The sequence below is a fragment of the Aethalodelphis obliquidens genome, unplaced genomic scaffold (genome assembly GCF_003676395.1).
Source record: "Aethalodelphis obliquidens isolate GAN/ISIS:26980383/991018 unplaced genomic scaffold, ASM367639v1 scaffold77, whole genome shotgun sequence".
NCBI lineage: Eukaryota > Metazoa > Chordata > Mammalia > Artiodactyla > Delphinidae > Aethalodelphis > Aethalodelphis obliquidens.
The window spans coordinates 640,749-784,927 of NW_020838021.1; the positions used below are offsets into that span (position 1 = coordinate 640,749).

At 37.8% G+C, this 144,179-nt stretch overlaps 1 protein-coding gene across 7 annotated transcripts; it reads left to right on the plus strand.

The window, feature by feature from the left end:
• Positions 1 to 8,702: 8,702 nt before the first annotated feature.
• Positions 8,703 to 77,838, plus strand: SMARCA1 (SNF2 related chromatin remodeling ATPase 1). 7 transcript variants are annotated; one of them, XM_027092316.1, is made up of 26 exons: positions 8,703 to 9,015; positions 13,552 to 13,638; positions 15,665 to 15,831; positions 16,175 to 16,275; positions 16,381 to 16,481; positions 19,065 to 19,244; positions 22,882 to 23,037; positions 24,185 to 24,316; positions 25,279 to 25,347; positions 28,954 to 29,063; positions 30,562 to 30,788; positions 31,893 to 32,014; positions 34,792 to 34,827; positions 35,747 to 35,899; positions 38,172 to 38,304; positions 38,884 to 39,032; positions 41,234 to 41,353; positions 48,640 to 48,750; positions 49,012 to 49,125; positions 58,130 to 58,252; positions 60,263 to 60,395; positions 62,939 to 63,057; positions 63,179 to 63,391; positions 75,876 to 75,986; positions 76,666 to 76,732; positions 77,105 to 77,578. In XM_027092316.1, the coding sequence occupies exons 1-25, from the start codon at positions 8,842 to 8,844 to the stop codon at positions 76,690 to 76,692; spliced, it is 3,168 nt and encodes a 1,055-aa protein (XP_026948117.1). In that variant the 5' UTR covers positions 8,703 to 8,841; the 3' UTR covers positions 76,693 to 76,732; positions 77,105 to 77,578. The 7 variants fall into 7 exon arrangements, with proteins under 7 accessions (XP_026948117.1, XP_026948118.1, XP_026948115.1 ...); XM_027092317.1 differs by lacking the exon at positions 76,666 to 76,732 and having other exon boundaries at positions 75,876 to 76,017; positions 77,036 to 77,838; XM_027092314.1 differs by lacking the exon at positions 76,666 to 76,732 and having other exon boundaries at positions 77,105 to 77,838.
• The last annotated feature ends 66,341 nt before the right edge of the window (positions 77,839 to 144,179 follow it).

Consider the following 144,179-nt stretch of genomic DNA (forward strand, 5'->3'; position numbering starts at 1 on the left):
GATCTGTTTTATAACATACTGTTACAGAACAAATAAGCACACAGTGAGCTAGCACACGATGAGCTCTGATCATTCTTACCTTCACTCCCCCACCATCTCCTCAGTGCTTTACAGTTATACTTTTTATTTTTTTATTTTTTCTTACCCTTCCCCCTCCCCATATCCTCAAGTCCATTCTCTAGTAGCTCTGTGTCTTTATACCTGTCCTACCCCTAGGTTCTTCATGACATTTTTTCCCTTAAATTCCATATATATGTGTTAGCATACGGTATTTGTCTTTCTCTTTCTGACTTACTTCACTCTGTATGACAGACTCTAGGTCTATCCACCTCATTACAAATAGCTCAATTTCGTTTCTTTTTATGGTTGAGTAATATTCCATTGTATATATGTGCCACATCTTCTTTATCCATTCATCTGATGATGGACACTTAGGTTGTTTCCATCTCCGGGCTATTGTAAATAGAGCTGCAATGAACATTTTGGTACATGACTCTTTTTGAATTATGGTTTTCTCAGGGTATATGCCCAGTAGTGGGATTGCTGTGTCATATGGTAGTTCTATTTGTAGTTTTTTAAGGAACCTCCATACTGTTCTCCATTACAGTTATACTTTTTAAAGTAAATGTTTATAAAGCATTTATATTTTCCTATAGTATGTCTATTTTTTCCTGCTTTTAATGTGCATAAAATACGTATGTACAGTTTAACAAATTACTACCATGTGGATGCCCATGTAACCTCTAGCCAGGTCAAGAAACCAAACATTGTTGGCATTTTGGAAGACACCTCCAAACCAGGTGCCTCTCTCTCTGACCACCCCTTCTTCCACCACCCAGAATTAAACCAGTGTTGGTATTGAGCCAGCATACTCTCATGAGGTATAAAAGCTTCTATCCAATTGGATTTGAGTCATACCAGTTAAAATTTTTGAAGATCATACCTGGACATTACTATCTTGACTTCTGTGGTAATCATTTATTTGCTTTTGTTTATATTTTTGTCAATTATGAATGCAGCCATAAATACTTTCGCCTAATTTTGAACTTTTAATGGATGGCATCATATAGTAGGCACTCTTTTTATATCTTGCTTATTTCACTCCATATTGTGTCATGCATGTAGATATATATTGCTGCCATTTTCATTGATGTATAATATTTCATCATGTGAATACATCAAATTCATTCTCCTGCTGATGGACATTTGGGTGGTTTCCAGCATTTTTTTTTTTTTGCGGTACATGGGCCTCTCACTGTTGTGGCCTCTCCCGTTGTGGAGCACAGGCTCCGGACATGCAGGCTCAGTGGCCATGGCTCATGGGCCCAGCCGCTCCGCGGCATGTGGGATCTTCCCGGACTGGGGCACGAACCCGTGTCCCCTGCATCGGCAGGCGGTCTCTCAACCACTGCACCACCAGGGAAGCCCGGTTTCCAGCATTTGGCTATTGTAAACGAAAGTTGCTATGAATATTCTTGTACATAGATTTTTGGTGTACATAAGAATGATTTTCTCTAGGGTATTATTATCCTAGTGGAATTACTGGGTCAAAGGTGTCATAGGTTGGGCTCTCCAGAAGCAAAACCTGAGATGGGGTATTGAGTACAAGATGTTTATTAGGACCAACCTCCATGAAAGAAAGGCAGAGGAAGGAGGATTGGGCCGAGGGAGAAGGTGAACTGTGACCCAAGTTTGACAAAGCTTGAGCCAACTTGGTGTGGAGCTTCAGAACAAGTAGTGCCCATCAGTGTGCTCTGTGTCAGGCCTGGCTCATTGACACGCCTGTCTTGCTCATTCATCTTAGGAAGAGCATGACCCTGGGCAAAGCAACTCTCTGCACCTAAGGCAGACCTTCAAGGAGCTGGCAGCTGGAAGCTATCTGTTGATGGCATTCCCCATATCTGCACAGAATGTCCTTTATTGAAGGAGAATCTGGGTGGCACGTCTCCATTTCTCTGCCATGATAGGGTACGTGTGTGTTCAGCGCTGGTAAATAATGCCAAACTGGTTTCCAAAGTGGTTATACAATTTACACTCTCACCCGCACTACATGAGAGTCCCCATTGCTTCTCATCCCAACTCTTGGTATTGTTAATCTTTAAAAAAATGTAGCCATTGTAGTGGATGTGTAGCGGTATCTTATTGTGGTTTTAATTTGCATTTCCCTGATTACTATCAAGGTTAAACACCTACTCACATGTTTATTGCTTTGTTATGCCTCTTTTTTCCACTTGTGTTTGTTTTATCTTCCTTAGATAATGAGTTCTCTTTCAGGTACGTTCAGCAAACACAGCTTGATGCCCATTTTTGTATGACCTCGACCTAAGAATTGTTTTTATATTTTTTAATTGTTGAAAAAGTCAAAAAAGGAATAATATGTCATCACATGAAATTCAAATTTCAGTGTCCATAAATAAAGTTTTATTGGACCCCGGCCATGCTCACAATTTACCTATAGTCTATGGCTGCTTTCATGCTATAGCAGCAGAGTTTAATGGTTATAACAAAGACCTTTTGGCCCACAAAGCCTGAAATATGCACTATCTGGTCCTTTACAGAAAAAGTTTGCTGAGCTCTGTTCTAAGTCACTGGTTCTAAAGTGTGGTCCCTGGACCAGCAGCATCAGCATCACCTGGGAACTTGTTAGAAAGGCAAATTCCTAGCCACACCCCAAACCCATCGATTCTGAAAGTCTTGGAGTGGGTCCAGCCATCTGTGTTTAACAAGCCCTCCAGGTGATGCTGGTGTGTTAATGTTTGAGACCACTGGTCGAGGCTCTAGACGAGCCTAATCCATTTTCTCTGCAAGTCATCATACTCCTTGATATACTGTTTAACACAGAGTGGGTAAGCTGTAAAAGAGCCTTGAAAAGTGTTTTATAAATATATTATTATGAATATGAAATCTGTCCGAAATGGACACCTAGGGCAAAATTAAAAGAGGAAAAGTGGGAGAAACCACAGAGGGCAACATAACACCTGAAGGGTATGTGTGGAGGGTGGAAGACACAATGCCACTGGGGAGCCAGCCCCTGGACCCCCTTCCCTCCACCTCATTTCACGTAGCCTTTAAGCAAAGATGAATTAGATACGGTCCCTGTCCTCAAGGAGGTCATATTCTAAGCAGGGAGGTGTCCTGACCCTCTTCTCCCTCACTTACTGCCTTTTTCATAACTTACCTTCGAGGAAGTGTGATTGCACCAAATTGCTGACCCTAATAAATGATAACGAACAGAGAAAATCACTTGGCAAACAACAATTCTGCCTTATCCCCAATTTAGTTTAGGACTTTAGTTCTGGACTTTCTCATATCCTGGCTTTTTCCTTGGCTCAGTCTGAAACCCAAAGCATCACCCTGCTTTTCTTTTTGTTAACTACCATCCATTGAATGCATATTACATGCCAAGACCATGCTAAATGTTTTACGTATACTTTTACATTAAGTCCTCATAAAGCCACTTTGAGTTAGGTATTATATCCATTTTACAGATGCAAATCTGAGGCTTAGAGAGGTTAAATAATTTGGTAGAATTCGAACTCCAAGTCTTTCCAACTCTAGAGCCCAAGGTGGTAATAATTGGCTATTCTGCCTCTAATAATATTCACCATTTGGTTTTAGCAAATCCAATTCAGATTACTTAGCATGTGTTTCATGTTTTAGGGCTTGCATGGTGTGTGTAGAATTTCAGGGTGGGAAGTATTTAAAAATTCTGGCTATAACTTTTTCCTGAGCTAGGTTTTGTGTGATAACTTTTAGAAGTAAAAAAAAAATTCTTTTACACGCAACTTAAAATGATAAAGTCAAAAAAAAACACCAAAAAACAGTTCCTTAACCCGGTAACATTACTGTAAACAGCACAGTAATTTATATTTCTTCTTTTACATTACACATGAAATAACTGCATTGTCTCTTCAGTATGAAATAGTCCCTTTTTGACTTACCCTGTCTACTAGCTCCTACTCCTTCCGTTAGGGATTATTTCAACCTGTCAAGTTTTCAGCAATATTTTTTGATTCACGTGTGAAAATGTTATTTTTCTCTGTATTTTTAATTGAAGTTTTACAATATTGTGTTAGTTTCAGGTGTACAGCAAAGTGATTCAGTTATATATATATATATATATATGTTATTTATTATATAAGCATGAATACCTTCATGGAGGAAAATTAGGATTAGAAAAGCAAAAATAAGAAAAAAGTCACACATAATCCCACCACCTTGCTGTAACTACTGTTAACATTTAGAGTGGAACCTTCCAGACTTTTCCTTTGTGGAAATCTACTTATGTAAATAATTTCTATCTTTTTGCAAAAATGGGATCACTCTGTTTTCTTGTTTGCCTTTTTTTTACTGAGAAATATATTAGAAGCATATTTCCATGTCATCAAATATATATTACATAATTGTTCATAATGACCACTTAGTATCCCATTTATGAATGTACTATACAATATTCTGCCAAACACTTCTTCTTGGACATCTAAGTTGTTAGGTTTTCCCCACTCCCTGACCTCTAACTGTCCTGAGTTCATTCCTGTTCCAAGAATTTACTTTGGGTACATGCAAGAATCCCCAGTTATTCTCCAACTTCCACTTTACAACAACTTTTACATGGAGCTAAAGAAATTATCTGGCTGTATATAAAACCAGAGCCTTAAGAGTGACAGTTTCTTCTAATAAACCCAGAGTGAACACCATGGAGACAATCGGCAGAAATATTTTTCCGTCATTTTCTCAACATGATTTCTACTGTCAAGGAGGAAGCCTTGTGAAGAAGAGAGTACTTAATAAAGGTGAGGTTTGGAGCCAGACAGTCTGGGATTTGAATCTGCCTTCTGTCATTCACCAGCCTTGGACCTCAGGTGAGTTGTTTAGCCTCTCTAAGCCTCTGTTTTCTGATCTGTAAAATAGGGATAATAATATTCATTTCATAAAATTACCAGGAGGATTAGCAATATCATATGTAAAGAACCTAGCACAGTGCCTGATACAATAGTGGGTACTCAAGAAATGGTAGACGTATACTAGCTATTACCATCACCTTTTCCTTGACACACAGAGCACCGAGAAAACAACACATTTTCAAAAATGTCACTATTGGGACTTCCCTGGTGGTGCAGTGGTTAAGAATCCGCCTGCCAATGCAGGGGACATGGATTCGAGCCCTGGTCCAGGAAGATCCCACATGTCACGGAGCAACTAAGCCCGTGAGCCACAACTACTGAAGCCCATGCGCCTAGAGCCAGTGCTCTGCAACAAGAGAAGCCACCGCAATGAGAAGTACGCGCACCACAACAAAGAGTAGCCCCCGCTCACCACAACTAGAGAAAGCCCGCGCGCAGCAACGAAGACCCAATGCAGCCAAAAATAAATAAATAAAATAAATTTATTAAAAATAATTCTAAAACCAAAGTGTGCATGCATCACAAAATTTGTTTAAAAATGCCACTATCATAAATGTCTTTGACAAGAATGGTGAAGAAGCTCACTGATATGAACAGAATGGTCACTAGAGTGGCAAGCAAGATACTGTCACCAGAATCCTTTGTACCAGCTTCTGAAGAACATTGATCAGTGGGATCACAATGTGGTTTTTTGTCGTACTGTAGTTTCAGTGATAAATTTCAGATACTGGATAGAGAAGGAACGCCCCTGACCTTGCCTTTATGAATGCCCTTGACCTTGCTTTATGAACTTTATAAAAGTATTTAATACCACCACTGGACACGCATTCTGGTAGCTACTAAACAAGTTTGGCTATGTGAAAATGACTATTGGATAACTTCTACAATATTCACAATCTGCCAAATGGACGTATTGTCCTGTCCTATAGACTAGGATTTGTTTTGAGGTTCCCAAATATGACCCCATGGTTCTCTATAAAAAAAATTTGCTTTGTTCTCCAACCTCAACGTTGCAGAGCAATTCAAGACCATTTCAAATGAAAAGACATAATTCGGGAAAGTAGTAGCAGACAGGGCAAGGTGTTGAGTAGGATCAGAAATGAGGTGACTCTTGCAGAACAAAGTCTACAGATCATGAATTTTAGGCAGATTTGCAAATAAGGATAGCACATGCTCTGTAAATAGCAGTTGTTGCCACAAGCCAAAGGGCAATATTTACATGAATCCAGTGGCAAGGTCTATGGACCAAGCATTGACCTTTCCAGCCAAACTTATACTTGGTAGCACTTTCAGCCGCATCATCTCGAAAAGGAAGATGCATTATACATACAAGAAAAATTGCCAATGTATCCCCCAAATTAATTTCTAAATTCTTTTTTTGGAACTTGGAACACATGTTCCCACAGAAAAGGTGTTAGGAAAGGATGTGAGTTTCCCAGATTTCCTCACAAAAGTGCATTTAGCCCACGATGTATCTGAAATACCATACATTGGCAGTGAGAAATACAATAGGATAAAGTACACTTGCAAGCAGGAACACATCAATACATAACGAATATTTCTTGAGTCTTTCTCCTTTGAAGCCCCAGGCAATGAAAGGGGACTTCTATCCTCCCACAGCTGCAGTTTGGTAATAAAGAACTCTTCCATTGCCCTCATCTGGAAGGTCCTTCTCAAGTCAGGTGGATGCATGCATTGCAGCATCCTTCTCTCTCAGCGCTTCTTGAACTTTCCCACCAGACAACTCTGAATGACTGAGGAGACTGAACAGTTAGTGGGGAAGGAGTAGGATATCCAACTGGAAGTCTCAAGCTTTTATTTGGAGATACTTCAAATTCTGCAGTTCATTCCTTAATACATCTACACATTTTAATTAAAAAAAATTGTGTTTTAGGCTTCCCTGGTGGCGCAGTGGTTAAGAATCCGCCTGCCAATGCAGGGGACGTGGATTCGAACCCTGGTCCAGGAAGATCCCACATGCCGCGGAGCAGCTAAGCCCGTACGCCTCAACTGCTGAGCCTGCGTGCCACAGCTACTGAAGCCTGTGCACCTAGAGCCCGTGCTCCGCAGCGGGAGAAGCCACCGCCATGAGAAGCCCGCGCACCACAGCGAAGAGTGGCCCCCCGCTTGCTGCAACCAGAGAAAGCCAGTGCTCAGCAACAAAGACCCAATGCAGCCAAAAATAAATAAATAATTTTTTTAAAAAATCGTGTTTCAAATGACCTGTTAAGTGACTTAATTCCATTCCACTTTTGGACTACAGTTGACGCTTCAGAAATATGAAGTATTTTTAATACTTAGACTCCGTATACCTGTTGGATAGTACACATGTGTACTTCAGGGTGAGAAACGTGGGCACTGGGGGAAAAATCTAAAGTAAATGAGAAGAATATAATGAAAGTAAAATCAGAGCAAAACTAGAACCACCAGCCTCTCCTTTCCTCTCAGTGGCACACTCCTTCAATCTCCTGTCTTGCTCTTTGCCTCTTTTTCTCTGTTCAAAACCAGTCCCTGGACAGGATCTCACACTCATTCACATTAAGGTGTAAATGATCAAAACCAGCTAAAATCTCACAAGGTTTCTGCACATTAAGGAGTCACAGCTTTAAAACAAAAGGGAATTTAGGGTTTAATCCCCAGGAAAAAGGGATATATTTGGGGGACAATTGTGTGCCTTCCTGCTCTTTGCAGAAATCACACTTGATTTCAGATTGGGAATTTAGGAAGGTGTGTTAAGGGAAATTAATCATGATTTCTTTCCACTTTGGAAAATACTTGCTTCATTTTGGAAATTGTATGTTTTGTGATTGTTGTTTGGTATACTGTGTTTTATATGTTTTCCTATCTTTTGTCCCTAATGACTGGAATTTTAAGACTAAGATGTTAATCTTCCCGTTATTGATCAAAATAACTGGTGGGGAGAAATAGAAACAATAATATTTAATAACTGACATTTGCATACCCTTTACAAAATGCTTTTATATCCGTGGTCATGCATATTATTGGTGTTGAATTACTACTAAATAACAACGGGGATACGAATAAAATACACAAAAAAACACAATAACTCAACCCAATTATTAGTATTAGGCACCTACCATGAGTTGCCCGAGGTTCTGTGGGGACCTTGACCTTGATCCCCAGGACGTTTAAAATTCAGTGGTGAAGGCAAAAGAAGGGATCCTGCACATTGGCCATCCGAGAGGTATCAGACTGGAAAACAGAGCGAATATACGTAAAACCCAGGTCACGCTTTGCCTTGTAAGTGAATGTTTGCAGCTGCAATCTAGAGATTGAAGGAGTGCTTGTGCTTCTGCAGAATTTACGAAGGTGGGAAGAGCACCACCAGTCCCCCTTTGGGGACCTGGGAAAGGGAAGTCCCCAGAGGGGTTCTGGGCTTTGCAAATGGTGAGACAGACCTTCTACAGTACAGTTATAAGCAGAGGAAAAGTTCTTTGTGCAAGAAGGGGAGAGCGCCCCGAGGTACAAAGAGCAGATTTAAGGGGAAGAGGATTCTTTCTGCACACATCTGCGAGGGGAGCTGAGGCTGACTGTTGGGGGCGTGTGGGGAAGGAGATTTTTAGGGGGCCGCGGGCTGTGGGTTCCCGCCTCCACCCCTGTCCGCGCCCCACGCTCAGGCAACAGTTGGTCGTGCGGTGCCGGCCCGGGCTCCGGGTGGGGAGGGGGAGTCTCGCGATCGTTGAGGGGGGGGGGGAGGAAGGGGGGAGGGTGACGGGGGGAGGCCATGACGTAGGGTGGGTGGACGGAAGTGGGGCAGGGTTGAGGGTTATTTAAAGAAGGGGGGCCCGAGTGAAGGGGTTGGAAGCCAGTGATTCCCCACCCTTGCTCCATCTAGCTCTTTCCAGTGCAGCCACTGCCGCCGCCCAGGAGCCCTCGTCCCCTTGCTCGTCCCCCTCCTCGTTCCCGCTCCAACGCCATGGAGCCGGACACCGCCGCAGTGGCAGCCACCGTGGCAGCCTCTGATGCGACCGCCACGATTGTGGTCATAGAGGACGAGCAGCCGGGGCCGTCCACCTCTAAGGAGGAGGGAGCGGCCGCCGCGGCCACCGAAGCCACCGTGGCCAAGGAGAAGGGCGAGAAGAAGAAGGAGGTAAATAGGAAGGGGGTGTGTGTGCGGTGGACAAATTCTGCGCCGGGCCCCTCCGAGGGGCCCAAACCCTGACCTTTGGGCGCCGACAGGTACCCGCGGAGCTCGGCTGGGCTGGGGGCGGCGGGCGCGCGGGGTGGGGGCGGCGGAACAGTCTAGCATTCGCTCCCCTCCCCCTTCCCTTTACGCCTCCTGGAGGCCGGGGGCGGGGCGCGGGCGCGGCGCGGGGCGGCGGGTTCCCGTTATCCCGGGACTTGGGGGCTGGGGAGCCCCTCCACAGCCCCCGGCCCGCCTCGCGTTCCCGGAACTGGGGTAACGGGGTGGGGGATGGGGCCGTGCAGGAAAAAGCCTCCGCCTCTCCCTCTCTTCTCGCTCGCTCCCTCTCCCCCCCCCTTCCCGTCGGCCTCTGCCTGGGAAATCTGGGCCCTTCAATCCCACACTCGCGCAAAAGGGGTTTTGCTGGGGGCTTATTTTTTTTGAAATTTGAATTTCCAGGTGCCGGTGGTTGGAAGGCGGAGGACGATAGGAGAGACTTTTATTTCTTTGATTGGCAATGTCGGCCCCTTGGGTGGCAGGGAAAAAAAAAAATCATCCCTTGTTCGTTTGGTCCCCGCCTGCTGAGTTAGGCGGGGGTGTCACCCCGAGAAAATGAGCTCTCAGCGTTGTACCCCCGCCCCCTCCCAATCCAAACCCCAAACTGAGGCACGGTGGACGCTGGCTTAGGAAAATTTCCAACGTGTGCACCCTCACCCTCTCCTGCCCCGCCCCCGACGGTATAGTGTTTCACTCCAGGGCCACCCAAATGGTCCCCCAATCCGGCCCCAAGCCTTCCAGGCTTCCGCCTCCCTTTCCTAGTGGGCGCTGCTGGCTCCTGGACACACGCAGGTTTAAAAAAAAAATTTTTTTTAAACTCAGCGTCGCCAGGATGAACTGCTGCTAATGTACGTAAGGGGACGGCTCTGACACCTATTAAAGCCAGATCCAGAAAAATATATATTATCTCCATAAGGCATATGTCATATGGGCCGAGACGTGCAAATAAAACTATGAAACTCGTTGAAAAAATTGAGATTAAAAAAATAGGATGGGGCATAAGGATTTTTGATGTATAATAAAATTGTGGAACGGATCTTTCATGGCTGGATTTTTTTCCGTTTACGAGTAGACATATCGCAATTAAAAAAAAACCGTAGGTAATTAAAATTATGCTTTAGAGATCTCCAGTGGCTTTGTCTGGATCATTATATGGTACTATATGACCAAATGAAAAGCTATTGAGGGAAGTTAACACCTTTCGCCGCGAATTAGAGTAATTTTAAATTCAGCAGTTGCTTCAGTGACATATTTTACTGTTACAAGGTTGACTAAACAGAAGGACGATTGTAGTGCTAAGTGAAAACCATAGAAAACATACGCATATTAGGATCTGTGTGGTACTTGGATCGGTAAGACAATATTGATGATTAAAGCTGGGCCAAATACCAAGCATCAGTATAAATCAATGTTGGGAAATTCAGGAGTGCATCTAGGTGCCTTTTATTCCCTAGATGGGGTAAATGTAAGTGCTCCGCTGTCTTTTGTATGGCAGTAAAGGTTGTCGAATTTCCAGGGTGTATAAATTTTTTGAATTGTGAAGAGACTGGGAATCAATAAAAATCCTGTATAATCAGAGAGTTGATGCATATATATTACTACAACTCTGTGGCCTGATCAGAAATTGCACTAATAGTATCTCATCTGTCCGCTCAGCGTAGGGAAATGAGGTGCTGCCTGGAAGGAACTTTCTGGATATCTGAAGTTCACTGATTTAGTCACTACATCTTTTTTAATTTTTCCTTAAAACTCTGAGTAGTACCAAAACATCTATTTGAGTGCTTTCATTTGTACCATTGCTTCAAATAAAGTAAATCGGTACCTCCCTCCAATCTAAATATTTACACACTGCCTTGATGCCTTAAATGGTGTCCTAAAAGTGCAGATTAAATACCTTTTTCTCATGTCCGCCAGTTATTGTACTCTGACAGTGATACAAAGGCATTTGAGACCTAGGAGGTTGTTTCCCCTCAAATAACCACCTCCCAGACACTTTGGTATTGTGTTGATTTTTTCATAATTTTTCAGTCTCCTCCCTCAATTGTCAGGCTAACTATCACTTTTTAGACACTTCATCTACTTTCATCAGAAAGAATGGGTTTATGATAAAGAACATAGATGTAACAAAACCTTTCATTTAAAACAATTGCAAAATACAAAAATACAAGGGATCCAGCGGGGGAGAGGGAGATAACCTGAACACCAAGCAGAAGGGCTGTTAGTGCAATGGAACTTAAGTTTTAGTCCTGGGCTTCTGCCATCCTTTCTTGCTGTTGCCAGCATGCCTTCTTCTAGTGGTCGTTCCCAAGTCATTTGCTGCAGCTTTTATTCTCTGTAGAATGGGAAGCCAGATTATCAAACTTGCTGGAATTGCGTATCAAATAAAAGAAAGTAGGCTCTGAATGAGAGCATTTTCGCGATGCATAAAGTAGATGAGAGTGGATTATCTTGTGACATTTAGCTACAGAAGGGTATTTTTGCTTACCTTCTGGTTCTTGAACTTCCTTGGTTTAAGTGACAGTTGGATAACCTAACGCTGTGAAAATTAGAGTTGGTATTTTTGGTAATGAAAATGTCAAGAAAAAGGTCATGGTCTTTAAGACAGGGCATCTTGGTGACCTTGTGCTGCATTCTCATGGCATCTAGACTACCAGATGATAAAATCCATAAGGAATTCATTAGAATATCTTAGTCACCTTTTATCTTTTCTTGTATGAGAGGGTTTATTTGTGAAAACATACACAGACACAAATGGAAAGGTTTAGAAGGTAGGTATTTTAAAATTTGTTGTGGAAGATAGTGCCAATTAAGTAATTACCTACAGCTTTTAATGGCAATGCTCAAGGTTAGGCATTTTAATTAGCATATAATTAAAATTTTATGGTATTCTACCACAAGGTAAGCAAAAAAGTAAAGAGTAAAATGTTTTTCTAATAATAAAGCTTTAATTTTCTATAAGTGAAATTTGTATCCCACATTATTAGATATATACTTGTGTATGTGAGGGAAAGTAATTTTGAAACTTGAAAACTAGATTTCATTTAGCTTTTCAGGGAATGATAAAGGTGTGGATTTTGTTATCGAATTTTCCTTGTTGCTTTGAAAATAAAATAGGGTTTCTAGTGTATGTGACAGTTTGAAAGTGTGGTATTGAGGGCATTTTAGTAGTTTCTATTCTCATCCATCCAGAATTACATTCAGAACATCCCACATACATACATATGAGATGCTGTAAATCAAGATGGCTGTTGTTTGGGCTAAGAATAACTGAAAAATATCTGATCAGTGCTCCAAAGGAGAACCCTGACCAGGGTCAGATTCCATAATCTTAGTCTGGATTTCCTCAAAATAGAAATTTTAGTAAATGTTAGAAAACATTTATTAACTACTGGAGCCATGTTTTTCTTATGTTTAAGATCACATTCTTGTGTTGATTTATGACCTAAGTTTTCAGGAACAGGCTGTCAAAAGCCGTGCTCAAATGGACATAATTTCTTTAGTTTTCACAAACAGATTTGTGTTTTGACTTTGCAGTCTGTGTTAAAACTGGAATACTCTCCACTTTGGTACTAATGGGTAGATTTGTGTTTTTATTATTTTATTTCTTGATTTCTTACAGGGAAGGAGGTGTATTCTACATATCTATTTATATTTACAAGTACCAGCTTTGTCTTTATAAAGGATAGGATGTATGAGATAACCCCCTAGATAATTTCAGTATTTTAAAGTAGCTGATTTATATTACTTTTCACTAAATTACAGTTTTTTTAAATATCAAAGGTTAATAGTTAATAGCCCTGAGAAACTGCTTCTACAAAATATTCGTGTTTATAAATAGTTTTAAAAGGTTTTCTTTCCAGTAGGAGAAAATTAACATAAACCAAAAGTTTGAAACTGTACTATTTCATTATTTTAAATATAAATGATTGCACTGCAGTACATAAAACAGTTTGAATGTTCTAATTAGAATATAAAACAATATTAAAAAATCATATCTTTTCAGGAACAAACCACAGTCTTTTCTTCTGAAAGTTTGGCTTGTTACATTAAGAAGTGTTTCTGAGAATTAATATTTACTTTCCTTGAATTCTTTGGTTTGTGGTTGATAATAGTCTAGATTTTAAATCTCCTATTTGGTGGTTATACACTTTCTTGCACTTTAAATTAGACAGTAGGTGAAAAGGCTCATTTTCCCACCTTTTGGTTTTTATTTTAATTAATGTTATTTCGCTGGCTTTCACAATTCTTCGGATTTTTTTTTAATTGGACCTCAGGTGCACAGAACTGGATTAATCATAAGCCCTGTTCATGGCATGCTCTCATCACTGGTCCAGGCATGGCCCATGTTGATTTATTTATTTAGTATTTAATTACTTTTTACTTTCTTCAAATGAGAATGTTGACCTTGCTTTGCAATTTGATGATTTATTTTCTTTGAAATTCTAGAAAATCCTTTCTCCATTTCAACTCAAACTTGCTGCTAAAGCTTCTAAATCTGAAAAGGAAATGGATCCAGAATATGAAGAGAAAATGGTAAATATGTTCTTGGCTAGGATAGTGAATACAGTAGTTGATTTGTATAGAGGACATGTGAAAGATTAAAAAATATATGTGTTTAATGAATACAGAATCATAGGTTTTAGAATTGAAAAGTAATTTAATATATCATCCACCATAATAGATTTTTGATGGATAAATGAATCTCCTCACTTTCGGATGAGGAAATAAAGTATCAGAGAAATGATATGGAATAGCTGGGACTGGAAGGCACATCTCTTCACTTTTGTTTAGCACTCTTTACCCCATAATAGGGTGTTTTATGCTAGAAATATTTTATCCACGAAGTGAAAATGTAAGTGGATAAAATATCAATATGGCTGAGAGAAAGCAGGTCACAAAACCAGCCTGGTATTTTCTTCTCCCTCTCTCCTTGCTCTGGATGTGTGAATGAATGCTACACATTATGAAACATGTAATATGGTAATACATTTTCCTGAGGGAAGGCTATTTGCCCAATGTATGAAAATATTACATGCTTAAGCAGTATAACCATAATTATACCCACCTATGGCTTTGCTCTACATTTAATTATTTAATTTTTAGTCACTAAAACCCATATTTTAGCTTTAATTTTAACTAGACTTTTATGCCCTGGGATCTTTCAAAACCAGTGAACTTGGTTAACTGAAAAGAGAAATTAATAGGCAGTTAGAACTGATTGTTTTTTGGTCAAGGGGCTGTTTTTGAAGTAATATTATAAAAATTAGTAGAGATGAAGTACATTTTTTGGTTGTTCATGGTGATTTTACAAAACTCCATGCCTTAATGTTTAAGGCCACATCTAACGTAGACAGTTAATGTTTTAACAACTCTAAAAACAACATTCCAGTGAGGATAACATAAAATGGAAAGGTTTTGGCCTCCTTCCAGCTACTGGTCTGAATGTATTTGTCTAATTCTTATATTTATGTTAATGAATTCTTGTAAGATTCTGATGTTATTAATTATGCATCCTTCATTGGTAATCAAATGTTCTCTACCCTGTGGTCAGAAAGTGACTGGGAATTTAAAAATCACCTTGGTTTTTTTCTTTATCTTGATCTTTTAGGATTTTTTTAGTGAAAAAAAGTTTTATTGCATTTATTGGTATAAGCTATATGACCTTTTAAAATGTATTGAGAAATTATATATCGATCTTTCTTTCTTTCTTTCTTTCTTTAACATCTTTATTGGAGTGTAATTGCTTTACAATGGTGTGTTAGTTTCTGCTGTATAACAAAGTGAATCAGCTATACATATACATATATCCCCATATCTCCTCCCTCTTGCGTCTCCCTCCCACCCTCCCTATCCCACTCCTCTAGGTGGTCACAAAGCACCGAGCTGATCTCCCTGTGCTATGTGGCTGCTTCCCACTAGCTCTCTATTTTACCTTTGGTCGATTTTTAATTGTTAACATATATCAACTATTTCACTTATATATGTGTGTGTGTATATTTTTTCTCCAAATTCTCACTTTCGGGAGAAACTTTATATACTCATAGCATAAAACACAGTTTTCCAGATCACTATATTTGAAGAGAGAAATGTATTGTACCATGACATTGAAAGTATTTTGAGACAAGATGACACTGTATTCTAAGATTTAAATTGTTTCTAGATGAAGCTTGAAAATTCTTGGTTGGCTTTCCAAACCATTCAGGATTTGCCTTTTGACCCCAATTCTTTAAGCAGAGTACTTCTTATTGAGTCATTTATTAAGTCTGTCGGATCACTTGGCTTCTACTCAAACCATCTGAAAATACCATTTTCAAATTCTGCTACTTACTAGCTGTGGGAACTTGGGCAAGTTACTTACCCTCTCTGTGCCTCAGTTTTATCGTCAGTAAAATGGGGATAATACTAGTACCTACCTCATAGGTTTATTAAGAGAATTAAATGGGTTAGTATGTTTAAAGTGCTTAGAACATAGTACAAATTAAGTGCAATATAAGTATTTGTTAAATTTTGAATGAACACAAAAAGAAATCATTACTTTTTCTTTTGTCTTGTAAATTAGAAAGCAGATCGAGCAAAGAGATTTGAATTTTTACTGAAGCAGACAGAACTTTTTGCACATTTCATTCAACCTTCAGCACAGAAATCTCCAACATCTCCTCTGAACATGAAATTGGGACGCCCTCGAATAAAGAAAGATGACAAGCAGAGCTTAATTTCTGTTGGAGAGTATGTTGGCATCTGTCTCTCTACTTTCTTCCCTCTCTCCTTCCCTCCCTTCCTCCTGCCCCCCTTCTACCTCCCTTCATACTTCCCTTCCTTCTTCACTTATTCAGTGTGATTTTATATTCAAAAAATATGGTTATTGTCAGTGTAAGTATGTTTTGGAGGCAACAATATTTCTTATCTCAGTAGAAGTCAATCAGTAAAAAGGTAGGCTGGTTCTACCAACTTCTAAGCAAGACTCTAGATAACCCTTCTTTTTTCATAAAAGATATTAACAGTGTATACTGACTTAATTGACACCTTAGCATTTGGGTTGAATACGAAGGTATTTCTTTTTTCATTTCAGCTACCGTCACAGGCGCACAGAGCAAGAAGAAGATGAAGAGCTGCTCTCGGAGAGTCGGAAAACATCTAACGTGTGTGTTAGATTTGAGGTGTCACCTTCATGTAAGTACTTCATCATGTTGGTGTTTTTTGTTTTCAGTTTAGTTTTAGAAAATTTTACTTGGTTGTATTAATGAAATTATGAGAGCCTTGATTTTTTTTTTTCAGATGTGAAAGGAGGACCACTGAGAGATTATCAGATTCGAGGACTGAACTGGTTGATCTCTTTGTATGAAAATGGAGTCAATGGTATTTTGGCTGATGAAATGGTAAGGAGTTGGTAGCTTAAAACACATTCTTAGTTATCAGTAATTTTATGTAAATTTGAAATACCTGAGCTGAATTTCCCCCCTGGGGTTTGGAGTCTAATTGTTTTATTTAGTTATAACATAAAAGGCATTTGTGAAGTCTAGAATTGTTTCTTTAAGTAACCTCTAGAACATATACTTTCACAGGCCACAAAATTCTTAGTGAGATTTTCTCAGATGGTATAAAAAAAACCTCCTTGTACTTTTGTTCATGTTTGCACTATGGCCTCCAGGAAGCTCAGAGCCCTAGTGAATACCAAAAAGGAGCATCAGTGTAACTTTTAATGGTCTGCCCATTGTGTCCTTTGTGCCTTTTCCTATCCTTTAGCTTTTAGTCTTACTTTCCTTGGCCCCTCTTTATTTCTTTTTGACCATTAATTTATGTTCCATGTTTTCATTGTAGGCTACCTGAAATCCTTTTGGGAATGAGGTGGCGATAGAAACCAAACGCTAAATGAATGAATGTATGCATGAGTGAATGTAAATGCCTCCATGTGTGATCAAAGAAAGTGTGAGGAACAAAAAAGTGAAGAGCATTGTTGAGTCTTGACAGTAGAGTGCCAGCTGGGAGTCAGGAAATGAGCTAAGGAATGATGGACATGCAGTTGTCCCTCCATGTCCGAGGGAGATTGGTTCTGTGACTCCCAGGGATACCAAAATCCATGGAAGCTCAAGTCCTTATATGAAATGGCATAGTACAGTTGGGCGCTCTGTATCCGCGGTTTGCCATCCACAGATTTTGATCTGTGGTTGGTTAAATGCCCGATGTGAAACCTGTGGATTTTGAGGGCAGACTGTGTAAAAAAAAGACCGAAGAGAAAAAGTAAGGCCATTTAAGATGCTAATTCATCAGGTCAGAGGAGTGTATGAAGACCTGGTTTGGCATTTTAAGACCAAATGAATAAGGTGGGATTTAAGAGAGGGCAGTGATACTCATATATGTGACTCTGGAGCCATATTTACAATCACATATCCATATGGGCCACATGACTATCGATGCTCTATAGCTTGTAGTGTAGTAGTCAGTCCCATAGGTACTCATCCCTGGCTAAGCAACTGTTAGGTGTGTGGCAAGTCCTTTAAATCAAGGGTCTGTAGCTCCTTATATTTAGTATTCTGGGTTGGAAACTACAGTCAGCTCAGACAGGGAGGAGCTTAGTTAATTGGACAAGAGAAAGATCAGGGTTTGCCTCACGCTCCTCTTGGCTGCAGCCTGTCTAAAGATCCTTCATATTGAAGTTATGCTGACACCAGCTATGTTTTAATTACTAAAAAGGGGAAAGATACTTCGAGTATAGAAAATTTGGAAAAAAGTTGAGAAAAAATTAAAAGTAAGTTATAATTTTGTTACCTCGAAATAACCATAGTTAACATTTTGGCATATTTCTTTTTAGTCTTTTTCCTCTGGTTGTATTTATTTTGCATAGTTGAGGTCGTGTTATATATGATTTGGTATTCTGATTTCTTCACATTCATACATATTTTCCACACAATTAAAACATTTTGGTAAGAATAATTGTTAATTACTGCATAATAATTAATCCTAGGGAGGTTCCATAATTTTATTCATTTCCTCCCTTATTGCTGGTCATATGGATTGGTTGATAGTATATATTCTATATATGTATATCGTATATGTTGACTGATATATATGTATATATTTGATATATAATAATACTGTTATGAGAACCCTTGTAATTTAGTTTTTCTGCACCTCTCAAATTATTTCCATAGGATTTCTAGAAGTGCACTTACTTGGTTAAGGAGAATAAACATTTTAAGATTTTAATGCATAACATCCATAAAACTCATCTCATAAGTGAAATATCAGATAGGATAAATGCTATAAAAATAGCTTTAAGCTTAGGTTTATAAAAGCAATGTATACCTTGTATAGCGATAAAGCCAGAAACTGTTTTGAAAGGTCATACAGCATAGGACATAGTTCTCTTTCCCATAGGTTAGGTAGTGGATTCATGGGTGTTCAGTATATTATTTTTTAAAAAGTCCACTGGACTAGGTGATCTCTACAGTCCTTTCTGGCTGCAAAGTTCATTTATGTTCTGTTCTTTTATGATTCATTAGGTCTTCAAGGGTGTGAGATGCAAGTATAGAGCTACATGCCCCTTGAAATGCATAGTCTGAATATTTCATGTCTGGGCTGTAATAATGTTGGGGTCAATGGGAAAGAAAGACCGGTATCTAAGCAGGCTGATAAAGGAAATGTGTCTTTGTGAAATACACGAAATTCCTAATTTTGCAAACTAGTAGAAAAAATAATATAGGTTGCTTGCTCCTTTAGGAGTAAAAGTCTCCTAAATAGAAAATTGCTTTGTTGAGCAACTTTCTAACTGCAAGTTCTTAGCTTCTTTTTGTGCTCAGGGTAAGTATTGAATTGGAATGTTTATTCATTTTAAAAAAAAGTCTTTTAACTTTTCCCTATGTGAGATAGTTGGCAAATATCTTTTGTAAAGTTGCTACTAACAAATGTTTCATTAAATAAAAAATGTTTATGGCTTTCTTTTCCTTGTGATGATAACGCAGGGCCTTGGTAAGACTTTACAGACAATTGCTTTGCTTGGTTACCTGAAACATTACCGAAACATTCCTGGACCTCACATGGTTTTAGTTCCAAAGTCGACTTTACACAACTGGATGAATGAATTTAAGCGATGGGTCCCATCTCTTCGTGTTATTTGTTTCGTTGGAGACAAGGATGCGAGAGTAAGTGAGAAACAGGTTTCAAAAGGCAATCGAGGATAACATCATTTCTGGGGTTAAGTTTTATTGCTATAAAAGACATTCGAGTTGACTGCTACTACTAAATAGCACTTAAGTTGTGCTTACTCTTTGTTAGGCTCTTTTGTAAGTGCGTTTTATATATTAATTAAGCTAATTCTCACAACACTCCTATGAGGTAGATGTGTTACCTATTCATAACAGAAAACCCATTATTATGCTTATTGGCATTTACTTTTAACTAGCTCATTAACCTAAGCATTTTGAATTGCACTTTTAAGTGATGTTTTATTTTTAAAAATCTTACTTTATTGACAGTCTATCTTTTCAGTGATTCTATCATTTGTGCTGTTTTGATGCCAAAAATGTATCAATTTGCATTTCAATTTTTTTGTTTAAATTTTTTACTTTTGACTTTGACTTGTTTACACGCACACATGCACATGCACACACACATGAATGGAACTTTTTCTCTTTGTACAGAGAGCCTTGTGTTTTGTGTTTATGCATAGACACAGCTTTCAGTTTTGATCTTTGAATAGAAAAATACATGTGTGCATACATTCTTAGATAATATCAGAAATTCTGGGCTCTTGTTTAAAGTAGCTATTTGTCAATCTAGTAGGCTACAATTATTTTAGGACTGTTGAATTAATCTAAAAATAATGAATTATGCAAAAATACCAAAATGAATAATCAGTTTAGAAAGCATATGATTAAACTTGGTCTTTATTTTGCCTCCAGAGAACATAGTTTAGAGTAAAGATTTATTCTATTTTACATATTTAGATAGGTTATCAAAAGATATCCTCAAAAGAATGATAGCATAATGAATTATGTGATTTTATTCTTATCATTTTGCTTGAAGAAAAATTACTTAAAGTTATTTAAATTTAACTTATAAATAATTTAAATATTGAAATACTGAGCTCATAAATATAGAATTACAGGCTTGATTCTTCCCTATGCCTAATATTTCGCAGTAGCAAATTAGTCACTTAGAAATCTTTCTGATTGCTGCTATTATGTAATACCATTTCTTATAAAATTTTGTATTTCTAAAGTATTGATTTGTTTTGCTGAAATTATTCGTTTTATGTATGTATGTATGTATGTATTTTTGGCTGCGTTCGGTCTTCGTTGCTGTGTGCAGGCTTTCTCTAGTTGCAGCAAGCAGGGCTGCTCTTCATTGCAGTGCGGGGGCTTCTCATTGCAGTGGCTTCTCTTGTTGCAGAGCACGGACTCTAGGCGCACGGGCTTCAGTAGCTGTGGCTCGCGGGCTCTAGAGCGCAGGCTCAGTAGTTGTAGCGCATGGGCTTAGTTGCTCCGCGGCATGTGGGACCTTCCCGGACCAGGGCTCGAACCCATGTCCCCGGCATTGGCAGGCAGATTCTTAACCACTGCGCCACCAGGGAAGTCCCTGAAATTATTCTTGAAGGTCATAGATATTGAGAAATATCTAGGCTTGTGTTGTCATCATGTCTCAGTAAAAATGTATGTCAGTGGTTTTCGACTATATTATGTGGAATCCAAGGGTTTCATGAAGTGTCTCTGGGAGTTTTCAAGAAAGGGTGGATGTATTTAATTGGTGACTGCCCTATCTCTACCCCATGGGAGGTTGAAATTCTTCTAGACACTTCGAAAACTTCTTAATCATGAAAACTAACCTTCAAAGTCAATGTTTTGCAAATTGCCACTCATTAATGGGTTGGGGTTCAGTTTAGTGGGTGGTGACAACAATTTTTTAAAACATTGAGATAGAACAGAGTAGAAAGTAGCATTGAGGATACGTATTGCTTCTTTCTATATACACGCCCTCAAACATGTATGTATATACTGGATTGCGACCTAAAATACAATTTTACTGTGGGCCATGGTCAAAGAGTTTGAGAACCAGTAATTGTTAATTACATAAATAATTAATGTGCCATATGCAGCACTTAAAGATTGATGTCATTATGTGTAGAGAAAATCCAGATCATTATTTATAGACAGATTTGAGCCTTTGTACCACATGGGATAGATATATTGGATCTTTCTATTTTCTTGGCCTTCTGTAAACACTTTATGAGGTCAGTATTTTGGTAATAAAGTATTTGATGTAGGCTACAGTAGGTATTTAATTGAGGTAGGAAATTATTAGAGAAAATCCTGATCCTGTTTGAAGCTAATGTAGTCCTGAAGTATTTAGAGGTATGATTCCTAAACATAGTTTTTGACCCCTTCCTTTCACACTCCAGAGGCATCAAAGGTCATGGACATGGAAACAGGAGATCTGGTCTTAATTCTGGCTTTGCTACTGACTGTGGTGTTGAATGAATCTCAAAGGGCCTTAATTTTTGTCACCTATAATATGAGAACTTTTGGATTATGTGATCCTTATTTAATATTCTATCAAGATATTTAACTCTGAAACTATCAAGTAGTTACACAAATTTCAAAGAAGAGCTAATTTAAATTAAAATATGTGTATGTTCTATGAAACTGTACGAGGAACCATTAAACTGAGTATTTCACAAAATCAAATAAGGGTAAGGTATATGCGGGACTAAATAGGGTCTGGCACCCTGGTTCTTTTTATTTTGCCTCTAACTCCCTAATGTCTTAATTAACTTTTTAAATACCACTTCCCAGGGAGCAGCTGAGATCTACAAAGGCCTTTTATCTATCCTCTACTTCAGTCCAGGCAATTCTTTTATACATAGTGGGCACTCATTGAATATTTGTTGAAAGAGTCCCTCGCGTGTTTGATGCATAACTGAATTTATGAAATAATGACTTTGCAGTGAACAGTCAATTTTGTTTATGCACTGTAACTTCAGATTTACAGTACTAACCAGTCCCTTCTCAATGTAGATTTTGCTGCTCCCTGTTAACCTTTGTGGTTTTATTTTGACCTGTAATAAAAAATAATCTGGAATTCAGTTAATACAAGTTAAAAATGCTTTCAATCAACTTGGCTACCACATTGGCCACTGCCTATGAAGATTTAAAAATAGTTTTAAATAGTCTCACTGTTTTAAATAGACTCATGTACCGAGAGAGAGCAAGTCCCCTTTATAAAATCACATTTGTAGTCTCATAACATCAGGAATTTCACAAAAACATTAATGGGCTTTCATGACCCCTTAACAAAATTTATGACTCATCCCTGCTAGAAAGTGAAGGAGACATACAAGAGATCTCAAAAGGTTGGAATCACTCACATATGTTGAGCTTTTTCCATTTGTCGAAGTGCTATCATGTTGGTAATGCTTGGATTTTGGTAAGAGTATGGTATTCAGAAAGTAGTTCCTTTGCCCATGTCCTTTTGATCCTTTGTGGTATGAAGAGAGAGCCTAGTAATTGTCATCTTCTGGTGATATGAACTTCTCTGGTTCATTGAATATGCTGTACTCGTTTAACGGAAGCCTTTGCTTCTCTTTTGTTGATGAAAAATATTAGCATGTCATACAGATAATTGACCACAAAAGTATCTTTGGGCCTCAGATTTCCTATCTGTAAAATGGATGAGACCGAATGATTCCAAGGGTCTCTTAGAATTCTTAATAGTCTGTTGATGCTTTAATTCTGTGACATCTTGTCAACATATTCTAATATAAGGAACTTTATTTTGCATCAGGCTGCTTTTATTCGTGATGAAATGATGCCAGGAGAGTGGGATGTTTGTGTTACTTCTTATGAGATGGTAATTAAAGAAAAATCTGTATTCAAAAAGTTTCACTGGCGATACCTAGTCATCGATGAGGCTCACAGAATAAAGAATGAAAAATCTAAGGTAAGCTAGTTCTCAACATCTTTATTAAAGTTTTCTTTTAACTACAATTTCTGTTTGTTTACTTCTCTGTATTCAGAATTAAAAAAGTGATAGAAGGTTGTGATTTTATTCACAGAATGTGAAAGAAAATCAGTTTTTAAAATGATTTTGAAGTTTAAATGATTGAATATAAGACAAATGAAAATTGAGCCCAGTTTTTATGTAAAGAAAATTAGGTGTTCATTTGCTATAACTGTTGCAGCCTAAGTAACTCTGTTATGCTACAGTATTTTAATATTTTGGCAATATTTGGTGTATAAATGTCATTTGCATTGGTTTATTTTTTGAGGAGCTACCTTACGTGTATTCATATGGATTAGAAAAAATCATTTCCTAGAATTATCTGACTTGTGTGAATTAGAGTGTGGTGTTAACATTGAAAAATACCAACATTTCTTGCCATTCAACTCCATCAACAGTAGGAAAAGCGTCAATTATTATGATGAACCTCTCTTTGGATCACTGGGCTGCTTTGGGAGAACCAGGGACACAACTGAAGCAAAATCACCAGGTGGTGCTTTTCAAATTAGAGTTAATACCCGATAAGAGGACGCATGTTAGAGAATAATTGTTAATTTAAGAGCACTATAAAAATGTGCATTTTTATTGATAAGATTACTGTTCTTTTATACTTTTTGTGCTTTAATTTTTGTGGTTTTATATTTAGAAAGTTAATATAAGATATTCGGGGAAAATGGGCTCAAGTGTGGTGCTTAAAAATTGTGACCAGGCCAAGTTAGAAGTTGGCTAGGCATGGTGGATGAACATGATTGGCAGGGAGAAGGCGATAGTGTTGTATAAAGTGACTAGCCTGAATTCCATAGAGTTCTGACTGTTTCTGTGGACCCAAAATGGAAAAAATAAATTTTTTAAAGCGGGGGAACGGTCTCAGGTGTGACTATGATCTGCATTCTTGTAAGTGTAGAAATGCCTAGAATATTTTGTTCAGTTGTGCTTCACTGTGGCAATGTCACCTGAACCAGGATATTTTGCCACAGAAAATTAATTTTCAAGTTTTATTTTATTCAAAACATGTCTTGGGTTGGATGAAGAACTGATGAACATTCTAATAAATAAAACAATGTTGACGTAACTATTATTTTTCTAGCTTTCAGAGATTGTTCGTGAGTTCAAGTCAACTAACCGCTTGCTCCTAACTGGAACACCTTTGCAGAATAACCTGCATGAACTCTGGGCACTACTCAACTTTTTATTGCCTGATGTCTTTAATTCTGCAGATGTAAGTTTGTCATACGTTTTAAGTGTAATTTTCTTATCTTCACAGACTGTTTTCAAAGCATAGAATGTAGATTGAAATTGATAGTTCTTTTTCATTTGTAATTCTTTATTTGTGTTTTGATTTTCTCAGAAAGGTGCTCTTAAGTAGAAATTTTTTCAAACGGGGATATTTAGAGAAATAATGTTTCTTTTCTTTGAGATTATCCTGCCTGTTAAACTTTGCCTATATAATAACATTGCTACCACAACTTATGACATAAGGTAGACTGAGTTCAGAATAGTGCTTTCTAAATTTTCTTTTAATTAAATTGGAAGGGTTTTCTACATACTAGTTTGGCAGGTGGAGTCATTGAAATAATCTTTAATTATTGCAGGTATTAACATTTGGTGAGTACTAAAGAGCTTATAATATGTGATGTGAAAAGCAACATATTTTGTAAATGTATGATTTATACTGTTTTTATCATTAACATAAGGTTATGCTAGTGCAGCAAACAGAATTGAATGATTTAAGGACTTTGGAGCTTGATTTTCCTCATTACTGATATTAATTGATAATAAAAGTACCAAGTTCAGCTATCTATTGGTTTGTATACCTTATCTTGCTTTTGTTCATTTTTACTGTTTGATTAACATTTTCATTAGCATGTCTTCGATTTTTTATTCTTATTCCTACTCCTTTTAACTGGATACAATGCTACTATGGTATGGGGAAGCCTAATAAAAGCTTTTTAAGGAAAACCTGCTGATGGAGTGCCTCTATAATGCAGTTCAGATTTTGTTAACTGCTCCAGTATTTTATGTGTTTTCAGAAGTAAATAATATTGGCCATCACAGTTAACATATTTTTACAGTGCTTTTAAAATGAATTATTGCTATATGAGTTATATAAGAATTTATAGAATACTGCATTTATTTAAAAAAAAACTGTGCACTTACTGCAGAATTTTCACCCCTCCACAGGACTTTGATTCTTGGTTTGACACTAAAAATTGTCTTGGTGATCAAAAACTTGTGGAAAGACTTCACGCAGTAAGTAATAGCAGACAGGAAAATTTAGTAATTATATATATATAACTGAGCTAGAAAACAAGCTGCTATAGAATCTGTTTGAACTTGTGGATTTGCTTCTGGGCTCAGTCTTAGTGTTTTTCCCTCTCAACTTTTCTAATAGCCTCTTTGGGAGGCAAACTCCCACTGTATCCTCAGCTTCTCTATGGAACAGCTCTTCTGCTTTGGCTCTCTCCCCAGGATAATGTGGTTCTCTCCCATAGAGGCTGTTCACTCTCCCGTACCCCACAGGTCCTTGAGATTGCATCAGTATTCTCTTAGTTCCCCAATGCCATTTCAAAACCACTGCTTCTCCACTGTCATGTGTAAAACTCTTCCTTTGAGGCTCAAGTTATCTTGCAAGTCCATCCTCCGTCCATTCTTTTCTCTGTCATCTACTCATTACCAGGTGACCCCCTCACATTCATTGAACACCAGTTTCCCCTTCTTTGTTAACAGCTTCTTGTATCCTTCTCTTTCACTCATATTACTCCATTTGTATCTGTCCTGTTATCTCACAGAGATATCCAGTGCCTGGACTCCTGCTTTACCCCCATCTGTCAGACCATTTCTGTTACATTTTCTGTATCCAGCAATGAGCCCATGTTCTATCACTTGAACCACTTTTTTTTGCCAATATCTCAAACTCCCTTGCTCTCTTGATCTGCCATTTCTGCCCTAAAAGCCCTAAACTGGAATTATGTAACTGTCCTATGGGTTTGAATTCTGCTTCTACCACTTACTAGCAGAGTGACCTGCTCTGTACTGGGGCTGCTCAACACTGATAAAGGAGATTACACCCACTGTACAGGTTGGAGCCACTACAGTTTCATGTTCCCTAACGTAAGCTGGGATTTGATGATGTTGGTGATCCTTCAACATGGCCTTCCTCAGCATTCTTTCTCATTTCCTAGAACAGCTATTTCAGACTTTCCCCAGTCTCCCCAAGACCTCTAACCCAGGTGTTCCCTGCCCTCCTCCTTTCTCAGCAAGTACCATCATTCCTTTCTCAAAGAGAAAATAGAAGACATTAGGTAGGAACTCCTTCAAGGATATCCATCTTCCAAGGATATCTGCATCTGTGTTACCTCTGTTTGAGTGGAAGAGGTCTTTCTCCCAGCAATGGCTAATTGTTCCAACGTGAACCCTGGATCTCATCTTTTCCTGTTTCCTTATGGACTTTTCCCCTTGATTTATCCTTTTTATTGACTGAATTTTCTACCTCTCCTTCCATGTTGGCTCTTTTCCTTCAACAGGTAAATATGCTCAATTATCTCCCTTATTAAATCCTAACCCACACTTAGATGCCCCCACCTCACATACACAGAACAGTACTCCCTCAACGCTTTGTCCTTCTCGAGCTGTGATTCTGGTTTATTACCTTGATGGCTAAGCTATTTGAAAGTTTAGTTTATCCCCTCTATCTCCACCACCAAATCTCCTATTTGCTCCTTTTTTTTTTTTTTTGGCCGCACCACGCGGCATGTGGGATATTAGTTCTCGACCAGTGATCAAACCTCTGCCCCCTGCATTGGAAGTGTGGTGTCTCAACCACTGGACCTCCAGGGAAGTCCCTATTCACTCTTTTTAAAAATGTACACCTATAATTTTAATTGGCTTAGTGGAGTTTTGTGAGGAAGTGGGTATAGATGCATTTGCTATTTTTTGTCTGCTGTTTTTAATGAGAGTCTCAATCTTTCTTTACAGATAATACTAAAAAAAAAAAAAACCCATGTATTGTCCACTTCTCCCTCTCTCCCTCTACCCTGGAAAAATGTAAACTTGGTGTGGCAGAGACCCTGTCTATTTTCCACCACATTGTGCCCTGTGTGCCTGGTCCAGAGTAACTGCTCATTAAACATTTATTGACTTGAAGCCCTAACAGTCATCATGCTTTATGTAAATATTTATTTAGAGTTAAACAGAACAAGTCCAGAAACAAATGACCTTATGTAATAGGGAATTTATTGCAAGAATGCAGAGGAGTAGAAGACAAATCTTCCAAGAATCTTGTAACACAAGTTGTAGTACAGCTGGGCCTCTGATAGCACGAACTTGGTCAACTCTGGGGAATGTTTACTCTGTCTCTGGTGGGTCCTATTCACTCCTGAATCCATTGACCACTAGAGTTTATCCATTAAATACAATTGAAACTTACTTAACAAGTGTTTGTGATTTCAGTTACTTAGTTCAGGGTATACCTTTTGGTCAGTGCCCTAGCGTCTCTGTAATATTTAGTACCGCTAACCACTCCTGCTTTAAGAGCTTTCTGTTTAGTGTCTGGGGTATGGGATGGATTTTCTCTTACCTCTTTGGCTATTCTTTTCAGTCCCAACCATGGTCTTTTCTTTCTCTGTCCCTGAAAGTTTAGTGTTTCATAGGGCTTTGTCTTTGGCTTCCTTTTTCATATGTGCTCTCCCTGGGGGTTCACTCCCATAGTTTCAGCTACCACCTCTATACTTATAACTCCCAAATTTCTCTCTCCTTGTCTCTCTCCTAAGCTCTAGACTTACATATCCCACTGCCTTCTGAGTCTTCTGCCTAAATGTCTCACAGTCAGTTGAAACTCTTAAAAATGCCACTTAGACAAATTTAAGAGGCCCAAGCAGGAAACCAGAAGTCTTCGTTTACACTTCCCTTTTCCTTACCTCCCATGGATCTCTAGTAATAATAGCCACAGTTTACCGATGTCTACTGTGGTTAAGCTCTACACATGTACTACCACAAATTGTCACAGAAGCCTTGAAACTAGGTGTCTTTATCCCCATTTAAAAATGCTTGGCATACACAAATACCATAAATCTATATGTTTTGGATGAATGGATGAGGAAACAGGCTTGGAAAAGTTAAAAGAACTTGCCCAGCTCACAACAGCTAATCAGGGACTGAGCTGGATGTAGAATCGGCCTGATCTGGGTTTGATTTCTGCTTCTACCACTTACTAGCAAGGTGACTTTGGTGACATTACTAACATTGAAATAATTGCCTTTCCCTCAAAGATTTATTGTAAGGATTTAATACTCTATCAAGTTCATGGTGTAGTATTTGGCACATTGCAGGTGCTCTAGAGATTTTTTTTTCTTGTGATAGAATTTGCCTTGCAGGTATACACTGATTGTTTCATGTTTTTTCTCTTTTCATTCGTATCTTCCTTAACATTGAACCATTTTCTCCTCATTCATATAGTTAACCATTTTTAAATGGCTTGAATTTTTGTTTCACTTTTAGAGACTCTTGGATCCATACTCTGACTTCAGATTTCCTCTCAGGTTTAAAAATATTGTATGACAGCAGATTTTTAAAAAAAGTATATTTTGTACTTTTTCAATAGTCAATAATCTTACTGTCTTAATTTTTAATGTCTTTTCTGCCATCAAATCATGAATGTCTAATTTAGGTCCCCTATTCTGAGCCTGTAATGGGCCATTACTTCGTTCTTTTTTACCAAGAAAGTTGGCAACTGGTGTTGGTAGTGTTTTTCAGATTATACAGTGGGAAGTAAATTTCACATTAGGGTGTTGTCAATGAAATAAATGGTTTATAATATTGAATGTTTTATAAACTTTTATAAAAACTCTCACTTTTTAGGTTTTAAAACCATTTTTGTTACGGCGTATAAAAACTGATGTAGAGAAGAGCCTGCCTCCTAAAAAGGAAATCAAGATTTACTTGGGATTGAGTAAAATGCAGCGAGAATGGTAAGCTATTATATTTCCATTAGAATTTATTTATTAAAAATTAGCTTTGTAGGCTTCCCTGGTGGCACAGTGGTTGAGAGTCCGCCTGCCGATGCAGGGGACACGGGTTCGTGCCCCGGTCTGGGAAGATCCCACATGCCGCGGAGCGGCTGGGTCCGTGAGCCATGGCCGCTGAGCCTGCGCGTCCGGAGCCTGTGCTCCGCAACGGGAGAGGCCACAACAGTGAGAGGCCCGCGTACCGGAAAAAAAAAAAAAAAGCTTTGTAGTGGTTCAGTTGTGCCTTTAGTTCAAAAATTACATTTTTATGTTTAAATGCCAAGTTAAGTAGTTCAGATATTTTAATAGAAAATTGATGAGTATTTTATTTAACCTTTAGGAAAGAGCATGGGCCTTGGAGTCTATAGACCTGTGTTTGAGTCAGTGCTTTGCCTCTTAATAGCTACTTAGCTTGGACAAGTTATGTAATCTCAGTTTCCCTTCTGAAAAATGGGGGTAATAATACTTAGCTTATAAGGATGTTAGGGTTAAAGGGGATAATGTCACCGGCACATTTGCTAGTTATTCTTGCTTTTTCCATCAATGAAAAAAGCAAGCTTGTATTGATAAATACAAGCAGAGCAGGAAATTGACAAGAGGAGTCACAAGGAATCATAAATTTAAACATAAAATTAAACATGTTAGTAATGTAATAATGCTACTAAGAGAAGCAAAGTGTTGCTTATATAAATAAAATTAGATAATTTATAATATACAGTGACTTCTCTATTATTGAAGCCAGTATAGAGGAGTGGTAAAGAGTATATTTCTCTGGACTCAGACGTTAAGATCAAACCCTCGCTTTGTCCCTTTCGTTGGCTCTGAATAAATTGTTTCACTTCTTTTAGCTGCCTGAATTTCCATCTGTAAAATGGCAGTGACCCTAGTACTTACCTTGGAGTTGTAAAGATTTAACAAGATGATTCATATACCTGGCACTTGCACTCAGTACAAGTTGGCCGTCGTTATAATTAAATATTATTACTGTCCAGGTGGATATGTAGGTCTGTTTTCTCCTGGGTGAAGGTCTAGAAAAGACAATAAAAATGTTTATAGGATCAGAAAAAAATGACCTATGAAGACAGGTATAAGAAATTGCAGTTGTTTTTAACTCAAACAAGTAAAAGCCAGATACCAACTTTCAGCAAATATTGTAGTTATTAAATATTAATAATTATCAGATGTAGTTGTCTGAATTGTTATCAGCTGATGGCAATTTTTAGCAATGGATAAAGCAGGAGGAAATAGGTTTATAGGCAACATACAAGTTAAAATATTCAGATCGTCACTATTTTTTGGTTTTGCTGATCAAATTTAGTCTCAAATCAAATCTTTTTGTTTTTCTTTAAATAGGAATCTAAGCAGATCACCAAAGGGACATTATTTTTTTTCCAAAGGGACATTTCTTGATGGCATTAAGCCTTTATAATAGTTGATGATTAATTATAGTTTAAAATTTTAGGTATACAAAAATCCTGATGAAAGATATTGATGTTCTAAACTCTGCTGGCAAAATGGACAAGATGCGGCTCTTAAACATTCTGATGCAGCTTCGAAAGTGTTGTAATCACCCTTACCTGTTTGATGGTGCTGAACCTGGTCCACCGTATACCACTGATGAGCACATTGTTAGCAACAGTGGTAAAATGGTAGTTCTTGATAAACTGTTGGCCAAACTCAAGGAACAGGGTGAGTTACAAATCTTCAAATTAATGTGAAGTAACTTAATATTGTATATGAATAACATTTTGCATAATCATTTGTCATTCATTCATTCACTTGTTCAGCACACATTGTTGAGTATTTACTGTTTGTCAGGAATTGTCCTATGGGCTGGGTATACAAAGATGCACAAGACAACAGTCCTTGCCTTGTAGATGCTCACAGTACAGTGAGGAGGAATAGTTGCAGGTCACTGTGATGGTGCTGTGATATGCTGAGAGATTGGGAGTTGGGGAAGTCTTCACAAAGATGATGTTTGAGGTGAGCACGGGAGAATGTGTAGGAGTAAACCATGAGAAAAAGGAAGGGAAGGGTGTTCCACATCTTCAGTGAAGCAGAGGTGTGAAAGAAGGGAATGTAGAGCTTGTGGTATTTGGGTAGAGTGGCAGTGGATGAGTCTGGGAAGATGGATGGGGCCATTACAAAAGGCCTTTTACACTATGATTTAAGGAGTTTGGACTATTTTGAAGGTGGTGGGGGTGGTCATAGAACATTTGGCTGTGGACAGTGATGTGATCAGACTTGTATGTTAGGAAGAGAAGCTTGGAAGCAGCATGGGGGTGTATCTACTGAGGATGAGAGACTAGAAACATCCTCAGGATGGAGTAAAGGCAGATTTTATTTTATTTATTTATTATTTTTAAAATTTATTTTTTTATCATTTAAATTTTATTTTATTTATTTTTTATACAGAAGGTTCTTATTAGTTATCTGTTTTATACATATTAGTGTATATATGTCAATCTCAATCTCCCAATTCAACCCACCACTTCCTCCCTCTTGGTGTCCGGACATTTGTTCTCTACATCTGTGTCTCTATTTCTAGTAAGGGAAGATTTTAAATCATCTCAATATGTGTGGAGGATTTTGAAGACCTTAAAAATGTGTAACTCAACAAATGCATACTTATGTATAGTATCCCTTGAAGGTGTCTGTGTGTGTGTGTGTGGTTAGTGGAGTGTTCATGTGCTATATATTTATATTGCATATGATGTTTACTTTTATTTTTGTAACTTTCAAGTTAGTTTTACACAAGATGAACCACTTGCTTTTTTTGGTGAAATGTTTTAGGTTCAAGGGTTCTCATTTTTAGCCAGATGACTCGCTTGCTGGACATTTTGGAGGATTATTGTATGTGGCGTGGTTACGAGTATTGTCGACTGGATGGACAAACCCCACATGAAGAAAGAGAGGTGAGGAAGAGAAAATAAAACAAGACTTGAAAAATCAGAGTTCAATTAAGCCACGTTTTTCATCATTAGGTAGTTTTGAACTTTGGCCTTTTCTTTAGCTAGGTGCATTGAATTTCTCACTACCATCTCTCTCTCTTTGAGATCTTTAGCTGGACTTCCATTACACTGGCTCTTTAAAAATCTTTCTTCCCAAGGTTTTCAAAGACATCCTAAGTTACCTATTACATCCTTACCTCCTCTAATCACTGCTGTCTCTGGCCTTTTGACTACTTGTTTCTCAGTTTACTCTTTGACCCCTGATTCTGTGTCATTTTCTTTTCTTGATTTGCCTCCTACATTAGAGCCTCGCCATTCATGGAGCTTAACAGTTGAGATTGTTTCAATTTATGAGCAACCATAGACTCATGAGACAGTAATTTGTAAAGGGAATGATCTCAGTCTTACAGAAATTTTGTACAACTGAAATGGGACAACATAGGTGTAGGAGCTTATCATGCACTTGGATTTTGGAGTACTAAAAGGTTGGTGTGCAGGAATGAGTCACTTAGCTAATGAGGAAGCCTGCCTAGCACCCACTAGTTTTCTGTAATTTGGAAATTCTTGAAGATTTTTAGATGACTTCTCATGAATGTCAGGGGTCTAATGTATTTTAAGCCCTTTAAAGCACTTTTTTTTTTTTGAGGGAGAGGGCTTTGCTAATTTATCTTCTCTTTTCTGTGATCCTTCAGGGCTCTGTCTTTGGCCTCTGTTTTAAGTCTATACTCATGCTCTGGGCAGAGATCGTGATTTCATGGTATAGTGGAAAATGCATTGAACTTGGTTTCAGAAGACCTGAACTTAACACCAACTCCACCACTATGCGTGCAAGCTATTTAATCCTCTGAGCCTCAGTATCTTTGACTCTTTATTATAAGGGTAATATTAATGCTTAGGCTTCTGTTTTCCTGACAGTGTTGTGAGGATCACTGCATATAATATGTATGAACAGAGTTTTTGTACTATGTAGTGCAGTATAGCCCACAGGTCATGAAAGTGCACACAGGCCTTTTCACCTCTCAGCTCTAGGACCCCTCCTCAGGCCACAAAGACTCTCAGCCTGTGTCCCTCTCCTTCCATAGCTGCAGTGGGCACTCTGTCCCTTGTGTGCCTCCTTAGTGAAACCTGGCATAGTGTACGATAGTGTCCACAGCAGGAGCACAGGCCCTTTTCACATTAAGGGTTTCCCTGCTACACACTGTGGGAAAACAGTTGTGGTAATATTTATAAATGAGGACGTTTCAAAGCTTATGCTGTTCCCTGCTCTTTAGTCTTTTACCCTCTCTGAAATGGTAACTTGAATCTTTATTGGGCTTTCGCTGATTTATTCCTGGGAATGGATTTCTCCAAATCCACATTAAGCATAGTACCATTCAAGATGGCCCTTCTTCCCGGAATGAAGATGATACTAAGGCAGAAGAGTAGGTGCTTTCTGATCTCAAATAGCCAATTTGCATTTCTGTCTAATCTCTCTGCTCATGAATAATGTGGACTTTACCTAATTATGCTCCAATTATCTGGTTTCTTAAAATGTTAAATAATGTTCTCCTTTCAGAGACTTTGAATCACATGCTTTGACTTTAGATATAGCAAAGTGAGGGACTTCTCTGGCGGTCCAGTGGTTGAGACTCTGCCTTCCAGTGCCGGGGGTGCGGGTTCGATTCCTGGTCTAGGGAGCTAAGATCCCACATGCCTTGCAGCCAAAAATCCAAAACATAAAATAGAAGCAATATTGTAACAAATTCAATGAAGACTTTAAAAACGGTCCACATCAAAAAAAAAATCTTTAAAACAAAAAAGATATAGCAAAGTGAGAGCTGTTTGTTTTGTTTTGGAAATGTCCTACCTTCCCATTATGTTGTTGTTCAGACAAGCATTTCATCTATTTTCCTAGTAAGAAGGGGAAGACTACCTTTAATTCCTTACTCGATTTGTTTGCGAGCTGTTAATAAGCAATTCTTTCTCAATAGCAGCTGGATTTGCCCTTTCTCCATTGCTACAGCTAAATTCAGCTAGCTCCTCACTTTTATGGGGAAAGGAACTAACATTTGTCAATCAACGACTATGAGCTAGGCAACTTAGAGTTCCAGCTGAATTCTCCCAGCAGCCCAGTAAAGTATTGGCATAATTTTCTCCACTTGAAACTGTGTCTCAGAGAGGTTAAATGCTTGCTGAGAACCACATGTGTAATAAATGGTAGAGTTATGATTCACGCCCAGGTTTTTGCTATTTCCTCTACACCAAATTGCCTCTCACTACACCATGCTGCTTTCTGTACTGCCCCCTCTACATGCTGTATGGACTGCGGCAGAGTCACCTTCTCTGTCTGCAACTTTTGACCATGCCATTCCATTCCTTAAAAATAGAACTTCCTGTATTTTGCGATTATGAAAGTAATATATGATTGCCAAGGAAATCTTGAGAAGAAAAGTATTTCTGGCCAATATTTTTATGCATATATAATATATAAATAATTAATATTATACTCTATATACTACATATGAAGTTCAGTATCCTGATACTTTTTACTCAACATTATATTGTACTTTCCTATATCAGTAAAAAATATCATTGTAAAAATAATTTTAGTGTGATATTTCATCCTGTGGACATACAATAAATAATTTATCCCCCTATTGTTGATCATTCAGGTTGTTTCCAATTTTTCACTATTATAAATAATGCTTAAGTAAAAGTCCTTATACATAAATCTTTGTGCCCATCTCTGATTATTTCCTTAGGATAAATTCCTAGAAGTGGAATTACTGGGTCAAAGGGTATGAACACTTTTAAGACTCTTGATGCATATTGCCAAATTGCTTTCCAGAAAGGTTGTACCAATTTACACTCCCAGCAGCAATGTATGAGAGTGCCCGTCTCACCGCCCCCTCGTCAACATTGAGTATATCATTTTTTTAATCTTTAAAAAATGGTATTATGTTGTTTTAATTTGCATTTATTTGATTACTAGTGAGATTGAACATTATTCTTGTGTTTATTAGCCATTCGTACTTGTTCTTTTGTGTACTGTCCTTTTTTTTCTCATTTTTCTATTGCGGTCTTAGTGTTTCTTTCTAATTAATTTGTATGAGATCTTTATATAGCAAGGATATTAACATCCTATTAATTTTTAAGACTCTTCACTGAATATCCCTGGATTACCTTCCTGATTTTCCTCATTACTTCCCTGTTTGCTCCTTTTCACCATATGGAAATAAATCTACTTACCTTCCCCTCTATCTGTTGCTCTCATTCCCATTTCTAAACTTTTATCTCTCTTGGTTGGTCTTCTATACCTTCTTTATTAATTCTTCATAAATTAATGGGAATGAAGTTGAGATATCTGACATTTTACCCCCTAGATATATTTTAGCTCCCACTCAATTAAAACATTTTCACTATTATTATTTTAAAATAATTTAAATGATTGATTAATTGCTTAGTTAAATTTGTCTTTGTGATTGTTCTTTTTATTGAGGTAAGCTTCTAAAGGTTAGGAACGTTATGTAATACACTTTTTACTGTACACATAGTACAGTTTATAGATAGATGCTTAAATATTTTTGAAGATGGAAGAATATTACAAAGTGGGGTTTTGAGCATGCATGTTAAAATGTTTATTTCTTTCTTAAGGACTCTGGTAATATAATTTGATTTTTCTCTCTTTTTCTTCCATCTCCTGTCAATTAAATAAAGGAAGCAATAGAGGCCTTTAATGTTCCTAATAGTAGCAAATTCATCTTTATGCTGAGTACCAGGGCTGGAGGTCTTGGAATTAACTTGGCAAGTGCTGATGTGGTTATACTATATGACTCAGACTGGAATCCACAGGTTGATCTACAAGCTATGGTTAGTAATCTTTAACGGTATCAGAAATTTACCTTAGCTCGGAAAACTATTGTTATTTATACAGCACAAAGGTAATTTATGATAAAATGGTAACAACAATCTTTGGGGGATTTTGTAGATGTTAAAATAGATTTTTCTGGAAAACAAAGTTGCTGTGCTAATTGCAAAAAACAAACAAAACAAAAACAAATACACCCCAAGCCCAACTATAGCATTTGTGTGTTGATTTTGGCTTTTATCATGAAACAGAAATGTCATTTTTTCCCACTCCTAAATATTGAAGAGGGCACATACATATGTTTTAATGAAAAGGGTTTAAAAATTAGTCTTTCAGTATTAATTTCCTTAACAACTAAATATATTAAAATCCTTAGCACTGAAATTGGGAGAGATAGGGTTTTAATTTCTGTTATAAAACAATTGGGGCAAGAAGGTAAAAAGGTAACAAAGGAATATATTCCAGGAAAACATTTGCTACCTAAGGACACCATCAGAAACTACTCTATGTTTAAAAAAGATTCAGGGAGCTTTTCTTACCTTTCATCATGGTATCATTTATTGAACTAGAGCTACAACTTGAGTCACTGTGACTCAAGTTTTGAGATTATATATAATTTCAGAGGTAAAAAGATAAAACATAGCTATGCATTCAAAATCCCAGGAATTTATGGGACAACTGACTGTCTTTGGAAATGATTAAAGTCATATGCCAATGAGGCAGAGCTTAGAAGTCGTCCCTTTTCTTTTATAATAGAGAATTGAAAATATTGACCATCGGGACATTTTAAAATCCACATGCTTTGGCATAATTGTTACTGCTTTAGGTACCAAACTGCATGTTTGATGTGACTAAGTTGGAGTAAGCCCCAGTAAGTTACAGTGTTACTGAACTGGAAAACTTACTGGTGACACTTTATTTCCTTAAAAGTGTTAGAGGATAGCTGATCTTTCACGATTTACCGATTTGAGTTTGAAATGTAAATATGTGTAGGGGTGTTGCATTCTCTCTCAGTGTGCTGTGTTGAAACTGTTACTGGCTCTAGTGTTTTTATATTTAGTACAAGGGCTGTTTTGAACCCTGTTTCTTTGATTTTTTTTTCTCGACCAGCCTCCTCCCTTCACCTGTTTGCCCTGGCAGCTTCTTGTGTTTTAAAAACACTCCCCCTGCAATGAACATTGTGGTACATGACTCTTTGAATTATGGTTTTCTCAGGGTATATGCCCAGTAGTGGGATTGCTGGGTCGTATGGTAGTTCTCTTTTTAGTTTTTTAAGGAACCTCCATACTGTTCTCCATAGTGACTGCTAAAAAAAAAAAAAAAAAAGGTCATGAAGAACCTAGGGGCAAGATGGGAATAAAGACACAGACCTACTAGAGAATGGACTTGAGGATACGGGGAAGGGGAAGGGGAAGCTGGGACGAAGTGAGAGAGTGGCATGGACATATATACACTACCAAACGTAAAATAGATAGCTAAGTGGGAAGCAGCCGCATAGCACAGGGAGATCAGCTCGGTGCTTTGTGACCATCTAGAGGGGTGGGATAGGGAGGGTGGGAGGGAGAGAGACACAAGAGGGAAGAGATATGGGGACGTATGTATAACTGATTCACTTTGTTATAAAGCAGAAACTAACACACCATTGTAAAGCAATTATACTCCAATAAAGATGTTTAAAACAAAAACAAAAACACTCCCCCTAGCTGTTTATATGTTATCAGAACTTGCCACCTGTCACACCTTTACCAACTGTAAACCATAGGACCAGTTCAAGACCATACAGTAAGGGTATTAATAGCCCATTAATTTTTATGACCCTTTATTACAGATCCCTGAATTGCCTCAGTAAACAGAAAGAACTGCTTGCTGATGAGAGAAAGCTGACTTTTGCCACCAAAGCAGCCCTTATTAACTAATTTGCCCCTCACTTAAAAAACTCCTTGCTAGTGTGGAAGATGTTTGTATTTAATGGCTTAAAGTTACTTAGTAACTTAATCCAGAAGCTTTCAGCTCTCTTTAGTCCTCATCTTAAAGGGGTTTTGTCTGTTGTCCTTCTGGAAATTTCCATTAATGGTACGGCAGAATATTTGCAGATTTCTGTGTTCCCAGGGGTCTCTAGATATTCCTAATATTCTTTACCCTCGTTTCAAAAATGGCAGGTCTAGAGAGATCAGGAACTAATTTTTATTTTCAGAATTTTATAGCATAAGCTTGCTATACCATACATTTTATCCAGAATGCCCAATGCCTTATATTAGGATTTTTTTCTACTAGGATCGGGCACATCGTATCGGTCAGAAGAAGCCAGTACGTGTATTTCGTCTCATCACCGACAACACCGTTGAAGAAAGGATTGTTGAAAGAGCTGAGATAAAACTGAGACTTGACTCAATTGTCATACAACAAGGTATTTATACGTGTAAACTGAATTAGGTGTTCTTTTTGAAAAACACGTGCAATTTTCTTCAGAGGAGATTACTTTTAATGAAAGTTGACCAAAATCTGCAAACTTAGTAAAAGAAAAAAGTCAAATTAAAAAAAATGCTAATTTAAATCTGCCTATTTTGAAACCTGGCATTCAGTATATGGAGTAGGTACTTGAACATCACTAGCTTATAGACATGTCAGTGGCATGTCTTTTGAAGTACTTGGTATTATTTAGCAGATAAAATGTTTGGTTTAAAAATTTTAGAACATGTATTAGAGGGTGCCTTTTCATACAGAACAATTTGATCTGAGAAATGAAGTTTGAACATGAAAAAATGTTTCTGTCCTATGTTTTAACTGAATTTTATAGAAGGAAATTCATATTGAAATAGAAGGTATGGTAGAAGAAAAACTTGCAGGGTTGTTCTTTTAAAAAATTACTTTAAAGCTCACTAAAGTTTTACTTATGTTTAAATGTAGTAGTTTCTGATTAGAACTAATATGCTATGCTTTCTCTGGAATATCATTGCATATATACAACTTTTATTTTTATTATCAGGAAGACTTATTGACCAACAGTCTAACAAGATGGCAAAAGAGGAAATGTTACAAATGATACGTCATGGAGCCACCCATGTTTTTGCTTCTAAAGAAAGTGAGCTGACAGATGAAGACATTACAACTCTTCTGGAAAGAGGGGAAAAGAAGGTTAGTTAAAATGGCATTTTGTTTTCATGATGGATTGCTTTAACATCAGTTTATTTCAGCATGATTATTGTAGTGTGTTGTTTCAAATGCATGTTTCAAATGACTCATGTTCTAAGAATTTGTAGATTTATATCCAGGGATAATTTAGGGTTTTTTTTTTTAGTTTAATTTTTGGTGAGAAGAGTAGGAACTGGAGTTTAAAATTGAGTGACCTTATATCTCATGCTTATAATATTGGTATTTACTCTACTTAAAAGCCCCCAAAATGTTGTGTTTAATCACTTGTATCAGGACTGCATTTTTGTGACTTTTTTGCATGGGATTAGAAATTATCTACTGATACATTGTGTTAACTGAAACTTTTGTGAACATTTTGTAAAATATTAAAGCATTATTTGTTAAAGTATAATAAGCTGTTTCAGAATATTGCAATTTTGTGTTGAATTTACCTTTTTTCACAAATTATTATGGATAATTTCAAACATAAGCAAAAGTAGACAGAATAGTGTAATGAACCCCCATGTACTTATCACCTGTTTCCAACAACCATCAACCAGTCCTGCCCCATTCACAGCCCCAGTTCATCTTCCTGCCCCATTCACAGCCCCAGTTCATCAACCAGTCCTGCCCCATTCACAGCCCCAGTTCAATCTCAGCCATATCATTTCAGCTGTAAATATTTCACTATGTATTTCTAAAATATAAGAACTCTTTAAAAACATAACCATGATGGCATTGTCCCACCTGAAAAACCCCAATAATTCTTTAACAGCAAAAATCCAGTTATAATTCAAATTTCCAATTATCTCAGAAGTAGCTAAGCTTTTTTAAAACTTTTTTAAAAATCAGAATGCATATAAGGTCTATACATTGTCATTGGTTGATATGTCATATGTATCCTTTTTAATCTGTAGGTTCTCCCTCCATTTATGTATTATTTCCCTTGTAATTTATTTGGTGAAGAAACTGGATTGTTTGCCTTTTGAGTTGCTCACAGTCTAGATTTTGCTGATTCCATCCCCACGGAGTATTTTACCATGTTCACTTATGTACTGTATTTCCTGTAAATTGGTCAAATTTACTTTTCGGACTATTTTTTGTTTCTGAGGCTATATCTCCATACATTTATATTATAGCCCCAGCACTTATTTATTTTATAACTGACCTCCCACCCCCCACCTCTGGCAACCAGCCAATCTGTTCTCTGGGTCTATGAGTTAGGTTTTCTTTTTTTTAGATTCCACATATCAGTGAGATCATATGGTATTTTTCTTTCTCTGTCTTGACTTATTTCATTTAGCATAATAGCCTCAAGGTCCATCCACATTGTCTCAAATGGCAGGATTTCCTTCTCTTTAATGGCTGAGTAATGTTCCATTGTATACATTTACACCACATTTTCTTTATCCATTTATCCATCGATGGACGCTTAGGTTGTTTCCATGTCTTGGCTATTGTAAATAGTGCTGTAACGAACATGGGGGTGCAGGTAGGTATCTTTTCAAGTTAGTGTCTTCATTTCCTTCAAATAAATTCCCAGGAGTGGAATTTGGAATTGCTGGATCATATGGTAACTTTATTTTTAATTTTTTGAGGAACCTCCATACTGTTTTCTACATTTCCTTAACCAATTTACATTCCCACCAACAGTGTAGGAGGGTTCCCTTTTCTCCACATCCTCTCCAGCATTTATTATTTGTAGACTTTTTGATGATGGCCATTCTAACAAGTGTGAGGTGATATCTCATTGTAGCTTTGATTTGCATTTCCCTGACGATTAGTGATATTTAGTACCTTTTCACGTATCTGAAGCCATATGTTGGAATTTGAACAATCTTGTGTTCCTGTGTTTTATGTTAGCGTGCAAATGTGTTGTTTAATCCAAGTTTGCCTTTGTTTTAGCATTAGCCATGTGCCCCATTAAAATTATGCAGCAGAAATTATAATATGGCTACATTTTCAATGACAAAAGATTTTACAGAAAGCCTAAGTGAGAACACTTAAGAGCCATTTAAGTATTTAAAATACTTGGGGCAAATTAAATTTATATTCAAGTTTGATGTTAACATTGCATTATTACCTTGTAAATTAACAGACTGCATATTTCATATCAAAACCTGACTTTTAAAAAGATAGAAAATCCACAGATTTTTATAAGTAATTCAGTGATAATTTTCTAATTTCAATGCCTTCAACTTTAGACTGCAGAGATGAATGAACGCTTGCAGAAAATGGGAGAGTCTTCTCTGAGAAATTTTAGAATGGACACTGAACAAAGTTTGTACAAGTTTGAAGGAGAAGATTATAGAGAAAAACAGAAGGTAACTTTTTACCCTCAACCATTAGATTCTCAAATTAGCATTTCTTCCCGTAACAATTATATATTTAACAAAACACTGGCACTTAACCTATCACAATACTGTGCTACAGAGTGAAAGTGATGTATGTCAAAATGATCTTATCTAAGGGCTGGTTTATTATTATTATTATTACCACCACCATCAACATCATTTTTGCTGTTGCTGCTACTACCACTACCACCACTTTTGTTTTTGAGAAGCAGTATAGGATGTGGTTGAGTTCCTGGATTCTAAAACTGAAATCACAACTCGATCACTAATTGACTTAAATTTTTTTTTATTGAAGTATAGTTGATTTACAATGTTGTGTTACTTTTAGGTATACAGCAAAGCGATTCAGTTATACATACATATGTATTATTTTCAGATTCTTTTCCCTTATAGGTTATTACAAAATATTGAGTATAGTTCCCTGTGCTGTACAGTAGGTCTTTGTTGGTTTTCTATTTTATATGTAGTAGTGTGTATATGTTAATCCCAAACTCCTAATTTATCCTTCCCCTCCTTTCCCCTTTGGTAACCATAATTAAGTGACTTTGGATAATCAGTTTTTTCACCTATCAAATGGAGATTGGAGTAATTACATTATAGAGTAATTAGAACAAAATATGTAGCACTTAGTATTAATTATATTAGTAATAATATTATTGTTAACATATAGTTACTTAAATGCCAGAAGGACTTTGTTACAGGTGGTCTCATTTATAAAAGAATGCCTTGTAATATACTTCATGGACAACAAAGGTCTCTTGAAGAAATGGGAATTTTATTTATTTTGTCTGTTTAAACTGAAATTATGGCTGTAATTTTAAAAACTTTTAATTTTCAAATGACTTCAGACTTTATTGCAAAAACTAGTAAAGAGTTCACATATATCCTTCACTCAGCTTCCCCTAATGTTAACAATTTACTTAATCATATTACAGTGATCAAGTCCAGGAAATTAACATGTTTTCCCCCTAATGTCCTCTCCCTGTTCCAGGGTTTATAATCCAGGATCCCACATTGCAGTTTTTAAAAACAGAGTTTTATTTTTAAGAGCAGTTTTAGGTTCACAGCAAAATCAAGTGGAAAATACAAAGACTTCCCATATTCCATCTGCCTCCCTCCAACAGCTTCCTCCACTGTCAACATCCCACACCAGTCGAACCTACACTGACATCATTATCATTCAAAGTCCATCGTTTACATTAGGATTCACTTTTGGTGTTGTACAGTCTGTGGGTTTGGATAAATGTATAAATGACTGGTATCCACCATTATGATATCCAGAATAGTTTCACTGCCCTAAAAACCCTCTGTGTGCTGCCTGTTAATCCCACCCTCCCGTCAACCCCTAGCAACAACTGATCTTTGCACTTTCTCCATAGTCTTGCCCTTTCCAGAATATTATATAGTTGGAATCATACAGTATGTAGCCTTTTCCAATTGGCTTCTTTCACTTAGTAATATGCATTTAAAGTTCCTTCATGTCTTTTCATGGCTTGATAGCTCATTTCTTTGTAGTGTTGAGTTATATTCCATTTTCTGGAGGTACTACAGCTTATTTATGCATTTATCTACTGAAGGACATCTTGGTTGCTTCCAAGTTTTGATAATTATAAATAAAGCTGCCATAAACATTTATGTGCAGGTTTTTGTGTGGACATAGATTTTCAACTCCTTTGGGTAAATCCCAAGGAGCACGATTGTTGGATTGTATGGTAAGAGTATGTTTAATTTTGTAAGAAACTGCCAACCTGTGTTCCAAAGTGGCCATACTATTTTACATTCCCGTGGGCAGTGAATGAGAGTTCCTGTTTGCGCCACATTCTCACCAGCATTTGGTGTTGACAGTGTTCTGGATTTTTGCCATTTTAGTAGGTGTGTAGTAGTATGTCTTTGTTTTAGTTTGCATTTCACTCATGACATATGATGGGGAGCATCTTTTCATTTGCTTATTTGCCATCTGTATATTTCATCGGGGAAGTGTCTCCTCAGATCTTTCGCCCATTTAAAAATCAGAATGGTTGTTTTCTTATTGTTGAGTTTTAAGAGTTCTTTGTATATTTTGGATAATAGTCTCTTATCAGATATGTCTTTTGCAAACAATTTCTCCCAGTCTGTGGCTTGTCTTCTCATTCTCTTGACCCACATTGCATTTTGTTGCTGTGTCTCCTTGGTCTCTTCTAATCTGTGATAGTTCTCAGTCTTTCTTTGTTTTTCATGACTCTTGAAGAGTATTGTTCAGTTGTCTTGTAGTTTGAATCTCACTTTGGGGTTGTTCGACATTTTTTTCATGATTTGATTGACATTATGCATTTTTAGCAAGAATGTGTTGGAAGGGATGTTACGTCTTTCTCAGTACATCATACCAGGGAACATATGACATCACTATGTCATGTTACTGGGGACAGTAACCTTAGTCACGTTGTTGAGGTGATGTCTGCTGGCTTTTTCCACTGTAGAGTTCCCATTTTTCCCTTTGTAATTGATAAGTATCTTGGTGGGGGGAGATACGCCTCAAATTTTTGCCCACTGGTTTTAGCATCTCTTGGTGGAGTTTGCCTGCAATAGTTATTGCGGTGTTTACTTAACAGTAATTTTGTATTTCCTTCATTCCATCTACATTTATTAATTGGGATTTTTCTGTAAGGAAGAGCTGTCCCTTCTCCCCATTTATTTATGTACTCTTTTATTTATATCAACATGGACTCAAGGAGAGTTATTTTTTGAGTTATAATACAATTCTATCATTTTTATTTTGTTACTCAAATTGTTCTATAAAGCTGTTAAATTTTTTAACTGACAGAATGAATTTTTTAAAATAAAAAAGCTTATTCTTAGGTATTGATTTTACTGAAAAATCAGAGGTGAGCCATTTTAATTTGCATTGCAACTAGTATGTTGATAATGCTTTGTTGCTGTCATTATTTCTGGTTAGTTTTTAGTATCTTGACCAAAATCTATGTGGTTATTCTATCTATAACCTTAATTCAGACTACTTATGGCTTACTCTGAGGAGATGGAGGTGACAGCCTGCATACACAGAGTGCAAACTGCCTTCCTAATATGCCTTTTAGATCTCATTATGTGATATGAATTTTATTAATTTTACAATTATTCCCTTGGGCTTATTGTTATTATAAGTGTTTTATAAAGTAACAGTGAAAAGTCTAAATATCAGTGGTGCTTCCTACCTACTTTCTTAGAGGAAAATTAGACTTAGTAAAATATTTGTCCATTTCTAATATAACAAGTTTTCCTGTGTTTCTAATTCTAGCAAAATAATGATGTACAGATATAAAGAAATTTTGATGATAACAATTATGATGACTTTTATAATTGACTGACTAAATCAGATTTTTTTCTGAATATTCTGAGTTGAAATTATATTTTTATTATGTCTTTCCATATTTTCTAGATAGGTTCATAAAATAAGTTCATACTGTCCTTTGAAGAGAATTGAAAACCTGCAAGAATGTTGTTCATACATATGGAAATTGCACAGTGAGGTAGATTTTTATATAAGATTTATCGAACCAGTTGCATTAGTTTATAACCATACCTGGTGAATTAAGTCATAATGACTGAAATTGATTCTGAATAAATTAACCTGAATAAGTTTGTATTAATGTAGTCTTATCTAAAACAAACTAATTTAGCATGATTTATTCTGTTTTTGAAAATCCAGGAATTGGCCTTTAATACTTATTTCACATTTGAATATCTAAACCTTCAAACAAGTATAAGTTAAATGGCCAAATACATTACTTTTAGAAAGTTAAGTTATTATTGATTTTTCATCCCAATCGAGACAAATAAATATTGGTTATTAAAAAATATCTTTTCGGGCTTCCCTGGTGGCGCAGTGGTTGAGAGTCCGCCTGCCGATGCAGGGGACATGGGTTCGTGCCCTGGTCTGGGAAGATCCCGCATGCCGCGGAGCGGCTAGGCCCGTGAGCCATGGCTGCTGAGCTTGTGCGTCCGGAGCCTGTGCTCTGCAATGGGAGAGGCCGCAACAGTGAGAGGCCCGCGTACCGCAAAAAAAAAAAAAAAAAATCTTTTCTATTACTGTCATCTCACATTAACCCATCTGAGGGGAAAAACAAAACAAAACTCATCATCTTACATAACTCACATTATCCATCTCGTGAACTTTTAGAGGTAAAAGAGACATTTAGTCTAACCTTGTTTGTGATTAAGAAATCCCATCGATAACATCTAGGACAGTTATCTAGCCTCTGTTTTTTTTTCTTCCCCCCATCCAACCTCTGGTTGAACTCGGTATTGTTGGGATTCTTATTCAGGATATTTCATTTCACTGTGTTATATTCTCTGGTTCTCAGAATACTTCTATTTTTTAAAAAATATTTATTTATTTGGTTGCACCGGGTCTTAGTTGTGGCACACAGGCTCCTTAGATGAGGCAGGCGGGCACCTTAGTTGTGGCACGTGGGCTCCTTAGTTGAGGCAGGTGGGCTTCTTAGTTGTAGCATGCAAAAAACTCTTAGTTGTGGCATGCAAACTCTTAGTTGCAGCATGCATGTGGGATATAGTTCCCTGACCAGGGATTGAACCTGGGCCCCCTGCATTGGGAGCACAGAGTCTTATCCACTGTGCCACCAGGGAAGTACCTCAAAATACTTCTTATTTGGCTTATAAGCTCCTTGGTGGAAGAGATTGTTTTATTCACTTTTGTATCCTTGACACTTGCAAATAGGTACTTAAGACATATTTGTTAAATTATATTGAGTAGCAATCTACTTTCTTGTGACTTTCCATGTTGGTTTTAATCTTATAGATCAACAAAGAACATTTTTTTCTATCTGATAGACTTTTCCATATGTGGATGCCACCATTTTGTCTTTAGTCTTTACTTCTCTAGACACAGAGTTTATGATTTCTAACCATTCTAGTCATCTTAGTTTATCTTCCACTCTTAAAATGTGATAACAAGGTTAGAACTCAGCCTGTAGATGAGGTCAAATAGAGTGGGACCATTAATTGTATTGGATTGGCCAAAAAGTGCCTTCGGTTTTTAAGTAAAAATAAAAGACACATTTTTCATTTTCACCAAGAACTTCATTGAACAACGTATTCACCCTGTTGTTTCACTACCTTCTGGCATTTTTCAGGCAACTTCATAATTCCATCTTCCCAAAACTTTTTATCTTTTTGAGCAGAGAACTGTTCGAGGTTCCTTCTACAGTCTTCCAGGGAATTGAAATTTTTTTCCATTAAGAGAATTTTGTAAAGACCAAAATAATTGGAAATCTGAAGGTGCAATGTCTGGTGAATACGGCAGATGAATCAGAACTTCCCAGCCAAGCTGTAACAGTTTTTGTCTGGTCCTCAAAGAAACATGCGGTCTTGTGTTACCCTGATGGAAGATTATGCATTTTCTGTTGACTAATCATCGAGTGCTGCTTTCAGTTGGTCTAATTGGGAGCAGTACTTGTTGGAATTAATCATTTGGATTTCCAGAAGGAGCTCATAACGGAGGACTCCCTTCCAATCCCACCATATACACAACATCACCTTCTTTGGATGAAGACTGACCTTTGGTGTGGTTGGTGGTGGTTCATTTCACTTGCCCCACGATCTCTTCCATTCCACATTACTGTACAGTACCCACTTTTCATCACCTGTCACAATTTGTTTTAAAATGGAACATTTTCATTATGTTTAAGTAGAGCGGAAATATGGTCAAGAAGGTTTTTTTCGCTTAACTTATGTGGAACTCAAACATCAAAGCGATTCACATAACCAACCTAGTGCAAATATTTTCAGTGCTTGATTTGGATATTTTGAGTATGTTGGCTACCTCCCGCATGGTATACTGTTGATTGTTCTCAATAACTCGATTTGATCGCTATCAACTCCAACTGGTCTACCTGACTGTGGAGCATCGTCCAGTGAGAAATCTCCAGCATGAAACTTCGCAAACCACTTTTGACACGTTCGATCAGTCACAGCACCTTCTCCATACACTGCACAAATCTTTTTTTTTTTTTTGCGTTTCTACCTTTCTTGAAAAATAACGTATAATATGCTGGAAATGTTGCTTTTTTTCTTCCATCTTCAATGTTAAAATGGCTACACAAAAATTCACCAATTTTGATAAGTCTTTTTTTTAAAATGCATGCTGATATGACAGCTGTCACATACAATCTAACAGAATTATTTCCAATGAAGTTAAAGACAAGTAAGTGCTACTAGAGCCATCTTACAGAAAAAACCAAACAAAACTTTTAGCCAGCCCAATAGATTAATGGCCTCTTTTGTGTAAAAGTAGTAGGCTAGGCACTGTGAAATCAAGAAAAATATCTGAACTAGAAAAGCATACCTACAGACTCAGAACTTTATATTGTCACTTTTGTATATTGACTTTTAAATTGCATTTTCCAGCTGATATTGGGGTAAAGTTTTGTAAGGCTACCAAATCATTGTTCACACCACTTTGGATATTTAATAATAACTTACATTTAACTCTTGGCAGTTTACCTAATGCTTTCACATATATGGTCACATTTAATCCTCCGAGTAGGTATTATTATTATTCCCATTTTACAGATGGAGAAAATAATTTCTTCAGAGTTATACAGTTGGTAAAGTGGCAGAACCTGGTTTCAAATTCAGGTCTTTCTGATTCCACTGGCTTTTCCCACAGCTACCTTACCAAGAGGTCTTATTTTAAAATTTCTCTTGATTTGAAGGGATATGTGGCTGTCATGTTGATATTTATTATTTATGCCTTTCAGCTATTTTCTAATTCATACACTTAACACAGTTACCAGAATCAATATTAGTCTTCCTCCTATATTAGACGCTATTTATTTATTTTGACATAAAATATTAACCAGATTATGCAAATTCTTCTCAATCACTAAGCAAGAGCTAAGTTTCAAACTTCCTTTAAAAAAAAAAAGAAAACCATCCTTGCACTTGCACCTAAACTTGGTATACAGTATGAGGTTTCGGAAGTTGGGATGTATAACTGACTTATAAAGCAAGTTTTTTTTTTAATTGAAGTATAGTTGATTTACAATATTGTGTTAGTTTCAAGTGTACAGCAAAGTGATTTAGTTACTTCTTTTTCAGATTCTTTTGGGGTGCATGTATCTTTTCTAATTAGAGTTTTACAAAGCAAGTTTTGATTCTTCCTAATGGCTTTGGTTTTCTCGCACTTCTACAACCTTGATGTGCTTGATATTTATAAAAAAATTTGGAATTATTAAACTCCTCATTCTTGTTTTCGTGTATAGCTTGGAATGGTGGAATGGATTGAACCTCCCAAACGAGAACGCAAAGCCAACTATGCGGTGGATGCCTACTTCAGAGAGGCTTTACGTGTTAGTGAGCCAAAGATTCCAAAGGTAAAGCAGTATGAGGCCAGGTTTTATGTCCTACAGTAGAATTGTCTCGTAACGTGGTCTCTGATTCAGATTTACTTATATTAGTGCTAAATCTTAGTCCCTAAAATATAACAATACAGAAAAGTACTTGATATGCTCCAGCCATATAAATGGATTCCATTGTATTTATTTTTCTATATATAAAAGAAATAATAAAAGATAAGTGTGTTCACTTCATGTACTGAAAACAAATATATATGTAATGCATTTTCTCCCCCGCAGGCTCCACGACCTCCAAAACAGCCAAATATTCAGGATTTTCAGTTTTTCCCACCACGCTTATTTGAGCTCCTCGAAAAGGAAATTCTTTATTATAGGAAGACCATAGGCTATAAGGTAATTTTTCAGTTTTTTGGATTAGCATAATACAATCTTTTAAGCTAATATAATGTATCAAGCTAGACTAGAAAGTGTTCCATTTTAATGTGAGAGAACTTAAGAGTAAGTCAAAATAGTGGTGTTTTTAAAACCAAAGAGGGGGTTTAACTAGAAGCAAAGCATCAAGCTACCCAATCACCAGTAAGATCATCACTAAATGAGATTAGTGGAGAATTATCCAATATTTCAAAATAGTAATACCATTTTAATAATTCTCGTATTCAGGTGCTCGAAGAATATGTAGAATAAACAATAGGTATGTGTTTAAATAGAAGTGAATGTATAATAGATGATAGGAAATGTTTGATTATTTTCCTCAAAATGACCAAGAAATAGTATTTTTGTGTTTATTGCTCGTAGATTGATAGAAGCCCTGTTGGTGGTTAGTAGATTGTGATCACTTAAGTGTTAAAATAATGATAAACACGATAATGAATTATGGAACTTAAAAATGATCTTTTGGAATTCAAATTTCTTACTTATATAGGTAGATAAGAACCCGTTTGTAGTGAGTGAAATATAATGTCTGTCATACTTACAGCTATCACATTGAGAGATTAAGCATACCAGGTTATTTCTGTATGTTGAAATTGGCTTCCTGTGAGTGGAAAGGGATGACCAAATAATAGTCAATAGTATGAACAAAATTATAAAAGTATTAACACTGTTATAATTTTATGAAGATTTATGTTTTATGAATTGGAAGCTGTGTTTTAAAATTTATTTTGTGAACTTTTATCACAAGTGGAACTGTGACCAGTTATTTTGATTAGTAACTGTAATATGCCTAGAAAAGCTCCATATATATATAAGATATTTAGTTAGTTAATATTTTCGAACTGAGGGAAGAGATATGGGGACATATGTATATGTATAACAAACTCACTTTGTTATAAAGCAGAAACTGACACACTATTGTAAAGCAGTTATACTCTAATAAAGATGTTAAAAAAATATTTTGGAACTGAATGAATCTCTAGAGTGTTTCTACTATTTGTCCAAAGTGGGAGCACTGTCATTTGAAATAGAGCAAAAAAGTTTTGCTTGCTATTTATGTACCAAAGTTTAGGTATATATAAATAGGGACAAGAAACTTAAGGTGAATATAAGTGGAAATATATATAAATAGGAACAAGAAAGTTAGGGTGAATATAAGTATAAAAATATATAAAGTGGTTAGTTATAATCTGGTTAGGGAAATATGATTAAATTTGAATGTATTTAACCAACAGGACTGGATAAAATCCTTCTTAGGAAGTTGTAGAAGAGTACAGGAATCATGGTTGAACATCGGATCAGGCATAAAACCAGTTTCAAAGAAAGTGAAAACAGCGATATGGTAGAAGAAACAGGCAAGTTATAGGTTTAAAATGTAAAATAAAAATAGTAAAATTAATAAAGTAGTGAATAAGATTTCACGAGGTAAACAAATATATACATGATCCCACTAAGAATTATTAAACATTTTAGGTTTAGATCATTATTTTCTGTTAACTTTTATTGACTATTATTAGTGAGACTTAAAGGAGAATTAGATTGAAATGTTAGACCCCAGTAATCAACCAAATATCTGTGTAGAGCATCTTATAATTGAATAAATGTTTTACCACATACTTCATTTGATTTCTTAGAAACCCTGCGAGATAGGTGTTATTATCACCTCTATATAATAGGTGAGGAAACAAGTTCAGTGAGGTTAAATGACTTGTTCAAGGTCAGGTAGCTAACAGAGTTGCCAAGGGTGCTGGTCTCAAACACAGGTTCTGAGCATTCAAATGCTATGCTCTTTCCACTCAGACATTCTGGGCTATTTCTGCATCTGACATAACTCTGCTTCTTTCTGCAGCCCTAAATAAGGACTGTGTTTACAGTGGTTTGACATGTTGTTTGGGAGGTGAGCCAAGTGGTAGTCAAGTAGCAGCAATAAAAAAATCACCTCTGCTAATATAACTGTTTATGCTCCTTCTTTGGAGATACTGAAATTCTGTTCCCTGTGATAATACAGTGCCCACCACATTCTCGCCACAGCTCTGGTTTTAATGTAGATAGTGCCTTTCATTACAGGCGGTTTGTGGTTAAGGGTCAGGGTCTTACATGACAGTTGGGTGGTGGCCAGCTGGAAGGAGATGGAGGAGAGAGGAAACCTTAGAAGAGGGAGGAATGAAGGGACAGCTGCGAAGGGTGATAGGAAGGAGGAAGGTGCAAGAAGAGAGGAAAGGGATGAGTGAGCAGAGGGGAGATGGCACGGCATCCATGCTGTGGCACCTTACTGTTTTCTGTTCCTCACCTCCCGGAGAGAAGTGACTGGAGAGGGAGTGTGAGTGAAAGGAGGACTGTTTTTCATTTAATACATATTTATCGAGTGCTCCCCTATGCCAGGTCCTATGTCAAGGTCTGAGGATAAACTGACGAATAAGACAGTGGGGGTTCCTCAGTGCACAGTACTCACGTTCTAATGGAGGAGACAGACATTAAGCTGAAAGCACAGCGTAGTGACGTTACTTGTTTTCAGTACTTACAAAGGGTGCTACGAGGGATCATAACGTGGGTATCTAGTGTGGAGTGGGAGATCAGGGAGGTGGTCCCTAAGGACCACCATTTAAGTTGAGATCAGAGAGATGCACAGGAATTAGCCAAGTGAAGTGTGGGACAGAAGCGTTCAGGTGGGGGAGCCACAGGTACAAAGGTGTTGTGGTAGGAAGGAGGATTGCCCCTTCAGAAACTGAAAGAAGGCCAGTGTTGCTAGGGAGTGGTGAGAAGGAGAATGACTTGAGATGAAACTGGTGAGTTGGTTGAGTTGGATCAAGTGGAGCATTGAACATTAATTATAGGTCATATTAATTAGGTTGAACTTCAGAGCAAAGAAAGCCTTTGAGATGTTTTTAAGGCAAAGGGGTAGGTGGGTGATGGAATAATAACAGCAGATAGTTATTTAGTCCTTACTTGTGTTGCTTACTCTTCTTAGTTGTTGAGAAATGATTAGCTCAGTATTCTCAGAAGAGCCCTGGAACTACATACCCATTTTACAGGTGGGGAAACTGAGGCATACAGAGGTTGAGTAATTTGCCCTGAGTAATTTGCTCAAGGTCAAGCCACTTATAAGAGGTAGAATATGATCAGACTTACATTTTTAAAAATCACTCTGGCTGGGCTTCCCTGGTGGCGCAATGGTTGAGAGTCCGCCTGCCGATGCAGGGGACGCGGGTTCGTGCCCTGGTCCGGGAAGATCCCACATGCCGCGGAGCGGCTGGGACTGTGAACCATGGCTGCTGAGCCTGCGCGTCCGGAGCCTGTGCTCCACAATGGGAGAGGCCGCAACAGTGAGAGGCCTGCGTACCGCAAAAAAAAAAAAAAAAAATCACTCTGGTTGCAACACAGAGAATGGTGAGTTTCTCCAGGGAAACCAGCCAGGAGGCTGCTGCAGTGTGAAGATGCAAAGATGGTGGTGGCTGGGAGTGTGGTGGTGGCAGTGGGGGTGGAAGAAGAATCGACCCCCTACCACTCCACTCCTAGCCCCAGGCTCTCCTCAGCCCCATCCTGGATTGCCTTTGTACTGTCTTAAGACTTGCCTTGATCCTCTGTATGCCTACTTAGCTGGGGATTTACAAGACAAAGAAGAATACATTCTGGATGTTGGTTCTTTCTGAACCTTGTCTCTTCCATTCTTTACCAGGGGCTACAGACCTGAGCTAAGGTGGGTGCTTTAATTGGGTGGGTCTTGTGTTTGAGTACAGTTGTCCCTTGGTATCTGCGGGACATTGGTTCCAGAAGCCCACAAAGATACCACGATCCGTGAATGCTCAAGTCTCATATAAGATGGCGTAGTATTTGCATGTAACCTATGCAAATTCGCCCATATATTTTACATCATCTCTATATTACTTATAATACCTAATACAATGTGATTGCTATGTAAATAGGTATAAATACAATGTGAATCCTATGTAAATAGTTGCCAGCATGCAGCAGATTTAAGTTTTGCTTTTTGGAACTTTCTGCAATTTTTTCCTCAAATGTTTTTGATCTGAGGTTGCTTGAATCCACAGATGCAGAACCCGCGGATACGGAGGGCTGACTGTATAGACAGATGAGCATGGCATGTTAATCACTTGCAAAAGCTTCCTATAAAGGACGATATGATATTGATAAGTGTTGGGCATATCTTCTCAAGGATTCCTAGCATTGATTTTTTTCCCCCCTACTAAACCGCCAGAAAACTAACCCAAGCCACAATATGAATGGAACAATAGTTTGTTCTCAGATGAACAGGACTGCTGTAGTGGAGTTTCCTGATATTCTCTACGTAGTTAGGTTCTCAAAAAGGGACTCCTTTCCCTCTTTCTGCTTAAATGATTGTTAACTCAGGGGAGGGAGGTTTTGTCTGAAGCTGGGGGCATTGTGGTGCATGGTTCCATTTTGTCCATTTTGAGTCCCCACTGTCACATTCTGTAGTGACTTGGAGTGTGGTTAGTGAAGGGCTCAGTAGGCTTGAAGCAGTTGGTAAACAGCATTTTTCTTCAGGGCCTGCTTATTTGCATTTTTATTTTCTGTTTTGTTTTTTCCCCTCAATACTCAGCACAACAAGGTCACAGCAGTATTCCTGATAATAAGATCTGGAATTAAAGAGTTCTGTTTTATTTGAGGCTGAGAGAAGTAGTTGTTTGTTTTGTCCTAACCACTTGGTAGATAGCTGTGCATTATGTGCCAATTTTCCCTGCTGTCTAAGCTCTGACCTTGTTGCAGGTTAGACGTATTCAGAAGCTTCATTGCTCTTGTGACTTAAAGGAGTTACTTAATGCTTTTAATCACTTGCTCACTAAAACCCTTCCATTGGAAGAAGGTGACTGAGTTGATATTTCAATTGCAGAAGTTTAAAAATCCGGAGTATCCAAAAGTCCCGTTGAGTCTAAGACATGGAGTGAAAGAGTTTTGCCATATTAGAAGCTGAAGAAAGCTGTAGGACATTCTAATATATATCTTCAATAAAAATTCTTTGGGAGGGGATATAAACATTTGACAAATGCAGGAAGTTCTATAATCTTTGTGAGTTTCCGTAATGTGTCATTGTGGGCCACCTGTTTTGTTGTGGTAGAATTAAAATACAGTGAGCTGACTTCAGGTTACTACTTTTATTTTGTGTGTTGTCACATTTAATTCAGTATTCCATATTTCTATGAAATGTTTGCTGAAGCTCCTAAGAAGCAAGGCCCCCCCAAAAGTTTTTCACTTTTCCATGGAACATAACTCTTAATCAGAAATTCCTTACTATCTGACTAGAAATCCAAATAATAATTGAGTTGTTTCCTTGAAAGATAACTTCTTGTATATTAAGTGTTACTGGGGGTCATCAGTAATATATACAGTATGAGTACTTGAGATACCATCTAGGTATCTGTTTAGTACTATTGGCCTATAATTCGTCTACTTAATTCTTTTATAGCACTTTGAAATCACTCTAGGAAGCTAAATGTCGATAAAACCTCATGAGGTAAAAAATGAATACCTTTTAAAAATAATAAATATTAAGAAGGAGATTATTTGTAGGAAGAGATACAGGAATTTAGGAATTACGAGTCATTTCTAATTCTAAAAATTTTAGCAGTTGTTTGAGTAATTTTTAGAACTAAAATTGTAAATGTGGGCTTCCCTGGTGGTGCAGTGGTTGAGAGTCCGCCTGCCGATGCAGGGGACACGGGTTCGTGCCCTGGTCCGGGAAGATCCCATGTGCCGCGGAGCGGCTGGGCCCATGAGCCATGGCCGCTGAGCCTGCGCGTCCGGAGCCTGTGCTCTGCAACGGGAGAGGCCACAACAGTGACAGGCCCGCATACCGCAGAAGAATTTTAAAAAATTAAAAGAAAAATAAAATTGTAAATGTAACATCGATGAAGTCATTCTAAAGTTTTGCTGTATTAAAAATATGGGCAGTCGATCCTAAAATCTAATGGTATGTTATAATATTCTGATTTTGCCTTTATTAAAGTTCAGGTGGAAAAGTTTTAGTATTGAAGATATCTACATAGAATAAAAAGTTCATTTTGTGTGGGTATATTATCCATTTTCTGTCATAAAATTAGATGTTTGTGAAATATTTTGTTAAAGTATGGTTTGTCAGGTATGGAAAGTTTGAAGCATTTTGGTAGAGAAATATCTTAAGATTAAAGAGGTTTTCCTCAATGAAAGTTAAAATTTATGGCCAAAGTAATTTCACCAGCAACTGAAGGGGTCTGTTAAACTTTTAAAGCTATGTCTGTAATTTTTTTCAACATTTTATTATGAAAAATTTCCAAACAGAAAAATGTCAAAATAATTATACAGTAAACACCCATATACACACCACATATATTTTCCAATTTACATTTTACTGTATTTGCTTTATCACCTATTTGTCCATTTCTCCAGCTTTCTATCAAATGGATATCCTTCTTATTTCTTTATGAATTTCAAAGTTGCAGACATAAGTATATTTCACCCGGAAACACTTCAACATGTATATCATTAGCCAGAGTTCAATATTTATTTGATTCTTTTTAAGATAAAAGTTATATACATTGAAATATATAAATCTTGTGTGCCATTTGGTGAATTTTGACAAATGCATACGCCTATATAACTGAAGCCCCTATAAAGATATAGAAAGTGCCCCTTCCCAGTCAATCCTCATATTCATTCCCCAGACACAACCACTGTTCTGATATTATTAATTATTAATCTGTAGATTAGTTTTTTTCTTCCAGAGTTTCATATAAATGGAATCATATATTATGTGTAAGGCTTCTTTCACTTAGCATAGTGTTTTTGAGATTCATCTATGTTGTCCCATTATCAATGGTGCATTCCTTTTTATTGCCGAGTACTATTCCATTGTAAGGATATACCACAGTTTGCTTATCCAGTCTCTTGTTGATGGACATCTGGACTGCTTTCTGGGTTTTGGCTCTTGTGAGTAAAGCTGCTATAAACATTCTCCTAAAAGTCTTTGTATAGATATGTTAGGAATGGAATTGCTGGTGTGCCTGTGATTTAAAAGTGGAATTTAGCTATTGAAAAAAGTGATTTTAAATCATGCATATCACTGGACTACATTTCATTTTTAATTTACACCTTCTTTTCCATTTCCATTTGCTACCATCCTAGGCCAGGTGATCATACGTCATTTCTAGATTACAACAGTTTAGCTGGTTCTCTTGCCTCTAGTTGCTTCCTCACTTCAATCCATCCAGCACAAGGCTTGCAGGTGAAAACAGTACTCCTTTGGTGAAAGATCTCCAATGGCTTGCTGTTGCCTACTGTGTAGTTTCAGAAGGCCCTCTAATTCTGTTTCCCCCTGACCTTGTTTCTTATCCCGTCTCAACATAAACCTTATATATGCTCCTTGCTGTTTTTGCCTTACCGTTTTTGCTTTACTGCTCCAGCCTAGAATATTAGTTCTCTCTTCTCCATCTCCCCAAATTCTTATAGTTCTTAGAGTATAGCTCAGAATTCCGCAGCTAGGTTGTGAGCTCCTTGTGGGCAAGGACCATGTCCACTAGTTTTTATATTCCAGTGAACACCTATCATAGTGCTATGGACAAAATAGACATTTAGTCATTACTTACTAATTTGATTGTCTCGTACTGATGATTATGTACAAATGAATCTGTTTTTCAGTATGTCTTTTTAATGCCCAGTTAGTAGGTTTTATATTTAAACAACTATTGGATACAATAGTTTTAAAAATACTTATTTTTAAATTACAATGCTATGATTGAAACTCTATGAAATATGTATGACAATTAGAGAAATGTACTCTAGTATGTATTATAATCATGTTTTAGTAAAACCGTGACTATTTGATACGTCTAGAGGATGAGTCATTTATGATAGGTGTGCCTTCCAAACAGTGGAAGGCTTACTGCCAACCCTGTTCTTGCCATGTTTGATGGATGCTATAAAATGTACTATACATGTTATATACCTGCCCTCGTAAATCAATGTGCTGCATTGTCACTGCAGATGCACATAAAAATGATGTGAGGCTTTGCGCTGAGTGACTTAGTTTATCACTCCATACAATGAATGCTGCTTTATACTGCTGAACTGTATGGGTTGTCTAAGTTCATGGTGACACACTGAGGCCCCTGGGACTACAGTTTTGAGATACAAATGACTGGCTGACTGCTTGCTTCCTTGTAGAGCTGAGCTTCTGTCCTCAGTCTTTTGAACTTGAGCTCTCTTCTTCTCAGTTGCCAGTGTATTGCAGCTCTATATACTATGCAGCGCTGTATAGTATACACTATACCTTCTGTTGCTCACTGCTACTGTAGTTTTTTCCCCTTGACTGCAGGTCCCATCACAGCTGTTTGTGTGCTTTGCTTACCCCTTCCCTCTTATATATAGTCTCTATTTTTTTTTTTGCTTCTTCATTATCCTGTCACTCTTTCAGTCTTTGCATTTTATGTGAAGATGCTGTCTCTTTCCATATCCTGGAAGGCAATAAAAGTACTCCTTTCTTTTTGCATGTTGAACTGATTAGAGCATTGGATGCAATCTTCAGGTGCATTGCCACTTCTATACCCTGGTCTGTATTGCCAGGTGAATATGGGCTCTTTTTGTACTACCCAACTTTTTGTTTCTGGGCTTGAGATTTTATTGTATAATGTTGGTGTTGGGGATAATGATATTATTATTACCATGTATTACCATATCATAAGGATTTTTTTGTTCCACAGTGTAATTAAGTCTAGAATATAATGTAGCATTTAGCTGTAACTGGTTTTTAACTGTAAAGTACCACGTGGCACATTTAAGAACAGTTCTACTTTGGTAATATCATGGTAGTAGAAATGTGGAGAGGGTCATGTGTCATTCTGGTATGACTTTATTTTGTTTACTGCTGAACTAACTCTAAATATTGATACAAGTATGTATACCCTTAATTAATTTTTCTCAACAGTTTACTCATAACACACCTCTTGATTCTTAGGTCCCAAGGAATCCTGATATCCCAAATCCAGCTGTGGCTCAAAGAGAGGAGCAAAAAAAGATTGATGGAGCTGAACCTCTTACACCAGAAGAGACTGAAGAAAAGGAAAAACTTCTCACACAAGTAACATATTTTAAGTGATTGAAATACTTCTAGTCAACGAATAGAAAAAAAGATACTATAAATTACACTTACTTTTTATTGTATGGGCCTGGTACCCTGATTGGACACACCAACACAACTCAGGGCTATTTTGTAAACATACATTTAGACCAAATATCCCTATTTTTTTAATTCCTTTTATAGAATACACTCTTTTAGAAATACTAAAAAATATATAAATGCAAAATATAGGTGTCAATTATAAGAAATAAGACATGCATTTTATCAATTATAGTAAAGTCAGTTAATCCACATATGAATCCTGATAGACAGTAATTACTAGCGTATTCTTGAAAATTTAAATTTATTTTATTGATTGTGAACTGTCCTCTGAAATTATACTCTACTAATCTTTTATTTATGGAATGATTTCATAATCCTCAAAATGCCTTATATTCTTTCTTGAAAAGAACTTTAATACAATGATGAGAAATTTCTGAAACTATAAAAGGTGCTCATTGTATAGTTAAAAGCTAATAGTTAATAAGTAGGGAACATTTCGATTTGAACAACATATTAATGCTTTCTGGTCATTGTTGCTTTAATGAGTTTTACGAGTGTCATACTTCCAAAATAATCTGTAGAAGATAAAAAGAATTACAGTGCAAAAGATCCTTGGAAAATAATAAAGAAACGTGTACTGTATGATACCACCTTAGTATAGAAAGTAGCCAGCAAGATTTATTTATTCAACAAGTTCTTTTGAACAATATGCAAAGCACAGTGCTAGGAAATTTTCCACATTAATTATTGAAAGATAGTTTTTATATTTATATCCTATTTATTATATAGGTCTTTTCTTTGTTATAACATGTAATTTTATTGAATGAAGTTTTACAAATTACATTCATAATTTTTGAGCCACATGCCTGGAAGTCATAAAGTTTAGTTTGAAAATGTAATTGCAACTGGTTGAATATTAGGACTTACCACAGAATAAAGTAAAACATTTAAATATTCATGATTTTTTTTCAAAATTTATTTCCTGAACACAAAAATAAAGTTATGGTCTTAGACTGTTACTTGGCTTGCAGTATATTGTGAATGTACAATATATTGTGAATATACAGTCTCAACTGAGAAATTGCTTTAGTTTGTAATTAGAAACAAAATCAATTTTTTGCCCCTCCTAGTACTTGAAGTCATCTTTAATCACCTTTCTCTACTGCCCTAAATAATTAATCTTTTAAAAAATCATGGGAGTACAAAGGAACAAAATATGGGGTAATCTAAAATCTTTATCAACTAACGCCTAGGGATAGAGTTTTGCTCTGTCAAGGGTATCACATTTATGTGGGTGGGGACTTGAGGAGTGGAAGACAAAAATTTGATCTTGTGACTTCAAATAAATACCAAAGAGACTTAAAACACTGATTGGTCGAACTGTTCTATCTTTTAGGAAAGAAATTGAGCAGGCCCCATAACATTCTGTTTATCGAATCCTATTTATGAATATAATTTTGAACAGAAATTATTTGTTCACAGTAGTTTGGAATGATGTAAAGAGCTACAAAAATTTTTCTTCAGTCTTTTTTTTTCCTTCATGTATTTCTTTGATTTAATGCATACACATTTTTTCTTAATTTACATGGGAATAAGTCTGTGAAAAAAATGAAGTACTGGAATATCCAGGACTTCAGCATTTACATTAGTATTTTAATTTTAATGCATTTGTATTTTAATGTAGTAGGCATCTATAAAATACGGAGTTAAAAACTACACAATATCTTGGAGCTATAAATCAGTTTTTAGTACTTGGAGGGAAGTATATTCTCTTCATGATAGAAAAGCAGTTATTAGTAACACTAACTCAACTTTTGATTCCAACATAAAACACCTGGGATTTTATAAGAAGGAAAATTTTAAGCCTTTTGAACTGTTTTTAATGTATCATTGTATAGAACTAAATAGAACAATATTTGGATTGGTTGATTTAACCTCTATTGATGATGCTTAATTTTTTGTTCACAGGGATTCACAAACTGGACTAAGCGAGATTTTAATCAGTTTATTAAAGCTAATGAGAAGTATGGAAGAGATGACATTGATAATATAGCTCGAGAGGTGGAGGGCAAATCTCCTGAGGAGGTCATGGAATATTCAGGTTTGTATACAACTACAAAAATGGTGTTTAATTGTAACCTTATGCATTTCTTTAGTGTCAATTTAATTTTACCTTTGTTCAGAGACCTTTAGACTTTTATGAATAAACTGTAAGTGAAAGTATAAAATATAATTGTATTTCTATGAAAAGATTATAAGATTTATCAAAACAAATTGCTGTGGTTCCCACTAGTTAGCTAATAGAGCCAAGTATAGCACTGATAAAGCAAGGGTAGCTATTGGATGAGCACTGGCAAAATGCCTACTTTCCCACGTCTGGAATTTGATCATCTTCTGGGCAAGTCAAGTCTAAGGCTTCAGTTTCAGTGGATGGAATTAGTGTCTTTCTAGGTTGTCCTTGAAGTAGAGAATTCCTATAAGGTCCTTTTAGATCCTCAAACACTCTCAGGGTTCTAGTTTGCTCCAGGCAAGTTATGTGTGGATTCTGCTAACTCCAGGCAAGCTGGAGTGGATCTGAAAAGGCTGCTTGAATAAACCTGTTGATTGGTCCTAGAATCAGTTCCTTCTCTTACTTAGCTGTGTCTTTGGTCTTGACCAGAACTAGATTAGGTGCTGAAGCATATGGAGTTAATATTGATTTCCATGTCACAGTGCATCCAACCTCAGGCTTCTGAAAAGAAATCTTATTAAAATAGGTAAATATGTCTAGTAAATTTTCTTTATGTAGAAGAACATAGGAAGTTTCTAAAATCCAATTAGATTGAGCTCTCAAATTTAGTCTGAATATCAGCTGTATAGAATCTAGGGCATTTTTTTTCCCCATAGAAACAATGTTACACAGTAGGTTTAGGTTTCTGAGCTAGCCTCTCAAAGCCTATTTAGCCTAACAACTGAAATTCTGCATTTTTGCCATGAAAAATAGTAGGGAGGAAACATTGAAATACTACTAAATAGACCAAAGATTAATATAGATTAGGCACAATTTTTAATTTATTTATAGTGCTAATGCTTGAATAAATCCATGTTTAATTAGAGAACACTTTTTTTTCTTTTGGAAATCTGAAAGGGTCTTCTGGTGATTGCCAGGGACTTGAGAGATGGATTACATTTGAGTTTTTATTTCGTGTAGTATAACATCAAGTCTATGAACGTCCTTTACTTTGATAACAGTATAACATTACTACTACCCTTAAAATTTATCACATAAGTTTAGGACATTTGGGGGCTTAAAGAGGGGAAAAATAGAGGAGAGAGAGAAATTTTAGCAGCAAGAGTTGAATGAAAGGAGTATAAAAGGATATGTGCAGAGAGATTTTCTGAAGTAGAATTTTCTTCAGAAGTTAGGAAGGGGGATAGCATCAGTGTGTATGAAATTGCAAGAAAAAAAATGATTTAAAAAGATATCACGTCGGGACTTCCATGGTGGTCCAGTGGCTAAGACTCCGTGCTCTCAATGCAGGGGGCCTGGGTTCGATCCCTGGTCAGGGAGCTAGATCCCACGTGCCGCAACTAAGACCTGGCGCAGCCAAATGAATAAATAAATATTTTTAAAAAGAGCTTATTTAAAAAAAAATACCATGTCAGATGTTCCCTCAAATTGACAGCAAGCCAGGTAGCATGACTAGCTCAGGGCAGCTTAATTGGGACCAAGTCAGAGGATGGGGAGATTTGAATGAATTTATGTAGTTGGTTGCAATAAAAGATGAAATGTGTACAGTTGGCTGTTTGTGGTATCTTATTCATAGTAGGCGTTTAAATTGTGTTGAATGAATAAGTGAGAGAATGAATAAATGAATACAGGTGCTTATAAAAATCAGAGTACTGACATTCCTTTCTTGATAGACTCTAAAAATGAAAAAATTTGAGAATGTAGACTATGTCATTAGAGGGCCTCTCACTGAAGTCATAAGATGTGACATTAATGCAGCCAGATCATTTAGCTCATTTATAAAATTTGGGTGACTTGGCTTTCCTTTTTTTTAAAGAGAAAAGGCTATTCCAAGTAAGTTTAAAAAACAAGCTGTATGTCACTGGAAATACTGTAAGAATAGTGAGCGGTTCCAAAAGCGAAGTAACAGTTTCAGTAGAAATTGCTGCTTTACAGGAAGTTTGATTGACCTGTTGATAATAGTTTCGTTTTTATTTTTGCTTGCTAGGAAACTATGTTCTCTAAGTTTATATGACCACCCTGTCTTCTTTTTCACTTTATGTGTTTGGTGCCTTCTATATAATGTTTGAATAAAAGCATAGCTTAAATCAGTATCTGTAGTAATATCTTTTGAAATTCTGGTCATCTGGGATGGATAATTAAAAACTTCGTAATATTTCATGAAAGGAAAATCACTAACCTAAAACCTCCTTGTTGGGGTCTTACTTTTAAATGGAAGGAGGTATTTAATACCCCTCATTTATTACACCTTAGGAGTATTTAATAATTGAACGTATATATACAGATGAATTTGAATCTTAATTATAAGCAGTGTAAGTTCACTGTATCCTTTCCTGCTAATTCTTCATTCTACAGTTCCTTGGATTCACTTACTTAAGATGATAGAATTGTAAAGTAATAACTCTGTTTTTCAGCTGTATTTTGGGAACGTTGCAATGAATTACAGGACATTGAGAAAATTATGGCTCAAATTGAACGTGGAGAAGCAAGAATCCAACGAAGGATCAGTATCAAGAAAGCCCTGGATGCCAAAGTAGTATATTTCATAATTGTCGAATTACCAATAGATTGTTTTAATTGATTAAATGGTGATTAGCTTTGACTTATTATTATTGCACATTTAGTCAAAAGCACTATTTTGTTTAAATCTACAGATTGCAAGATACAAGGCTCCATTTCATCAGTTACGTATTCAGTATGGAACCAGCAAAGGAAAGAACTATACTGAGGAAGAAGATAGATTCTTGATTTGTATGTTACACAAAATGGGCTTTGATAGAGAAAACGTGTATGAAGAATTAAGACAGTGTGTTCGGAATGCTCCTCAGTTTAGATTTGACTGGTTTATCAAGTCTAGAACCGCCATGGTACGTATTCCTTTCTTACTTATTTCCTCCAACTTTTTCTTTTGAAAAATTTCAAATATCATACATCCTTTACTTAGATTCTCTAATTCTTAACATTTTGCCACGCTGGCTTTCTCCTCTCACTAGTATATGTGTGTATATACTTATACATACATACATGGCATCTATCTATAGATATAGAATCTATATATTGTATTCAGAAATACAGATCTGTGCTTTATATTCATTAATCTATATACAGATCTATATTTCTGAACCATTTGAAAGTAAGTCACAGACATCATGAGTGTTCACCTCTAAATACTTCAGCATTTATCTCCTAAATATAAAAATAATATTTTCCTACATGAGCACAGTACCATCATCCTACCTGAAAATGTTAACGTTGATTCAGTAATGTCATCTAGTATACAGTCCATGTACAGAATTTTCCAGTTGTCCCGAAAGTGTCTCTCATAGCTGTTTTTTTAAATTGATGAGCCAGTCAGGGTTCACATATTGCATTTGGTTGAGTCTCTTTAGTCTCTTCAGTCTACAACTTTTTGTTTTTCGTGACAATGACTTTTTGAAGGTACCCAGACTCATTTTGTAGAATGCCCAACATGTATCTCATTGTTTGCTCACTGTTAGATTTAGGTTAAGCATTTTCGGCAGGAATGCTGCCTAAGTGATGTGTATTTCTCATTGCATCACATCAGGAGGCTCATTATGTCAGGTTGTCACATTCTTGGTGATGCTGAGTTTGATTACTTGGTTAATATGGTGACCATCAGAGCTCTTCACTTTAAAGGTAGTTTCCCCTTTGTCATGAGGCAGGTGATACTTGAGACTGTGTGAATAACTTAAGGATTTATTTTTAATGAGAAGGAATTGTTGCCTAAGTAGAGTTTTTATAAGAATATTATGAGACAGAATAATTAAGAAGAGATTTTATTTTTAGCTTCATGCAATTTACTGTTACTTTCTAACATGAATTGTGTTCCTGTTAAATCCTAGTGCTGCTTAGCAGTGTTCTTGCTGATATTGAAATAAATGCCACATGTTTTTAATGTTGGCATTGTCAGTCTTTTGTTAGCCGAGGTAATTAAGACAAAAGTAGATTCATACAGCCTAAACATTAAAAGTAACCGGAAACTAACAATCTAAACAGTGAGCATTTTTCTTTAGTTTCTGTCTATCGTAAATGTTTTCTCGGCCAAAAGTTCATAGGGGTGTGAAGCAATGCTGAACATTTTGTTTGACCCATTTTATATTTTCAGTTCAAGTTGAAAAAAGAAAAGAAAAATCTGAGTTGCTATACTGAAGATGCTAATTTTGGTGGATGCTTTATAAGATCAGATATTTCTTAAAATTTTAACACAAATTTAGAGGGTTCCTGGATTGTTATTAGAATGTGTCTGTCAAGTTTATGGAATACATAATGCTGGGAGAGGTAGCAAATACTTTGGATCAAGCCAGAATCCAAAAGGAACTAGAGAAATTGGAATGATGGATTGATTGAATCTCCCTTGCAGCATGACAACTGTAGGGATGAATGTAAAGTGCTATACTTGTACAAAAGAATAGGAAGAGGTGTATATGTTAATAAGATACAGTAGGAAGAATTGAGAAAAGAATAAAAAAGATAGGAATTAATCTGTAGCATGAAGGGCTGAGGTTGGATGTAGGGAAGAGTTGTTTGACAGGGTTCTTTGGATGGTTGAAATAGATTATTGAAGAACAGTGTTAAATAGCTTTCTATTAGCTTTGAAAATGAGATTCTATTTTGACAGTCTGAAGACTTTGGCAGTGAGCTAGTTGGCCTTTTAAGGTGCCTTCTAGCTCGGTGCATCTATGACCATGTTTAGCAGAGAACTCCTTTCAAAAGCCATGCATTTAAAACTTTTAGCCATTTGGGGTTTTATGCGTGTAATGATCTGATTTAGAGCGGCATCAGCAGCTTGTAAAAGACAAATGCCCACCTGCATTTGTTGATGAATCATGTTTTCGATCATACATGCCCTTTTATGTGATGGAACATTTGCTGAATTTTGAGTATTATTTCAGTGATAGTTTACTAATTTTTTAAAAGGTTGAGTTTAATGCTGTTTTCAGTTTCTGGAAACATTAAAGCAGTCGGATGAAACAGATTCAAAAGAGCAAGGAAAATCTTACATTATTTGTAATATGAACATGACTGTAGAACTACATACATAACCTTATTTCATTTTCCGTGAAGAAACCCAGTGTATTATTAACAACCACTAGATGTCTCTCAGCTCCCTTGTAAAGAATCTTTTCTTCCATCTTTCAACAAAACGTTTATCTCTTTCTTTACCAAGAGGTTTAAATATCTAATGTATGTTTTCCAAAGAGTGGATATTAACTACATACGTGATTGAAAAATGAAACTTTTATTTTGTCTGTTAAAAATGAAGACAATTCTGTCCTTAATTATGTTCTGGAAGGTGGAATTTATGATTTGTAAAGAATCTTTAAAAACACATAGTAGTTTATTTCATATTAAATATTTTAGTCCAGAGTTTTTGTTAACTTTTCTACTATGTTATTTCCCTCCTAGTTAATGGATAATTTTTGCTTATATTTCTGGATTTAGAATATAAGAAATATATTTTAAAATATGCATGAATATATTTAGATCATCTTTTTGGAATGTTTCATGCTAATAAAAATCATTAGGGAATTAAAGAAATGGATTACTATTATTTCTAGATGATCTCTTTTCCCCTCATTTTAAATAATTGATCTTGTATAGTGAATCACATTCACAATCTAGGAAGTGAAACTTCCCCCTTGAAAGAGGCATTTGTGATTTCCAAAATTAAAATAATTTGCTTCATTGAAAAACCCCGTCTTAGAAATAACAGGGGATGTAATTTGATTCATTATATGAGTGTATCACTGTGTTCAAATTAAAATTTTATTAATGATTAAACTTTAAACTTAGCTTATTACTAAAGAAGCTATCTTTAAAAACATAATCTTGCTTAAAGATGACTCTTTCCCAGTGACACCAATAAATAGTGTGAAATACTTAGGGGAAAAAAAAGAAACCTTGGTAGTTATATTTTATTCAGAGATCTCAAAGTACTGAATTCATGGCTTCTGACTTAACAGTCTTAAAGTACTTAAAGGCATGAACCTCCACTTCTAAATATGCCGCATTTTGAAAGCCTTCAGCTAAAGGTTGAAAATTTCTTTGAGGCTCTTCTCCATTTAAAAATGCTGGCTATACAAAAGAAAAAATGAGTTTTAGTTCTGTTTCTCTGTGCTAAAACGACTGTGATTTCTTTCTCTGAGAACTTGTGTGGTCTTTAAGTAAGTAATCAGTCTCTATTGAACTACATAAACAAGTAGGAAGGATATGATCAATTTAGATTTTTAAGCTCAGAGTACATGAATTGCCCTACCATTTTCCTTCTAAGAAAAAAGTGTATTATAATGAGGTCTTAGTCTTAGGACATTAAAAAACTATCAGGATTAAAAGGACCTTTGCCAGATGACTGTAAGAGGAAAAGATAATACTTTGTATTTATATACTACTTTTTATATATAAGGTTGCCAATCCCTTTACCAACATTAGCTCATTAATTCCTTTTAGGGAATGAATGTCAGGGCATTATCTCTGTTCATTTAGTGACAGACTAACGTGACTGGGAGATTTGAAAAGAATCTGAGAATTCTAAATATCTAGCACATTAGTGTACTGGAAAGGACATATTGAAAGTATCCAAAGTTTAATCAGTAATTCTTTGGACCTGCTTAGGTTCTTTTAAGTACTTAAAGGAGAAAAAGCAGAATTTGGCTCTCTGAAATAAAGAACATTTCTTGATATAGCCACTATGCTTCCTCCGCAGGGTTGCTTTGACTCTTAATTTTAGTTTAAAAATATTCTTACTTTTTAGCCTCTAGGAAGCTTTTTCCTTTCCTCTCCTGGCCTCGCAAGAAGCTCCGTGTACATAGCCCGTGGCCATGGACTTTAGAGTTGAATCAGAGTATTAGTAATTAGTTATTACAATTACCCTGCCTTTTGTAGTAGTTTAAATGAATTTTTAGGGTAGTATCTCAGAGAGAGAATCACACACTGTTGTATACAATGTAATAAAAATTTCATGTTATTGCTGTTTGTTTTCAAATCACAGCTTTATTATTAATGAAAGTGTTCCTTATTTAAAATTAAGAACATGACATTCCTCATCAGAATTGTAGGAGAAAAAATACTATTTAGAAAATATTGCTATTGCTCTTTATTAGCTTGCCTCCCTTTTTATAGGTTTATCATTGATAGTAAACGTTAACTAAATTATTAGTTCAGCACAGGATATTTGATAAATTATCTGTCCAGTCAGAGAAGGATTTTCTTTCTAGATACTTTAGAAAAACAAAAGTCAAATTAAAAATTTTCCAAACTGTTTTATAGTCACAGTAACACTTTTGTTTGTTGCTTATGCAGCACAGCCTAGGAAATTTTATGAAGAAGGCCACTCATGATTTTTAATTTTGTGTATTAGTGCTTAATTGTGTGATAACAGCTAATATTGATTTCTTAGAGCATTACATTCTTAATGAAATGTGAGGATATGAATTAGTACATTATTCACAAAATTGGTAAAATGTAAAATTAATGATGGGTTCTTCTTGACTGTAGAATTATGAAAATATTAAAATATATTTATGCTTATAGGGATATATTGTTTCCTAATGTGCTTGAAAGACTAAAATGTCCCTTTCAGCCTTAATTTTCAGAAAGGTCCTGTATAGAGGTATGTACAGAAGGGGTTGTGTTTAACTTTACCTTGAGGGTTAGGTCAGAGGAATGGCTTCATAGAAGAGGTCCTTCTTGGAACTGAGTCTTGAATGACCAGGAAGAAGTTGGCCCTGGGACTGTGGAAACAGCATGTGCAAAGGTAGAAACAAGCACAGCACATTAAGAAACTGCAAGTAGGTTGTGCTGGAGTGTGAGTAGGGAAGTTCTGGAAGATGAGGAAGGAGCTGGCAGCGAAATTACGAAGAGCCCTGTCCTTGGTATTGAACTTTGGTCATTATTCTATAGGAAATGGGGAGTCATTGAAAGATTTTAACAGGGCAGTGACATGGTCAGATTTACATTTTAGAAATACTGTTCTGTGGAAATGGGCAAATGTCTACCTCAACTACCATATAGGCTGACGATTCCCAAATTTATATCTCTGTCTTTTCTCTGTTCCTCCTCTTTTTTTACTTCCCTTGGCTATTACAGCACCATCTGCCCCAGAGTCATTTTTTACTGCTGCTCTCTTAACTATCAGGTGCAAATGGTTACACCTAAAAGTACCAGCATAACCCTTGCACAAAGTAGGCATTCAGTGAATAAATGAGCATGGAACTTTCGTACTTCAGTTTGCTTCTATCTCATAGACCCCTACAGTTGGATCAGATTTGGATAGAATGTGAAGAAATGTAGCAACGGGTTTGAGTTCTTTTTTCTTTTCCTTTCCTTTCTTTTATTTTCATCTACCTTTTTCTAATGATAGACTTTACTTGGCTGTAATCCCTGCAGCTTTTGTTTGAGTAGCCAGTTGTAAATATCATGTGTTTTATTAGTAACTATAGTGTTTGATTTAAGACTGAGTTGTTCTAACAATCTGAAATACGATACATGCACTAACAGGAGTTTGTTTTATGTATTTATGTATTGTGAAGAGGTGATGTGACATTTTACAAATAGCGATGTTTAAGTAGCAGCAGTTAGGTAAGACTATCATAACATTTGATACTTGTTTAAGAAATGTAGGATATATTTCTTAATTATTATTATTAGAATATATAACTCCCATCTAACTACCAGTGTACTTGGGCCCTGAGATTTTAGTATAGAATGCCATTGCTTTTTGTTAGTATGATAGAGGTTCCAAAGTGACAAAGAACCTAGGAAATATACCACAGAATGTATAGTTGAAGGTATCAGTTCCCAAAGGTAAAGTATAGGGAGTTTATGAAAGAGCAAAGGAGAAACAAACACCCATTTTGTTTTACTAAGAACTGTAGAAGATTCTGACTTTATGGAACCACCTACCAATTTAGATGTGCAGATGTGGAGTGCAATTTATTTATTTATTTTTTTTGCTTTTGCTCATTCACCTGCTTTTGACTTTCAACCATAACGGGCAGCGACCTTCTGTCATTCAGACTTAGGCAGGCTTAGTGTCTAGGATTTTAGTACATAGGAAATGTAATGTGGAGTCTCTTTAATCTCTTTCAATAAGTCACTTCAAGTCTACTGATGCTTTCTGTGCCTTTTGAATTGATGCTTTGAAGCTGGGTATTGGGGCAGAGGATGTTTGAACTTGGTGCCTGGCGTGATTGATATTCACCACACAGTACAGGGCAGCGCCACTTACTGCAAACATCCCATTATTTATTAAATAAAGGTAGAGATACATATCCTAGTATTCAAAAGTTGAAACTTGGGTGACTTTGCATTGAATGGAATTATAAACTATTAAAAAGATACGGAAAACCAAGGCAGACAGTTTGTTTAAAGTCAATCTAAAGACTAGTTTAAAACAGGGCTTGGCAAACTGCAGCCCTTTACCTGTTTTTGTACGGCCTGCAAGCCAAGAATGATTTTTACATTTTCAAATGGTTGAAAGAAAATCAAAAGAAGACTGTCTTGTGACATGTGAAAATTATACAAAATTCAGATTTTAGCATCTGTAAAGTTTTATGGGAACCCAGCCACACGCATTCACTTATGCATCGTTTATGGCTGCTTTCATGCTGCAATGGCAGAGCTGAGTGGTCGTGACAGAGACCATGTGGTCTACAAAGCTGACAGTATTTACTGTTTGGCTCTTCACAGAAAGGATGTGCTGACCCGTGGTTTAAAAGAATGTGTAAGAAAGGTGGAAGGAAAGAAATAATATAACCAAGGGTAGACCTAAGTGTTATACAGTCCTTCAAGAAAAGTGTTAAATGAAGGATAGGTAAAGGGGGAGGCTATTTGGCCTAAAAGAGGGATGTCTGGCAGGTCTGGTGGTAATTGCAGTGATTGTGATGGAGCCATGAGAGCTGCCTTGTAATATTTGAAAGATTGTCATACAGAAGAGGGAATCAGCTTGTTCAATTTGACTACAAAATCAGCTTGTTCAATTTGACTACAAAAATCAGCTTGTTCAGTTTGCATAAGGGAACATTTTTAACTTGTCCGAAGGTGGGATAGACAGCTTTGGGAGGTAGTGAGTACCCTGTCATTGGAAGAATTCAGACAAGCTGAATAGCTAATTAGTAAGGACCTAGTAGAAGGGATTCAGCATCAACCTGAATAATTTTTAAAGGTCCTTTCCAATCTTGAGAGTCAGTAATTTTATGAGCTCCCACTATTGAGACTCTGTATCAAGGGAAGATTTCAGAGTGCAAAATACACGTTTGATTACATGACGACTCCTGCTCAACAATCATCAGTGAGATCCTTTTGTCAACTGAATTAAGTAAAATTGCTTAGTTCTTTGTTTTTAGCTTCTAGGTTCTTTGTATTTTGACTCAAACTTAGTCTTATCTATCACTCTTACCCTGCACAGCATTTCCCAAGTTGGTTTCTACCAAACATTGTTCCAGGATTTGCAAATACGGTAAGTCCCTTACATACGAACGAGTTCCATTCCGAGAGTGCGTTCGTAAGTCCAATTTCTTTGTTAAGTCCAACAAAGTTAGCCTAGGTACCCAACTAACACAATCGGCTATATAGTACTACTGTAATAGGTTTATAATACTTTTCACACAAATAATACATAAAAAATAGAAAAAATCAAACATTTTAAATCTTACAGTATAGTACCTTGAAAAGTACAGTAGTACAGTATAATAGCTGGCATATAGGGGCTGGCATCGAGTGAACAGGCAAGAAGAGTTACTGACTGTAGGAGGGAGAGGAGGTGGGAGATGGTAGAGCTGAAGGATCATCAGCAGTAGGAGATGGAGGGCAAGCTGCAAGATGGAACGCAAGTTCGCATCTTTGAAAGTTCTCGGTTTGTATGTAGGGGCCTTACTGTATACAATATGCAGAACAGGGTTCTGTGTTCAAATAAATTTGGGAAATGGCTGATACTGAATCCTGCCTGTGACACTTCCAACCTACATTAGAATGCTAAAAGCTCTGAGAAGTCCTGCCATGAAGAAATTTGTTTAACCTTTTAAAAATCTAGCATTTCCTGCGCATGTGTGAACACAAAGTACTTTTTTTTCCTTTGGCCACAGCTATTAACACTGCAGAACAGTTTCCCATTTGCCATTTTCCCACTCTCTTCTGTTGTCTTTATTGTTTTTGTATCTCCTCTCTTCCTCTTGTGTGCTATTTTTCTCCCTCCAATTTCATTCCTAAATCCAGCATGGGGAAATCGTGAGAGAAAGAGATAATTAGACTACAGAATTGTGGAAACAGTTTGAGAGCACATGAACCACTCCCTGTAATCCGAGGAAAATAGGAAGATTAAAAAGGTACAAGAATCTAGGGGGATATGTATGTGAAAGGCGAAATTATATGAGATAAAAGTGCTTTTGACATCATGAAATTTCTCATAGTCATTTCATAGTCACTTAGTTATTCAAAACATGAATCACTATTTTATTGGTAATCTGGCCTCCTTGTAATTTCTGGTGTTAGCTCGTGCTCTGTTTATGATACCATCTGTTTAGTTAGGCAGTCTTCAAGCATGTGAGTAAAAGATGGGGTTTGGTATCTTTAGAGAAAGTGGCATTACCTATGCTAGGAAGGTAACGTCCAGACTCACTCATTCCTTGGTGCCTTTCTCCAGAGAGTTAGATTATTTTTCTGTCTGTAGTTAGTGACAGGTTAAAAGGAATGAAGGTAAGAACTTATTATACAGTCGATTTATAATCATTTTGAAATATTCTATTTCACTGCATATGAGACTGTCTCAAAAGTGTTCGTTTTTTTCTGAATCACCCATTATGAACCATGAATATGTATCTAAAGATATCTGCAGTCACAGGCAACTATTACTTACTGAGAATAATAATAGCCAGAGGGTATAGCTTAATGATTCAAGAATCAGCTTCACATAAAGACTCTATCTAGTCTCCCTAGAAACCAACAATCAAATCTCATCGGGGTCAACTTAGCCCTTTCTATAATAGATAAATTGAATAACATGCTGTTTAATTTGTATGTGTGTTACTGAATGAAGCTGTGAAGAGTGTTTGGTCTGCATATTAAAGATACCACTATTGTTTTGGTAAGTAAGGAAAATTCCAGTGTTATTTTTCCTAAATTATTTAACCTTGGGTAATTGAGGATGCACAAGAAACATGAATGTACCAGTGTTTTGTAAGGTTATTTTTAATAGTCAAACAATAATTTGTTAATGAAGAATTTTTTTCTGGCTAGACTATCTTTGGTTTTCTGCCTTCTTTTGGGCTTGAATTTTACAGAGTAGAAAATGCTTGAATAGTTGATAATATTTCTGTATGCCATTTTTCTAGCTTTTATTTGGAAAGATAAAACTGTATTTAAAAAATTTGCCATTTCTTAAAAATGTTAGATTGCCTAAGGCCTAAATGTTCATTGCAGAAAATTTAGAAAATACATGCTAGTATAAAGAAGAAAATAAAAGTTACCATTGCTCCTGTTTCCAGAAATAGCTGCTGTTAACCACTATAACACTGTATGTAGTTAGTACTCGCTCAGATATTTCTGCTGTGTATATACATATATAGTAAGTTGTGTATATATGTATATGGTAATTGACAAAGTACCCAAAATTTAGTTCCCAGTATTTCTCTGCTAAAAATGGCACTGCTCTAAATATTCTTCTGTAAATCGTTGTATACGTCTCTTATTGCCTTACATTAAGCATCTAGGAGTGGAATTGTTCATTCAAAGAGTATGAAATTTTTAAGATGTATCATTGATATTCCCAAATTGCTTTCTAGAAAGATATTATTTTAGTCTGCTTGGGCTGCCATAACACAGTACTGTAGATGGGGTGGCTTAAACAAATTTCTCATGGCTTTGGAGACTGGAAGTCCAAGATCAGGGTGCCGGGAGGATTGGTTTCTGGTGAGGCCTTTCTCCCTAGCTTGTAGATGGAGTCGTCTTGCTGTGTCCTCACATGACCCTTTCTGTGTGAGTGGAGAGAGAGAGAGAGAGAAGAGGGATCTCTGGGTGTCTCTTCCTCTTGTAATACCAGACCTATCGGATTAGGGCCCCACCCTTATGACTTCATTTAACCTTAATTACCTCCATAAAGGCCCTCTCTCCAAACACAGTCACACTGCAGGGGTGTTAAGACTTCAACTTACAGATTTTGTGGAGGGCACAATTTTTAACTTTGGCATCCCATCATCAATGAATGAGAGCTCCCATTTCATCTTATTGCCAACACCAGATACACACACCACACATACACACACACACACACACACACACACACTTGCATGAACGTGTCATTGCTAATTTAATAAATATATCATTGTTTTACTTTGCATTTCTTTGAAAAAATTTTAATATATGGACATTTTAATTTTTTATGAGTTTTAAAAAATATTTATTTTATTTATTTATTTTTATTAATTTTTTTGGCTGCATCGGGTCTTAGTCACGGCACACAGGATCTTCGTTGAGGCATGCAGGATCTTCTGTTATGGCACGCAGTCTCTTCGTTGCGGTGCTCGGGCTTCTATCTAGTTGCAGCATGCAGGTTTTCTCTCTCTTGTTGTGGTGCGTGGGCTCTGTAGTTTGCGGCACACAGGCTCTCTTGTTGAGGCGCGCAAGCTCAGTAGTTGTGGCACAAGGGCTTAGCTGCCCCGCGGCATGTGGGATCTTAGTTCCCCGACCAGGGATGGAACCCGCGTCTCCTGCATTGGAAGGCGATTCTTTACCACTGGACCACCAGGGGAGTCCTATGAGTTTTCTATTCTTGTACTTGGACCATTTTTTGGTTGGAGTTCTTAATTGCCAATAAATCTACATTTTTATTTGAGGGTTTAGCTGCTTTATATTTTATCCATTTTTTTTTTTTTTGGGGTACGCGGGCCTCTCATTGTTGTGGCCTCTCCCGTTGAGGAGCACAGGCTCCGGACGTGCAGGGTCAGCAGCCATGGCTCATGGGCCCAGCCGCTCCGCAGCATGTGGGATCTTCCCGGACCGGGGCATGAACCAGCGTCCCCCGCATTGGCAGGCAGACTCCCAACCACTGCGCCGCCAGGGAACCCCCAGATATTTTTGCTTATACAAAAAAGAAATCATTTTTAAATGTTATTTATCCTTTGATATTAAACTTATTTACCTTTAAAATACAGCCAAGTGTACAGGGTTAATATATATGAGCATCCATACTAATCATATGTTTAATGCTTATCATATGTTCATAAAAACTGTTTATCGTTTGGATGCATTGATTTGCTGGCAGTGAAATATAGGTAGTGGCAAGGTTAATGCGGAATCTTTCCAGCTATTGCTTGCTCTGAATTAACAAATGCATCAGTGTTTCCTGAGACGCCCTCCTCAGAACTCTGATCCCACAAGATGTCCTTTGAGAAGGGAGTTCTGCTGTTTGAATAGCTTGGGGAATTGCTTGCTTCTTACATCGCCTACCCTAGTGGTTGACAGTGCTCATTAGGAACTTAAAGGCTATGAGCAGCCCTGTAGAAAAGAAATCTGTTTGACTTTTGTAAACTGAGTACTTCCAAAATGTGCTTTGACAATAGGACATCCTCTTATTTTTTTGTTTATGTGATTTTTGTTAACTTTTTGTTTCAAAATACTTACAGTTCACAGGAAGTTGTAAAGAAATGTACAGGGAGGGCCCATGCACCCTTCACCAAGTTTTCCCAGATGGTAACATATTCCATAAATACAGTAGTGTCACAACCAGGAAATTGACATTAGTACCATCCACAGAGCTTATTCAGATTTCATTGGTTATAGATGCACTTGTGTGTGTGTGTGTGGGGGGGTGCGCACACACGTGTGTGTAGTTCAGTGCAATTTTATCACAGGTAGGTACGTGTAACTAGCACCACCGCAAGACTTCCTTGTGCTAGCTCTTTATAGTCACACCCACTCTCCCCCCTTTCCCTAGCCCCTGGCAACCATTGATATGTTCTCCATCTCTAAACTTCCATTTAAGGATGCTATATAAATGGAACAATATGGTATGTAACCTTTTGAGATTGGCTTTTTTCACTCAGCGTCATTCCATTGAGGTTCTTCCAGGTTGTTGCATATACCAATATTTCTTTCCTTTTTATTGCTGAGTAGTATTTCAAAGTATGGATGTACCACAGTTTGTTTACCCATTTACCCACTGAATGATATTTATCCACTTCTCATATTTTTGGTGGAATATACTCTGTATGACTATTGTTCTGAAGAATACCAACTTAGAAATTCTGTGTCACAAAAATGATACAGTTAAAGAATTACCACTTTTTAAAGATTGTGCCGGGGTTGAAGAAATTAAAAGTCTTGTATTAATTGGTTTAGGAATTCCAGAGACGCTGTAATACTCTGATTTCATTGATTGAGAAAGAAAATATGGAAATTGAGGAAAGAGAGAGAGCAGAAAAGAAGAAACGGGCAACTAAAACTCCAATGGTAAAATTTTCAGCATTTTCCTAACTTTTAGGTAGATCCCATTTTTTTTACATAATTAAAATGCCTATATTATGTTTAATGCCATAGTGATGCCTATTATAAAAACTGGTTTTATGAAATGCTGATTTGTTTTTTGACAGAAAAAGAGTTACACTACAACCACATGCTTCCTATTTGTTTGTAGAACATACGGTTAGGAACTCCCGTAGTAACAGGGCTCAGTATTTTTAAAAAATTCCTCATGACTTTTAAGCAGAAGTATAATGCAAGTAAAATCCTTTGAATTGAGACCAGAGTTGTCATGGGGAGTAGGAGAGGGGTGGGGTGGGGTGGGACTGAGTTTGAAACTGGGAGTTCTGATTTGATCAAATAAGTTTTCTGATCTTTGTGGAACTATGAGTGCAAATAAGAACTTTGAGGAGACAGCAAAGCTTTACTTGGTTTACTTGGTAATAAGTTAACTGTTGAATAATAAGATGACTTAATTTTAATTCAGTCAGGTTGCCTTGTATAGTTACAATTTCAAATACTCTTTAATAGATGATATTATTTGAGTGTGGTTAAGTAAACTACCATATTTCATCAAGTCTAAGATGCCTTCCATTGTAAGACACAGCATTATTTTATGTGCCACTAAGAAGAACTGCTCCCAGTAACTATGATTTGTCATCAATTATAGGATGCATCCCGATTTCAGAGATGCTAAAGTGGGAAACAAATGTGCATCATAGAATATATGAAATATGGTATGTTAACATCTGTCATAAGATTTAAAAAATAATACACTCATAAATAACATTTTTCCCGGAAAACTTTAAGTATTAAGTAGTCCTTTAAGATAAGCATACATTTATAGTGCCATGTGTAAGTAGAAACTTGATGACTATTTTTGATGGGTATTTTATGTCTTTTCTTAAAAAGAAACATGTTTGGAGGTTATTTTACATTGGGTTACATAGTTTGTTGGGCTATATAGAACATTAAATGTGAGTATAACATTTAAGTGAATATTCATGTTAAAATTTTTTTTTAATGCATTTACATCCTAGATTTAACATTGTTGGGCCATTTAAAAATGTGCATATTGGAGCAGAACATTAAATCTGTTTCCATTTTAGTCACAGAAAAGAAAAGCAGAGTCAGCTACTGAGAGCTCTGGAAAGAAGGATGTCAAGAAGGTGAAATCCTAAAGCCTAGAAATAAAGTTTTAAATGGGAAACTGCTATTTTCTTGTTCCCATCTTCAAATGCTAATGCCAGTTCCAGTGTATTCATGGTACTCTAAGAAAAATCTCTTTGGTTTTGATTTCTTGCATATTTTATATATTTTACAATGCTTTCTACATGAAATGTGTAGCTTTATATTTTATGCATTCTAGTATTTTTGTGTACTGTATTTTGTGCATTTCATGTCTTCATCAAAATCCTCTCAGTCCTTGTTCTTTTGAAGCTTGTGCTGAGGTTTTAGCTTTTCTATGTTTTATATGCCGCTGCTTTGAAAGAGAACCTAGATTCTATAGCTGTATTATTGTTGTTTCATACTTTAAATTTATATGGCTGTGGAAAATTGAATTAAAATGATTTGAGGAGAAAGACTTTTTCACTTCTTTGTTGCTTTCTTTTCTATTGAGTATGGGCTTGTACGTGTTACTGCATACTGTGATTAGCATAATAATTGTTTCTTTGAGGTCATCTAAATATTTTTTTCCTAAAGGAATAAAGGGTGAGAACAGAAAAAATTTAAAAAACTAATATTTGATACTGTGCTTGCTGTCAGTATGCATTACATTTAAATTATTCTCTAAATATTCAAGTGGGAAAGTATAATAAAGAAACGTCTATAAGAAATTTAATTATTTCCTGTTTTTTGTGCAGTAGAAAATAGTTGTGTTTACTGAATTGAATTGCTCACAACTATGTATTTGGTTGAAAGTTAAAGCTTTGCTTGCTGACTTGTGCCTGATCTTTTGTCCCATAGAGCCAGTCCAGGGGAGTCTGGGTATAACACGTAGATTTATTAACAACTAAGTTAAGAGTATGAAGTAAGTGCTATGCATGCAGAAGAAAGGGGGAGGGTCTTCCATAGGAATACAAGTACGGTCAGATAACAGATAATCTCAGAGCGTCAGAGGCTTTGCACACCAAGAGCTTCTACCTTTCCCACACCACAGACCCCACGCTGGGAGGAGATCTGCTCCACACAGTCCCTCAAGGCTCCAGGCTGACTGAGGCTCCACTGTTTTACAGCTGTACCATCTGGAACATGTGGCCTATTCAGCTGCCGCTGTAGGAGAAAAAGAGGCTGGAGAATCGCATATAGGCTCTTTATTGCCTCAGCCCAGAAGTGACAAATGTCACATCCATTTATATTTCATTGTCCAAAACTAGTCACATGGTCCTGTGTATGTGCAAGAGGACTGGCAAATATAGGGGAACAAATGGAATGTTTTTACGTTACTGCCCCTGCCACAGGGGCTGTCACACGAAACCGTTAGTGTGTGATTAATCAGAGTCAAGGTCAGGTTATAAGGGAACAGGGAAAATGGATCAGAACCTAGTGTGAAACACATGGCAAATAAGCAAAGCTGGGAATGCAGGACAGTGGTGTTTGTTATCAAAACAAAATTGGGGCCACTAAAGAGTTGCTCTCTCCCCCTCCCAAGATCTTTTGCATTTCCTATCGGACTCTATTTAGTGTACCACTGGCAAACCTTGGGTAGCCCTGAGTGCAAGTCAGCGTCTTTCACATCCTCATTCTCATTGGGGTTCTGCAACATATGAATAGATCTTCTAGAATGACAACCCACTGTCTGCTGGACTCTTCCAAGTCTTTTTTCATTGTCCAGACTTCATATTTCTTACCGCCATGCTCCTGATAGGATTCTTCTTACTCTTTCCACTATTAGGACTTGGACTCTTGTACTCTGTTGGAGGTTGGTTGAAATTAGGGTGCTATTAAGAGATGAGTTTACAATGATATTAGGTCAGGGGACCCAGAGATATCCAAATCTGTCCTTGGCCTAACTGCCCTTTCTATAAGGTCCACAAGAGAGGCAAAGGTAAGCAAAGTAATACTTCACTAGCTGGTGCTTTGGCTCCAAACTTCAATCCAGAACTATTAAGCCCAAAATGAAATCTTGGAATTTTCCACTCCAATGAGATTAAAAGTTCCAGTCATCTGAGATGGAAAAAATTATACCTTAGAGGGTCTTATTAATACCCCCAAGTTCTGTGCACTGAAAAATAGCCCAGTGAGGGTACTGGCCTCCGATCAATCAGTTCAGCATTTCTTGGGGAGAAATGAAGATGGAGGGTGGGAGCAGGTACAATTAGGGTCTTTGAACTTCTTTCACGGAAGCTTAACAATCTCTACTTCTTGTTCTTTCTCTGTTAACCCAAAGGGGTTAATGGCTAAGCTGTATGTGACCATCTACTTTAAGAGAGAAAATCTGCAGGTAAGTTCTGTCAGTCTTTTCATGGGGCCATTTCCCTGGCTATATCATGGCTCTTTCTTGGACCAAAGAGATGTGAAATCTAGGTCTCCTAGATTATGTACAGCGTCATTGTTGAACATAGCCTACCAAGGAGGTCCATACAGTGAACACCTGATGGTAGCACAGTCCAACCAATACAATGTTGGGGATGCAGAATGCCCCAAGTCTCTATTTGAAACCCCTCTTATTGTCAGTTTTCCACAGAGAAATTAAAGTGTCACAGAAGATTGAAAACTCCCAACAAATAAATCCCACTTCACACAAGAGGCCTAGACTGATAGGATAGTAACACTAGACCTGGCTGCCGTGTTGGATTGAGGGAGCAGGATAGTCAGTTTACTGAGTCAGCTGCTCAGAGACCAGAAGCAGCAGAAGAGAGTGCTGTTATCTATGAGTACAATTTGACAAATGCACAGTGATGCAGCCCACCAGTAAAAGTGGTCTACAGATTGTACTGGAATCTGACCCAACCTGCTTCTTTGTTTGGAGAATGTGAAGGAGGGAAGTGAGCAGAAGTACAGGGACTCTGAGTGGTTTCCTTTACTCAGGGCCTCTCTGTAGAAGACAAGAGGTGAATAGGTTTCCCAGTAACCTCAGGCTCCCACAGAGGCCCTAGTAAAGCATCTGTTTTGATCCATTGGATACTCGGTCCCTAATTTCCTTAGAATCAAAAGAAGGCAGAGACTTCAGAAATCTCTCATTTTCATCGTAGCTGCTTGTCTCTCAGTCTTTATCACACAGTTCCTTCTGGCTCCCTGGCCTACCAGTGCTTATGCTGTCTGGAAAACCCGGATTCTTATCAGATTACACGTTCTCCCATGAAATAAGCCCCCATATTTGGTCCATTATATGAGACCTCCTAGTTAAGAGAAGTTGTTGGGCTAGAATCTTTGCAGCTATCTTAGTTGCTGGGTGTTTGGTTTGAAAAGCCTCTACCTAACTCGCGAAACTATCTACTGTCACCAAAATGAAATGCTATTTTTCCCAGTTATTGGCAAAGGTCCCCAGTGTGGTCTGTTGTTTCTCTATGGTGCAGTAGCCAATGCAGCTAGTAGAGATTCCCGGGCCAGTTTCAATGATGATGCTGGTGTGCGCATGCTTTCTCTCCAGGTGTTTTTTTGAAATCCTCCAGTTGCCGTCAAATTTCAAACTCCTATCAGTATTCTACCCCGTGTCTCCTTCATTTAGTCTGCCTAAGCTACCCTCCCCCATAGACAAGCGGTGAGATTTTCCTGTGGTTCAGGTACACGTAGTTGTTCCCTATCCCTCCGCCGTATTATTTCTGTGTGCTCCAGCTGATTTCTAACTGCCAGTATCTTTTTATCTGAGGGCTTTATCAGAGGCCTTGAAGGCTTTTCTACCCTTTGCACAGCAGGCTGGAAGAGGGTTAACACCTCAGAGTGGATTGGAGTTGGTGTGTAAGTGCAACAGCTCTCGCGCCCCTTAAGCAAGGTCACTCTAAGGTATGTCATCTGTATGGTTCCCCAGAGTTTACTCGTGGGATGAAGCTCCGGTCTCCCGCAGTAGTGGCTGTGTTGATAACATGCTCCTTATTGACTGTTTTCATTTCCCTGTCTCACTTCCTCACTCCTGTCTTGAGTGTTTTCTGGGGCCAACTCCTAAATAAACTACTTGCATTAGAATCTTTGTCTCAGGGTCTGCTTCTGAGGAAACCCAAATTAATACACTCACCTTGCATGCATAGCTCTTCTTAGCCCTTAGTTATTTCATAAAAAGGTGTGGTGTGTTTAAGGAGAATAATGACTGGATAGTATATCATTGATCTGTTCTTAGAAGATCTACCCCTGTGTGGACAGTGTGTGATGTGACTGGCCCAGGATATTTTGCACTGGTACAAAGTACTGGGTTCTCATTTCTCTCCATTAACAAACCAGACTTTCTTGTAAGAATCACTGATAGCTATGGTACTGGGAATTATTATCAAGCAGAAGTTAAAGGTTCCCAAGTTTTGGTATGACCAAAGCTAGTACCCGGGCTATTGTCTCTTTAAGTGTTCTCCATGCTGGTTGGTGCCCCTTTGCTGTAGCACTGGTTCATTTAGGTAACTGGACCACGTGTTGGCCTTTCTCATTGTACTGTGCCATGTGACCATTACAGAAGCCTGGTGATAGCAGGCCTTTCTTTTTCATCTGTTGGTCTAGTGACCTGATTATTTGTCCCTTTCCTGATACATTGCTTTCCCACTGGGGAAACTTTCATCTAGGCCACTGTAGTCAGATTCAAGCTATATCTTTCCCTTGACTTTCAACCTTGCCTTCCATATTGCCCCCAAGGTATGCTTGGCTAATCTCTGATCTTCCTTCTGTGACATGATACTAGATTTGTCTATATGTAGGACTATCAAATTATGTGGCCTGTTTTTTAGGGTCTCCATATATCTATGGGAGGTTGATGGTGAGTACTATTTATGTCCAACTGTCTACCTCTCATCATGAATACAGTTTTGAACTAACATATCTCCTTCAGTGGTAGACACTAAAGCCTATTTGCTATATCCAAGACAGAAAAGATCTTTGAATAAGGTCCCATCTTTGCTAGAGTATTTGGTATGTGACCATCATCTCAATTGGGATTGATACCTCTGTTCTAGAATCAACTGTAAGTCTCCAAATGCCGCTTAGTTTTTGTACTGGCCATATGAGAGCATTGCCAAAATATGGTAATTTACCCATTTTCTACTAAGATTGGCATGGTATTCCATCTGCTGTTTCCCAGTGTGTGTTGGATAGATGGCCGCCCTTACATTCGTGGTAGCTGATTACAGTTAGGTCTGGTTATATCTTTGTATGCCCTTTTTTCCTTTCGTATGTGTCCATCATGGTTTCTGAGACCTCAGTGTTTCTTCTTTTCCTTAATTTCCTAATTCTTTCCTAGTTTGCCTTCCGTCACTCCTAGAGCTCAAATTATCTCCTGGACAAGAGTTTTTAGTTCATTTAAAATATCCTGTAATCATGTTACCTGGTAAAGGCCTTCCACTGTGTCTGGGCCAATCCAATTCTCACAGCCAGGGCATTCTAGGTATAGGCATTATTTAAAGTCTTTTTGACTCTTGGACTTGTTTTTTCTTTCCCGAAATTTTCCTCTCCAACTCAGTCCACGAGGCTACCTTCCCCAGGCAGTAAAGGCCTCAATCTTTGTTACTAGTGAGCTCTACCTCCCTGCAGTGATTGCATCCCACGGTGGAAGTCTCTGAAATCCACAACCACGATTGGAGCTTGGCCAGTGCTCACTGAAGATACGTGATCATAACAGCCATCGCAAGGAATGTATTGTCTCCTGATTAAACCTTGCAAATCACTAACAGTTATTTTTTGTTACTCTATCCCTTTATCTTCTTTCTACAAATTCGTAGATTAGGATTTAGATGATGCCGAAATCAGAGTCAGCGTGAGAACATATGGTGGAGAAGGGACTCAGAAAACTTCAGAGAAGACACACGATACCCCAGAATTTTATCTCATCATCATTTTCTCTTTATCCCTGGGTGCAGGCTAAAACAAGATTAAGAGGAACAGAATCTGGACCTGCCATCTAGTTGGCCATATGACTGTTTGGATCTAACCATCCAATAGGCCAAAAATGTCACGCTGCTTCTTTTAGGGAGACCTAGGTCGTGTTGCAGACCTTGCTGCTTCTGTACTTTGAAGTCAGGAACAAGGCTAGCTCCTAAAATGATTATTTGCACCAATACCAACACCCGCCTATTACTCATGGGAGATTATAGTCTGTGCTTGCAGAATAGTGCTTCAAGTCTGGAAACTGAACCTCAATCTCTTTTGTGGGACTTTGCTCTCTAAATGTCCGTTTCTGCTCTGTCTACTGAGACATAGTTCTGCTCTGTCTACTGAGACCATGTCAGTGTTAGGAGTGGAGATAAGGTCCAGGTACTACTAAGGGATGGAATTATGGTGGTATTAGGCCAGGGAACTCAGGAATACTTAAATTGTGCCTTGGCCCTACCACTCTTGGTGTTCCACAAGGGATGCATATGCATGAAAGAGTGTCAAAAGAATGCAAAGTAACATTAACTTGCACATTGGCTCCAAACCCTAGTTCAGGACTCTACTGAGCTGGGCTTGATCACAAGGCAGCTTAGGGTAGAGGCAGCCTGGAACTCAGAACCAAAGCAGGATGAATAGCGTAGCATTTCCCTTAGGCCAAAATCAAATCTCAGAATTTGCCACTGCTATGAGAAAAGAACTCACAGCTACCAGCTCCAGAGGGAATGAATCCAGAAAGAGGCATTCCATCCATATGGGGTTGTTTATATTCTCAAGGCTCCACCCACAAGAAACTGTGATTCAGCAAGTGTTCGGGAATCTTACTTATCACTTCGGCATTCCTCCACGACTCCTGTAAGAGATAGGAAGAGGACCAGAGAGGAGCTCTGAACCCCTTCCCCTGGAGGCCAATATGGACACTATGCTACACTGTCCAGATGCTCAGCTTCTGTAGCCAGGTCAGTTCCTATGGCCTGTGGTTGATTCCATGTTGGTATATGGCTGGAACACTGATGAGCGTAAAAGCTATCACAAGAAGTACCATTATAATAAGAATGCAAACTTGATAACTTCTCATGAGAATTGTATCACCTATGTGGGGTTTCTTATTTACCATATTTTGTGATTATTGGTGAGACAGTTTGTCAGTGAACATGAGTCCTTGAGAACAGTGGTTAATTGTATGACAGTGTCACAGTATTTTGAGTCTTCTGGGAGGTGGCAACTGTTGCTGGTCATGATAGTAGGAGAAAAAGTGATTCTTTCATATGCTGTATTATAAATGCACATCTACTGCTAAAATTTGAATATGGATGGACTGTGTCTTTAAAAGATTCACTTTTATTTATAGTTAAGAAAAGCAATATAAACCATGTGTGAGTAATTTACGTGCCATAATTTTCTTCATGTGGAGACCTTCCCCAATGCTAGGTGCTGGAGCATGGCAAGGTGCACTGCCCAAGCCTCACGGAACTGTTAACTAGTGGTTGTATCTCCCAGGGTGCAGGGCTTTGGACTTAACATGCTAAGGAGAATATTCAGAATTGTCACCTTCAGGCTTTGATGATAACTGAGCTTGGTTTGGCTTTATTTTAGTTAGGCTCTGCATCAGTTAGCTTTTGCTACAAGCCACTCTAAAACTTAGTGGCTTAAAACAGCCATTTATTTAACTCACAATTCTGTAGGTTGGGCTCAGGTGGGTGGTTCTTTTGGTCTTGACCGGGCTCACCCACATGTCTACTACGGTCAGTTAGGTGACCCCGGTTGTGGGGAGTCACTCGTTGTTGGCTTGGGCAATGGGGGTAACTTCACCACATGTCTCTTTATCATCCAGCAGGTTAGCTGGGGCTTGTTCACACAGCAGCTTGGCAGGGATCCAAAAGAAAGAGCAAGATCTTGCAAGGGCTTCTTGAGGCCCAGGCTTGGATTTCATTCTAGATTGTACTGGTCAAAGCGAATCACAAGGCCAGACCAGATTCAAGGGATAGGGAAATTGACTCCATTTCTCGAGGGGAGATGCTGCAAAGTTACATTGCAAAAGGTCTGGATACAAGATGGGGGTGGAGGGGAATCTACCACGAGCTTCTGCTGTTGAGGTGTCCTGTTTTATAGTCAGTGTGCAAATAACAGTCCTCTAGTAGTACCCCAAATTATAACATTGAGTCCCCTTGTACACAGCTCAATGGAAAGTCCAGAGTGAGTCACTTAGAACCTTCCTTCCTGATGTGTCCGTGAAGGGCACAAAGATATTTGGTACCTGCCTTTTTGACTCTACCATTTGAACTAGTAGCGTTTTTGAGCCAACAATTTGGATCCCCCATCTATTTAGCTACAAGAACATTTGGATGCCCTGTTTCTGAGTACAAGCATGTATATCACAATTATGCTAAAAGAGACAGAGACTGCCAATTGCCTCCCAATATACATCTTTTACTTCTTGCTTAGTAATAAGAATATCTATTTTCAGATGTTCACATTGCCACTTGGCTAAAAGACTGTATTACCCAGTTCCCTTTGTGGCTAGGTATGGCTGCATACTAAATTTCGACCAGTGAGATGTAAATAGAAGTGACATTGCAACTTCTGGACAGTGTCCTTAAAAGGAGAGGTCTTCTTCCTTTCCTCTTTCCTGCTAGTTGGAATGTGGCTATTATGGCTGGAGTTTGAGCAACCATCTTGAGTTATGTGGACGCACGTCAAGGATGGTGTAGCAGCTGGATAGAAGGAGCCTGGGTCCCTGGACCATGGTACTGCCTGACCAGCCCTTGGGTGCTCCCACTTCCAGACTTTATCTTGAGAGAGAAGTAGTTTTCCATCTGTTTAAGCCACTGTTTTTGATTTTTGTTGTCATTGGTATATGGAGCTATATCCTAACTAATACCCCAACATTGGTGATTTTTCTTATTGAGCAAATTTTTACTGAAACAAATTCCCTTAAGCCAACTAAAGTCCTTGATCGATTTTCTAAACTGTACAGATTTTTTCCATTTGTATTTTTATTCTACTGAGAGTATTTTCATTGGGATTCATTAGTTTCATTTTAAGTTTACAGTAAGGATTTGCTTTATCAATAAACTATTTTTCATAGTAAAACTTACTTTGCATTGTAAATTGTGAACATTATTTTTATCAAAGTCTGTTTCCTTCGGTCAAATTTTACATGTCTAAATTTTTTAAGAACGTGTGATTTTTCTGTAAAATTATAGTCAGTAAAAAATTTTATCTTGTGCAATTTCACAACTTGCCATGTTTTTCTATGGTGGTTATTTCCACCAAGTCTAAATTTTCTCAGGTCAGTTTTCAGTTTCCAGTGTTACAAATGACATGTCTTTTTTTCAGTTTTTTGTTTCTAATAAATTTTACCCTGTGCTGTTTTAGACATTGACCATTTTATCTTGTGTTGATTAGGTCTACCAGTTATATTTATTATGACTTGGAAATTGATATTAATTTCTTAGTGATTCCATGAGGAAATTGTGAGCACCTCCCCTCAGGTGTTCCAGAAATTTCCCATTCTTCAGGGTGGATCTATGCTATTGCACATCCAATGCTTATGAGTATAATCTTTCCCCTTGTGATTTGTTCCTGGCAATTTCCCTTGGTGCAAATCCTCCTGAATCAAAGTTGCAATTACCATTACCATTACTTTAAATGGGAAAAAAAAATGTTATGCATCCCTGAGCCCCCCAATTGACACCCCTTTTGTTAAAATATCACCAAATTTCCATTAAAAGACTCAGGTGGTTTAATAATTAACATTACTTACCATAGTACAACTTAAACAGGCAGTTTCTCCTAATATAATTATGGCTAGTTACCTGTTCTTCTTAAACTTTTTGTAGATATTTTACACTCAACATTTAAAACTCTATTACCCCTCCAAAATCATAAATATGACACTGAAAGTTTATGTCTTTCCACCTTCCATGCAAAACGCACACATACACACAAACATACAATAAAGACAAAATAAATCAATTAAAAGAATGAATTATAGGGGCATGCCAATGCCCTTCAGCTAAAGCCCACTGGGAACACACCTGAGTTGATCAAGTTGGGTTTATTTCTTGTTACAGGGAGGGTGAGTACACACCTTGGGGAACCATGGGGTGTCTCAGTAAGAGGATAGTAGAAAGAGCCTATTATAGGATTTGGGCTTTAGTTAGGTAGAGGGAGGGTCTAAGGAAATGAGGGTTCATTCTAGGTTGATTCTGTCAGAAATCAGGGACAATTCTATGACTGGGTATCTCAATAAAATCTTTTTTATAGGGAGGGTCAGCTGGAGAGAGAATAAAGCTGTTAACTGGTGAAGAAATAGCAGTTCCTCATTTTAGCCAAGAGGGGGCGGTGTTTGGTAGTTGGTTTGGGACACAGTGACCTTGACTTTTGCTTACAATTATGAAGTGTCCTTGTTTTGTCTCATATTCTGAGGATAACCTTGTTTGAAGTTAGTTTTATGCAGACTTATTAATGTGCAATAGAAGAATAACATGGCCTAGCTGTGAGCACCAGGCTACCAGCTTTCAGATTTCAGAGGCTGCCTTTTTTTTTCTTTCTTTCTCAGGCACCATGCTGGAGGTTATCATTGCTATAAACTGGTAAAGCAGGAGGATTCTATAACTGGGAAGATTAGCACATGGTGTCTTTCCTCTCCTGGGCTCAGCTGCTTTCAAGGCGTCAAATCCCTAGTTACATTCCAAGAAATGTCTTATAAGTTGAAACAGCGGTATTAAACGGCTAGTAAAATTAAATTCCTCTAACCTGAATGGTCCATACTCTGGGTGGAGGCAAGAGCAAAATTCAGAACAAAAATGTCCTGGGGGTCAAAATGGCAGGGTCAGAATAGAGGCCATAAGAGCAAATGTCCTGTGTTGTCTTGGAATGCCCTAAGGCCCCACATGTTTACCAAGGCCTAAGGCTGGTCCTGCTACTCCTCTCTTGGCACTGGGCCAGAATTCAGATAAACCCTTTTGAGGCTGGAAACCTCCACCTTTGCTACCCTAAGTCGTTTACTTCAGAACAGGCTTCCCATGTCACTTTTTTTTTCTTTCTTTTGGCCACACCGTGCAGGTATGCGGGATCTTAGTTCTCTGACTAGGGATGAAACCCTGGCCCCCTGAAGTGGAAGCACAAAGTCTGAACCGTGGGACCACCAGGGAAGTCCCTCCATGCCACTTTTGCTGCCACTGTAGTTGGCAAGGTTTGTGATTCCTTGATTGCCACTGAGGCCATTACTGGTGCTGGACTGTGCATTGCCACGTGTGATGACTGAACTGATAAGTCTGGGGCAAAACACTCCCACTCCCATCACTTCCCAGGCCCCTGAGTGAGATCCTCACCCAGGCCACCACTGAGTTAAGGTGCTCCATCAAAAACTGGTTTGGGGAATTCCCTGGTGGTCCAGTGGTTAGGGTTACGCTCTTCCACCACAGGGGGCACGGGTTCAATCCCTGATCGGGGAACTAAGATCCCACATGCTGTGTGGCATGGCCAAAAAAACCAAAAAAAAAAAACACAACAAAACTGGTCTGAAATTCGAACACTTGAGCTCTTTAGAAACATTAACTAACTTTTCTTCAGGACACCCACCAGAAGAGCTGGGCTGAGATTGGTTGCTGGGTTTGCCACCGTGCAGACCCAGTCCTTCTGTTCCTCTTTGACTACATTGGGCAAGGTCTGGTCCACTAGTGCCATCTCTTTCTACTCTCATACTGATTTGATCTCAGAAGCTTTGTTGCTCTTCTGCCACTGGGCCTTGACCAGCGTCACCTGTGTCCCTCCCGACAAAGGTCATTAGCTTTACATATTCCTTTTAAAATTTACTAATTTATTCATTTGTGCATTCATTCTTCATTTAATTGGACTTCGGGTTAAACTCCTGGGAGAAGGGGTTGTGGCCATGACCCTGTCTCTGACAGAATGCCATTCAAGCTTTGTGTCCATAGGCATTGTCTTTCTCTGTCTCTGTTGGTCTGTGTGTATTTCTCTGTTTCTTTCATTGTCTTTGTCTTTCTAATGAACTCTGGGTCTCCCTCATCCTGTTAATTGCCCTCACGTGCTCTTACACTCAAACTAATTTAAATAGCCCCCTCCTCAGGCATTTCAGTAACTCTGACCATCTAAACACGGAAAGGCGACTCTCCTAAGGACACCAGCCAACAGCAATCCAGGTAGTTATGCTTTCCGTCTCTCTCCAGGATTCCATGATGCCTCTCTCACTGTCCCTGTCATTCTCTCTCAGTATCTCTGCTTCTCTCTGTGATTAGCCTTAATGGATGGATGGCCTGCCGATTTCATTTCCTGGAAGCCCATGCTGTGCAATGCATTCTGTTTTTGTTGTTACTTTGCCTTGCCATGACCCTTCATAGATCCTTCTCCTCCTCAGGGCAATTTTGGTAAGCTTCAGCTGTCATTTCTAACTGCTTCAGCCTTCACCTTTTCTGCTGGGAGACTCACAGGGGTACAGATCATCTTCTACATCAGGTGACATCGTAGGTAAGTGGTTTGATTGACTTGATTGTGCCTGGGTCGGGGGTACACCCTATGGCTAGAGGACAAGGTCATGTGATATGAAAGTTGGCAGCATGAGCAGCAGAGGGTGCAGGCAGGAAGTGGACTAACAGGCAGTAATTGACATGTCCCTATAGTCTGTTTCTTGCCCGTTGGTACACCAACCTTTCTCCTCCATGCAGGACCAAAGTTGCCTCTGCCTAAAACGGTCTATTACACCTCAGCCACAAACACCTGCTACCCCCACTTCCAGCAGGAAGGCAATGCGATTTTATCTAGAAGTAATATGAAAAGAGCACATTAAAAGCTGCTCATCAGGGCTTCCCTGGTGGCGCAGTGGTTGAGAGTCCGCCTGCCGATGCAGGGGACACGGGTTCGTGCCCTGTCCGAGAGGATCCCACATGCCGCGGAGCGGCTGGGCCCGTGAGCCATGGCCGCTGAGCCTGCGCGTCCGGAGCCTGTGCTCCGCAACGGGAGAGGCCACAACAGTGAGAGGCCCGCATACCGCAAAAAAAAAAAAAAAAAAAAAAAAGCTGCTCATCAGACTCAGTGCCTATAACTTTTAGGTGGCATCTTCAAATCTTCAATTCCTGGGCCTGTCTATGATTCCTGGTTCAGAGTATATACTGCATCCTGCAGCTGCTTGGGGATGGTGGATTTTATACTGGAACTGGTAGGCGTACACACACTGCAGAGAAGTGAGTTCCTTGGTCAGCAAATCTGACCAACTGGAGAATCTGCCTCTGGGAGGACCACCCCTGAGATGCCCTAAGGGCAGCAGCAGTACATTTCCAGGTAATGCTGGCAGTCTTGGCAAAGCCAGCTTGAGGGGGTTGGTTCTCAAACTGGAGCTTGGATTGGAATTACCTGGAAGGCTTATTAAACCAGAGACTGCTGAGCTCCACCCTCAGAGTTTCTGCTTCTGTGGGAATGTGCGTTCTAACACGTTCACAGGTGATATCGATACTGCTGGTCCAGGATCACACTTTTTTCTTTTTTTTTTTGCAGCAAGAATTTCCTTACATAGTTTTATTTACTTATTTTTAAATTTATTTTTGAATTTTTTTTACTTTTCTTTATGCAGCAGGTTCTTATTAGTTATCTATTTTATACATATACATATTAGTGTATATATGTCAATCGCAATCTCCCAATTCATCCCACCCCCCACCCCCGCCCCGCTTTCCCCCCTTGGTGTCCGTATGTTTGTTCTCTACATCTGTGTCTCTATTTCTGCCTTGCAAACCGGTTCATCTGTACCATTTTTCTAGATTACACATATATGCATTAATATACGATATTTGTTTTGTTCTTTCTGACTTGCTTCACTCTGTATGACAGTCTCTAGGTCCATCCACGTCTCTACAAATGACTCAGTTTCGTTCCTTTTTATGGCTAATAATCCACTGTATATGTACCACATCTTCTTTATCCATTTGTCTGTCGATGGACATGTAGGTTGCTTCCATGTCTCGGCTATTGTAAACAGTGCTACAATGAACATTGGGGTGCATGTGTCTTTTTGAATTATGGTTTTCTCTGGGTATATGCCCAATAGTGGGATTGCCGGGTCATATGGTAATTCTATTTTTAGTTTTTTAAGGAACCTCCATACTGTTCTCCATAGTGGCTGTATCAATTTACATTCCCACCAACAGTGCAAGAGGGTTCACTTTTCTCCGCACCCTCTCCAGCATTTGTTGTTTGTGGATTTTCTGATGATGCCCATTCTAACTGGTGTGAGGTAATACCTCATTGTAGTTTTGATTTGCACTTCTCTAATAATTAGTGATGTTGAGCAGCTTTTCATGTGCCTCTTGGCCATCTGTGTATCTTCTTTGGGGAAATGTCTATTTAGGTCTGCCCACTTTCGGATTGAATTGTTTGTTTTTTTAATAATGAGCTGCATGAGCTGTTTATATATTTTGGAGATTAATCCTTTGTTGATTTGTTTGCAAATATTTTCTCCCCTTTTGAGAGTTGCCTTTTCATCTTCTTTATAGTTTCCTTTGCTGTGCAAAAGCTTTGAAGTTTCATTAGGTCCCATTTGTGTATTTTTGTTTGTATTTCCATTACTCCAGGAGGTGGGTCCAAAAAGATCTTGCTGTGATTTATGTCAAAGAATGTTCTTCCTATGTTTTCCTCTAAGAGTTTTATACTGTCCGGTCTTACATTTAGGTCTTCAATCCATTTTGAGTTTATTTCTGTGTATGGTGATAGGGAGTGTTCTAATTTCATTCTTTTACATGTAGCTGTCCAGTTTTCCCAGCACCACTTATTGAAGAGGCTGTGTTTTCTCCATTGTATATCCTTGCCTCCTTTGTCATAGATTAGTTGACCATAGGTGTGTGGATTTATCTCTGGGCTTTCTGTCCTGTTCCATTGATCTATATTTCTGTTTTTGTGCCAGTACCATATTGTCTTGATTACTGTAGCTTTGTAGTATAGTCTGAAGTCAGGGAGTCTGATTCATCCAGCTTCTTTTTTTCCCCTCAAGACTGCTTTGGCTATTCGGGGTCTTTTGTGTCTCCATACAAATTTGAAGATTTTTTTGTTCTAGTTCTGTGAAAAATGCCATTGGTAGTTTGACAGGGATTGCATTGAATCTGTAGATTGCTCTGGGTAGTGTAGTCATTTTCACAATCTTGATTCTTCCAGTCCAAGAACATGGTATATCTCTCGATCTGTTTGTGTCATCTTTGATTTCTTTCTCAGTGTCTTATAGTTTTCTGAGTACAGGTCTTTTACCTCCTTAAGTAGGTTTATTCCTAGGTATTTTATTTTTTTGTTGCAATGGTGAATGAGATTGTTTCCTTAATTTCTCTTTCTGATTTTTCGTTTTTAGTGTATAGGAATGCCAGAGATTTCTGTGCATTAATTTTGTATCCTGCAAGTTTACCAAATTCATTGATTAGCTGTAGTAGTTTTCTGGTGGCAGCTCTACGATTATCTATGTACAGTATCATGTCATCTGCAAACAGTGACAGTTTTATTTCTTTTCCAATTTGTATTCCTTTTATTTCTTTTTCTTCTCTCATTGCCATGGCTAGGACTTCCAAAACTATGTTGAATAATAGTGGTGAGAGTGAACATCCTTGTCTTGTTCCTGATCTTAGAGGAAATGCTTTCAGTTTTTCACCATTGAGAATGATATTTGTTGTGGGTCTGTGATATATGGCCTTTATTATGTTGAGGAAGGTTCCCTCTATGCCCACTTTCTGGAGAGTTTTTATCATAAATGGGTGTTGAATTTTGTCAAAAGCTTTTTCTGCATCTAATGAGATGATCATATGGTTTTTATTCTTCAGTTCGCTAATATGGTTTATCACATTGATTGATTTGCGTATATTGTAGAATCCTTGCATCCCTGGGATAAATCCCACTTGATCATGGTGTATGATCCTTTTAATGTGTTGTTGGATTCTGTTTGCTAGTATTTTGTTGAGGATTTTTGCATCTATATTCAGCAGTGATATTGGTCTGTAATTTTCTTTTTTTGGAGTATCTTTGTCTGGTTTTGGTATCAGGGTGATGGTGGATTCATAGAATGAGTTTGGGAGTGTTCATTCCTCTGCAATTTTTGGAAGAGTTTGAGAAGGATGTGTTTTAGCTCTTCTCTAAATGCTTGATAGAATTCACTTGTGAAGCCATCTGGTCCTGGACTTTTGTTTGTTAGAAGATTTTTAATCACAGTTTCAGTTTCATTACTTGTGATTGGCCTGTTCAAATTTTCTGTTTCTTCCTGGTTCAGTCTTGGAAGGTTATACCTTTCTAAGATTTGTCCATTTCTTCCAGGTTGTCCATTTTATTGGCATAGAGTTGCTTATAGTAGTTTCTTATGTTGCTGTGTATTTCTGCGGTGTCCATTGTAACGTCTCCTTTTTTATTTCTAATTTTATTGATTTGAGTCCTCTCCCTCTCTTTCTTGATGAATCTGGCTAATGGTTTATCAATTTTGTTTATCTTCTCAAAGAACCAGCTTTTAGTTTTATTGATCTTTGCTGTTGTTTTCTTTGTTTCCATTTCATTTATTTCTGCTCTGATCTTTATAATTTCTTTCCTTCTACTAACTTTGTGTTTTGTTTGTTCTTTTTTCTCTAGCTCCTTTAGGTGTAAGGGTAGATTTTTTTTATCTGAGATTTTTTTTTTCTTGAGGTAGGATTGTATTGCTTTAAACTTCTCTCTTAGAACGGCTTTTGCTGCATCCCATAGGTTTTGGATCGTTGTGTTTTCGTTGTCATTTGTCTAGAGGTATTTTTTGATTTCCTCTTTGATTTCTTCAGTGATTTCTTGGTTATTTAGTAACATATTGTTTAGCCTCCATGTGTTTGTATTTTTTATGTTTTTTACCCTGTAATTTATTTCTAATCTCATAGTTTTGTGGTCGGAAAAGATGCTTGATATGATTTCAGTTTTCTTAAATTTACCGAGGCTTGGTTTGTGACCCAGGATGTGATCTATCCTGGAGAATGTTCCATGTGCACCTGAGAAGAAAGTGTAATCTGCTGTTTTTGGAAGGAATGTCCTATAAATATCAATTAAATCTATCTGATCTATTGTGTCACTTAAAGCTTGTGTTTTCTTATTAATTTTCTGTCTGGATGATCTGTCCATTGGTGTAAGTGAGGTGTTAAATTCCCTCACTATTATTATTTTACTGTTGATTTCCTCTTTTATAGCTGTTAGCATTTGCCCTATGTATTGAGGTGCTCGTATGTTGGGTGCATGTATATTTATAATTATATCTTCTTCTTGGGTAGATCCCTTGATCATTACATAGTGTCCTTCCTTGTCTCTTGTAACATTCTTTATTTTAAAATCTATTTTATCTGATATGAAGATTGCTACTCCAGCTTCCTTTTGATTTCCATTTGCATGGAATATCTTTTTCCATCCCCTCACTTTCAGTCTGTATGTGTCCCTAGGTCTGAAGTGGGTCTCTTGTAGACAGCATATATGTGGGTCTTGTTTTTGTATCCATTCATTGAGCCTGTGTCTTTTGGTTGGAGCATTTAATCCATTCACATTTAAGGTAATTATTAATATATATGTTCCTATTACCATTTTCTTAATTGTTTTGGGTTTGCTTTTGTAGGTCCTTTTCTTCTCTTGTGTTTTCCCACTTAGAGAAGTTCCTTTAGCATTTGTTGTGTAGCTGGCTTGGTGGTGCTGAGTTCTCTTAGCTTTTGCTTGTCTGTAAAGCTTTTGATTTCTCCTTTGAATCTGAATGATATCCTTGCTGGATAGCGTAATCTTGGTTGTAGGTTCTTCCTTTTCATCACTTTAAATATATCATGACATTCCCTTCTGGCTTGTAGAGTTTCTGCTGAGAAATCAGCTGTTGTCCTTATGGGAGTTCCCTTGTATGTTATTTATCATTTTTCCCTTGTTGCTTTTAATAATTTTTCTTTCTCTTTAATTTTTGTCAATTTGATTACTATGTGTCTCGGCATGTTTCGCCTTGGGTTTATCTTGCCTGGCACTCTCTGTGCTTCCTGGACTTGGGTGGCTATTTCCTTTCCCATGTTAGGGAAGTTTTCAACTCTTATCTTTTCACATATTTTCTCGGGTCCTTTCTCTCTCTCTTCTCCTTCTGGGACCCCTATACTGCTAATGTTGTTGCGTTTAATGTTGTCCCAGAGGTCTCTTGGGCTGTCTTCATTTCTTTTCATTCATTTTTCTTTATTCTGTTCTGTGGCAGTGAATTCCACCATTCTGTCTTCCAGGTCATTTATCCGTTCTTCTGCCCCAGTTATTCTGCTGTTGATTCCTTCTAGTGTATTTTTCATTTCTGCTATTGTATTGTTCATCTCTGTTTGTTTGTTCTTTAATTCTTCTAGGTGTTTGTTCTTTAATTCTTCTAGGTCTTTGTTAAACATTTCTTGCATCTTCTTGATCTTTGCCTCCATTCTTTTCCTGTGGTCCTGAATCATCTTCAGTATCATTATTCTGAATTCTTTTTCTGGAAGGTTGCCTATTTCCGCTTCATTTAATTGTTTTTCTGGGGTTTTATCTTGTTCCTTCATCTGGTACATAGTCCTCTGCCTTTTCATTTTGTCTGTCTGTTTGTGAATGTGGTTTTCATTCCATAGGCTGCAGGATTGTAGTTCTTTTTGCTTCTGCTGTCTGCCCTCTGGTGGATGAGGCTATCTAAGAGCCTTCTGCAAGCTTCCTGATGGGAGGGACTGGTGGTGGGTAGAGCTGGTTGTTGCTCTTGTGACCAGAGCTCAGTAAAATTTTAATCTGATTGTCTGCTGATGGGTGGGGCTGGGTTCCCTCCCTGTTGGTTGTTTGGCCTCAGGTGACCCAGCATTGGAGGCTACAGGCTCTTTGGTGGGGTAATGGTGGACTCAGGGTGGGCTCATGCCAAGGAGTACTTCCCAGAACTTCTGCTGCCAGTGTCCTTGTCCTCACAGTGAGACACAGCCACCCCCCGCCTCTGCAGGAGACCCTCCAACACTAGCAGTTAGGTCTGGTTCAGTCTCCTGTGGGGTCACTGCTCCTTCCCCTGGGTCCCGATGTGCACACTACTTTGTGTGTGCCCTCCAGGAGTGAAGTCTCTGTTTCCCCCAGTCCTGTTGAAGTCCTGCTGTCAAATCTTGCTAGCCTTCAAAGTCTCGTTCTCTGGAAATTCCTCCTCCCATTGCCAGACCCCCTGGTTGGGAAGCCTGATGTGGTGCTCAGAACCTTCACTCCAGTGGGTGGACTTCTGTGGTATAATTGTTCTCCAGTTTGTGAGTCACCCACCCAGTGTTTATGGGATTTGATTGTATTGTGATTGTGCCCCTCCTACTGTCTCATTGAAGCTTCTCCTTTGCCTTTGGATGTGGGGTATCTTTTTTTGTGAGTTCCAGTGTCTTCCTGTGGATGATTGTTCAGCATTTAGTTGTGATTCTGGTGCTCTTGCAAGAGGGAGTGAGCACACATCCTTTTATTCTGCCATCTTGACCCAATCTCTAAATTTTTTATTTTATTTTATTTATTTATTTATTTTTTATTTTTAAATTTTTAAGAATTAATTTTTATTGGAGTATAGTTCTTTACAATGTAGTGTTAGTTTCTGCTGTACAGCCAAGTAAATCAGTTATACATATACATATATCCACTCTTTTTTAGATTCTTTTCCCATATAGGCCATTACAGAGTATTGAGTACAGTTCCCTGTGCTATACAGTAGGTTCTCATTAGTTATCTGTGTTATACATAGTAGTGTGTATATCCAAATCAGGAATCACACTTTAAAAACTGCCGTTTTAGGGTACTTGAATCAGGCCTCTGGTGATCAAGTTGAAGTGGGGTTTTGTTGGTAGTTTCAATCCAGGAGAATTTCTCTAGGTCTTCTGTCACTTGTGTGCCTGGGAGCCCCTATATTTGTAAACCCCAAACAGAGTTTTTCCTGTGTCCCATCCCTCCTGGCACCTGGCTTGTCACCCTTTCTCGGGTGTCGGTTGGGATGTCCACACAGTTCCATGATTAACTGCTGCCACTGTGTCCAACCCAAGCTCCTCCCATCCTTTGTGATATCTTTGTTATCACCTTTCCCATTCTCATTTCCTGCCAGGAAAGTACTAACTGCTACTTGTATTTCCTAACTCAAATTTCTAAGACTAGGAATCGGATTGGTTGACCAGGTTATTTTTTTGTGTCAGGCCAAAAAGGCTGGCCTAGGGATTTTCAGCCTTTGGGTTGTGAGTCCCTGAGTCCTGTTGGCTGTGGCCAGTGAAGGGCAGAGTAATATGGCATAGAACATGGCTGCCTGGGCAGTAGGGCTAAGGGTAGGGGAGTTGGACAAAGGGCCTGGGACCTGGCAGGCACTGATGAACATTTTGAGTATAGTGTATTGACTGGCAAAGTTGATTTTCAGATGGTACCCACCATATTGGTTATTTTGATTAATATGGTAATATCTAATATAATATTAAAATATAAATCAAAATATACTACCTGTAATTGTTTAATAACCAGCTGTACTGGTTATTAAAATATTGAATACCTCTTAGTGATTGGTAAATAGTTCCTTCCCTGAGCCCCTCAAGTGCCCCCCAATCCCAGATGACCTGACCCCTCCCAGGGAACCCCAAGATCTTCTTACTGCCCAGAAATTAAAAAGTTAATCTGTAGTCTAGCAGAGGAGTTTGGGCTTCTATTTCAGAGCTAGGATGGCCTCTGTTTTGATTGGCTGATGTCCGTGCTACACTGTTTCTTAAATATTTTGAATGCCATTCCCATGACTTGCATGGAAAGAAGATCCAAAACCTGTATTACAAAATGCATATGTGCAATATTTTCTATGCATACTTGTATTAGTGTAGTTGTAAATTATGTATTTCATACTTTTGTTGATTTCTTTTAAAGCAATTTCAACATGTCTCTACAAATTTTGCATTTTAAAAACGTTCACCATTTATTTCTGTAAAAAGAGGAGAAATCGGATCTTTAAAAAAGCATTTTTAAGTGATAATCTTTCCTTAGGTTCACTCTTTTATTGCAAGAAAAATAAATTTTGGTCACAAATCAGAATGAGTCAATTACCTGTAGGTTAGTATTATATTGTAGTAAAACTGACCTAAGGAAAAAAATCCCCTTTTCTTTACAGAAAAGAACTGATTTCATAGGAGAAACAAATTTGTTAGAGTCTCCTACAGGACTGTAATGGAAAACAGCCTTGGAAGAAACCAAACATTGTTGAATGTTTTCATTCCTGGTAGGGATGTGCCATGATGTATAGTGTCTGGCCATAGTGCTGTGCAGTAGCTGATGCAAGGACTGGGTAAATAACAGGATCCCAAAATGAAACTATGTTCAGAGAACGTATGAGGTCTTGAAAAAAGCTAGTATTCATCAACTGATAGTAAAATGTCTAGGATGCAAAGTATTGCCCTGAACTTTCACAGAACAAAATTACATTTGGTATATTCTTCAACAGTTGAAGTGTATTTGCTGAAAGGAACTGCATTATGTAGTTCAGATTTAAAGAATACGGACTTTAAAAACTGCATAGGGAGCTAGGAGCATTATTCAAGGATTGTCTCCTTTTGCTAAACTCTTCAATGTATAAAGTGATAGAAATGTCTCGTTCAGATTTACTAAGATATGAGGTGTGACTCTAAAGCAACAGGACTATTTGTCGTGTGTGACTTATGGAACGAGGGTCATTATTTTAGAGTCATAAACAATGTTATCCCTCTTTGGGGAAGTGAAGTAGTCTAGTGAATAGACATTGGACTAGACATCAGGAAACTTAAGCCCAACTTGTCACATTTCTGCTGGGCTTTAGAGACCAGGGAGAGGCATCATGGTATGGGGGAAAGAGCACTGGTTTTGGGACTCAGACTTATCAGGGTCTAGTCCTAGCTTCTCCACTTACTAGCTATGTGAGCTTGACACATTACCTAACCTCTCTGAGCATTCATTTGCCCATCTGTAATGTGGGGATGAGATACTCAGGGCTGACTTTCAGCTGAACGTTACCAGCATGGGTGGATCAGTTGTTTGCCGCTGGGCTCTGTTCTGATTGGGCCAGTGTCCACTCTGACTGGTAGGTACCCATGCTGTACTGGTTGTTAAGTATTTTGACTATCCCTCCTAGTAAAACTTAATAGGTAGGGTTATTTGGAACATAAAATGAGATAATATATGTGAAGTTCCTGACATTGAGTTGCTACTCATGAAATATTAATTTTATTTTCTTCCTTTTCTTCTGTACAACTTTATGAGAAATGTTTTTCAACCTAAATAAGGGGAGAGAAAGATGCCTGACACTTGTTTTCGCTCTGATGTTGAGAGATTAAGGGAACTGTTTATATCTTATCTTTATTCAGGATCCATTAAACAAACATTAAGTCCCTACTCTATGCTAGGCCCTGGAGGAGTGCACACTCTAGGAGGGGCAATAGACGAGTAAACTCTGATTTCAACCCAAGCAACTCTAAGAGTCAGTATGAATCTATAAGATACCTTTGTTCAAATTTAATAAAGAGACTTCCTCTAGGCAGGTACAACCTGGCTTGGCCGCTAAGCTCAGGATAGATTTGCACACCTACTTACTCCCTCATGTGGGTGCCTTTGTGCAGTGCACAACCTGCACAATTACACACAGTGGCCCTGAGAACTGTTATAACAGAGGTATATGCCAAGTGCTATGGGCCTGTAGTTGTAGGAGGGACTGAGTTTCGCCAGGTGAATGGCATTTGTCCAAATTATAGATGAGGGAGAAAGCATTCGGATGTGTCCAAAGATACACAGGTCTGAAAGACCTGGGAGGTTAGGGAATAGTGGGTGTTCCTACTGGATTATATATTTGGACTGCTTGTTTTGAAGAAAAGTATGCCAATGTAAGATATATTTACAACCTCTCTAAGTAGACAGTTTACAGTCATTACAATTAAATATTAAAACTACTTTATGTGTAAGTTGATGTTTCTTTATTGTTCTTAGACCAGATAGTTTGCTTCCTGTTTTAAAATTTTTGTTTGTATCTTAAAAATTGCTTTTGATTGATGAGAACACACTGTCCTCTAAGGTTAATTATTTGAGGTCATTTAGTATTTTTCCAATAGGCCTTGAGCCTAGACAAAGATCAGTGATCAAAGAGGCTAGAAGTTTCAGTGAAATATTATTTAAAAAAAAGAATGTGGAGACATTACTGAATTATGAATCTGTGCTTGCTTCATAGAATATTAAATCATAGACTTTTAGAGCTTAGAGATTTTTGGAGACCTTTGAGTCTAATCCTCTCATTTCAACATGACTTTATTATTCTTCTAAAAATGATACATGCTCATTATAAATAGTTCAAACAATTCAAAGTAAAAAGTTGAGAACTAAAACCACCCCAATTCCCATCACCCTGGTACAATCACCCTTAACATGAGATTAACAGCATTCTAGAATATCTGATTGCACACATATAGACAGACCAGTGATAGATGTACAGAGCCAATTTTATTTATTTATTCTTATTGAAGTATAGTTGATTTACAATATTGTGTTAATTTCAGGTGTACAGCAAAGTGATTTGGTTATACATATACATGTATATATCTATATTCTTTTTTTGAGTCTTATCCATTATAGTCTATTACAAGATACTGAATATAGTTCCCTGTGCTATACAGTAAATCCTTGTCGTTTATCTATTTTATATATAGTGGTGTGCATCTGTTAATCCCATACTCCCAATTTATCCCTCCCCTACTTCCCATTTGGTAACCATAAGTTTATTTTCTATGTCTGTGAGTCTGTTTCTGTTTTGTAAATAAGTTCATTTTGTGTCATATTTTAGATTCCACACATAAGTGATGTCATATGGTATTTGTCTTTCTCTCTCTGACTTACTTCAGTTAGTATGATAATCTTTAGGTCTATCCATGTTGCTGCAAATGGCATTATTTCATTCATTTTTTATGGCTGAGTAGTATTCCATTGTATACGTACCACATCTACTTTATCCATACATCTCTTGATGGGCACGTAGGCTGCTATGTACAAACCAATTTTTGATAAAATTTGGATCATATAATATATATTTTTAATCAAAATTATTCAATTTACTTTTGCTAGAATTTAATGGAGTAAGGAGAAAATGAGGTCAAACTGAAGAAACTATATACTTTGGAAAAATATTTATTCACTGAAAGGTAAATCAGTTTGTAGTAAATCCCTCTAAGTTTGAGGAAAATAATTGATGAAAAAAAGCATCAAGAAGTCGCTCCATTCTGCCCAGATTGTTCCCCAGTTCTAAGGAGGAGCAATCATCCTAGGACTTCTCTTCACTGCAGTTCTTGGATAGAGCCACTGGTTCTTGGGTCTCAATGTCTTTTTTTTTTTTTGGTTAACTACTTTTTCTTCCAGGAATAGATCCTCAAGTAACTTCCCAGGAAAGCATGTGTGAGAAATAAACTTTTTGAGTTTTAAATGTTTTGATTCTATTCTCACACTTGATTGATAAGTTTGTAGTTGGATGATTCTCATTGGAAAGTATTTTCTTTCAGAATTTGAAGGTGTGGCTCAGTTGTCTTCTAGCATCTGGTGTTGCTGATGAAAAATATGATGCCAGTCTGATTCCTGTACCTTTGTAGATGACCACTTTTGTTCTCTTTGGAAGCTTTTAGCACCTTGTCTTGATATTTGGTGTTCTGGAGTTTCACAGTGATGTGGCTTGTTGTGGAGTGTTTTTGATTCATTGCACTGGACACTGAGGAGGCCTCTTTGGTATAGAAACTCTATTCTTCACGGAGCTCTATAAAATGCTCTTATATTCTTTGTTATGATAATTTCTTTATCTTTCCTCTCTAAATTCTCTTTTCTGAAACTCCTGTTCATCAGATTTAGAATTTCTGAGTTGATCCTCTGTGTATTATATTTTTTGCTCAGATTTCCCACCTCTTTGTGCCTTCATTCTGTTTTCTGGGAAATTTCCTCAGCTTTATGCTCAACCTTGTCACTAAATTTTATTTTGGAAATTACATTTTAAATTTACACAATCTCTTTCTTTTTTTCTCATTGGTCCCTTGTCTTAGCATTTTGTCCTTGTTTTAGGAATACAATATCTTGAATCTCTATGAGGATGTTATTTAAAATTGTTTTTCTTTCTCAAAATTGCTTTGGCTACTAGGGTCTTTTGTGGTTCCATATGAATTTTAGGAATTTTTTTTCTATTTTGGTAAAAGAAATGCCATTGAGATTTTGATAGGAATCACACTGAATCTGTAGATTGCTTTGGGTAGGTTGCACATTTTAACAATATTAAGTCTTCCAATCCATGAACACTGGATGTCTTTCCATTTATTTGTGACTTCTTTAATTTCTTTCATCAATGTTTTGTAGTTTTCAGTGTAAAAGTCTTTCACCTCCTTGGTTAAAGTTATTCCTAAGTATTTTATTCTTTTTGATGCTATTTTAAATAAATGGGATCCAAAAGAATGAAACTGGACATCTTACATCTTACACCATACATAAAAATCAACTCAAAATGGATTAAAGATTTAAATGTAAGACCTGAAACTATAAAACTCCTAGAAGAAAACATAGGGAAAAAGCATCATGACCTTGGTATAGGTAATAATTTCTTGGACATGACACCAAAAGCACAAGCAATAAAAGCAAACACAGACAGGTGGGACTACATCAAACTAAAAAGCTTCTGCACAGTAAAGCAAACAATCAACAGAGTGAAAAGGCAACCTACAGAGTAGAGAAAGTATTTGCAAACCATATATCTGATAAGGGGTTAATATTCAAAATATGCAAGGAACTCCTACAACTCAATTAGCAGAAAAACACAACCTGATTAAAAAATGGGCAAAGGACTTGAACAGACATTTCTCCAAAGAACACATACAGATGGCCAAGAGGTATATGAAAAGGTGTTCAACATCACTAATCATCAGGGAAATACAAATCAAAACCATAATGAATTTGATTCACTGTTTTTTAATATCTAGGGAGCATTGTAGCACAGAGTGCAGAAGTAGAAACCCCCCCCCAAACCATAATGAGTTATCTCTTCACAACCTTTTTTATCAAAAAACAAAAGACAAGAAATGTTGGCCAGGATTTAGAGAAATCTGAACCCTTGTACACTGTTGTTGAGACTGTAAAATGGTGCAGATGCTATAGAAAACAGTATGGAGTTTCCTTAAAAAAAAACAAAAAACCCCAAAAAGAACTACCACATGATCCAGCAATCCCACTTCTCGGTGTATATCCAAAAGAATTGAAATTAGGATCCTGACGAGATATGTGCACACCCATGTTCACTGGAGCATTATTCACAATAGCCAAGACACAGAAGCAACATAAATGTCCATTGATGGATGGATGAATGAATAAAGAATATGTGGTATATAAATACAATGGAATATTATTCAACTTTAAAAAGAGAGGAAATCCTTTCATATCCTAAAACATGGATGAACCTGGAGGACATTATACTAAGTGAAATAAGCCAGTTACGTAAGGATAAATGCTGCAAGATTTGACTTCTCTAAGGCACCTAGTATAGTTAAACTTAAAGAAGCAGAGAGTTTAAAGGTGGTTGCCAAGGACTAGGGGGAGGGAGAAAATGAGGAGTTGTTCAGCAGGTATGAAGTTTCAGTTATGCAAGATGAGTGAATTCTAGAGATCTGCTGTACAACATAAGGCCTAGATTTAACAATACTGTATTGTGCACTCAAAATTTTGTTAAAAGAGTAGATCTCATGTTAAGTGCTCTTAACACAATAAAAAAATTATTTTATTTTTATTGCTTTTTTACTTTTCTTTATTCCCTGACCTATTGCTGTTTCCCTTGGGGCCATTTTCCTGTTTATTATTGATCTTTTCTCCATTGAAAAATTTCTTCAAATGCCTGATGATCCTTGGGTTCATGTATAAGAATAATGAAATAAAATATAAACAACTGCTTGGGAACTCTGTGCTTGGATAAAGCTGGTCAACTGGTATGTTTCACATTAGAGTCATCTGATAGGGAACTCCCAAAGATCAGAAAGCAGAGGCCTTTGCTGTAGGACTGTTTAATTTCTCCAGAGAAGAAGCCCCCTTTTCCTCACCTGGGAAAAAAGTCTGGTGGTTAATATTTCTGCGCATGGGCATTTGGATGTTGGGGAGAGTCAACTGTTCCACATACAGACTTTTAATTAATTCCTGTGTTGTCAGTTCCACACCTCACTCTTACTTTTTGTTGTCTCTGGTGCTTCTGAACAATAAGCTTTTGTGGGACGATAGACGGCATACTGATTCCTTTCTTGGCTGTATTCCTCTATGCATTTTCTAGCTATTGCTTCTTCTGCCTCACTTCGTCAATTACCACTTCTACATCTGCTTTCTGTGTTCAGAAACTTATTGATATTTCTTGTCCAGTGATAGTCTCTTTACTTTTGCCTTTGTTTTAGGGTTTATACATTTAAAAAAATTCCATTGCTGCCAGCGAAAGTCAGCCATCTCTGACCTGCTACCTGGCCAACGAGTCAGCCAACACTCCCAGCTCCTCTATAGAGCTAAAGCAACAGGGAGATTATCCATGATTTGGTGGACTTGGAACCTTCCTAGAAAAGACAATCTGAAAAACTCTGGCAAAGATATCTGAATTCTTTGGAACCCTTGGTGTCAAAATTACCTAAAATCATTGGTTGAACTGGAAACAAAGTTTTAATCTGACAGCACTGACAAGAGTTTAGGACAACATTCCTTCCACCAGACCCTGTGGTTAATTTTATAACATGGCTCTGGGTAGTTAGACTTTTGATAGGAGCAGCTAGAGTAGAGACACTTGCCTTCAGATCCTCACTAGCTGTAAATTACTCAACTTCTCCGAGACTTCTTTTTTTCCTCTGAAAAATGGTGCGAAATAACAATATTTACTTCAAGGGTTATTGTGAAGATTGATAGGCTTGACACTTAGCAAGTCCTCAATAGATGTTAGCTGGTCAAACTCCAGAGCTTATTCTTTTAATCACTGTGTTAAATTATTAGTGAGAAAAAATGGACTAGTTGTTATGCATGTTATGCCTATAGGTATAACTTATTGCCTGGGAACATTTTTTTACTAGAGAGAGCATCATATATGTATATTTGAAATGCTGTATCTTCTGCTACTATTCAGAAGTGAAAATGATGTGCTTTGGAAAATTGTGTTAGATGATGCAGAAAGTGATCCAGGAAGATGCAAACATTGATTTGGCTTCACAGAATGAGAGAATATAATCAACATCCCTAACTTAAAATTTAAATATGCATGTATCTAAATTAATAAATCAAATAATATAAAGTAGCTATTATTATCACTGTTAGTATTTCAGCAACACTATCTTTAAGTCCCACATTCTTTCTTTTCTTTCCAAAAAGCAATTGACTTGAGCCATCAGACCTATAGGCAGAAACCAACTACTATGCCCCGTCATTTAAAAAAAGCTTTTAATAGCATATACAAACGTATTTGTTTTTTATGTTAATAGTCATACATTATAATGTTTTGCTAAATATATTACAGATAGTTTTAAAAGTACAGCTTTACTGACGTATAATTTAAACACCATAACATTTACCATTTTAAGAGTAGAATTCAGTGATTTACAGAACTGTGTAACCATCACCACAATTCAATTTTTGAAGACTTCCAACACCCCCAAAAGATCCCTCATGTCCATGGTAGTCACTCCCCATTCCCGACGTCAGCCTCAGGCAACCACTAATCAACTTTCTTTTTCTATAAATTTGCCTTTGCAGATAATTTTTAAAAAGAAACAAAATGGCACTTCATACCATTGAAGACTCATTCCCCTTCTATCCGTTGTGTCATACCCTTCCCTCCTTTCCTCTTCAGACGTGAGCATTATCTAGAGGTTGGTGCTTATCCCGCCTACCCATGTTTTTATTAATCCTGCTTAAGACTCATTGTGCTTCTTTAATCTGAGAACTCATGTCTTTCTTCAGTTCTATAAAATTTCCAGCCACTATCTCCTCAAATATTGCCTCTTCCCCATTCTCTTTCTTCATTTCTTCTGTAACTCATTTTCTATCTATTGTAAACAAGACCTTTAAAATAATAGTATTTCTTTAATACTATTCTGCTTGTTATATCTTTAGGTATTTTAATCACTCACGTTCTCCGTCCATTTTTGTCTCTCTAAGTTAATTTCTCAGCTAACTTCTGCTCTTTACAAAGTCTCTCTTCAGCTGTGTTTAGTCTTCAGTTCTTTACTATTCAGTTTTTAATTTCAGTGACTATGTTTTATTTTGAGAAGTTCTTTTTGTTTCTCCTTTAAATTCATCTTTTTTCCTCAAAGTCCTATGCTCTTCTTTTATCTTTTTAATTATTTTAAACATGCCTATTTTATAATCTCCTTCAACTATTTACTTTGTGTGCTTCTTGGATGGTAATCCTGCTGTTTATTGTGACAGCTGACTCTTCCTCATGGTGGTTAATTTCCTCAAGTGGTTTCTACCTTTTTATTATAAATTCAAGGTTGTCTTTTCTATGGGTATTCCATACACCCTAGGATGTGGAGGTGTCTCTAAAAATTGGTTTTGATTCTGCAGGAACCATGGGAGTTTTTACCAATTCTGGGCCAAGTTTTATGTTACTTTATTGTCCTATTCCATGTAATATATAAGTGAACACCCCCATCCAAAAATATGTCACAGACTTAGAATATGACTTCTTATGGAAGACTTTATTTTCAATCCATCACTGCCAGGAGCCTATAAGTGTCCTTGATGTTTCCCTGAGATATGGGTAAAATCGTTCTAGTCTCTTTTACACAGAATGGGTAGATTTTTTAGGATCCTAATTTTATTTTGTTTTACTTTATTTTATTTTAATTGAAGTATAGTTGACATACAATATTGGCTTCAGGTATACAACATAGTGGTTCAACATTTATGTATGTATATTATGAAACAATCTCCACAGTAAGTCTAGTAACCATCTGTCACCAAAGTTATTATAATATTGTTGACTATATTCCTTATGCTGTACATCACATCCCCATGAATTATTTATTTTAGGACTGAAAGTTTGTACCTCTTAATCCCCTTCACCTGTTTCTCCATTTCCCCACCCTCCACCCCTCTGGCAACCACAAATTTGTTTTTTGTATGTATGGGTCTGTTTCTGTTCTGTTTTGTTTGTTAATTTGTGTTGTTTTTTAGTTTCCACATATAAGTGAAATCATACAGTTGTTGTCTTTCTCTGTCTGGCTTATTTCACTTAGCATAATACCCTCTAGGTCCATCCATGTTGTTGCAAATGGCAAGATTTCATTCTGTTTTTTATGGCTGAGTAATATTCCATTATATATATAAACATACACATTATATATACATATATATACACAGGCATACACACATCACATACATACACACACATCACATCTTCTTTATCCACTCATCTATTGCTGGAAACTTAGGTTGCTTCCATGTCTTGGCTATTATAAATAATTCTGCAATGAACATAAGGGTGCATGTATCTTTTTGAGTTAGAGTTTTCCTCTTTTCTGGGTATATGCCCAGAAGTGGGATTGCTGGATCATATGGTAACTCTATTTTTAGTTTTTTAAGGAACCTCCATACTGTTCTCCATAGTGGCTGTATCAATTTACATTCCCACCAACAGTGTAGGAGGGTTCCCTTTTCTCCACATCCTCTCTAGCATTTATTACTTGTAGACTTTTTTTTTATTAATTAATTTATTTTTGCTGCGTTGGGTCTTTGTTTCTTTGTGAGGGCTTTCTCTAGTTGTGGCAAGCGGGGGCCACTCTTCATCGCGGTGCGCGGGCCTCTCACTATCGCGGCCTCTCTTGTTGCGGAGCACAGGCTCCAGACACGCAGGCTCAGTAGTTGTGGCTCACGGGCCTAGTTGCTCTGTGGCATGTGGGATCCTCCCAGACCAGGGCTCGAAACCGTGTCCCCTGCATTAGCAGGCAGATTCTCAACTACTGCGCCACGAGGGAAGCCCACTTGTAGACTTTTTGATGATGGCCATTCTGACCAGTGAGGTGATATCTCATCGTAGTTTTGATTTGCATTTCCCTGATGCTTAATGATGCTGAACATTTTTCATATGTCTGTTGGCCATCTGTATGTCTTCTTCGGACAAATGTCCATTCAGGTCCTCTGCCCATTTTTTTTTTTTTTGTGGTACGTGGGCCTCTCACTGTTGTGGCCTCTCCCGTTGCGGAGCAGAGGCTCCGGATGCGCAGGCTCAGCGGCCATGGCTCACGGGCCCAGCTGCTCCGCGGCATGTGGGATCTTCCCAGACCGGGGCACGAACTCGTGTCCCCTGCATCGGCAGGTGGACTCTCAACCACTGTGCCACCAGGGAAGCCCCTCTGCCCATTTTTAATAGGTTTTTTTTTAATATTGAGTTGTGTAATATAGTTTGAAAGCATGATATTTCCAGCCTTGTTCTTCTCTCTCAAGATTGCTTTGGCTATTTTGTGGTTCCATACAAATTTTAGGATTATTTCTTTTAGTTCTATGAAAAATGTCATTGATATTTTGATAGGGGTTGTATTGACTCTATAGATTGCTTTGGGTAGTATGGACAGTTTAACAATATTAAGTTTTCCAATCCATGAGCATGGTATCTTTCCATTTTTCCAATCCAAGAACATGGTATATCTTTCCATTTATTTGTGTTGTCTTCAGTCTCTTTCATCAATGTCTTATAGTTTTCAGAATACAGATCTTTCACTTCCCTGGTTAAATTTATTTCTAGGTACTTTATTCTTTTGATGCAATTGTAAATGGGATTATTTTCTTATTTCTCTTTCTGATAGATGGTTATTAGTATATAGAAATGCGACAGATTTCTATATACTAATTTTGCGTACTGCAACTTTACTGAATTCATTTATTAATTCTAATAGCTGTTTGGTGGAGTCTTTAGGTTTTTCTATGTATAGTATCATGTCATCTGCAAACAGTGATAGTTTTGCTTCTTCCTTTCCATGTTGGATGCTTTTATTTCTTTTTCTTGTATGATTGCTGTGGCTAGGACTTCCAATACTATGTTGAATAAAAGTGGCAAGAGTGGGCATCCTTGTCTTATAAACAACAGTGGTTTTAGTTCCAGTGAGATTTCAAGATGAGCAAAAGAGCTTCAAGATGGAAGGAGTTAATTTGATTATAAAATATTTCACTTCTTTTTATTGGTGTCATATGAATTTGGGGCCCTATGCTAACATTTTCAGAATTGAAAAAGGAATAAGTTCTATTAATGGTAGGGAATGTCATCCTTAAGGGGACCTTAATAATTATGCAACCCAATCCCTGCATTTTGTAAATGGGAAAACTTATGCTCAGAGTTAGTGACTTGCCTAATGTCATAGAGGGAGTCAGGAGAGAATTGGGACAAAAATTTAGGTCTTTTAACTCTTAGTCCAGTGTTATTTCTTTTTTTCTAGTATTTATTTATGTATGTATGTATGTATGTCATGCCTCGCGACTTGCAGGATCTTAGTTCCTAGACCAGGGATTGAACCCGGGCCACGGCAGTGAAAGTGCCAAGACCTAACCACTGGACCGCTAGGGAACTCCCCCAGTGTTATCTCTGATATCTCATACAAGCTGAAACTCTTTGTGTTGTTTTATATATTTATGTTCTAAATAGCTTTATTATTTTGCTAGGGCTATTATAACAAAGTACCACAAACTAGGTGGCTTAAAATGACAGAAATTTATTGTCTCACAGTTATGGAGGCTAGAAGCCTGAAATCAAGGTATCAGCAAGGCCACGCTTCCTTTGAGATTGTGGGTAGAATCACCCCTTGTCTCTTCTTAGCTTCTGGTGATGGCCATCGACCCTTGGTGTTCCTTGGCTAGCAGCTGCATCACTCCAATCTGTACCTTTGTCATACATGGCATTTTCCCTATGTATCTTTGTCCAGGTTTCCCTCTTCTTATAAGGATACCAGTCATGTTGAATTAGGGACCAATCTAATGACCTCATCTTAACTTGATTAAATCTACAAGGACCGTATTTATAAATAAGGTCATATTCACAGGTGCCAGCACTTAGGATTTTAGCATGTCTTTTTGGGAGACACAATTCAACTCATAATACCAGTTTTATTGAGATATCACTCACATACCATATAATTCACCCATTTAAAGTGTACAATCTATGGTTGTTAGTATATTCAGAATTGTGTAACTGTCACCACAATCTAATTTTAGAATTTCCATTCCCCCTAAAAGAAACTCCATACCCATTAGTAACCACTCCCTATTTCCTCTCTCCTGTCCCATCCCTAAGCAATCACTAATCTGCTTTTTGTCTCTATAAATATGCCTCCTCTGGACATTTTGTATAAATGGAATCATAAAGTATGTGGTCTGATGTGACTGTTCTTTCACTTAGAAAAATGTTTTCAAGGCTTATCCGTGTTGAAGCATGTATCAGTACTTCATTCCTTTTTTTTTATAGCTGGATAATGTTCCCTTGTATGATGGATATATATATATATTTTGTCTATCCATTCATCCGTTGATGGACATTTGAGTTTCCACTTTTGGGCTATATGGATAATGCTACTGTGAACAGTTGTCTGCAAACTTTTGTGTGGACATATGTTTTGGTTTCTCTTAGGTATATAACTAGGAGTGGAATTGCTGGGTCATATGACAACTATATTTAACCTTTTGAGGTATTGCCAGATGGTTTTTCATAGTGGCTGTACCATTTTACATTTCCACCAGAAATGTATGAGGGTTCCAATTTCTCCATAGATTCCCCAACACTTGTTATTATTTATCTTTTATATTGTATCCTAGTGGGTATGAAATGGTATTTTATTGTGGTTTTAATTTGCATTTCCCTAATGACTAATGATGTTGAGTGTCTTTTCATGTGTTAATGAAAAGCCCTTTGTATATCTTCTTTGGAGAAATGTCTATTCAGGTCATTTGACCATATTTTAAATTGAGTTATTTGACTTTTTATTGTTGAGTTATAAGATTTTTTAAATAGTCTGGATTTTTTATAGTTATAGATTTTTTAAATAGATACAAATCCCTTATCAGATATATGATTTGCAAATATTTTCTCCCATTCTGTTGATTCTCTTTTCACTTTTTTCACAGCATCCTTTGAAGCACACATGTTTTAAATTTTGATGAAGTCCAAATTATCTACTTTTGTTGTTGTTGTTGCCCATGCTTTTGGTGTCATATCTAAGAATCTTTTGCAAAATCTGAGGTCGTGAAGATTTGCCTCAATGTTCCCTTCTAAAGAGTTTTGTAGTTTTAGTTCTAACATTTAGGTCGTTGATCCTTTTTTAAAAAAATATTTATTTATTTATTTATTTGGCTGCGCTGGGTCTTAGTTGTGGCATGTGGGATCTAGTTCCCTGACCAGGGATTGAACCCAGGCTCCCTGCCTTGGGAGTAAGGAATCTTAACCACTGGCCCACCAGGGAAGTCCCCGTTGATCCATTTTGAGTTAGTTTTTGTGTAGGATGTGAGGTAAGGGTCCAACTTTATTCTTTTGCATAAGGCTATCCAGCCATCCCAGTACCATTTATTGAAAAGGGTATTTTTCCTAACTGAACGGTCTTGGCACCCTTGATCCTAGACATATGGTTTTATTTCTGGTCTCGTGGTTCCATTCCTCTGATCTATATGTCTATCCTGCACCACTACCAGACTGTCCTGATTGCTGTTACTTTTTAGTAAGTTTTGAAATCAGGAAATGTGACTCCTCCTACTTTGTTCTTCCTTTTCAATGTTGTTTTGGCTGTTCTGGGAAACTTGCAATTCCATATTAATGTTAGAATCAGTTTCTAAATTTCTACATAGAAATCAGCTGGGATTCTGATAGGGATTCTGTTGAATATGTAGATTAATTTGGGGAATATTGTCATCTTAACAATATGAATTCTTCCAATCCATGAACATGGGGTGAATGTTTTTCCATTTATTTAGATCTCCAGTATCCTTCAACAATGATGTGTAGTCTTCAGAGTATAAGTTTTTCACTTCTTTTAAAATTTATTCCTAAATATTTTATTCTTTTTGATGCTATTGTAAATATAATTGCTTTCTTAATTTCATTCTTTGATTGTTCATCAAGATGCAGTTGATTTTTGTATATTCATCTTGTACCCTGCAACCTTGCTGAACTTGTTTATTAGTTATAATAATTTTTTTAGTGGATTCTTTAGGGTTCTATATACAAGATCATGTCATCTGAAAGTAGAGATAGTTTTACTTCTTCCTTTCCAATCTGGGTGCCTTTTATTTCTTGCCTGATTGACTGGACTAGAGCCACGAGTATGATGTTGAATCGAATTGGTGAAAGCAAGCATCCTCGTCTCATTCCTGACCTGAGAGGGAAAGCTTTTAGTCTTTCAGTATTAAGTATGATGTTAACCGTAGGTTTTGGATCTCTCCTTAAACTAGCCTCAACTGATCAATCCAACTTTTTCCTCACTACCAACCTTTGCATGCCTGTTTGCCCAACTCCCCAATCCCAGCCTTGCTCACAAAGACCCATTGGTCTAAATAGCCTGATTTTTAAAATCCTTTTCTTTACATGCCCTATTTTATTTTTGCCTCTGCACCCACTGCTCATACAGTTACAGAGAATGCTCCATTTCCTCCAATATTATAGCTCATACACTTCCTCAAGATGAAGCTCCATTTCCCAGATTATTGCACCATCACCTCCCCCAACAGACAGAAGTGGACACACATACATGTGTGGACACACACATCATTGTAGTTCCCAGAGTCCCCATTTCCTAAGTGCTTGAAGCTAATTTACATTATGTTTCCACTCATACCACTTTGTAAATGTTCTTTTGTTATTTCAGTTATCTTTATCTTGACTCCACCGACTACACTATAGGGTTCTACAGAGGAAAGACCAAGAACTCTGTACTTTAATATCATCCACAAAAGGGGTAGACACAGAGGCTTATAGGAGCCAAAGGTGCTTGGCAAAAGATGACTTCAGTCAAATTTTGTTCTCTCAGAAGGAACCCCTCTTCTTTGCGCACCTCTATGAAAATCAGAGACTGCCTGATGCAACTCATAGCTCTGTTAGTGCCCCATTTCCACTTTCAAGCCATTTATCTCCTCTCCTCTTCCTTATACTGGCTGATTTTCAGAGGGAGGTAATTGGCTCCATCAATTTTTATAGCTTAATGAAAGTCTCAACCATGTTTACCTGCTTTCCTTCCAGGGTAAATGCATCATAAGCCAAGGCAAAGTCATTCCAACAGCCCTTGTTTAAAAAATGTATGATTTTTATCTTGTCCCCATTAAAGCGATACAGTCCACTAGCTATGACCTCAAACATGACCTTCTTTAAAAATGAGTGCCTCTCAGTGTGAAATGTTCATTCTTGAGGCCAGGCCCATGCTGGGGTTTGAGGATGTCTAATAAAGGTCCCAGATTCCTGAGCACAGTGCCTGCTGTTGTTTTCTTTCCTGGTGCATTTGCCTGTTTTTTGTACTTTACTGCAACTAAAATATTGACATCTTCCTGCCTCACCCCCCAATTAACTATGGCAAATGCCATGGAATGAAGATCCTTTGCAATAAGCATACCACAGATGACAGAGAGTGGGGCTTGGTCTTGCTGCCTTAACAGCTGAAAAGGAAGGCTGCATACCAGCTTCAGTAGAAAAATGTTTTTTATTAGGTACTTGCTGAGCACATAGCCTGCGTCTGGCATGTGGGAGTGGATAGGCAAGTAAATACATAGTTGCTGCTCTAGAAGAATTTACAGTCTCGCTAGGGTGGCAAGACTAACATATCTCAAACAGAAAGCTAATAAGTTTGTGATAACTGCTAAAACTAGGGCAGGGGAGCATACCATCAGTATGACTTGGAGTCAAGGAAGGCCTTTGAGAGAAGGTGAACTCTTAAGTTTGACTTCAAAGGCTTTCGGTGGACAGAGGAGAGAGAGGGATGCAAAGAAACTAACATGAGGTTGACAATATAAGGAGACTGACTAATTGGGTCGAAGGTCTATACCAGGAACCATTTGGAGAAAACATTAGTAAAATAGGGTAAGTCTAGATTGGGGTACACGTGCTGCAAACTCAAAATTTCCAGTACTAAACTCATCTCCTTCCTCTCCCCATAGCCTTTCAAGTTTCTTCTCCTGTGTTCTGTATCTCAGTGAATGACTTTGCCAACCACCCAGAGTTCTGTGCCCTAAATCAAGGACTCATCCTTGACAGCTTTTTTTCCCTCTCTCATATTCAGTCAATAACCAAGTCCCGTTCATCTTATCTTCTAAGTATCTCTTGAATCTCTCCACTATTCTCCATTTCCATCACTGCACCATAGACTACCACTCACCCCTGTCATTTCTGTGTTGCACTACTGCGATTACCTCACTGATCTCCCTGCCGCTACTCTTGTCCCCTCCTCCAGTCAGTTCTCTACATTGCAGCCGGAGTGTGCTTTTTAAAGCATAAATCTGATCATGTCACTTCCCTGCCCAAAAGCCTTCAGTGGCTTCCCATTGCCTAAAGAAACTCTAAATTTCTTAACAAATTTTAGAAAATCTTTTACGACCTGGCATCTGTCCACTTGCCCAACCTCATTTTTTTTAAACCAGACCTCTCTCTCTTTTACACTAATACTCCAACCATAATGGACTTGGTTCAGTTCCCTGTATGTACCCTACTCAAAGCCTCATAGCTTTAGCCTACTGTATGGGTTTCTACTGTCTGGAACGCCCATCTACCCACATACTGCCAGACTAACTCATCCTTCTAGTCTCAGCGGAAATTTCCCCTCCCCTGGGAAGTCTTCCCAACTCCACCCCCACTCCCAAGTCCAGGAGAAATGTTCTTCCATCATAGTCTCACAGCTCCTTGACAGGTTAACTCTTTACAGAATGCATCACACATTATTGCAATTGCTGCTTTAGTTGTGAATCTTCCTATATTAGCCCATAAGCTCAGTGCAGGCAGGGTCCATCTTGCCTACCACTGTATCCTCGTGTGTAGCCTGCTGCCTAAAATATAGTAAGTTTTTAAAAAATATCTGCTGAGTGAGAGTGAATGAATCACACCATACATCAGAGCTTATACTACCTTTCAAAAAGCTTGACAAAATATAGTGACAATGCAAAACTTTGCCATAATTCCTTCATTTTACTTTTTTATTTTATGTCTTCTTAAAGGGATACACTATTTTTAACATCTTTATTGGAGTATAATTGCTTTACAATGTTGTGTTAGTATCTGCTGTATAACAAAATGAATCAGCTATACATATATCCCCATATCCCCTCCCTCTTGCGTCTCCCTCCCACCGTCCCTATCCCACCCTTCTAGGTGGTCACAAAGCATCGAGCTGATCTCCCTGTGCTATGTGGCTGCTTCCCACTAGCTATCTAGTTTACATTTGGTAGTGTATATATGTCCATGCCACTCTCTCACTTTGTCCCAGCTTACCCTTCCCCCTCCCCATATCCTCAAGTCCATTCTCTATGTCTGCGTCTTTATTCCTGTCCTGCCCCTAGGTTCTTCAGAACCATTTTGTTTTAAGATTCCATATATATGTGTTAGCATACGGTATTTTTCTCTTTCTGACTTACTTCTCTCTGTATGAGAGACTCTGAGTCCATCCACCTCACTACAAATAACTCAGTTTCATTTCTTTTTATGGCTGAGTAATATTCCATTGTATATATGTGCCACTTCTTCTTTATCCATTTATCTGTCTAGGGACACTTAGGTTGCTTCCATGTCTGATCTTGGAAAATATTTGCAAATGCCAAGGGCATGATTATATATTAGATATTTGGTCAAGATGATTATGGCTGAAAATCTTGCCAATTATTCCATAGGGAGGACCTTCCTTTTGATTTGTAATTATGGTTACCTAACTTCTGCAAAGATCCACGAGGGAAATTAAAAAACAAAAGACACTTAAAAATAAGAGATGACACATTTTAAACTTATATAGTCAACTAAGGCACGGGCTCTCTCCCTTCTCAGCTATTTGTCATTCATGAACCTCAAGATATTTTGCTGAGAAGAGGCTGTTTTCTTTGTATGATGGGCGCACTGGCAGGAGGCTGGAACACAGGAAGACACAGATGAGAAGTGAGAGACCATTAAGAGCCAATTTCAGCAAGTGCACATTCTAACCTCAAGAACTTCTAAATTCCGTGAGTTTCTTTTTCTTTTTCTTTTTTTTTTTTTTTGCGGTACATGGGCCTCTCACTGTTGTGGCCTCTCCCGTTGCGGAGCACAGGCTCCGGACGCGCAGGCTCAGCAGCCATGGCTCACGGGCCCAGCCACTCCGCGGCACGTGGGATCCCCCCAGACCGGGGCACGAACCTGCGTCCCCTGCATCGGCAGGCGGACTCTCAATGACTGCGCCACCACGGAAGCCCTTGTGAGTTTCATTTTTAATGAAAAGGGGGGGCCAATTTCAAGCTCTGGAGAAAGAGTCCTGCCTTTTCAACCACCAGGCAGATCAGGAGGGTTACAGGGTAGCTTTCCAGTCAGGCCTCTTTGGCCTCAGTTCCAGCTCTTAGACAACAGCTGCTGGCTGGAAGAAGATCTTGGATTCCTGAGCCTGTGGTCTATAGTAAGGAAGTCACATCATGGTTGACAGAGAAGGGGGCCCTGCCTCCAGCTCTTCTGGGAAAGGCCGATTGAATATGCCAACTCATTCCAAATGCCATGTCTCAAAGCTCCTCCCTAATATCCAGGGTAGCCTACTGCCCTTTAGAAGACAAAAGTCAGCCTCCAGTTAAACAACATGTGAGCTGAACACTAGGTAGTGCTTCATGACGCCAAACTGGACAGCTTAGAAAGAGAGCCTGCCTTCCTCTGACCGTTCTCCTCAGTCGCCTGTCTGCTCCCAAGAGATCTTCTCTTTAGATGAACAAAAAAATTGCACATAAAAGGAAGAAGTTATATATCATGTGGCATCAGGGTGTCATCAGGTAGACCCAGAAAAAAGTAACCTTGGAAACACAAGGAGAATGTCAGTAAGCAGGCCTAGTTTTTATAGACATTCTGAGTCTTCCAGGAACCCAGGACCCTTATAATGCCCCTTACTGTCCATAGCCCCCAACTATGGCCTCTAACCTAAGCTGACTCTCCCCAGAAGTGCCCTATACTCTGAGTAATTTGTTACCCAGGTCAATAGAAAACCAGTACACTCCACCAACCCTCCATTGCTCTTCAAAATTTCTCTATCCTATTTTCTTTGGTAGGTGACTGTATTAGTTTCCTCGGGCTGTTGTAACAAAGTTCCACAAATGGGGTGGCTTGGCCCAACAGAAATTTATTACCTCAGTTCTGGAGGCCAGAAGTCCAAAAATGAGGGGTCAGCAGGGCCCTGCTCCCTCTGAAGGTGCTAGTGAAGGATCCTCTTCCAGCCTTCTCTTTAGCTTTTGGTGGTTCCTTGGCTTGTGGCAGCAAAACTCCAGATGGTGTTCTTCCTGTGTTCATGTCTGTCTCTTCACATGGTTTTCTTTTTATAAGGATGCCAGTCATGTTGGATCAGGGGCCCATCCTACTCCTGTATGACCTCATCTTACCCTAAGTAATAACATCTGCAACAATGCTAATTCCAAATAAGGTCACATTCTGAGGTGCTGGGGGTTAGGGCTTCAACATAAGAGTTTTTGAAGGATATAGTTCAACCCATAACAGGTTCTTTGTAGCTCAGTAAGATTTTAATGACTTAAAATGGCTCATTATCCCTGTAAATATATTTATATTTCAAAAGACACCTTCCCTACTTTCACTGAAAGTACTGACTGTGAGGAAAGGCCTGGAAACCATCATTCTAGAAGCTTGGAGAACTGGAAGCCACCCAGTCTGGAGAGCTTCAGAGATGCTAAGTGTCCTTGGAGACAAAGGCTTAGTATCTTTAGGCAGAGAAGAGGGAAATTCCAGGAAAAAGAATATACAATGGGGAATTATTGTTTAATGGGTGCAGAGTTTGTTTGGTGTGATGAAAAGAATTCTGAAATTGGATGGTGGTGATGGTTGAACAACAATGTGAATGTACTTAATGCCACTGATCTGTACACCTAAAAATGATTCCAGTGGTAAATTTTCTGTTATGTATATTTGCCACAATAATTTTTAAAAAGGAAAGAAACAAAAAAGGAAACTCCATGTGACTTTCCCTGAAGTGGTTTGGAATTGTGGGTGGGGAGGGAGAGTGAGGCCCACAGTCAGGAATGAGAGTAGAATACAGAATCCCAAGGGGGATCTCAGTCACCACTGACTCAGAGGGGAGTCAGGAATTACACACTAAGGATGGTGACTGTGAGATTGCTGTAAGGTTCTGTGGCCTCTGTAATACCTTAATATTATTTATTTTATTAGTGAATAGTAATGGTAATAACTAACAATTGTTGAACACTTACTAAGTGCCAGGCACTGTGCTAAGCACTTGTCTAATTCATTTAATTTCGATTTTTGTAACACCTGTAAGGAAGGCACTATTATTACTCACCATTTACAGAGAAATTGAATCTCAGAGATGTTAAATAATTTACCAGAGATCACACAGCTGGGAAGTGGTGGATTTGGAGTCCGTGTTGGTAATTTATATAGGAAATTGTCCATTTTATTTAGGTCTTCAATTTAGGTACAGATCAAGACTTTTTTTGGCGTTTAAATTGTAGGGCAGTTTTTAAAGGAATTATAAATTACACAAGAAATACATGAGTATATTCTTCTTATAGTAATGAAAATATTATTATTTATTATCTCTTTGTTGATCATAATTTCCACCTCCTTTTCCCAGAAGTAACCACTACTATCCGTTTGGTTGTATACTTCCAGAACTTTTTCTATTCATTACATTTAAATATTGCTTTCTTGAAGCTTTGATAGAATGTGTCAATAAAACCACTGGGACTTTTTGGGGGTATTAGAAAATTTTGGATGCTATTAAAATTTCTTTAATGGTTTTTGGTCTATTCAAGATTCTCTGTTTATTCCTGGGCCAATTTTGGTAATTTGTATTTTCCCTGAATGTGTCCATTTTTTAAGGTTTCAAATTAATTGGTATTAGGTTGTACATAATATGTATTCTCTTGTAATTTTTAGTCCCCAATTTATCTCTAGTTATACCCTTATGTTCATGATATTGCTTCTTTTGCTTTCTCTCTTTTTAAAAAAATAGTCATATTTGCCAAAGTTTTGTTTACATTATTAATTTTTAAAATTTAGTTTTTTTAAATAACAGTGTACATTTTATTTAAAATCAAGGCAGTAAGGTCTTGCAGGGTGTCCACTGCACAACTCCAGGAGGAACCCTTGAAGTTGAACAATGTGGCTGTCTTAAAATATTCTTTTTTATAGTTCAGTTTTGAACTATAGTTGATTTACAATATTATACAAGGTATGATATATATATATGAATATTAGCTATAAAAATAATGAAATAATGCCATTTGCAGCAACATGTATGGATCTAGAGATTATCATATTAAGTGAAGTAATTCAGACAAAGACAAATATCATATGGTATCACATATGTGGAATCTAAAAAAATGATACAAGGAATGTATTTACAAAACATAAACAGATTCAGAGACATAGAAAACAAACTTATGGTTACCAAAGGGGAAAGTGGGAGCATAAATTAGGAGAATGGGATTAACATATACACACCACTATATATAAAATGGATAAATGACAAGGATTTACTGTATAGCACAGGGAACTATATTCAATATCTTGTAGTAACCTATAATGGAAAAGAATCTGAAAATAATATATATTATATTTAATAATACTATTTAAATAAATATATTTAAAATACATTATCCATATTTGTTTACATTATTAATTTTTTCAGATTACTCACTTTTGGGTTTTTTATTATCTAGCTTATTGAATTTTATTCTATATTTTACAAATGTATGTTTTTATCTACATATATAATTTTTTCATTTTACCTTCATTGGATTTATTTTATTGTTTTCTTTCTACCTTCTTGAGTTGAAAGCTTAGTTCATTTATTTTCAGTATTTACTTCTAATGCATGCATTTAAGACTAAATTTATTTTTGAGTACTATTTGGCCACATATCTAAGTTTTTTTGGTAATTTTTATTGAAGTATAACATACATATAGCAAACTGTACAAATCAAAAGTGTACATCTCAATTAATTTTCACAAACTGAACACACCTGTGTAACCAGCACCCTGGTCAAGAAACAAAATGACCAGCATCTCAGGAGCCCCCTCTTGTGCCCCTTCCAGTGGTTGGTGCCCCATCACCAACGACTCCCCTCCAAGAGTAACCTCTATCCTAATTTATAACGCTGTATAGATTAGTGTTGCCTGTTTTTGAACTTTATGTGAATGGAATGATACAGTATAGACTCGTTTGAACCTGGATTTTTTCACTTAACCTTATGTCTGTAAGATTCATTGATGTGAGTAATGGTTCATTATCCTTGCTGCATAGTATTTCATTGTGTAAATATACTACAGTTAATTTATTTATCCATTCTATTATTGATTATATTTGGATTTTTTCCATCCAGTTTTTAGCAATAACAAATAAAGCTGATTTGAACCTTCTTGTACATCTATTTAGGTAAACATATGCATGCATTTCTGTTGGGTATATACATAGGAGTGGAATTGCTGGATCATAGGGTATGTATGTGTTCAGCTGTTTCATCCCAGTTTTCCTAAGTATTTACACTCTTTTTAGCAGTGTATGAGATTTCCATTTGCTCTGCATACCTCACTTGCTATTTTTAGCCATTCTGGTGAATATGCGATGGTTATGTAATGGTGGTAGCTGTGATTTGTGTTTCCATGATGATTCATGAAGTGGAGCACCCATTCCTAATGCTTTGAGATTAGTTCTGTTCTAAATATAATTCCCATTTTACTTATACTTTATTTTTTTAATTTTTTAAATAGATCTTTATTGGAGTATAATGGCTTCACAATACTGTGTTATTTACTTATACTTTAAGAGTTATTTAGAATTGTGTTCTTTAATAATTTCCAGGTATAAAGTGGTTTTTTTTCTTTCTAAAGAATCAATTTTATTTATTTATTTATTTTTGGTTGCATTGAGTCTTCGTTGCTGCATGCAGGCTTTCTCTAGTTGTGGTGAGTGGGGGCTACTCTTCATTGTGGTGCGCGGGCTTCTCGTTGCGGTGGCTTCTCATTGCGGTGGCTTCTCTTGTTGTGGAGCATGGACTCTAGGCATGCAGACTTCAGTAGTTGTGGCACTTGGGCTCAGTAGTTGTGGCTCATGGGCTCTAGAGCACAGGCTCAGTAGTTGTGGCACATGGGCTTAGTTGCTCTGTGGCATGTGGGAATCTTCCTGGACCAGGGATCAAACTGGTGTCCCCTGCATTGGCAGGTGGATTCTTAACCACTGCACCACCAGGGAAGTCCCAGGTATAAAGATTTTAGGGAACTATTTTTTTGTAGTTGATTTCCAATTTTATTGCATTAAGAACAATGGACATGGCCTACAGGACATTATGTTTTTGGAATTTGATATTTCCTTATGGTCTAATGAATGGTCATTATTTGGTGAATATTTGTGTATGTTTAAAAAGAAGATATATTCTCTATTTGTTGAATGCGAATTTCTATATATTAATTGTGTTATTCAATTTTTCTTTTTTTCCCCAAATGATTTTTTTCTTTTTTAAATTGAAGTTTAGTTGACTTACAATATTATATTAGTTTCAGGTGTACAATGTAGTGATTTGTGATTTTTATACATTACAAAATGATCACCATGATCAATCTAATTACCACCTGTCACCATAAAAAGTTATTGACTATATTCCCTATGCTTTACATTATATCCCTGTGACTTATTTATTTATAACTGGAAGTTTGTACCTCTTAATCTCCAACTATTTCACTCATCCCTGCACCTCCCTTCCCTCTGGCAACCACCAGTTTGTTCTCTGTATCTATGAGTCCGCTTGTGTTTGGTTGTTTATTTGTGTTGTTTTTTAGATTTCACATATAAGTGAGATAATACAGTATTTGTTTCTCTCTGACTTATTTCACTTAGCATAATATCCTCTAGGTCCACCCATGTTGCTGCAAATGGAAGGATTTCATTTTGTTTTATCACTGAGTAATATTCCAATTTTTCTTTATTCTTACTTTTTCTCTACTTGATCTCTCAATTTCTTAGAGAAATATGTTAAATTCTCCTATTGTGATGTGACTTACATAAAGCATGATTTCTTATACATTTATCAGTTTATGTGTCTATATTTTCAACCTCTGTTCATAAGTGCAGAAAGGTTCATAACTGTTATATCTTTTTAGTGGCGTGTTATCTCTTTTTATCAAAATGATGTTTCTCTCTTTGATTCTGAATTCTTTTTACCTTGAATTTATATTTTATCTGCTCTTAATATTGCAACACCGGTTTTCTTTTTGTTATCATTTGTCTGGTGTTAGCTTTTTCTAGCTCTTTATTTTCAATGCATGAGTCATTTTGTTTTAAGTGTCTCTCTTGCACATAACATCTAGTTGGATCATTTTTACTGTCTTTTAATATATAAGTTTAATTCATTCACATTTAGTGTGATCACTGATGTGTATAGTGTTATTACTGTTTTCTTATTTTCTGTTATGAAGCTATCATGCTTTCACTTTCTTATTTTTTTTTTCCCTTTCTGCTTCCTGTTGAATGGATTGAGACTTTTTTATTCCCCCCTCTTTCAAGGTGGAAAATTATACATTTTATTTCTATGTTTTATTAATCACCCTTAAATTTTTAACAGACACATAAAGTTATATTTTTTCTAACACTAGACTTAGTAAGTATCTAATTCATCTTCCTGAGAAGATAATAACTTTAGCATGTTTCTACTACCCTCTTCTCTCCATTCCCAATTCTCATATTGATAGTTTTGGCTTTGAATCTCACTACTTCCTCTTGGATTCAATTTTCTTCTTTCTGTAATATATCCACCATTCAGTGTGGGTTTGTGGTAGGTAACATTTCTGAGTCTTTGTGTGGCTGAAAATGTCTTTATTTTACCCCTCTTCTTGATAGAGTTCTAGGTTCAGAATTATTTACCCTTAACAATATGAAGTGCTCCTTGTTTTCTTGCATCCCATGTTGCAGATGGAAGTCTGATGTCAACTTGATTTCTCATTCCTTTCTGGTAATCTGACTTCTCTTTCTGCTTGTTGGTAACTTTTAGCACTTTATCCTTGGTTTCTGAAATTGTGTTACAATGTGTCTAAGGGTGTGTATGTGTGTGTGTGTGTTTATTCTGCTTGGCACTTGTTGGGACTTTTCAATCAAAGATTCATTATCATTCTTCAATTCTGGGAAAATTTTGGCTATTATTTATTCAAATATTGCTTCCTCTCTATTTTGTTCTATTCTTTTGGAACATCTATTAGACTGATATTAAAACTTCTGAGTCTAAAAAAAAAAAAAAACTTCTGAGTCTGACTTCTATGTCTTTGTAGTTTTGTACTTTCTGTCTTCTTAACTCTTTGGCTTCTACTGGATAATTTCCCAGTTCAATTTTGCAGCTTATTTGCTTTTCATGTAAATCTAATCTGCTGTTTAGCCCATCTGTTGAGATATTTATTTCAATAGTTTTATTTTAATTTTCAAGATCTCTAATTAGCTTTAAAAATAATCTTCAGTTCTTATTCAAAACCATTTACTCCTGGTTTCTGGTTGTAATATCCTTCTATATCTCTCTGAGAGAACAAACCAAACTTATGTGAAGCTCTTATTGTGATTTTCTTATTAATTTTGCTTCCTCTAACTTAAATTCTTTCACTTATTGAGTTTGTTCTTTCTCTCTCTTTTTTTATAACATCTTTATTGGAGTATAATTGCTTTACTTTGTTGTGTTAGTTTCTGCTGTATAACAAAATGAATCAGCTATACATATACATATATCCCCATATCGCTTCCCTCTTGTGTCTCCCTCCCACCCTCCCCATCCCACTCCTCTAGGTGGTCACAAAGCACCGAGCTGGTCTCCCTGTGCTATGAGGCTTCTTCCCACTAGCTATCTATTTTACATTTGGTGGTGTATATATGTCTGTGCCACTCTCTCACTTCATCTCAGCTTACCCTTCCCCCTCCCCGTGTCCTCAAGTCCATTCTCTACTCCCTGTCCTGCCCCTAGATTCTTCAGAACCATTTTCTTTTAAGATTCCATATATGTGTGTTAGCATACGGTATTTGTTTTTCTCTTTCTGACTTACTTCACTCTGTATGAGAGACTCTAAGTCCATCCACCTCACTACAAATAACTCAATTTCATTTCTTTTTATGGCTGAGTAATATTCCATTGTATATATGTGCCACATCTTCTTTATCCATTCATCTGTCGATGGACACTTAGGTTGCTTCCATGTCCTGGCTATTGTAAACAGTGCTTCAATGAACATTGTGGTACATGACTCTTTTTGAATTATGGTATTTTCAGGGTGTATGCCCAGTAGTGGGATTGCTGGGTCATGTGGTAGTTCTATTTTTAGTTTTTTAAGGAACCTCCATACTGTTCTCCATAGTGGCTGTATCAATTTACATTCCCACCAACAGTGCAAGAGGGTTCCCTTTTCTCCAGACCCTCTCCAGCATTGAGTGTTTGTAGATTTTTTGATGATGGTCATTCTGACCGATGTGAGGTGATACCTCATTGTAGTTTTGATTTGCATTTCTCTAATAATTAGTGATGTTGAGCATCCTTTCATGAGTTTGTTGGCAATCTGTATATCTTCTTGGGAGAAATGTCTGTTAAGGTCTTCTGCCCATTTTTGGATTGGGTTGTTTGTTTTTTTGATATTGAGCTGCAATGAGCTTCTTGTATATTTTGGAGATTAATCCTTTGTCAGTTGCTTCATTTGCAAATATTTTCTCCCCTTCTGAGGGTTGTCTTTTCGTTCTGTTTATGGTTTCCTTTGCTGTGCAAAAGCTTTTAAATTTCATTAGGTCCCATTTGTTTATTTTGTTTTTATTTCCATTTCTCTAGGAGGTGGGTCAAAAAGGATCTTGCTGTGATTTATGCCAGAGTGTTCTGCCTACGTTTTCCTCTAAGAGTTTTATAGTGTCTGGCCTTGCATTTAGGTCATTAATCTATTTTGAGTTTATTTTTATGTATATTGTTAGGGAGTGTTCTAATTTCATTCTTTTACATGTAGCTGTCCAGTTTTCCCAGAACTACTTATTGAAGAGGCTGTCTTTTCTCCATTGTATATTCTTGCCTCCTTTATCAAAAATAAGGTGACCATATGTGCATGGGTTTATCTCTGGGCTTTCTATCCTGTTCCATTGATCTATATTTCTGTTTTTGTGCCAGTACCATACTGCCTTGATTACTGTAGCTTTGTAGTATAGTCTGAAATCCGGGAGCCTGATTCCTCCAGCTCTGTTTTTCGTTCTCAAGATTGCTTTGGCTATTCGGGGTCTTTTGTGTTTCCATACAAATTGTGAAATTTTTTGTTCTAGTTCTGTGAAAAATGCCATTGGTAGTTTGATAGGGATTGCATTGAATCTGTAGATTGCTTTGGGTAGTATAGTCATTTTCAATGTTGATTCTTCCAATCCAAGAACATGGTATATCTCTCCATCTGTTTGTATCATCTTTAATTTCTTTCATCAGTGTCTTCTAGTTTTCTGCATACAGGTCTTTTGTCTCCTTAGGTAGGTTTATTCCTAGGTATTTTATTCTTTTTGTTGCAATGGTAAATGGGAGTGTTTCCTTAATTTCTCTTTCAGATTTTTCATCATTAGCATATAAGAATGCCAGAGATTTCTGTGCATTAATTTTGTATCCTGCTACTTTACCAGGTTCATTGATTAGCTCTAGTATTTTTCTGGTAGCATCTTTAGGATTCTCTATGTATAATATCATGTCATCTGCAAACAGTGAGAGCTTTACTTCTTCTTTTCCAATTTGTATTCCTTTTATTTCTTTTTCTTCTCTGATTGCTGTGGCTAAAACTTCCAAAACTATGTTGAATAAGAGTGGTGATAGTTGGCAACCTTGTCTTGTTCCTGATCTTAGTGGAAATGGTTTCAGTTTTTCATCATTGAGAACGATGTTGGCTGTGGGTTTCTCTCTCTTTTTTATAATTGGAGTAAAATTGCTTTACAATGTTGTGTTAGTTTCTGCTGTACAATGAAGTGAATCAGCTATATGTATACCATATCCCCTCCCTCTTGGACCTCCCTCCCACCTCCCCCCATCCCACCTTCTCTTTAATGGTGTGAGTTTTCCTTAAATGTTTGACAGTTCTTGCCTCTGTTTGCACAATCTGGCTTACGTACTAGGTGGAAGTTGCTACTGTTTGCTGCGACTATTTTAGAGGAGAGTAGATGTTGCTGGCTGGAGGACATGGCTAGCTATTCTTTTGGCTGTGGGTGCTCTCTATTACTCTCAGGGTTTGCTAGTCTCATGAATATGGTTGGCAGACTGAGTAAATAAAAGAATTCCCAGTTAAATCTCACATCAATTACTCTTTTTGTTTTTTTCTAAATTGAAGTATAGTTGATTTACAATATTGTGTTAGTTTCAGCTGTACAGCAAAGTGATTCAGTTGTAAATATATATATGTACATATATATTCTTTTTCAGATTCTTTTCCATTATAGGCTATTACAAGATATTGAGTATAGTTCTGTGTGCTCTACAGTAGGTGCTTGTTGTTTATCTGTTTTATGTATAGTAGTGTGTATCCATTAATCCCATACTCCTAATTTATCCCCCCCTTTCCCCTTTGGTAACCATAAGTTTGTTTTCTATGTCTGTGAGTCTGTTTCTGTTTTTTAAATAAGTTCATTTGTATCATGCTTTTAGATTCCACATATAAGTGATATCACATGATATTTGTCATTCCTTGAGTTACTTCACTTAGTACGATAATCTCTAGGTCCATCCATGTTACTGCAAATGGCATTATTTCATTCTTTTTAAAGACTGAGTAATATTCCATTGCATATATATACACTACATCTTCTTTATCCATTCATCTCTCAGTGGACATTTAGTTTGCCTCCATGTCTTGGCTAAGTAATGACGTTTTAAAATATAAGTATGTCCCATATATTGCATGTTAAAGTCTTATAGTGTTAGAATTTTTGAATTTAAATTTGAATTTCAGACAAACAATAAATTCTTTTTTAGTTTAAGTATGTCCCATGCAATATATGGGGCATAGTTATGGGGGAAAAAGTTCATTGCTTACCTGAAATTCAAATTTAACTGGGTGTCCTGTAATTTGTCTGACAATCTTATACCTAAAGCATTGATGTCTGTTGGATTCAAGCTCCTATACTCATGGCTCCCACCTGGATGCAGACACTACTGTTGTTTGTTGCTACTTCCTGGCCTGTGGAGGGAGGAGGTGGGAGGGCTCTTCCTGTTTCCACCACCTGAGGGCATGAAGCATCCTTTGTACTGCTCTCATCTACCACAGCAGAGTTTTACTGCCTGTGTTGTGCTCTAGTTTCTCTCTTTAACACCATCCCACCTGCTTTATCTCTTTCAAGGATTCCTCTATATTTCAATGGTTTTGGTGCTGGATAGAGAGATTGCTGCATGTATTAGGTCTTACATCTTGAAATCACTGATCCTGCACCTTTATTACCAGATGATACTGTTTCTATTTCCTGGCATGATCATTTGTTTCTGGTTGTTTGAGGTCTTCTGGAAGGAAGAAACTAGGTATTTGTGTCACCCTAGCAGCTGGGCTCTAGGGGTTAGCAGAACTCCATGAAAGACAATGCAAGGTGACATTTGGGGAGGAGAGGAGCAAGACATCTAAGATCTGTGGCAAAGGAAGTAAAGAGATTGTGCCTCTACAGGCAATGGAATCAGTGATGTGGGTTTGAATGCTGGTCACCACTTACTAGCTTTGTGACCTTGGAGTGGTTATTTATCTCCTCTGGACTTCAGTTTCCTCATCTGTAAATGGGGATATTACCTATTTTCCTGATTCTAACACTTTCACACCTCCATATTCAATATGTATCTTACATAATCAGTGTATAGGATTCATATAGGATTTATTAAATTAAAATGAATCTTGGGATTTCCCTTGTGGTCCAGTGGATAGCACTCGGCACTCCCAATGCAGGGGGCCTGGGTTCAATCCCTGGCCAGGAAACTAGATGCCGCATGCCGCAACTAAAAGATCCCGCAGGCAGCAATGAAGATCCCACGTGCCACAACTAAGACCTGGCCCAGTCAAGTGAATAAATAAATAAATATTAAAAAAATCCAGTGAATCTTAAAATTACTGGCATCTTGAAATCAGGGTACTGTTACCTATTTAACAGAGTTTTGTAAAGATTCAGTGAGGTAATGCATGTGAAGTGCTAGCTGAGTGCCTGGCCCATTGGTAAGTATTCAGTGGGTGTTAGACACTGTCCATGAGAGCATGGGAAACTGGACTGAGACAGAATGGATCCTGGGGCTTAAGAGGGAAAAGGCCTCTGTGTACCCTGACAATGACAAATAATAAGAATTTTGTATGCTATGACAAGCGTATGGGGTAATCCTTTTGATTGGGGGCAGGGGCTGCAGTGGTCCTCTAATAATAATAAAATCAGGCTAGCTTTGCCTGAGGGCTCTGCATCGGTATATTCTGTTTAATATATACTTCCTAGTAGTTACATCATTACTAAGCATAAGGAACTATATTAGTCACTTTCTGGACAAGTGACCAATCAGGAACAACTGCCCCTACTCTGGTCTATGGATCCTTTTAATTAAAAAGCCAGAGGAGTTTGCACAGAAAGGAAGGCAAAGAGTGAACATGTTTACATTCTTTTTTTGTTTGCTTGTTTGTTTTTGCACATGCTTACATTCTTTTTAAGAGCTGACTTGTAAAATTGGGAGGGAGGCACTTAAGCTTTGAACTCAGTGCAGTTGTGTTTGGGATTTATCTGCATCGTATAAAGCCTACAGTGTCAGGAATGATTGGTTTGCTTTTGGCTTTGTGTGATTCCAAACAACAATTACACCTATTGATCAAAGGCATACATTCAAAACATTAATTTACATTGAGCACCTTAATTTCATAAAATGGCAATAACTGAATTGGCTGAAATTGATTTCCCTTTTGTTTTCAAAAGAAAAATTCTCAGTGCTGTGGATATCCTCAGTGTGATTCAGAACTGAAAGGTGGTTGATTAGCCACCAGTATCACGGGGAAGAAATCTCTGCAAACATTATTAGGGTGCAAATTGGAATCCTAGAGAGGAGGTTGTTCACGTGTCCTTTCTAAAGTTCATCTGCTGAGGTGGGGACCTCTTTCTGGAGTCGAACATGAGGAATGGTGCCCTGGTTAGTGAGGAAAGCACTTTGGCTTCACAAGATGGCTGAGCTGGAGGGTGACTTCCCCAGGGCCAGAGTGCCCGCACTCCAAGCCGAATTCATTATGCTTGTCCTAGGACGGTGAACAAAGACAGGCGGGGCCTGCTGCTGGGACCAAGAGTGCCATGCAGTAGTTTTCCAGCTGTATTTGGTAGAGACTTAGGGTTCCATGGGTGAGCCTCGGGAGCTTCTGGGTGCAGAGGTGGGGAGGCTAAGTTGATTGAACTATTGGCTTTATCCTTTTTTAAAATTTTAAATTACTTTCTAAAAAATTGTATTGGCTTATAGTTGATTTACAATTTGTGTTAGTTTCAGGTGTACAGCAAAGTGATTCAGTTATACATATACATAGATTCATTCTTTTTCAGATTCTTTTCCCATTTAGGTTATTACAGAATATTGAGTAGAGTTCCCTGTGCTATACAGTAGGTCCTTGATGGTTATCTATCTTATATATAATAGTGTGTGTATGTTCATCCCAAGCTCCTGATTTATCCCTTCCGCCCGTGTTGGCTCTATCCTTATTTCAAACAATGATTCTGTGTCGTCATTGTGAACATTGTTCCTAAATTAACTCAGATATAGCCTAGCCTGGTTCTGTCTTTGCTGATGTAACCACCCCCTCAAACACACACATACAGTCTATTTGGCTGACTCTCCTCTTTCCTAGCCATCAAGCAAAGCCTTCCTTTCCTCAGCCTGTATATCTGAAGCCTACCTGTGATGGATTGATTGCGTTGATGGACATAATTATTCCATTCTCCCATTGTAGGCAGTGTGTTCTGCCCCATCTCTGGACTCTGGTCTCAACCATGTCATTCTTTGCCCAACAGGATGTTAGCCAACATGTACGAGGGGAGGCTTGGAAAACGCTTGCACATTTCCTCCTGCTCGCTCTTGTACATCTGCTCTTTCTCTCTTGCCATATCCCTGAGCACATGCTCAGGCTAGCCTGTTGGAGGTATGTGAGAAACACATACCAGAAACACAGAAGAGCCACACCACCCCTCACTCAAGCAGAGGCCAAACCAGATCAGCCAACAGCCAGCTCATCTCTACACATGAGTCACCCTAGCCGAGAGCCCACCATATACAGACATACGAACAAATGCAGCCTCGATGATCAGAACTGCCCAGCTAAACTGTAGACTTGAGAGAAATAATAAATAAATGGCTGTCATTTTGAGCCACTGAGTTTTGGGGTGGTTTATTGCACAGCATTATTGTGGCAATGGATAACAGATACACCACCCACTTCACTGAGGCTTAGCTCAGATCAATACAGAGCCTTCCCTAGCAACTCTTACAGAAGAGGATGCTCCTTCCTCAGGACTACAGCACTTACTGCTTGTGTTGGGTATTTGGATTTTTCGATTCTCTCTGCGTTCTATTGGAACCATATTTCATGGACTCCTAGATACCATTGGTGGAAAAACACGCCATTATCTAATGAACCACTGAGAAAAATAAACCACTACCAAATATAGGACAACATGCCATCCATTGGAAGACACATCCTTATAATTTCAGAACATTTAAAATGTGTTTCTTAGAATCAATGAAATACAGTAATTAACTCTTCAGAGTTTTATGTCTTTGTTCTCCAACAAGATTGTCCTTAAGTACTGGGTTTTCATCTTCTTTGGGGAACAGCATAGTCAGCACAGCTTTGGAGTGAGGCAGACCCTTGTTCAGATTCTTGTTCCCTCAGTTAACTAGTGTGAGCTGAGGCAAGTGACCTAAATTCTCTGAGCTCTAGTTTTCTCTCTCTAAAGATAGAGATAACAGTTCTTATCTCAAAGGGTCATTGTGAGAATTTATTCAATCATGCTAAGAACACGGTGGGCATTTAAAACAACGTTTAATTAATTTCCTTGATTAGGTAATATAGGTGCACGATCAAAATTTCAAAATGTACACAAGGGACTGTAGTACAAAATAAGCCTCCTTGTTACCACTGTCCCCCCTGTCACTCAGTTTCCCTCCCAGGAGACAACCACGGTCACCGGTTTCTTGAGAGTCTTTCCAGAGATGCTCGTAGTAGTCATCTAATAAACATTAGTTTCTTCCTGCCTCTTTTGAACCCTATGGCACCTAGAGAGCTGGGCCCTTCGTAAGGGCCAAGGTGCGTATTGCCCATTACTATCTGGAACTCTAGATGGAAATAGTACAGGAAATTGGACTGAATAGACTACTGTCAAACGTTTCCGGGGAAAAAAAACTTTGTCAGTCCATCCTCATGTAATTGCTTTTTTTTTTTTTTCCCATAACAGCTAAGTGCAGAAATTTTTCAATTAACAGAGGGTTCATTACTTGGGTGCAAGTTAATATAAGTTTTACTGTAACTGCCACTTCTTCGGAAGTGCTGAGACAGGGATTGCAGACTTCACTTACCACAGCTGAAAAGCTAGCCAAGCAGAGGAAACCAAGCTAATAATGTGACTGATATTGTCAACTGCTATACATACGCAGATAGAGGAAAACTGTATTGACATAATAATAATAAATATGTAAAGAAAGCTCATGGTTTACCAATAAAATCATTTACCATGTTGCTGACTTTACTGGAAAATGATGCTTTATAACCAGTCTCTTGATCTGATTGATACCTAATTAAAAATTCACTAGGCTCAATTTCAAGCATCTCAAACTATATGAAAGTCACTGCTATACCAATAGAGGCATAATATTATTTAAAACCAAAACAAGTATAATCATTTCTTTAAAGCTTAGAGATAGTTCTGAAAATTGCAAAGTTGCATAAAATCTGTGGCCACACGCAGAAAAACAGCGGTGTGGCTTAGTGGAAAGAGCTAGGGACTCAGGAGGACCTGGTCTCAGTTCTGCCCTCTGTTGTGGTTGCGCTGCATGGTCTTGGGTACGTCACTTCTCTCTGGCCCTCGGTTTTATCATTGGTATAATGAAGATAATAATATCTGTTTTTTAAAACCTTACTGGGTTTTTGTGAGACTCCATAAAATGATGCACGTAAACTAGTTCTAATGGTATAAAGCAGCGCCCAAATGTAGTTCCTGATACATTTAGTAAAGCTCTTACCGTGTGCTGAGGACTGCACGGCGCTAAGGATACACAGATGAGCAAGCTGAGATCCTTGCCCTCAAGGAACTCATAGACAAGCTACCAGAGAGGATCACTAGTGTGGTGTCACTGGAGTCGCCAGAGAAAATATAGGATGCCCAGTTAAGCTTGAATTTGAGATAAAAATATATAATTGTTAACATAAATTTGTCCCAGATATCACACGAGACATACTAAAAATTATTCATTTTTTGCCTGAAATTCAAATTTAACTGGGTGTCCTGTATTTTTATTTGTGAAATCTGGCAACCCTCTGTGTCACACAACAGTAGAGTTATGTACAGAGTAGAGAGGCTGTGCAGTAGAGAAATGAACGAATTGTGGCTCGAGGTATCAGGGAATGCTTCATGGAGGAGGTGAAGAGACGTGACCAAGCATTTGACAAGTGAACATTATTGTGTGGGGTGAGGAGAGGAGGGGAGGGCATTTCAGGCGGAGGGAAGACCAGAAGCACAAGGCAAGAAACTCCTGGGAAAGCGTAAACAACTCCAGGCTTTTCAGTGTTGCTGGAATGTGAAATGTGAGGTAAGGAGTGACAATATTTGAAGTCCCTGGAAAGGGATTTATACAGACTCATGAAGGGCCTTATATGGAGTTTTAAGTTTAATCTATGTCCTGTGATGAGGTGGTGAGACTAACCAAGGGGAATATGGGAATAAATTTCCTAGATGGATGGGTAGGTGGATAAATTTGACCACAAGGACAAAATATTAGGCCTCTTCGACGTAGAGCAGCAATGGATGACAGGACAGAGATTTTTGTTATCCGGAAGGTGGGGGTCAGGGGAATGGGGAGAAGGAGAAAATGGAGCTGTTGGATCCTAGAAAGATCAGTAGGGGGCGCTTTCTGAAGCTAGAGGACTAACAAGATTACTTTAGTATAAGTAAACTAAGGAAATGTAGACTTGACCCAGTAGAGAGTACATATAGATTTTATTATCCCAAGGGGTAGTATAGGCTGAAAAGATAAATAGAATAGGTTAAAGAAGTGCTGCTATATGGACAGAGATCTCAGGGTGTAGGCCAAGCAATAAATACTCACTTAACTCATACACATCTGGGAGGCTGGAGGGGTGGGTGGTCGGTATTGGTTTACAGAAGGCAGCAAGGAATTTCCACGTGGGTCAAATGACTGGATGATTGGACCATGACCTTTAGCCAAGGATGTGCTAGAGCCACCTCATTCTGGCTCACGAGAGCCAATTGTTAACTTCTCAGGAGATTTTGCAAGCCAATTTTTAAACATAGCCATTGTTAAAAATTAAATGGTATAAACTTATAATTAAAAACTATATTGAAAACAAATATGCAAAACTCATCACTTCCTAATTCTCTTACTACATTTTACTTCTATATGCTCTTGAGATTATATACTTATATTTGTATGTGGAAATACTATGTAATTTTGTATTACTGCATATATATTCCCAGCTCTGTGTTCAGTGATGTCAAGTTGGAGGTTTGAGATTGGTCACAGTGGGAGTATATTTAAATCATGGAAATCAGCAAATACTACAAATAAGGGCTTTTGTCCCCGGAGAGCTGGTTGCTAAACGTTTAGCCATTAGGGCTCCCTCCCCATTAGGCAGAGCAGTGGTATGGTCATATTATTAGGTTGAACCATATGAAATTGCTGATACTCCATCATTTTTGATGTACGAAAATGATAATTCCATATGGTTTAACCTAATACAAAAGGCACTCCTTCTGGAATCGCTGAACCTTGAGCTATGGCATGCTAGTTTCGTTAGTGGGCACTGGCTAAACTTCATCTCTCATCTTTCAGCTTTTCTAAATCCACAAAATGCACAATCATATGTGGGAGCCTTGTACCTACCTGTGGTAGAGATTGTTAATTGTCCCCCAAATATATTCCCCTTTCTTCATCAACAGTAGAGCTCCAGTTCTTTAGCTGGTCATGAAGTCATCAAGAATGAGGACTACATTTCCCAAGCAGTCTTGCAGTTAGGTGTGAACATGTGACTAGGTTCTAGCCAATGAATTGTAAGCAGTATGTGCAACATGTAGGAAGTGTCCTTAAAGGGAAGGGCAAACCCTTCCCATTCCTGTTCCACTTTCTGTTGGAGGGAATGGGGTCATTATGGCTAAAGCCCCAGCAGCCAACCAGTACTGTGAAATGACAATGGAAATGGAAGCAACACACGAGATGGAGCAATGGAACAGGAATCTAGGTCTCTGACACAGTGGGGTATTATACCAGTCCTCCCTGAGCATGAGTGGAAATGAACTGCCATGCTGTTTAAGCCATTATTACTTCCTTTTTATTTCCATTTTTTCCAGGCAGAACTAATCCCAACCAGGAATTGCCTAATTGGGTGGTTTTGAGTGTGATAATACAGTTATCACAGTATTGATACAGTGCTTGAGCACAGGGTGCTTGCACAATACATATTTAATATTATTAGGAGCTAACCTCGGTAACAGAGAGAGTTAGGGTCCACCAACTTAGTGTGGGGAGTGAGGGCTTAACACGGGCATTGTGGCGGGTTGACACTCATATAGGTTGCTGGCACATTCCTTTGGGACAAATGTCAGAGTCTGAGGGAGAGAGGGCTCCCATGGAGCATCTGGAATGTACCAGCACATTCTGGTGTAGTATTTCTGTGTGAGATTAAGAGTGCCAGTACAGAAGAGGCCTGCCACAGTGCTGATGATGACACTAGCAGGTGGAGTGCTGAAACAGCAAACGGCAGTAGACTCTTTGGGCAGCAACCATATGGTAGGCTCGGGAAAGAGTGGTCAGGACCTGGTCTCCAGGAACTATGTGGAAATATGGCCTAAGGCAGAAGTTGCGAAACACCCCAAGGATCCTTCCTCTTCTATTCACCATAGCTAACTTGAGCCAAAAGGAAGTATGTGGATGAGGCTAGAGTTCCTCCAATCATGCAAGTAGGAACTGAGCCAGAGAAGGATGATTTTGTTCCTGTTTCTTTGTGTGTGATTGTATCCTCCCCTAGGCTGGTGGCCTGGACAGCACCTGTTGCTCATAAATCCAGGAATGACAGACTGAAACTGAACCATGGAAGGTCAGAATGTTTACATAGACCTGTAATCTTTGAAATGAAGGGCTCGAAGAGTAATTTCCACACTCCTGCAGTAGCCTGCTAAAGAGGCATCTGCTCTCCAACAACGCCCCACCATGAAATTCTGATGTAACTGCTTCATCAGAGGAACTGAGGAACATTAAGTTAGTAGGGTATTAACGTGTAAAGGTTTCATGTTTTCTGAACGTTGATTCTAACCTTGATTTGTTGAGTTCCCTTTTTAAATTCATAACCTTCTGGCCCTTATCAGTGAGCAAAATTTAGTCTATTAAAAATTCCAATCTCATATCTGATTCAGAGGTTGCGCCTTACCCCGTTTCTGTGTAGATGGATGGATAGGAGAACTGGGAGTAGGTACAGGGGTGTGGTATTCACTCCCATTCTTCTTCCCCTTCCTGCTTGTCCTTGGGCTCCTTTGCTTTTGCTCTCTACTTTAGTTGTCTGTTGGGGTAGGGAGATGCCCCTGGCCTCACCCTGGTTAGATATGCTTCTAGCTTTTGCTGGTAGCTTCTGCTTGCTGGGCTACCATCTGTGAACACAGGCAGCATATGTGGCTTTCATGGGAGTGGTGGCTAGCTCCACTAATGCATCCTCTGTGACTGCGAACTTGCTCAGAGAGGGACAGCTGGTCTCTCACAGTCATTCCCAGAAGTCCATGCGCCCAACCTCGTCACTAGTTGGGTCGCCATGACTGTCGGCCCTGGAGCTGTCTGGGTAGTGCTCAGGCTCCTCCTCTTCTATTCCACGATCCTTCATGTGGAGTCACACAACTGCTGTGGTCCTTTTCTATGACTTTCAAGGGCAGCAGCAATCTGGGGGTGGGAGTATCATCCTGTTCTCCTCCAAGTTACATTACACTACAATCCTTTCATATCCTACTGGGATGAACTATTCCAGCAAGTCACCTGCCTTCAGAAATCTCCAGGTGAGGAGCAGGGCCAGCCTCAATGTTCACACACACCCTCTGCCTTGAGAGAATCTATATCACACTCTCTTAAGTATTCCCATACCGTTGCACCCAAAGGTATGAGAGTAAGTATGCAGGGTCTACTGGACGATCCCAGGCTGAAGATAACCAGTCTCCTCTTCTTACAGGTTCTCCTCAAATCTATGAAAGCTTCTCTTGGGGTCCATCCCCTACTTCACTTGCCTTTGGTGATGGGAAGAGAAAAACCTTTTCTTCTTTTCCACCAGGCTGAAAACTCTAATAAGTTGCTCGCTCCCTTCCTCCAGTTCTCAGGGGACTAGACTGGAGGGGGAGGGTCATAAAGGATAGTAGTTGACAGTATGTCCAGTAAGCCCTGGGGAAAATATCTGGTCTCATCTGTTGGTGGCTCTCTTTAGACTATGAGAGAATCTAGGCTACAAGACACTTCAAGTCTGGAGCGAGAGCGCCTGAGTTCAAATCCTGAATTTTCTACTTACAAACTGTGTGTTCCTGGGCAGTTCACTTACATTTTCTATGCCTCAGTTTCCTCATCTCTAAAATGGGGATAATAGTAAGATAATAATAATATATATATCATATATATCATCCTGGGCAGTTCACTTATATTTTCTGTGCCTCAGTTTCCTCATCTCTAAAATGGGGATAATAGTAAGATTAATAATAATATATATATCATATATATCATAGAGTTATTGCAAGGACTAATTGGATTAAGGTTTGTAAACTGCTTAGTACAGTGCCTGGTACATAATAAATGTCATGCAAGTTTGTTGTTATTATTATTATTTATTACTTATCTTCAGTTTTGGACCATAGTCACCAATTCTGGGGCAATAAAAGTCCCCTTCAACATTCTGTTATGTTTGATGGATGGATCATAAAACCAACCTAGGAACAGGGAAGGACATTTGGAATTGCATTTGGAAATACTTCTAGCTAAAGCGAAGCTGAGCAAAGAAACAAACTCACCATATCTACTTGAATGTCCCATTAGAAAGATCAGGAAAATAATCTTGGGTGGATCATTGCTCCATCATCCCTAGTTAGTAAATCAAACAGGCTTCCCTCTGGCAGAGGAGATGCTATGTCAGAGGAATATATTCGTTCATATTAAGAGCCAACACATTCTTAATAAATGCTGCACATGCACTCAAGTGAATTAGCATGCTGCGTAAACTCTGGAAGGATTTTTCTAACTTTCCACTGGATAGGAAAGCTTGTTTTATTAATATATTGAATAATAGCATTCTGTAAACAATTCATACTTTTTAGATTTACTCCTGTTAAAGAATGCCATACTTAAGTGCTTGGAATTGACACTTGAAAATTAAATACTGCTGCAAATAATGGGGAAATTGTAGATGTATTTTATACCTCTCTTTCCCAAATCAAAAGGTCTCATAAATACAGTCTCTAAAAGTATTGGTGGGGAAGTTAACATAACTGTACAAGCAATAAGCCTGACCTTTCAATGTAATTTATTTTTGATTTGCTCAATCCTTTTTTATTAAAACTAGCACATCTGAAGCAGAATTAAACCCTATTATAACAGGTGTGTGATCATATCAGGTGCTCCCTGCCAGCGACCCACTTTATTAAAAGTTACTTTGTTTCAAGGAGGATAACCTGATCAGGGCAGTGGGATGCCTTTGGAAGCTTGGGGACATCAGGGGAAGGACAGTTTTATTTTCCTGCGAGCACCTGCTGTTACCAGTGAAATCAAAGAATATTTATGAGCATTTCTTTTGTGTTTGAAAAGCCATGGTGGGATGTAATCTTTCCTCTGTGTTTATAAAGTTTATTTCTCTCCGGGGTTACTTAGACCCAGGAAGACAGGTGGATCATAAAGCTGTTCTGTATCGTGATCCACACATTACTTAGCCTGTGAACATTTTCATGTGCAGCATTTTTACTCTAGCACCGTTGGAGGGGAAATAGCCTTTGACACACTATTTAGATGCGGATCCACTTGGTAGAAGCTAGCTTTTAGTATTTGACCTATGTCAGGGAATCTAGTTCTATTAGGTCTTTCAACAAGATTTAGAATTTGAAAACATCACCCCACTGATGAGTGGTTTGACCTGTTTTCTCTTGGTTTCATCTTTTGGTTTCTAGAACCCTTTCTCTGCCTAGTCGTCTCACTACCCAATTCCATTTCCACCTCTTCCAGGAAGCTAGTCCTGACACACTCCTGCCCTTGATGACCTCTTCCCCCCTCCCAAATCTGATCACAAATAGTTTATATCCATCAACTAGCCACTGATCTAAATGGATTTGTCGTAACTCCCCCATCAACCTGAGAACTCCTGGAGCGCAGAAAGCCAGGCCAGCCTAATTTCTCCTTGTAGTGAGCTTGAGGGCATGTCTGGGCTGATTAAGGAAAACAATACGACCACAAGGTGGCAGTAATACACAATAAGATTGATTTGGGTGCCAGTTTGACAGGTTTGCATGGTGGAGATGGGGGAGTGTCCCTCACAGCACTAGACCTTCCCTAGGCTACGGTACAAGGGCCACCACCCAGAAAGGCAGGAGGGCAAGGAACTTCCAGGGAAGAGGGGAATTGGAGAGGGAGTTTACACATCTAGGTGACGTTGCTCAGCAGCATGATGGGAAGCCTCTGAGTCAGAGCGCTCTGAAGGGCAGCAGTGGCTTGCCGTCTTTTATAGCCATAGAGTTTATTTCACCTGTTAGTTGTGTTTTTGCAAGGTATGCTGTGCAAAGCAGGGAGGCTCCAAATGGCCAAATACCTGTCTATCTGGGCTATATTTGAAACAGTTGGATGTGTAAAAATTTGAGTTTGTTGCCTATTGGCTTTTTTAAAATTGAAGTATAGTTGATTTACAATATTGTGTATAGCAAAGTGACTCAGTTATACATATATACATATTTTTTTTCTTTTCAGATTCTTTTCCCTTATAGGTTATTACAGAATATTGACTATAGTTCCCTGTGCTCTACAGTAGGTCCTTGTTGGTTGTCTATTTTATATATAGTAGTGTGTATGTGTTAATCCCAAACTCCTAATTTATCCCCCCTCGCCTGCACCTATTGGCTTTTGAACCAACAGATCCCAGCCTGCTATGAAGAAGTCAACACCATAGGGCTAATATATAGAGAACATCTTTGGCTCACTTATACAACATCTTTTAGTTCTTTTAGTACTGTTGAAGGCTACTACTCAATGGCTGAAAACAAAAGCTAAGTTTATTGCTTGCTTAAGTAAGGGAGAGCTTCACTTGTAAGGGGTAGATGCTCTAAGAAAAGCAGAGAGTTTACCTTATGTAGGGTTTTGGAAAGCACGGAATTTGGGGATTGGTGAGCTTCAGAAGCAGAAGTGCTTAGGAACTTACCATCTTTAGCTATAGCAACATGGTGGCTGGAGTGTATCTGCTGTGGACTGGCTGACTTGCCCAGGCGTGGGTTTACCACTGATCGGTTGGCTTTCAGAAGCATGTCTACTAGCACCAAATGTCACTGACAAAAGAAATGGGTGTAAAACTGGACCTAAGGGTTACTTGTTGCTATGGCCAAAGAACAAATCAGTTTTTTCTTAGGAGAATGGGCAATTTTGATTCTCAGCACCTAGCACTCGCAGAATAAATGAGCAGCATATGTGTATCATTTAAAAATACACTGGCTTCTAGTCTCCCTAGTGTTGAATCCCCTCCCTGGGGTTTATTTTATTTATTTTTTAAAAATTTATTTATTTATTTGGATGCGCCAGGTCTTAGTTGCGGCATGTGGGATCTAGTTCCCTGACCAGGGATCGAGCCTGGCCCACCCTGCATTGGGAGTGTGGAGTCTTACCCACTGGACCACCAGGGAAGTCCCCCTCCCTGGGGTTTAAATGTGAAAGAATAATAGTGTCCACTGCGTGCCCTCATCTTTTTAATTTCCAAACAAAGTACTTTCACATCCATCATCTCCCTTGATAACTCACTAACCTCTTAGGCTGGGAAGGAAAGGAATATTGCTATCACCATTTGTAAATGAGAGGTGAAGTGAAATGTCCAAGATCACAAAGTGTTGGGTCTTTGGGCTCTACATTTCTTGGCCTCTTTTAAAGAAAGTGTAAGGCCAATAGCACAGAGATTTCCACTTGGTATACAGAGATACTGGTGCTCTCACCCTCAGGTGGGGCAAGGCCTGGAGTGGTCAGAAGCCTGACCACTTGCTCCGGCTGCAAGGAGCCTGGTCCATTTTCCTCAGTATGCTGACAAACATTTTCATTTCCTGTGTGTGTCCTGGTGTGAAAATGTGGGAAGCACTGCCCAGAAGCGCCATTTAGTGCAGCTGTGGACCTGTTCAGATTGCACATAACTCTCTGTGAAACAATAACACCTTACATAAGATTGTTATGTGAGAGTTTACAAAGCAGTTTCATACATGTCAGTGTCTCATTCAGTCCTCACATTAAGCCTGTTATGTAGACAGGACAGAGATTAGTATGATTTAAACCTACATTAAAAAAAAATAAAAGAGGGACTTCCCTGGTGGCACAGTGGTTAAGAATCCACCTGCCAATGCAGGAGACACGGGCTCAATCCCTGGTCCGGGAAGATCCCACATGCCGCGGAGCAACTAATCCTGTGTGCCACAGCTACTGAGCCCACGTGCCACAACTACTGAAGCCCGTGCGCTTAGAGCCCGTGCTCCGCTACAAGAGAAGCCACCACAATGAGAAGCCCGCGCACCGCAATGAAGAATAGCCCCCACTCGCCGCAACTAGAGAAAGCAGCAACGAAGACCCAATGTAGCCAAAAAAAAAAAAAGAAGCTTTTAAAATAAATAAATAAAAGACAGTTTGGAAATTAGAATAGAAGAAAAATTTAGTTTGGTCGTCTCAAACAATCACTTTTACAATTTTGGTAATATTTTAAAAAACAGGAATATTTTCTAACATAATTAGAATAATACTATGCATATAACTTATTATCTGGCTACAGTGTAAGCATTTTTTCCATGTTATAATAGCACTTTATTACTATCATTTTTAATGGTTGCGAAATATTCTGTCAAGTGAATGTACGATAATTTATTTAACAGTTCCTCTGTTGTTGCTTCCATATTTCTGTTATTATAAATTCTTTCACAATGACTAATCATGGGAAAAATACCCCTCTACCACCATATTTCGGATTACTTCTACAGCTGTAGAAATTTATTTAATTTTAGTTGTTTGATTTTAAAAATTAAAGATTTTTATACATAGAGACAAATTGTTTTCCAAAAGGCTAACACTCCCACCGCGAATGTATAAGAGTAAACTTAACCACAATTTTGCAGGTACTGTCATCCCTATATTCCAGATGAAGACATTGACGCCTAAGGTCACACAGCTAGGAAGTTTCCCAGCTGGAAATTTATGTGTTTAACAAACATATATAGTAGATACTAGGTGCCAGGCCCTCTTCCAAACACTCTAAAAATATTAACTCATTTCATACTCAGAGAAACCTTATATAGTAGGTACTACTATCATATCATTTTTTCAGATAAAGAAACTAAGGCACAGAGAAGCTAAGTAACTTGCCCAAGGCCACACAGCTAGTAAGTGGCTGAGGAGAGATTTAAACCCAGGAAGTCTGGCTCCATAAATATATATAGAGAACTGACAACAAAATTGTGAGTAGTGTAAGAGACCAGGGATAAGAATTCTCGTCATGGCTAACTCACAGGATGTTTGAGAAGAAGAAACAGAAAATGGAAATGAAAGAATTTTGAAAATTGGGAAAGGTTGTACACATAGGGAATATTATTACTACTTTAATTTTGGAATATAATTTATAATCAGTAACTCTATGTTTCCCTTTAGGTCTTGCTTCTCTTGCTCCTTCCTCTCCTCCCCCTTTCTCCAATTATTATCAAGTGCTAACTGCGTATCCAAGAGCCTTATATTCCCTCCTCCTTTCTTCCTGCAATGCTTTGTTGGAGTCTGTCCTCTCTAGCAATGCTGCTCTCCTCATAAGAGGAGAAAAATTCATGTCCTTCATAAATGCAGGAAGAATAAAGAAATTCCCATAAACAAACCCAAAAGACTTTGTTGCTAGATAACCTGCTTTACAAGAAATATTAAAGGAAATTCTTCAGGTTGAAAGGAAGTGACACCAAAAGTTAACTCAAATACATGCAAAGAAACAAAGTATGTAAGTATAAAAAATATATATTCTCTTTTTTCTCTTAACTGATTTAAAAGATAATTGCATAAAATACTAATTATAAAATAGTATTGTTTGAATTATAACATATAAAGATGCAGCATATATAACAATAATAGCACAAAGCAGGGGAGAGGGAACAGATCTATTTTGAGGCAGGAGAATGACACCAGAGTATAACTCAATTCTATAGGAAGAAATGAAGAGTGCCAGAAATGGTAAATATGAAGGTTAATATAAAAGGCTCTGTATTTTTCTTCTTTATTCTCTTAGATTCTTAAAAACACCAGAGATTTATACAGCAATAATTATTACACTATATTATTTTGTGTTCATGACATGTATAAATGTACAATATATAACAGTAATGGCATAAAAGTGGAGAAGAAGGGAGCTATATTGGAGCAAAGTTTCTATATTTTACTAGAATTAACTTAGTAAAAATCTGTAAGTAGATTTTACTATGTTAAGATGTATGTTGTAAATCCTAGAACAACCACTAATAAAATAACTCAAAAATATAGTTAAAAATCAAATCATTAAAGGAAATCAAAATGGTATATTAGAAAATATTCACTTAACTTGAGGACATGGGGAGGGGGAAGGGTAAGCTGGGACAAAGTGAGACAGTGGCATGAACTTATATATACTACAAAATGTAAAATAGCTAGTGGGAAGCAGCTGCATAGCACAGGGAGATCAGCTGGGTGCTTTGTGACCACCTAGAGGGGTGGGATAGGGAGGGTGGGAGGGAGACGCAAGAGGGAGGAGATATGGGGATATATGTATATGTATAGCTGATTCACTTTGTTATAAAGCAGAAACTAACACACCATTGTAAAGCAATTATACTCCAATAAAGATGCTTTTTAAAAAAGTATCCAAAAAGTCTAAATAAAATTCTAACAAATCGATATCAGTTTTCTGATAAAAAAAAAGAAAATATTCACTTAAGACAGAGGACAATAAAGGAGTAACAGAAGAACAAAAGAGGTATGATATATAGAAAATAAATAGCAAAATGACAGACATGAATCCTACCCTATAAGTGATTACAATAAATGTAAATGGATTAAACACTTCAACAAAAATGCAGAGATTGTTAAATTGGACTAAGAATAAACAAGATCCAACCATATGGTGTCTTCAAGAGGTACACTTTAGATTCAGTTATACAAATAAGTTCAAAGTAAAATAATGGGAAAAATAATACCACTCAAACAGCAATCATAACAGAGCTGGGATGGCTTTACTAATATTAGACAAATAGAATTTAAAACAAAAAAAATTACTAGAGATGGAGGGGCATGTTACAATGATAGTAGGGTCAATCCATCAGGAAGACAAACAATTATAAACATATATGTACCTAACAATAGAGTTCCAAAATACATCTAGCAGAAACTGACAGAATTAAAGTGAGAAATAGACAATTTGATGGTAATTTTTGGAGACTTCAGTACTCTACTTTTAATAATGAATAGAAGGACTACGCAGAAAATCAGCAAGTTTACATAAGACTTGAACAACACTATCAACCAACTTGGCCTAAGTGACATCTATAGAATAATTCATGCAACAACAGCAGA

Excerpts from the sequence above, each read along its gene's own strand:
- SMARCA1 (XM_027092314.1), top strand. The coding sequence starts at position 8,842 with ATGGAGCCGGACACCGCCGCAGTGGCAGCCACCGTGGCAGCCTCTGAT. Across the intron at positions 30,789-31,892 it reads GGCCAAACTCAAGGAACAGG|GTTCAAGGGTTCTCATTTTT; the intron begins GTGAGTTACAAA and ends GAAATGTTTTAG. Across the intron at positions 60,396-62,938 it reads GGAGGTCATGGAATATTCAG|CTGTATTTTGGGAACGTTGC; the intron begins GTTTGTATACAA and ends TCTGTTTTTCAG.